At 45.5% G+C, this 142,344-nt stretch overlaps 3 protein-coding genes and 2 long non-coding RNA genes across 13 annotated transcripts; 4 read left to right on the plus strand and 1 right to left on the minus strand.

Moving 5' to 3' along the window:
- The first annotated feature begins 7,684 nt into the window (after positions 1-7,684).
- Positions 7,685-33,196, plus strand: RAPGEF3 (Rap guanine nucleotide exchange factor 3). The gene is made up of 28 exons (XM_081589124.1): positions 7,685-11,334; positions 11,797-12,009; positions 17,584-17,637; positions 17,725-17,831; positions 18,031-18,152; positions 18,296-18,464; positions 19,021-19,105; positions 19,432-19,492; positions 19,575-19,651; positions 19,831-19,977; positions 20,507-20,619; positions 20,885-20,973; positions 21,276-21,354; positions 21,545-21,695; positions 21,775-21,857; positions 22,624-22,663; positions 25,430-25,511; positions 25,791-25,937; positions 28,239-28,336; positions 28,717-28,842; positions 28,965-29,146; positions 29,420-29,510; positions 29,648-29,698; positions 30,619-30,706; positions 31,047-31,111; positions 31,556-31,610; positions 31,705-31,776; positions 32,773-33,196. Exons 1-28 carry the CDS (start codon positions 11,329-11,331, stop codon positions 32,889-32,891), a joined length of 2,772 nt encoding a protein of 923 aa, XP_081445250.1. The 5' UTR covers positions 7,685-11,328; the 3' UTR covers positions 32,892-33,196.
- Positions 33,197-38,100: 4,904 nt separating this feature from the next.
- Positions 38,101-44,659, plus strand: LOC145546395 (uncharacterized). Its single transcript, XR_014082883.1, has 2 exons — positions 38,101-44,235; positions 44,316-44,659. It is a non-coding gene; the product is annotated as an uncharacterized LOC145546395 (long non-coding RNA).
- A 5,344-nt stretch (positions 44,660-50,003) lies between these two features.
- On the plus strand, positions 50,004-67,235 carry ENDOU (endonuclease, poly(U) specific). 4 transcript variants are annotated; one of them, XM_081589128.1, is made up of 10 exons: positions 50,004-50,058; positions 54,792-54,914; positions 57,670-57,735; positions 58,288-58,422; positions 59,083-59,254; positions 59,851-60,050; positions 63,586-63,699; positions 64,296-64,402; positions 65,136-65,278; positions 66,131-67,235. In XM_081589128.1, the coding sequence occupies exons 1-10, from the start codon at positions 50,004-50,006 to the stop codon at positions 66,249-66,251; spliced, it is 1,236 nt and encodes a 411-aa protein (XP_081445254.1). In that variant the 3' UTR covers positions 66,252-67,235. The 4 variants fall into 4 exon arrangements, with proteins under 4 accessions (XP_081445254.1, XP_081445255.1, XP_081445256.1 ...); XM_081589129.1 differs by lacking the exon at positions 54,792-54,914; XM_081589130.1 differs by lacking the exons at positions 54,792-54,914; positions 57,670-57,735.
- Positions 67,236-75,515: 8,280 nt separating this feature from the next.
- Positions 75,516-109,379, plus strand: RPAP3 (RNA polymerase II associated protein 3). 6 transcript variants are annotated; one of them, XM_081589134.1, is made up of 18 exons: positions 75,516-75,730; positions 75,860-76,024; positions 78,028-78,211; positions 78,978-79,118; positions 82,469-82,591; positions 83,354-83,481; positions 86,728-86,849; positions 88,179-88,249; positions 89,239-89,364; positions 90,890-91,017; positions 96,609-96,730; positions 98,070-98,140; positions 98,260-98,361; positions 103,074-103,312; positions 104,550-104,736; positions 105,665-105,762; positions 106,226-106,326; positions 109,069-109,379. In XM_081589134.1, the coding sequence occupies exons 2-18, from the start codon at positions 75,945-75,947 to the stop codon at positions 109,152-109,154; spliced, it is 2,109 nt and encodes a 702-aa protein (XP_081445260.1). In that variant the 5' UTR covers positions 75,516-75,730; positions 75,860-75,944; the 3' UTR covers positions 109,155-109,379. The 6 variants fall into 6 exon arrangements, with proteins under 6 accessions (XP_081445260.1, XP_081445264.1, XP_081445263.1 ...); XM_081589138.1 differs by having other exon boundaries at positions 75,860-75,942; XM_081589137.1 differs by having other exon boundaries at positions 75,516-75,671; positions 75,860-75,942.
- Positions 109,380-119,128: 9,749 nt separating this feature from the next.
- On the minus strand, positions 119,129-125,317 carry LOC145545206 (uncharacterized). The gene is made up of 3 exons (XR_014081943.1): positions 125,248-125,317; positions 124,710-124,799; positions 119,129-122,816 (listed from the first exon to the last, which is right to left on the minus strand). It is a non-coding gene; the product is annotated as an uncharacterized LOC145545206 (long non-coding RNA).
- Between the last annotated feature and the right edge of the window lie 17,027 nt (positions 125,318-142,344).

The raw sequence follows: 142,344 nt of genomic DNA on the forward strand, positions 1-142,344 counted from the left end.
ATTAGACAGTATAGGAACCTCTCAGAATCTCTGCTGCTCTATCTGCAGGGTGGCAATGATGTGTAATCAGCTTGTTAAGGCAACTGAGAAATATTGAGATGCCTAAGTTAAAGCACTCAATGCGGTAATCTGACAAATTATTATTGACATTTTTGAAATTGTTGTTATTGTTATTACTGAACAGGGATAGCACTACAAAAACTATGTCTTAGGAAAGATTATTTAGACTTTAGTATCCAAGTTAGATTTGATGAGAAAAGAAAATTGTAGAGGGGAAAGCATCCACAATGCTATTTTAATGATGTGATGTGGGATAAAGATCTTATCTGGGGACTTTCCTAGTGGTCATTTAGACTCTGAGCTCCCAATGTAGGGGGCCTGGATTCAATCCCTGATCAGGGAACTAGATCCTGTATGCCACAATTAAAAGATCCTACATGCTGCAACAAAAATTGAAGATCCTATATACCACAACTAAGACCTAGAGCAGCCAAATTAAGAAAAAAAAAAAAGATCTTACCTGGAGAAAGGCCAGGACAAGGGGAAAGCATGGGAGGATTATGAAGCTGCAAAGCACACAGGTGTGCATCACACATGCTCTTCTCCCCACATCAGCTTCCTTTCCAAGTGGCTTTTAGAGAGTGAGCTCTCATTGCAATCCTAACCCAAGAAAACACCACTCCCCTCACCCAACATCCCTAAGAGAGGCAGCCACTCTCCTCCCTGCCTGCAGCAGAGACCAGCAGTGCTCACCATGAGCATCTCTTTTTCTGGCCCATGACCTACTGAATTGGAACTTTGAACACTTCCCAGCTTCCTTGCAGTTAAGTTGATGCTATCAGAGAAAGTTCTGAGCATTGGAATCAAAGCAGAAGCAATGTGCCCCATTTCCAGGCTGGACCCATACAGTCTCCTGTGCACCATGCATTCCCTCTTCCCGTTCTGTGAAGATTTTAGAAACCACATGTTGAAGACAGCTGTGCCACATGATAGAAAGAGCCTGGGACCCTTAAATGAATGAATGAACAGAACTACCCACTCCATTCCCCAGACCCTCCCTGGACTGTAATATGAATGAAAAACACTTTTTGTGTGTGTGTAGTAAGTCACTGAGATTTCGAGCTTGTTACAATTAACCTCATTACCCTAATTTACCATCCCTCATTCCATTTCAGGTCATGTAAACATCTCTTACATGGATAACCTCTGATGTCACTTTTAAATTGGACCACATCAATATTAAGACAGACTCCTAACTACCACCCATGGGCATCTTGTCTCCTAAGACATTTCTTTCTCACTCCTCCTAAGCAGGCACATTCCAGACATAGATCTCCTCCCACAGTGCCGACTCATTGGAAAAGACCCTGATGCTGGGAAAGATTGAGGGCAGGAAGAGAAGAGGGTGACAGAGAATGAGATGGTTGGATGGCATCATCGACTTAATGGACATGAATTTGAGCAAACTCTGGGAGACAGTAAAGGATAAGGGAGCCTGGCATGCTGCAGTCTATGGGGTAGCAAAGAGCTGGACACAACTGAATGATTGATCAACAACAGTGCGACGCTACCAAGCTATACACCAGTTGATTGAGTTTATTGGATGTGTCAGGGTTTCCTCCGCGCTGCTTCTTAATCTCCACATGGAGGGAACTCTGATGTCCTTTGGGATATATCCTTATTCACTGTGGCTTCACCCCTACGTCCAATTCATTAGCAAGCACATTTGAGTCTGCCCTCTCTTTTCTCTCCGTCCCCATGCTTAGTTGAAGCACCTTCGTCACTACCTGCCCTTTTGCAGCAGCTCCCTAACCCATCTTCCTCTGCTCCTTCTTGCCCCTCCAGTCCACTCTGCAGCCAGCAGCTGGAATGGTCTTTTAAAGATAACAACCGGAATACAGCTCTCCCCTGCTTAAATCCCTCAATATTTTCCATAGCAATTTGGGTAAGCAAATCAGAGCCTTGCCAACTCCATCCAACCAGTCTTACCTCTGCCAATTTCAGTTCAGGTACACTGGCCTTCTTTCTGTTTCTTGAATGTGCCAAGGTTGTTCCTGCTCTGGGTTGTTAGTAACTTTATGTCTAGAAAGCTCTTCTCTCTCCCTTTTTTTTTTGGCCATGCCTTGTGGCAAGCAGGATGAAGTGAAAAGTAGTGAAAGTGTTAGTCACTCAGTTGTGTCTGACTCTTGTGACCCCATGGATTATAGCCCACCAGGTTCCACCATGGGATTTTCCAGGCAAGAATACTGGGGTGAGTTGCCATTCCTTTCTCTGGGTGATCTTCCTGACCCAGGGATCGAACCTGGGTCTCCTGCATTGCAGGCAGATTCTGTACCGTCTGAGCCACCAGGAAAGCCCAGCAAGCAGGATGTGGGATCCTAGTCCTTGACCAGGGATCTAACCCACTCCCCCAGCAGTGGTAGTGTAGAGTCCTAACCACTGGACTGCCAGGGAAGTCCTGGAAAACTCTTCTCTGAGTGCTCATAAGATTGATCGTTCATCATTCAAGCCTCAGGTCACATGTTACTTCATCAGAGTGGCAATCCTGTCCTTATTCTCTAAAGTACAGCCCCTACTCAGAGAAGGCAATGGCAACCCACTCCAGTACTCTTGCCTGGACAATCCCATGGACAGAGAAGCCTGGTAGGCTGCCGTCTATGGGGTCGCATAGAGTTGGACACGACTGAGCGACTTCACTTTCACTTTTCACTTTCATGCATTGGAGAGGGAAATGGTAATCCATTCCAGTATTCTTGCCTGGAGAATCCCAGGGACAGGGGAGCCTGGTGGGCTGCCATCTATGGGGTTGCACAGAGTCGGACATGACTGAAGCAACTTAGCAGCAGCAGCACAGCCTCCCTACTCTGTCTTACACCTTGTGATAAGTGACATCTTATCACTACATAAAATTGTCTTATGTATTTGTTTAACCTTTTCATCCTCACCCTTGCCATCCCATTGAATATAAACCTCCGTGAGGACAGGGGCTTTATCTGTTAGGGACCAGCTCCTCTAGGTTTGTCTGGGATCATGCTGATTTTACTATCACAGGTCCAGCATTTCAAGAAATCCCCGAGTCTATGGAAAACTCTCATGGTTAGTGGTCCTACTGCCTGTCTTGATCACTTCTGAATTCCCAGTTCCTAGTCTAATGCCAGGAACTTAGGTAGGAACTCAATAAATATTTGTTCTATAAATAAAGAATGGACAGCTGTTTGTGAAGAATTCTTTAATCTTGGCTCTAGGGGGCAGCATTCTCCAATCTTGTGCCTTGAGACTCAGCTGTGCCAAGGTTGGGCTGAGAATCTCCTGTGCATGTATTTAGGTGGCAAATTCCACAAGATTCTCCCTAGACCTTATATGGTCCCCTTGCCCTCCCCCAACCCTTGTGGGGTTCAAGGCTGAGGACACTGGTGAAGGTAGCCCAAGGCTGTGCCTGACACCTCAACTTGCCCTACTGCCGCTTCATCTTCCTCTTGAGGTCAGCTTGTAGACCACAGAGCAGAAAGGACTGTTGTAGAGACGAATAGCAGGTGGCTCACTGCAGGGAGGAGCGAGGCCCATCGTGGAGTATCCCAGCTGCCCAGGCTGAAGGAAGCAATCCCAAGTTGAGGACTCAGAGCCAGGGGGTCACCTTGGCCTCCCCCTCCTCCAGTGCTGCTCCCTAGGACTGTGGCTGCTTTCTGCCCCTAGAAGGGGACATCTTCATCTTTTACAGCCAGAGTGAAACCGCTCACAGTCTGGCTTCTCACTGAAACCCCACTTCCTCTGCCTGTGCACTGACAACCTGGAGGTCCACACAGAGGATAGGATGCTGAGTGAGAAGATGCTGAGCGGAAGCAACAGGTCTCTGAGCCTCAGAGCTAGATGAGCACCAGAGACAGACAAGTGTGGAGTGGGAGGATGTGGGTGCGTGTGAGCGATCACAGCATTTGGAAGGGCAACAAGGAGGGGCCCGGGGCCCAGGCCTACTCGCCTCTCCTAGTCCTCTGGTGACCTCCATCTCCTGACCTGAACCCTCAGTCACAGGTATGTCCTCCAATGCTCTTTTCCTTCCTGTTTCACTGTGAGGTTGTTTTTGGGTGAGGGGACAGAGAGAGATAAAGCTGGGAGTTAACCCCTGCAAGGCAAGAGCCTGGAGCCATGGGGAGTGAGAGACTACAAAGTCTGGAGGGGAGGGCACCAACTCTCCCTAAAGGACAGAGGCCAGGACAAGGATTAGTACACATTTGTCCTTTAGATTTGTGTTTAGGGATCGGATTTATGGACTGAGAAGGTCACCAGGGAGGCTCAATCAGTACACAGGAATCTCCTCTGGTCTAGCTGTAAAAGGCACTGGGTAAAGTTAAGGGACCAGAAAGAAGACTGTTCTGTGCTTAGTCCAGTGCATGGGACCCAGGGATAGCACCTTAGAGAGGTTTGAGGTACGAATCTGAGGGCGCTTCCAGGAGGTGGCAGAGGATGGGTGAGAAATAGACTGAGGCAGGGTGAGGAATAGCGGTGGGTCAAAACTGGGTAGAAAGGTAGCGGAAGGAAAGACAGAGCTGCGGGAGACAGGAGGAAGGCGAAGGGAGGCGCAGGAGCAGGGTGATGAGTTTACCATTCAACCCAGGAAACCTCTCCTGAGGGCCTCTGTGTCTTGGCTCTGGCTGTGCTAAACCAGGCAGCCTGGAGCAACGCGCGGCCAGCTCCTGCCCGCCAAAGTCACTGCGAAGAAGCAACTTCTGTGAAATTTCTAATCGGCAGTTGTGCTGAGTGCCAGGCGTGCGGCAAGGAGATGGGGCCTCGCAGGAGGAACTGACACAGGCCGGTTCTGTGTGGGAGAAGAGCCCTGCTGGGGCACAGCAGGTGAAAAACCCAAACCCTAGGGGCTCCGTTGGCTGACGCCCCAGGAGCTGGGGCCTGGAGGGGCCTGCATGTGAAATCAGAATCCAGTCCTCTGTGCAATGAGAGAGGGAGGGATGAGGTGGGCGCCATGCCCCCCTACTGTGGGTTTAAAAGGGGAGTCTGCTGCCTCTCCATTTCTCTGGAGGTGAAGCCCCGGTGGCAGCCCCTCCATCCTGAAGCCAGGACTGATTCCAGGAGGGGAGGGAGTGGCCTGCATCCCCTTCTTTCAGTCAGAGCTTCAGACGAAGGATGTCACCTCTCTTTTCTGTTTCCCTCTCTGGAGCCCCTCTTTGCAGCCTCCCTGGCCTTTCACTGTGTCCTGTCTGGACAGAGGAAATGGGCAGTGGGTCTGGTGCCAAGTCTTTGGACTGTTCAGCTTCCTCTGGCCCCAGCTCTTCCCGAGTGGGGTCTGGGGGCAGGATTGGGGTCTGCTCTGATGCTCGGAAGGGACTTCTCTGCCTGGCCTGCTTGCCTGGTTACACACAGCCTTGCTCTCTCCTTCTGTCCAGGGCCCTAGATCCAGACAGAAACTTTCCTCGGGCTCCTGCAGCACCCCTGCCACGTCTCTAAAACATGAGGGCCTAGTGGGTGCAGAGTTTGCGTCCTGAGCAAGGGTCCAGGGTCCAGGGTCCAGGGTGGATGGAAGATGGGAGTCCCTGAGATGAGGGTTTGGGGAGGGTGGGGGATGTTGGGAGGAGGCCAGGGGAGGAGGTAGTGAGGGTAGTGAGCCCCAGGGAGAGGCAGGGAGTGGGGTGGGTTCAGGTAAAGGCAAGTGCAGACTAGAAGCTCTAATAGGGGTGCAGGAGCAAGGACCAAGGAGAGGGCTCTGAGAGGAAGTGGTCATGACTAGGCTGGAGCCGCCGTTTCAAAGCACTGATCACTCAAGGGCAGATGCAGTGTCTTCTGGGTGTGTAACACACACACACACACACACACACACACACACACACACACACCCCCTTGAGAAGCAGAAGCTGGAGGGGGAAGGCACCTCCTGCACATTCAAACATCACCAAACTTGCCTGCTAGGCAGGCCTGTTCCCTCCTGTAGCACAGCTCCAGACCTGCCCCTGCTTTCTTTTTCGTTCTCTCGGCCTCTCCTTGCCCTCTGGCCACTGCTGTCAGCAAACAGGCCTGTTCAGTGACCGTTGCCTTGCCCCCATCATGCACAGGTAGCTTGACCACCAGCCAGAAGAATGTACCTCCAGTTAAGTGTGGGGTCCCGGCTCTGGCCTCGGTCAGCTCCCCACTGGTCCCCAGCTCTGTCCACCCTCATAGACCTCCCTCCAGCTTGCTCCCTCTCCAGAAGTGGGAGCCAGTCTCTCCTCTGCCCCTCACTCTACCACGGTCCTTAGCAATTCAAGAGTGACTGGCTGTGACCTGCTGGTCCTAGGAAGGTTTGGCTTGGAGCCCATCAGTGTTCCAGCCCCCTGCCTTGGTCCCCCACCCCAGGAATGGGGAGGGGAGGAGATGGGGGAACTGGACTGGAACCACCCTTGGGGTCAGGAGTCTGGCCAAGCGAACTTTCAGCCTTCCAGAGTTGGGCGGTGGAGTGCAGGTGAGGGGAGCTGGGCACTCTCCATTGTCACAGTCTCTCTCCATTGTCAATAAGCTGTGGCCAAGAGAAAATGGCGGGGATGCTGAGGGAGGCTGCAGCAGGCCGAGGAACAGCTCGTACACCCTCTGGTCTCCAAGCTGGCCCTTTTCCATAGTCCCACAGGAAGCCTGTTAGCTAAGATGCCCTCCAACCTCCAACCTGCACCCTCCATCCCACCAACAACTTCAAAGGATGTAGCTGAGCCTCATGAGCAAGGTCTCTAGCATAGGAGAAGGAGGAAAGAACAGCAGACAAGGAATCAGCCAGGACGGAGGGAGATGAAATAAAATGTCCTCAAAATGAATTGGAAAAGCAGCTGCTCTCCCTTCCGCCCTGCCCTTGGTACACGCCCACAGCTGGCCCCGGCTGACTCCCCCACAGACTTCATCTCATTTCCCCCCGGAATCATTAAGCACCCACTATATGCCAGACACTGCGCTGGGTAGACACCTGACCAGATTAGTGTGTTAGGGAGTTACCAGAAAATTCCACTAGGCTCCATGGCCCTGGAGCCCAGTATCTGCCTGGTTTTAGATCCTCAGTTTATGGCAGAGTTCGCTTACAATAAATGCTGCTGAAGAAATTAAAGATTCTTGTGGCACTGCATAGGAACGGCTGAAGAAGGCAAAGCTGAGAGTAGTGATCAGGGTTGTTCAGCTGCTCAGTCGTGTCTGACTCTGCGACCCTGTGGACTGCAGCATACCAGGCTTCCCCTGTCCTTCACTATCTCTCAGAGTTTACTCAAACTCATGTCCGTTGAGTTGGTGATGCTATCCAACCATTTTATCCTCTGTCACCCCTTCTCCTCCTGCCCTCAATCTTTCCCAGCATCAGGGTCTTTTCTGATGAGTCAGCTCTTCACATCAGGTGACCAAAGTGTTGGAGCTTCAGCTTCAGCATCAGTGATCAGGGAGGCAGTATCAAACTGTGACTGAGTGTGGGCTCTGCGGTCAGACTGCCTGAGTCTGGCATTACTACTTACTAGCTATGTGACCTTGGCTACATTACTTCACTTCTCTATTCCTCAGGGTCTTCACTTGTAAATAGTGATTGTTCTGAGGATTAAAAGATGATGTCTCTAAAGTAGTAAGCAGATTACCCTGCATAGACTAAGTGCTGGAAGAGACCATCATTGGGCTAGAGCAGTTTCAGAGGGGATGGGGCATCACCAACTCTATGGACATGAGTTTGAGTAAGCTCCAGGAGTTGGTGATGGACAGGGAAGCCTGGCATGCTGCAGTCCATGGGGTTGCAAAGAGTCAGATATGACTGAGCGACTGAACTGAACTGAACTGGGGCATAATGGATGGATGCAAGAGGTTATCCACTGGTTGAATCAGCCCAAATTGGAGGCTGATTGGATGTGGGTGAAGGAAGGACCAAGGTATGAGGTGCCTTGCTTAGGCAGTGGTGGGGGTCCTGGAGCAGGGAGCTGAGAGAGGCAGGGCGGGAAGAGGGACAGCTAGGGTGGGAAGGCAGTTTTCCACTCATGTAGTGTGAAGATCCAGGAGGCCATGGGCTCCATCAGTGTAGAGCTCAGCAGAGAGGCCTGGATGAGGACTACAGCCCAAAGCCACAGCAGGCCGAGAAGCCCTCCTTACCCATCAACCCTCCTGGACTACTCCCTGGGAGCCTCTGCCTTCCTCTGCTGCCAGTCTGAAAACAGGGAGGCAGGGTTCCAGGAGGCTCATGTCCTGGCAGAGAGCTCAGCGTGGAGGTGGATGGTATCAAGGGGCCCAGCTGCTCAGCCTCCATCATCTGTCTGTCCCACTCCCCACCTCTGGAGCCTGTGCACCCAGGTGTGGGGGAAAGGACTCTGGATGTGGGCTTTGCCTTTGCGGGAGTTAAGTATATTAGAGAGGGAGGACTGCAGAGTAGTAAATAAAGCACACAAGTTTGTAAGTGCTTGGGGAGAATCACTCAGTGTTCCCCAACTTAGCTGTGGGACTTTGGGCACGTCAGTTACCTTTCCGTGTCTCCATCTCCTCATCTGCAAAATGGGATAACAATAGTAGCTATCTGATAGGATTGTTGTGATGATTAAATCTGTGAATGTATAACAAGTGTCAAGAACAGAGCCTGGTGCATGCTAACTATTGTTATTATTTATCTGTCCCAACACATCTTTCTGGCATCTAAAGTTAGTTAGGGGAGGGTGGAGGTTGTACCGGGGCGTGGCTCAATTGTCCCCATGATGACTCACCATCTAGCTTCAGGTGTCTTCCTCAGACACACTCCTTTAGACCCCTGCCCACTCCAGGCCTCAGCCTCCATCAAAAGTCTACTGAGCATTCATTCCACTGACCAGTCCCAACCAGGAATCCTGAGAAAGCAACAGCTGCTCAGTCATTTGCCTTGGTGGGAGGTGGGGGGCCCTGCTCTTCAGAGATAAAGAAACAAGTTGGAAGGTCCCATTTGATGACCCACCATACTCAATTTCTCTTTCTGTAGCCCCCTCTCTTAGGCATGTAGTCCGGATCAGAAAATGAATATGATGTACACACAGTGGAGCATAGCCTAGGGGTTAAGTGCAGCCAGGCAACCCAGGTTCAAGCCCCAGTTCTATCACTGAATAGCTGTGTGACCTTGGCAAGTTACTTAATACCTCTGGGCCTCATCTTCACCATCTTAGGTGGGAATGACAGTAATACTAATTCATAGGCTGGTGGCAGAGAGAAAATAGCTACAAACACCTGGAACAGTGCCAGGCACTTATAGGCTATTGTGGTCTGCTGTGAGGGATGCAAGTGTCCTGCCTCACTCATTGGCTCCTTTTCCACCTGCCTAAAGTAGTGGCAGTATGAATAGGAAATCAGAGACCCCTTTCTGACCCCAGTCTCTGGAAACTCCCCTGCAGCAACTTCTAGACAGATCAATGGCGGCACCAGCAAAATGAAATTTCAACTCACTCCCCAGCCCCACTCCCTCTCAACTCTCTTCCCCGTGTGACCTCTGCCTGTTAATCCCTTCAAACTGTTCTTTCTTCTTTAAAATTCCCTGAACCTGGGTGGGAGGGTTTGGGCTTGGGGCTAGAATCATCTTTAGGCTCCCCTCCCAGGTGGCTCAGTGGTAAAGAATCTGCCTGCCAATGCAGGAGACTCATCTTTCATCCTGGGCTGGGAAGGTCCCCTAGAGGAGTAAATGGCAACCCTCTCCAGCGTTCTTGTCTGGAAAATCCCATGGACGGAGGAGCCTGGTGGGCTAAAGTCCATGGGGTCACAGTCAGACGCGACTGAGCAACTGAGGGTGCATACCTAACCTCATCCTCCCTGAGGGAGCATTTAAAACTCCATCACCATTTCTCAAAGTGTGAACCCAGCAGACAACCTTAGGGTATTTGTTCAAAACACAGATTTTCCATTTCACGCCAGTAGGACTGAATCTGAATTTAAGGGGCTGGAACTTACGTTTGATAAGCTCCTGGGAAGACTTTTAAAGACACATTGAAATTGAGGTTTTAATCACAATGAAAATCCACACCCACACCCCCAAGAGAATAATCATCGATGGAAGAGCAGGGGGCATGGTATGTTAGAGATGTGTATTCCTCTGTCCAGGCAGGCTTAGCTGCAGAGGGAAAGGGATACTGATGGGGCAAAAAGAGGGTGCGTTCTAGAAAGCCGGAGGTGGGGCGCGCGACTTCTTCCAAAACCCTCGGTGAAGAATGGCACCAGTTACGCCGCTGGTGTCGGGGGAATAGCTGACCCGGAGTCACCGTCTCTCCGCCGCCTCACAAGCAGAAGGGCGAAAAGGGGACGCTGGGCCACCAGCGCGGCGGTAGGAACTGAGGCCCAGGGAGGCGATAGCCCTCCACACACAGCCGGCCTGGGACTCCGGAACCTCGGGGCGGGGGAGCGAGGCCTTCTAACCCTCCCTCCTCCAGGAGCTCGGCCCCGACTCCGACTCCAGCCCCCACCGTCCACGAGCGCCGTCCTTCCATTCCAGCCTCAACTTCCCCACCCGTGTCGGGGGTGTGCGTGCGTGTGTAGGGCGGGAAGAAGACGGCGGGTGGGGTGCGTGCATAGGAGCGCTCCGGTGGGAGGCTGGGCAGCGGGATTCCCTCCGGGAAAATGGCCCAGTCCCTCCCCCAGCCTGTTCGAGACCCTGAACCGAAACAGGAGGCAGGGCGCCCCCGGCCGGGAAGCGGCCCCAGCCCGGATTTCCCTCCCGGGTGGGGCCGCAGTGACTCACCCCCTTCCCCTTCCCCCTTCCCCCGGTTTCCTTGTTTGCGTTTCTCTTCTCGGCCGCTTGGCGGCCATACCCCGCAGCCCCTACCCCGACAGCCCCGCCACCGCCGCCGGGCACACACTCCCGGGGCGCTCCGGCCCCAGGGGTTTCTCGAGGCCACGGTTCCCGCCAGCTCCGGGTACCCTGGGCTCCGACTCCGCCCCCTGCCGGAGCCCGCCCCCTTCCCTGCCCGAGCACCGGGCGCGTCCTCCCTGCCCCCTCCGGTCCGCCCAGGAGGGGAAGGGGGCGGGCCGCGCAGGGGGTGTGACAGCTCCTGCCCGGATCAGTGCCAGCTGCAGCCTCGCTTCAGCGCCCGGTGCCAGCTGGCTCTTTCGTTTGGGACGGAGGGGAGGCTTGGGGTTCCTTGTCGCTGGGGGCGGGAGTGACGTTGTCCCCCTACCAAGCCCCCAGTTCTCCCCCAAACCGAGAGGAGCCTCTCCACCCAGCCTGGCTGGGGCTGCCTTGGAAGCGGCTCCAGCTACGAATTGGTCTGCTCACTTCGCCTGGGACTTACAGGCCGGGGGCACACAGTGGCTCGTTGTGGAGCGGGCGGGTGCTCCCGGCACCCCCTGCCTTCTGCTAGAGCCTGCACGGCTGTGCGAGCTTGAAGGAGGAAAATGAAGGTGGGTATGGTGGGGTGGGGGCGGGGGAGGAGGAGCAGGGGAGGAAGCTGACACGGTGGGGGAGTTGGGGTGGGAGACAGAGGCTTGGTCAAGGGTGAGGAAGGAGGAGAAAAGAAGAGTTTGAGCTGAAGCTGCGTTTCTCGGGGATCCAGTGAGTCCACAGCTCCATACTGGGAGTTGGTGGAGATCCCTGCAGGGCCATGGTCGGTGGGGTGGGACAGAATTCCAAAGAAGGGCATGATCTCTGGTACGCCGCCGGCTGGAGACCCTTAAGTGCGCCAGACCGGCAGGCCCCAGTGAAGGTCTTCCTGTCCCTCCCCCGGCTCCTGGCTGGGACGCAGCACCTCCGCCTGACCAGTCCAGAGGATTCGAAGGAAGTGCTTCTGCCTGGGGTGGCCGTGCTTTGGTCCAGCTGCCCCGGACCCAGCCTCATGGCTGTCTACCTTCCTCTTCCCATCACAGGTGGGCTGGCCAGGTGAGAGCCGCTGGCAGGTGGGCCTGGCTGTGGAGGGCAACTCGATTCTGGGAGTACCGCCGTTGGGAGGCCTCCCGGACGTGGTGCCGGAGGGGACGCTGCTCAACATGGTGCTCAGGAGGATGTACCGGTCCCGAAGCTGCTCCTACCAGCTGCTGCTCGAACACCAGCGTCCCAGCTGCATCCAGGGGCTGCGCTGGGTGAGTCCCATCCCCTTCTCTGGCCAGGGCCAGGCCCCCCTGGGCTGGAGCTGGCCCCAGCTGGGAGGGTGAGCATGCTGCTGGCGGTCCAGCTTGCTCTGCAGGCTTGGGGGATACACCTGGGGTGGACAGTGGGTCAGGCAGCCTGGCTGCAGTGTGTGGGTGGCTCACACAACTGCGTTGTGTATGCGTGTGGTGCCCAAGTCCCCCTATTCAGGCGTGTGGTGAAGGGGAAAAGAACTTGTCACTTCCGTGTGGCTTGAGTTAGGTGCTTGTGTGTTCTTCAGGTGGGGGTGGGAGACATGCATGAAATACAGGGGTCAGGTCAAGTGCTGGGGAGGTAAGCTTGGTACTATTCTTTAAACATCACCGTGGCAGCATTCCCCTTTAGTGAGGACTGAACTGCGTGGAGTCTACGTTTTGATCTGGGGTGCAGTGGTTATGTGAACATTGCTTGGCATCTGGCTTGGAGGGGCTCAGGGGAGAATTCTGAGAAGTTTGGAGACTCTGAGATGAACGGAGCTCCCTTTGCCAGTGAAGAACATCTCTGGAGCTGCAAGAATGAAGGAAAGAGACGTGGGGGGAGGGAGCGGAGATGGTGGATGGTGGGCAGGATATGGTTGCGGGATCCAAAACAGCAGAGAAGCTCTTCCCAACCACCCGGACTCAATAGAGTTTCTTTACCTCAGCTCTGGTGTGTGTCTGTGACGTGTGCCCATCGGGATGCAGATGGGTGTGGGGAGGGCTCTGGGGCAAAGGGAAGCAGGAGCAGATGATAGACTTGGGAAAACCCCTCTCTTAGGAGCAAATTCTTTTGAGTAGAATGACCACCACCTTCTGCCTCCTCCTTCCTACCTCACCCATTTATATATTTACTAAATATAGCCATTTATATTTACCAAATGTACCAAAATATGGAGCTGAGTTGAGAAAACCAAGGCCCACCAAGATAATGGGGTCCCCCTTGCAATGGGAAGTGAGAGAAGAATCTAGGTGGCAGTCCCCCGCTCTCCTCCACCCCCTCCCTCCCTGGGTCTTCCTGAGAAGGGGCCTCATGGGCCTGGGTCCTGCTCCAGATGGCACTCGGGAGGGGGCAGGGGAGCCAGGGTCTTTCTGGGCTTAGCTGTCTGTCCCTTCCACCCCCACCCCCACCCCCACCCCAGGTCTCTGGCAGTAGCTACTGCTTGGAGCCAGTGGGCTGGAACCCTCCCTCCCTCCTTCCCTTTCAGGCTATAATTACTTGCGCATTTCCTGTCCCTTTCCTAGCTTGTTGAGGCTAGGTGGGGAGTGGGGGGAAGGTCAGGGGCCAGGACAATGAGGTCACTGGAGGATCCCCTGGGACCCAAAGTAAGGGAGAGAGTGGAGGAGGCTGCCAGGCTGTCTCCTGACTCCCTCAGTCCCAGAGTTGAAGGGCTGGAATGCGTGGGGAGGCCAGAAAGGTGGGGATGAGGATCAGTGGAGTAAGAGATCAGGTCCCAGGCACAGAAACAAGGCCCCTCCCCCACCAGGTGTGTGTGTGCACGAATTGATCGTTAGAGGGAACTTAGATTTTTAGGGCTCTAGGCAAGGGCCACATCCTCTCCTGAGGACGTCTCTGGGGAGTAGGGGTGAGGTGGTTTCAGCCCATTGTGTCTGTGTTTAAGAGACTCTGGGTCCCTGTGAAGCTGTTAATTCTAACCTCTGGGATGATGCCTTTGGCTAAGGGGGCTCTTGTGAGGGAACAATTGTCCCGCAGGTAGTGTGTACACGCAGGGGCAGGGCGATGGGTGGATGTTGCAAGGAGGTGGAGCCCAGAGTCCCAGGAGGACAGTGCTGGGAGTTACCCAGGCCATGGCCACCTTTAGAAAACTGAGGGGGAAATCCATCAACCTCCTGAGGTCTGAAGAGAGCACTTTCTGTTCCCATTAGACCAGAACAAGAGAAAATTAAAGCAGGTTACAGCAGGAGACTTGAGGTTTGATACAGAAATGACTTAACAACCATGGCAAAGCTGATGCTGGAATAGGATGGAAGAACATCTCCTTTGATAAACATTAGGGGGTACATGAGATCTTATCTGATATCTGGGAGCCAACACAGAAACCAATCTGTCTAGAGGCAGGGGCAAGGTCAGGATGACCTCTGCTGAGTCCCCTGAGCTCAGAGAACCCTGAGATGCTACTCTTTGAGTGAGTGACTATTTTGGGAGAGGTGGCTCTGTTCTCTAACTCGGAAAACATGCTTTCATTCAACCTGTCCAAATGATGGGAGTAGCTAGTGTTTGTGTAGTATTTATTTCCAAAGTGCTATTATGAGCTTTAATCACATCAAATAATCTCACAGCAGCCCTGAGAGATAGCTACTAATGCCATCATTTCATTTTATAGATGCAAAAGCAGAAGCACAGAGAGGCTAAGTGACAGACAAGGGTTACACAGCTGCTACGGGGCAAACTGGGTTTGGGTCTGAGACAATCTGGCTGCAGAGTTCAAGTTTGTGGTGTATTTTCTGTTGCTATAGAAGGTACCACTGCCACTCCAGAACCTCACCCTGCCTCATACATCCTTTCCCAGTCCCATCGCACACAGCCCTGGCCTGAGACCCTGGCCGTGGCCTAAGGGAACTGGTCCGACGGGTCCCCATGTGGCTGTCTGGCTCTGTGCCTGCCCCTCCAGTGTGACTCTGACACTCAATGACAGGGAGGGGGGTGGGGCAAGCCATGACACTGTGCAGGGAAACTAACTAGGACCTCTTCTTCCACCCTGAGTCCTTCCTGTCCAAACCTGACAGGAGGTGGTGGGTGAGGGCCTCCACCCCTACCCTTACCAGCCACTGCTTTCTAGCTGAGAAGCCCCTAAGCTGACACTCAGGGTCATCAGATCAGGTACAGCATCAGTCAAAGTACAGCATTTCTTGCACCGTGTCCAGGTAATAGCTGCCCATCATGAAAGAAGAGTTATATTAAGTTACCATTGAGTAAGTAGTTACTGCAAAGCAGGCATGGCTCTGAATGCTCCATATTATTAATTAACTCATTTGATCCTCAAAATTACCCTATGGGATAGGTACTATTGCCACCAACCCCATGTTATAGATGAGGAAGCTGAAGCACAGAGAGCTGTATAAGCAGCCCAGGGTCACACAACAAGCTGGTAGTGGGGAACGAAGATTTGAACCCAGGCACCTGACTCCAGAGCCCACACACCTGACCACAGCCCCTGAATAGCACCCCCACCCTGATCCCAGGAGGTCCCCATGCACAGGAACATGGCAGGGGTTCAGAGGGACTGTGATGACACACACATAGAACTTCGTCTAACCCAGGATTTTTCAAACTTCCCTGCCTGTGGAACGTTCCTGAGGACAGAATTTACCACCTCCGAGTCCATGGCACACAGTGGGGGAGGCCCAGCACCATGGAGGCGCCATGGGAGATGGTAGGGCTTAGTGGCTAAGATCATGGGCTTTGGAATCAGATGGGCACAGGGTGAATTCTGGTGCCCCTATTTATCAGCTTGAAAAGGGCAGGTTACATAACCTCTATGCCTCCTTTTCTCTAGCCAGGAAATAGGAGACAAACACCTACTTCTGGATCAGCGTTGATAACAATTATTCAGGAGGATCTTACATTTCTAAGCAGTTATGTGACTCTGGGCAAGTTACTTCATCTCTCTGGGCTCCTGCTGCTTTCCTTGGGAAAATAAGAGGGATGCCTTCAGGTCTCTTTCTCAGCTCTGATGGGCCAGCGTTCCAGCTCTGAGCCTCCTGCGCGTCCCCTGGGGCAGGACAGGAAATGGTTGAAGCTAGGCGGCCTTCGGATCTGGGATCTGAGTCTTGACCAGCCTGGCCATGTGACCGGGCACCTCCCCTCCTGATGTGCCCTCCAGGGTCAGAATAATACCAGGAAGGGAGTGTGTCCTGGAGCCTGGGTCCTGGGCACCGAGGGGCGTTGGGGAGACAGGGGCCACCTGAGTACTCTGACATGAACAACAACAAGTCATTAGCACTTGGCACTGTTCCGACACAGGAGGCTGGCACAGGAGGCTGCCCGGGGAGCATTCCTGCCCTTCCTCCCTCCTTGGCTCCTCTTGGCTCCTCCTTCTCTTTTCCTGTCCTATTGCTGAGTCTCCAGGGCCATGTCTGGCACTAGGATGGACCCCATGACTGGGGTAAGGATACCTTTGGGACACCTAGCAACTTCCGCCCAGCGTTGGGCCAGGCGCCTGCACATGTTGGACCTCAGGCCTCTGCCCAGCACACAGTGGGAAGATCCTGGGATGGGGGGTGGGTGGGGCTCTGGCCCCAGGCCAGGTCTTCTTCAGGCCCTGAGTGCTGGTAGGGAGGCAGCGGAGAGAAGGAAGGGGAGGGAGAGGAAACAGGCAGGTGTACTGGGTGGAGTGAGACAAAGGATGTGAGCGCTTCTGGTAGGAGCCTGAGTTTATCCCTGGCTGTCTGGCTATGTGTCTGAGTTACCAGGGCACATCACCTCTAGAGTTTTATTTCCTGATAAGTCAAGGAGAACTGACCTTGCCTGCTCTGCCTATTTCCTGTCTGATCCTATTCTCTATGAAGTCAGATGAAATCACGAGAAAGACATACTGTGTAAACTGTCTGGTGCCTGCCTTTGGGAGGGCTCCTAGAAGGTAGGGCATCCTGCTCAGGGGTGTTCACAAATTCCTGTTCTCAGGTGGTAGGAGGAGAGGAGCATGAGAGGCTTTTGTGGCCAACATCCCAGGGCAAACAGGCCTGTGAGTCCTAGATGGCCCGATGGATGCTAAGGGCGGGGAAACTTTGTTCACCAATGATTCTACATAAACCCCATTTCTGGAGCCATCCCATGTGCTGCCAAGCCTGACTCACATTTGCAGGGTTAGGGACTATCAGCAGCATCTCGGAGAATAAAGGGCCTTCCAGCAGGCAGCCCGCCCTGTGCTTCATAGATGAGTAATAATAACTAACATGTACACACAACTATATGTATATGCCAGTCAGTGCTTTAAACATTTGATCTCTATTAACTCACATAATCCTTTCCAAAGCTTGAGTTGTTATGATGAATGTTTTATAGATTTATAGGCAGGGAGAGATTAAATCATATATATTCAGGTTTACATAGGAGCAGGGATTGGAATCCAGGAGTTGGCTCCAGGGTTTGTGTGCATAGTCCTGTGACTGGGGACCGACCTTGGCTCGGCATCAGGCCGTGGGTCTCCGGACCTCTTGAGCTGCTTACTTCCTGGCCTTCTTAATCTCATGTCCCCATGTTCCCCCAGCTCCACTGTGCCCCTCCCCTACAGGCTGAATTACCTGGATGCCCGGGCACACTGGGGCCTGAGGAAGCAGAGCCTGGACCTTATCCCTGGGGATGCGCTGATGGAGTCATGAAGGAAGACACGGGTCTAGTAATAGGGCTGCAGGGTGGCGATGAGGCAGATGCCTGGCATATGGGGGGGTACCAGTGAGTATTTGTTGAACCATTAGCTAAATGAATGCCTGGAGTCAAGAACTGAGCCGGGGCTGGGAGTCGTGGTGGAGGGGCCCGAGAGCTGGGTTTCAAGGCCTGGCACTAACACTCAGACTCCCCACTGCCCTCAGACACCACTCACCAGCAGCGAGGAATCCCTGGATTTCAGCGTGAGCCTGGAGCAGGTAAAAGTCCAGAGGGGCAGGGCTGGGAGGGGGCCCGTACACCTGGACTCAGGGCTTGAGCCAGCTAGCGGTGCCTCCCTCCTCCAGGCCTCCACGGAGCGAGTGCTCAGGGCAGGAAAACAGCTGCATCGTCACCTCCTGGCCAACTGCCCCAACCTCATCCGAGACAGAAAGTACCACCTCAGGCTCCACCGGTGAGCGGCGGCCCTGGCTGCCTCCTTGCCCGCCTCCCCGCCACCCCCAGCAGTTTTCTCTCTTTTTCACTCTGTCCAGGCTCTGGACCCAGCCTTGCTGCTAGCTCTAGGAGGTGCCATTCGGATGGAGTTCCTCCCTCCCCTCTCTCCCTCCTGCCATCTGATCTCCTTTCCCTTCCCTGTCCCCTTCTCCTCCCAGGCAGTGCTGCTCCGGTCGGGAGCTGGTGGATGGGATCCTGGCCCTGGGGCTGGGTGTCCATTCCCGGAGCCAAGCCGTGGGTATCTGCCAGGTGCTCCTGGATGAAGGCGCCCTCTGCCATGGTGAGCCTGAGCCCCGGGTGGGTGGGTGCTCAGTGCCAGGCAGTCCTGGGGAGCAGGCCTGTGCTGGGCATCTCAGTGGAAGCCTCATATCTACGTGGCCTCAATTTCCTCTCCTCCCCCTCGCCTGGGCCTCTGCCCTGCAGTGAAACACGACTGGGCCTTCCAGGACCGAGACACCCAGTTCTACCGTTTCCCTGGGCCGGAGCCAGAGCCCGTGGGTGTCCATGAGCTGGAGGAGGAGCTGGTGGAGGCTCTGGCCTTGTTGTCCCAGCGGGGGCCTGATGCCTTGCTCACGGTGGCGCTTCGAAAGCCGTAAGTGGGCGAAATCCTGCTCTCAGACTCCGTAGTTTCCCCTCTGAGGAGGAGTGAGCCCCTACTTCTCCGGGCTGGACCCGAGGCTTGAGCTCTGGTCTGCCCCTGCCATGGACATGCTGTGTGATCTTGAGCCCTCCTGCCCCCTCTGAACCTGGTCCTTCCTCTGTAATGGAGGCTGTGGGGCCTGTGGCCTCCAGTGACCCTGCCCCCTCTGAGAAGCATCCGTGGCCAAGACAATCGTGGCAGGGTCTGGGTTCAAATTCCAGTTCCACTGGCGACTAGCTCTGTGTCCTTTGGTCTCTCCTGGCCAGCTCCCTCCTCTGTCAAAGGATAACGATAGCCCACATCATGGGGTTGTTGTGAGGGCGGAATGAAGTCATATGTAAAGTGCTTGGCTCAGTGTCTGGCACATGGTGTGCTCCCGTCAAAGGCTGGCCCGTTATTGATAAACAGCCACCGCTGGGGCCCCGGCTGGACCAGGCTGAGTGGGCGCTGTGGCTCCCTGCACCTGGCTCATAGTTCATCATTTCTTCCTGGTCCCCTGTGCCTGCAGCCCTGGTCAGCGCACAGATGAGGAGCTGGACCTCATCTTTGAGGAGCTGCTGCACATCAAGGCCGTGGCCCATCTCTCCAACTCGGTCAGCCCCGGGCCCCACCCCACCTGGCCCTCCCCCAAACCTCCTGTCCTGTGACCCCTGCCAGGCCAGAAGACACGTCCCTCCCCTTCCACCTGTGGCTTGGATACTTCAGTCTAATGTCTTGTCCCTGGCATGGCATCCTTGTCTGAAGGTCCTTCTGGCTCTCTTTGCCCATTTATTCCCCTGCTTTGTCTCCTGCTGAATCCCAGGTCACCTGACCTCATCACAGCTCCATCCCCCGAGCATGTGTGGCTTTGGACCTAACCTCCTCACCTGGCCCCTCGTCCCCGGACTCGCCTCCCTGACTCTCGTCCCCCTGCCCACAGGTGAAGCGGGAACTGGCTGCAGTCCTGCTCTTTGAACCGCACAGCAAGGCAGGAACTGTGTGTAAGTCCTGCCTGGATGTGGGCAGAGGCCATAGGGAGTGATGGGTGCTTGGGGGATGTCTGATCTGTGCTGCTTCTCTCAGTGTTCAGCCAAGGGGACAAGGGCACCTCGTGGTACATTATCTGGAAGGGATCGGTCAACGTGGTGACCCATGGCAAGGTGAGTCTTCCCCCCGTGCCCAGCCCCTGGGGTGGAGCTGGTCTCTGGTCCTTGTCCTTGTGGGCGGTGCCTTTAATGGACCCAAGGCTGCCCCGTCTCTCAGGTCTCCTGCTTTGGTGGCTCTGGGTCTGTCCTGGTGAGGGCTGAGGGGCTGGGCTGTGACTCGGGCTTGGCTGCAGGGCCTGGTGACCACCTTGCACGAGGGAGACGACTTTGGACAGCTGGCTCTGGTGAATGATGCACCCCGGGCAGCCACCATCATCCTGGGAGAAGACAACTGTCATTTTCTTCGCGTGGACAAGCAAGACTTCAACCGTATCATCAAGGTGCCGCTGCTGGGGGTGGGGAAGGCAGGGACACGGCAGGGACATGTGTCTGGAGAAGTGGTGTGGAGCAAGGAGCAGGGACCAGACAGAGTAGGGAGAGGTCGGAGGTGGAAACCTTGGGGATGATGGCTGGAGGAGGGAGCCCAACTCTGGGTGTGTGAGGAGGTGCGTGGCATGCTGAGGAGGTTCAGTGAGCCCTGGGAACCCTGGGCTCTGGTGGGAGACCAGGGGTGAGGTTACAGAGGGGTGGGGGTCTAGGGTGCAGGGGGAGGCAGTGTAATGGAGAGTGAGATCCGTAGAAGGAGCACTGGGAGGGATTGGGTGGAGGAGGAGCTCAGGCTGGGCGATAGGCAGTGGTGAGGGACAAATCTAAGGTCGTGGGCATTGACTAGGGTGGGAGAAGGGCTGTGGGTCCTTGTACGAGCCTTGTGGGGCTTGGAGTTTGGAATGGGGGAGGCAGAGGGAGAGGCCCTAGAATGGGGAAAGGAGTTGTGGTGTGTATTGAGCACGGGTGTGGCTCGTTCTCCAGGATGTGGAAGCAAAGACCATGAGGCTGGAAGAACATGGCAAAGTGGTGTTAGTGCTGGAGAGAACCTCTCAGGGCACTGGCCCTTCTCGTCCCCCAACCCCAGGCAGGAACCGGTAACACACCCGCCATGCTCCCTCTCCACACCATCTCTCTTGCCCACCTTCTCTCCTTCTATTTCCTGGGCTTTACTCCCTTCTCTGTGTCATACACCTGCCTGCTGGGGGTGCTGCATACCCCGAATTAGTCCCCACTCCACCACACATGGTGGGGAGAGGGCTGGCAAATAGGGATGAGTGATATGATTGATTATTGATGTCTGCCCCAGCTGTGGGAGGGGGAGTTGGGGCTCAAGTGCTATGGACCCGCTGTTTCTGCCAGGTATATAGTGATGTCTGGCACCCCAGAGAAGATCCTAGAACTTCTGTTGGAGGCCATGCGGCCTGACTCCAATGCTCATGACCCAACAGGTAGGGGCGGGAGACACCCTGCCTGCTTTCTGACTCAGAGGGTGGTCAGCACCGCCTGGGAGAGGGCCAGGCACTGTGCATCTGACCTCATCGGGTGCTCGGTTGGTCTCTTTGGTCAGTTGGCCAGAAGTTTTCATTCCTGTGTTCTTGGCTTATGTAGGAAGTGCTATGACAGGACTGGGTGTCGCTGCTCCCTGGCCCATGGCGGGGTTGGTAAAAGGGATGCCCTGGTTGTGCATATGCTTGAGCTCAGGAAATGCAACTGCTGAGTCCCTCACCTGTCCCCTGTCCCTGCCCTACAGAGACATTCCTCAGTGACTTCCTTCTGACCCACAGTGTCTTCATGCCCACTGCCCAGCTCTGTGCTGCCCTCCTGCACCAATATCCTTCCAGCCCTGGGGGTGGGGATGGTGTGTGGAGCGGGGAAGAGGGATCCCCCACAGCATGGCTGTACTGAACCCTCCAGGCCCAGCCCGTTCACGGGCTCCGGGTGTCCTGCCCTTCCTGTGCCTGTTCCTGACGGTGGTGGGTGGTCCTCTTGGACACTGTGGTTTCCTTGACTGGGACCCACCTTCCACGCGGCGCCCGCGGGGGGCAGTGAGCTGGAGCGCAGCTCCTACGTCTGCAACAAGAAGCAGCAGATCCTGCGGCTGGTCAGTCAGTGGGTGACCCTGTATGGCCCTACGCTCCGCACTGACCCTGTGGCCACCAGCTTCCTCAAGGTACCTGGGAGCCAGGAGGGGCTGGGCCGGGTTGCCCAGGGTGGACACGGAGGTCTCAGTGAACCTTGGCTTCTCCCAGAAACTGTCGGACCTGGTGAGCAGGGATGCCCGGCTTAGCAACCTGCTGCGGGAGCAGTGGCCAGAGAGGCGGCGACACCACAGGTGATGCTTTGGCTCAAGTGAGCTTGTCACGGGAGGGCGGGACAGGCAGTGCGGCAGGAGCTGGGAGCACCGCCTCGGGGGGGGGGGGGCAAACACGTGGCTTCAATCCAGGCTACACCCCTGCAGCTGTGCTGCCCTGAGCCCGTTACCCCACCCCCACCCCCAGGGCTTCCGCTCCTGTCTGTAAAACGCTGTGCTGTGTGCTCACTTGTCCAGTCCTGCTCATCTCAGTGAGTGTTCTCACCAGTCCCTTGCCGTGCACCCTCCCGTCACCCGTCCGTCCATGCTCAGGCAGCCCACAATCATTCATGTGCCATCCTTCCCCCGCCCCGCACACCTGCTCTGCCCACTGGCTCCTATTTATTGCTGCGTGCCCTTGGTGCCAGCTCCCGCCTGCTCCACCCAGTCAATTTCCCAGCCTTTACCTCGCACTCCCAGACCTTCCTGCCCTCCCAGGCCTCCCGTGGGGGCAGCTGGGGTTCGGGGAGAGCTCACATGTGGCCTCCCTGACCTGACACCACACCGGCTCCCTTTCTGCCTTGAGCTCCTTCCCTCCCCTGCTGGCCTGGGAAAATCGTAGGATCCAGGGGCTGGTGTTCAAGTAGTGCCTGTTCTGGGTCATTCTCTCCAAGTCTGCCAACCTCTGAGCCTCTGGTGACGGTGGTGGGAATCCAGAGCCTGGCACCCCTCCGCTCTTGAGCCTGCATCATCCTGCCTGCTGGGGGACCCTGCCCCCAGCCTCACCTCCCTCTCACTTGCTCCACAGGTTGGAGAACGGCTGTGGGAACGCGTCTCCTCAGATGAAGGTGTCCGTCCCGAGTGGGCTCCTCACGCCTCTGCTGGGGCCCTGCTTTCCCCCTCCTCCAAAGACCGCCGGGCCCCTCTGCATGGGAAGGTCCCCCTCAAACACAGGCACACCGTTGGTCTGGGATAGATGATCATGGAGCTCGGGCTGCATGTGACACTAGGGCTGGGCCTTGCAGGAGAGAGAGGTCTAAAGTCACTCCCCCCCACCCCCCAAGGGATTTTATCCCATCTGGTCATGCTCACTTGCGAGCTAAGTTGCTTCATCTGTGTCCAACTTTTTGTGACTCCGTGGACTGTAGTCCATCAGGCTTCTCTGTCCATGGGGATTCTCCAGGCAAGAATACTGGAGTGGGTTACCACGCCCTCCTCCAGGGCATCTTCCTGGAGATCTCTGACCCAGGGATCGAACCCACATCTCTTCTGTCTCCTGCATTGGCAGGCAGGTTCTTTTCTACTAGTGCCACGGGAAGCCCACTCATGCTCACAGCTAGAGCCAGTTAGCCGTTCCTGCCTGGCAGGTGAGGGGTGGTGCCTGGAGGCATCTCTGAAACCCCGGGGGTCCTGGGGGCCAGTGCCATCCCCAGCAGTGGGCTGGAAGAGGAAAGTGGGAGGAGGAGTCCTGACTGGAGTGAAATTTGAAGAATGGGGTGGGGAGAACTGGGAAGGTAGGTTGGGGCCACCTGTGGAGACTCGCAGTGAGAATCAAACCCAAATGCCTCACCTGGGCCCAGCTGCCTCTCCCACCTCATCCTGCCCCCTTCCGCCTCTGACTCCTTTTCTGCTGAGGGTGCAGCTCCCTCCCTCCTCGTCTCTTGCCCCTACCTGCATCTCTTGCCCCTACCTGCATCTCTTGCCCCTACCTGCTGGTACCTCCCATCTCGCTGTGAGAGCCCCTCCCCAACGGGCTCCCCTCCAAAATGTCCTCAATGGTTTTCCTCAATGGTTTTCCTCAAAGCCTTGTCCCAGTGGAATTGTTTTCTTTGTTGAGTTGTCTCCTTGCTAATTGTCTGCTGGTGTCTCTCACGGCCCACTAGAATGCTGGCTCCATCCCTGAGGGGCCTTGACCTCTGAGGGTGCTGCCGCTCAGTGAGGAGCAGGCGGCAGGCCTTAGGTGCCAAGGATGCAGTAGGGGGTTGGGAGAGCCACCCTGGCCTCGAGGAGCTCACGGGGAAGTGGGGGACAGAGCTGCAGAGCAACCTCATGCTGAATAAGGACAAAGATGGGGTCTCTGGAGTCAGGAAGGAAAGGGCTGAAAAGGAAAGGGTTCGGTTCAGGGAGAAGTGACCGCTGGAACTGAGAGATGCAGGGAGTGAGGGTGGAGGGAGAAGAGGCTGCAGGCAGGTGTGGGGAAGGGAGCCCACCTCCTGATGGAGCCCTGGAGGGGCCAGAGCAGGCGAGGCCCTGTGGGCCATGGAAAGGGGCCTGGCCTTTGTCCTTTGAGCATTGCGAGCCATTGGAGGCATTTGAGCCCAGGATTGACAAGATGGGATTTGTATATTGAATTGGTCAGCTGGGGAGCCTGCGCTTTATCCAGCAGACAATGGTGGCCTGGAAGCTGTGATAGGAGGCTTAATCTGGCTCTGGTCAGGCAGATGGGAGTGGGAGGGAGGGAAGCACCCGAGAGGCAAGGCTGGCAGAGAATAGTTGCGCTATTGTAGTAGATAAGGCGTGAGGCGATACGGGCTGGTGGATCTGGGGATGGCCTGGGCTGCGGAAGGGGGAACACAGAGACCCCAGAACTAGATGATACTCTGTGGGGAAGTGGGGGAGGGGAGCAGGGGGTCACAGGAGCCTTGAACCCAGGGGAATGGCCAGAAGAGTAGCCTGGGAGGCGGGATGAGGGGATCCGAGGAGTGTGTCGAGTTTGGGGTGATGGAGCACAGATATGGAAGATCCTGGAGGCATTTGAGGCCAAGGTCTGCAAGAGAATTCGGTGCCCAGTGGTATGGTTTTAAGAGTCTTCCATATGCTGGGGGCGGGGAGAAGGAGGGCATTGATACGTGATGCTGGGAGGAGCTCTGAGGGGAGTGCAGAGATTTGGAAATCCAGGGAAGAACCATGGACCAAGGTCTAAACCTCATCTGCTGCCTTCAGAGTTGGGAGGAGGAAAATAGTACAAAATCTGGAAAGAGTAGTCGGTGGGCAGAGGAGCTGTGTGAGGGAGGCCTTTGGGCAGTGGGGGCCCCCCAAGAGCCCATTGTGGTGGGGCCTTGGAGGAAGGGTTATGGGGCAGCTGACACAGTTGAGTGTTGGTGGACAAGAGCATGGGGGAGGGGGAGCGGGGGGCAGGTTTAGGATTTTGGCTGGGCCACTTAGCAGCTGTGCTGCTTTGGGTATCTTACTTAACCTCTCTGAGCCCTCACTGATTTTATCTATAAAATGGGGGTAATATTATTTTGTCAAAGGGCTTTTGTGCATATTTAGATACTTAAAATAAGCATGTAGAAAAAAGCAAATGGTAGCTGAAGGAGGAAAAGACCAGGATCAACAGCTGCCTTGTGTACATATTAGAGAGGCTCTGGACCCATTTGGCAGAGGGGGTGACACACGTATAGAGGGGCACAGACTCATTCTGAGCTCTGCCCTGTCTTCCCTGGGAGCCTCGGTCCCCAGATTCCCAGTGCCTTACCTGTCCCAGGTTTGCGGGACAAGCAGATCCCTTAGGTGGTGTGTGTGCTGTGTGGGACCCTTGCTCTGGGTGACAGTCCCCTCCCCGTCCCTGCATGCTCTCCTGTCCTCTGGTCCTTACTTCCTCTCCTTCTCAGGCCCGGAATGTACCTGTTTGGTTCCCCAGCCAGGACGAGCCTCTCCCCAGCAGCAACTGTGCCATCAGAGTTGGGGACAAAGGTTGGTGGTCCGAGTCAGCCGGGGCAGAGCTCGAACCCTGCTCTCACCACCCTTGACTTCAGGGTGCCTGGTCCAGGATGGCATGTGCTCCTTGGGATCTCTGTTTCAGGTTCCCCCCTTGCTCACCTCAGGGTCTCCCACCTGCCTGCCCAGGCTTCTCCTTAGTACTGTTGCCCCCCTCCTTGGGACCCTCCCTTGCTGCAGTCACTGCCTTCTCCCTGCTAGGGCAAGGAGACCAGGCGGCTCCCTCCCACAATTCAGTCCCATCTTCCTCTCCAGTCCCCTATGACATCTGCCGGCCAGACCACTCCGTGCTAACCCTGCAGCTGCCTGTGACGGCCTCAGTGAGAGAGGTGATGGCAGCATTGGCCCAGGAGGACGGCTGGACTAAGGGGCAGGTGCTGGTGAAGGTCAACTCGGCAGGTGGTGAGTTGTGTCTCTGAGTAGGGTGGCCCCAAGGGAGGGGGCCCCCTCAGAGCTGTGCCCACCCCCTGAATTAAGATCATCACCATCTTTGTCAATGTTAATGGTAGTTAGCATTTATGGGAGGCTTATTACATCTCTTCAATGTGCTTTGCATGTCGTGCTGAAGAGCATGAACTCGGAAGCCTGCTGCCAGCTTCCAGCCCTCTGGCTCCCTTCTCTCTGTCCCCCAGCAGGATGCTTAATCTCTCTGTGCTCCATTTCATCATCTATAAAATGAGGATGAAAACGTGCCTGCTTGTGAGGGTTAAATGAGCTAATCTGTAAAAGTGTTTAGAATGATGTTTGACAGCTCTACATAGATATTAGCTACTATTTGATTAGTATCATTTGTTGTTTAGTTGCTAAGTCTTGCAACCCCATGGACTGTAGCCCGCCAGGCTCCTCTGACAATGGGATTTCCCAGGCAAGAATACTGGAATGGGTTGCTATTTCCTGCTCCAGGCGAAGGGCACAGACCCAGGGATCAAACCTGTGTCTCCTGCTTGGCAGGTGGATTCCTTACCACTGAGCCCCCAGGGATTCCTGACATTATTATCATGCTTACATATTTATTTAATCCTAATAATAGTCTTATGAGATAGGTACTTTTATCCTATTTTCAGACAAGGAAACTGAAGCTCAGATGAATTCAGTGATTTTTCCCAGGCTCACCCCTTGAGTGCATAGACAGACTTTGAATTTAGGTAGTTGCTCATTTAGTCCATCAACATCTTTGAGAGTCATCTATGGGCCAGGAGCATGTTAGGAGGCAGAGGTACCATGGCAGATAAGATAAGCAGCTTGATGGTTAAGAGCCTAGACTGTGGACTCCCAGACCCGAATTGCAATCCCAGACCCACTGCTTACTGACTATATGATCCTGCCCAAGTTGTTTGACCGCTGTGAGCTTCCATTTCCTTGTCTGTTGAATGAGCACTGTAACTACCTATCACCTAGGACTGCTGTGGCTATTAAATGAGCTACTGTGTTTGAAGCTCTTAGCATGGGATCTAGCATAAAGTTGGTGCTCAGAGTATGGCAGCATGAAGATTATTAAGACCTGCCTTTAGAGAACTTGGGACATTAAAAACCACTGTTATCCATTATCCATGAAAGACACGGCATGGGTATGACAGCTGGAGCCCAGGGTAAGCAGCTGGTCATCCAGAGAATAATGGCAAGGAGTGGCAGGGAGACCAGCAAAGCCTCCTTCCTTCAGGAAGGAGAGATGATGAGGGCATGGGTGCCTGTGTGCTCCTCTGGGAAGCACTGCCCTCTGGTGGCCATTTGGCAAGTTGGCAGTTGTCCAAAGCCAGTGTTAATTGAGACCCCACATGCCATGCTCTGTTGAGAGCACTGATTGTTTTGATGCACACCTCTGTCAGGGCTTCCCTGGTGGTTCAGATGGTAAAGCGTCTGCCTGTAATGCAGGAGACCTGGGTTCGATCCCTGGGTTGGGAAGATCCCCTGGAGAAGGAAATGGCAACCCACTCCAGTACTCTTGCCTGGAAAATTCCATGGATGGAGGAGCCTGGTAGGCTACAGTCCATGGGATCACAAAGAGTCGGACACGACTGAGCAACTTCACTCACTGTGTCAGTAATCAGTATTTTATTACAAACTCCCTTATTTGTGTATATTTCCTTGCAAGTCACATACATACGTTCCTACACTATTGCTACGTGATCATAGAGAAACACACAAAGCAAGTGCAAAACAGGTAATAAAAATCAATATAAGTGCTAATATTTTTTTCCTGGATGCATGGAATGGTCTTGTGTACCTTACTTTGGAGGCTACTGGTCTAGGGACTGAGGACTCAAACATGACTGAAAACACAGTCCCAGTTCACAAGAGCTGATGAAAATCCACATGAAGATTTCTGTAAGGTATTTCCCAGTTTTCAAAGGTCTTGTATATGTATCATATCCTTATAGACACTATTTATATCGGTGACTTCATTTGACTTGTGAGTAGTCACGGGAAATCTTGGTGTCTGCTTTTGACAAAGGAGGAAGCTGGGGCTCAGGGAGGCTCCAGCGTTGCCCAGTGTCAGCCTGTCTCACCAAGACTCCTCTTTCATTGTCCTCAGGCCGTGCTGCCCCCGTGCATGTGTGGGCATGCACACCTGTGCATTTAGAACACCTGCCTAGGACTCCAGTGCCACTATTGGGAGATCTCTTCCAGCCTCCACCCCGCCTCCGGTTGCTCCCTGGCCTTCCTCTCTGTCCCCACCCAGCACAGCCTCTGCTCTCTTTGCAGATGCCATTGGCCTGCAGCCAGATGCCCGTGGTGTGGCCACATCCCTGGGGCTTAACGAGCGGCTCTTTGTTGTCAACCCACAGGAAGTGCACAAGCTGGTAGGGGCAGGCAGGGCGCCAGGGCCCTGGGAAGGGCTGTTTTGGGAGTGGTACGGGTGGGTGCTAGGAGAGGGCCACATGGAAAGGAGAGCAGGGCCTGGCTCTGGCTGCTCCTAAGGCAGAAGAGAGAGGAGTGGACCTCAGCTGATGGAGGAAGTCCCAAAGGGAGAACTGTTGGGAGCTCTCAAGTGGGAGAGGGGCCTCAGCACTGGGGAGCTGTCAGGACATGCCTCCTTGGGGAGCCCCTCCACTCCCTGCAGCACCCCTGCCCTCCTGATGTTCCTCCGGCCCTGGGCACAGACTTTTGGCCCCAGACTCTCTCCCCCCACCATGCCCCCCGGACTCCCCAGGCACCCCTCTGAGCACTCTTCCACCTGCAGACCCCACACCCCGAGCAGCTGGGGCCCACTGTGGGCTCTGCTGAGGGGCTGGACCTGGTGAGCACCAAGGACCTGGCGGGCCAGCTCACGGACCATGACTGGAGCCTCTTCAACAGCATCCACCAGGTGCTGGGGCGGAGCGGAGGGGAGGAGAGCCGGCGATGGGGACGCCCCGCCCCACGCGCTGACCTCGTGTGCTGGACACCCTGCCCTGTGTGCTAACCTCACAGTGCTGCCCCCCTGCCCAGGTGGAGCTGATACACTATGTGCTGGGCCCCCAGCACCTGCGGGACGTCACCACCGCCAACCTGGAGCGTTTCATGCGCCGCTTCAACGAGCTGCAATACTGGGTGGCCACGGAGCTGTGTCTCTGCTCTGTGCCTGGCCTACGGGCCCAGCTGCTCAGGAAGTTCATCAAACTGGCAGCCCAGTGAGTGTCTGTGGGCTGGGCGGGCTGGGTGGCAGAGTCCCACAGTGCCTTTATTTAACCCCCCGATCTGTGGTCGGGGTATGGCCTAGTCTCCCACCCTCATGCCTGCCTGGGTCCCCTGGAGCCCCTCCCTCCCCACACCATACAGCCCCAGTCTCTTCAAGGGCAGCATTGGCTTGGCTGGGTCTTGTGCTGTGGCCTGGGGGGTGGTGTGGATGTGGGGTTCTGTGTGTGGCTGCTTCCCCTGAGGGTCTCTGGGTCTTCTGTTCACAGCCTCAAGGAGCAAAAGAATCTTAATTCCTTCTTTGCCGTCATGTTTGGTCTCAGCAACTCGGCCATCAGCCGCCTGGCCCATACCTGGGAGGTGAGTACATCTGCTGGGTAGGTCAGGGCCTCCTCACCTCAGTCCTGAGTCAGGCCCCTGCCTGACCTGGGGGTCCTGGCTGGGGATGGGGCCCGCACCCCAGAGCAGTGACAGCCGCACCTGCCTCTCCTTCACAGCGGCTGCCCCACAAAGTCCGGAAGCTCTACTCGGCCCTTGAGAGGCTGCTGGTGAGTGCTCCCTGCCCCCCCAACCCCGGCCCAACCCCCCGCTTCTCCCCCATGGCACCCCTGCCTGTCCTTGGTCACTTTCCAGGCTTCCAACCCTGGGTCAGGGCCTGGTTCCCTTTGGCCTGTGAGTCTGGGGGGCTGGCTGAGAAATGGCGGTGTTTAGCACTATGGGGGGTCTGTGTAGTGTATTATATGCCTCAGCAGGTGTACAGGGGCCCGTGTGACATTTGCTGCGGCTGTGAGGTCCTGTGTGAGGGCAGTATCTGGCCCTGGGGTCTGAGGTGCCAGGGGACCACCAGGGGGGCGCTGACCTGCCTCAGGACTCAGGAAGCAGGTCTTGACCCAACTCCCACAGTGTTCTGGGGTCTGTCAGAGGCCCCTCAGGAGACTCAAGAGCCTAGGCCAAAAAATGAGGCAAGAGTTGAGGAGCTGAGCCCTCCACTCCCAGGAATTGTAGCAGGGGTAGCGAAAGGTGTACAGTGTTCAGGAGAGAGCTCGTGTAGGCTGCTTTCATCAGCAAGGCTTCAAAAGCTCCTGAGGAAAAAATTCTCCTCCTGGGGCTGAAGAAATTCAAAGGGGTGTACCCACTAGAGAGAGAGGGACAGAGGGACAGAGGGAGAAACAGGGACAGAAAAGAGTTTTCCATGAATCCTCCGAGCCCCTGTGACAAAGTCCATGAGTGTTCTGGGGGCTAATTGGAGGCCAGGAAACCACGTCATGCAGCCCAGCATCACAGCTCCAGGCCCCCCTGCCTGCCGCACAGCCTGCCTTGGGGAGATCTGGGGCTGAGAGGAGGCTGAGCTCCAAGGAGTGGGTGCACGACCTCTCCTTGGCAGGTGGACATTTGGTTATGCTGTGGCATGTGGTAGGTCATATTGTGCGGGACCCTCCCTCTCTCACTGTGGCTTCTTCCCTCTCAGGACCCCTCGTGGAACCACCGAGTGTACCGTCTGGCCCTCACCAAGCTCTCCCCTCCCCTCATCCCCTTCATGCCCCTTCTTCTCAAAGGTAAGGGCACTAGCCCCTGCCGCCCTGCTCCCATCCCGTCCGTCCCTGCCCCAAAGTGTCCACCTGACCCCCTGGGTGATTCCAGTGTGCAACACCCTGGGTCCACAAAGGTGAACTAGGAGCTCACCAGATAGAAGCAGAGTTAAGACATGCAGACATTAGATGGCTGATGACATGAGGCCTAAGAGGTATAAAGAAATTGCTCCAGGAGGTTAGCAGGGAGGAAGAGGGCTGCTTGGTGGGGGGCCCTGGCCTCCCTGTTGTTGGCCCCTCACCTTTCCTTGGCTGCTGGGAGGGGAAGGAGTTTGGGGACCTATGAGCAAAGCCCATCTCTTTGCAGACATGACCTTCATCCATGAGGGAAATCACACATTGGTGGAGAATCTCATCAACTTTGAGAAGATGGTGAGTCCAAGGAGAGCGGGTGTCTGAGGCTGGAACAGGTTGGAGGCTGTGACGATGGCTTTGGAAGGGGCGGGGGTGGGAGACAGTCCAAAGTTGTTCTCAATAATATAAATATGAAGACTTCCTTTAAAATAGCCCCTGCCTTACTCCACTGCATGCCCTCAGAAGGTCTGGTCTCCACCAGGGAGTGCTGGGGTGGTGGCCTCAGCTATCTCGCCCTTCAACCAGAATCCCCTCCCCACCAGGCCTCCTCCTCTCTAAGCCCTTCCTGACTTCTGTCTTCCCAGTGCCTGGTCCCCGATGGGTCTTTGGGTGAGCTGGGGCACAGCAGGCACGGCCCTGTCTCCTACAGCCCCTGGTGCCTAGGAGCACTTCAGCTGTCCCCCAGGCCAGGCCAGGGCCCCGTCCCTCATATCAAGTCTCATGTCCTTGCTTGGTCCCCAGAGAATGATGGCCAGAGCCGCACGGATGCTACACCACTGCCGAAGCCACAGCAACGGTGAGAGGGCAGGTCCCCGGTGGGCGCCCCGAGTGATGTCCCCTTCAAGGCATCAGCTTGGTCTCCTCTCACTGACTCCCCCCTCACCCCCCAGTGCCTCTGTCACCGCTCAGAAGCCGAGTCTCACACCTGCACGAGGACAGCCAGGCGGTCAGGGTTTCCACATGTAAGTGAGGGCAGAGGTGGGTGCTGACAAGCTGGCCATGGCTGGCTGGCATTTACAGGCACATCCATACATGAAAGGGCTTCCCCGGTGGCTCAGATGGAAGAGAATCTGGCTGCAATGAGGGAGACCTGGGTTCAATCCCTGGGTTGGGAAGATCCAGTATTCTTGCCTGGAGAATCACATGGGCAGAGGAGCCTGGCAGGCTACAGTCCATGGGGTTGCAAAGCATGATGCTGATAATGGTTCACAACAGCTTTATGAAATAAGTAGAGTGTTATCCCCACTTAAAGGAATTCAATGGGCTGGAGCCTTGAAAAAACAGGTGGAAGCCGCAGTGAGATAGAGCTGGTTAGATAAGCAGTGAGACAGAGCTGGGACCCACATAGTCCTACCCTAGACCTGTGTTCTTTTAATTGGCCTTCAGTTTGTGTGAAATGGGATTAGTCGTAATCCACAGTTCACACCACACCGTCATCATTATCTTACACTATGTATGTATCTATACTGATAATAAGATGAGCCTTTCTGGACCCAAGCCAAGCTTTCGCACACTGACAGTAACTTCCATCTCCCTAGTGGTGGTCCCCTCTCCTGTCCCCTTGCCCCTCCCCACCCAGGGAAACCACTATGCTGAATTTTGAGTTACCCATTTCCTTGTTTTTAAAAAATAGCTTTATCGTGTGTACATATAATAAAATATACATATATCTTTAAAATATCTCATATATATATTACGACAACAAAATATTCTTTAGTTTTCATTGTCTTTGAACTTAGTAAAAGGGGTATTAAGCTGCATATAATTTGAGGGCCTGTTTTCTTCAGTCTGTGCTATGGACCATTGTGCTAATATGTCCCAGATTGGGGGTAGGGTGTCTTCTAGATTGGCTGTGGAAAGTAGCAGGCTGGGTGGCACAGGGCAGGAGGGTCGATTTGCTTCTTGGAAGGGGAAAAGGTGGGCTCTAAAAAGTGCTGACTGCCCTCCCTGCCCCCCAGGCTCGGAGCAGTCCCTGAGCACCCGGAGTCCCGCCAGCACCTGGGCTTATGTCCAGCAGCTGAAGGTCATCGACAACCAGCGGGAACTGTCCCGCCTCTCCCGGGAGCTGGAGCCATGAGGAGGCGCTGGGCTGGAGCAGACACTGGCCGCCAGGAGAGCCCGGGGCGCGCCGGGCCAGGAGGCCCACGGGCTGGCCGAGCCGGGCAGGGCTCTCCAAGGACTGGACCTGAGGCCCGGGAGCGGGCAGCGTGGAGGCACCCATCCCCCGCGATGACTGGTGGCCAAGGAGGACCTGGGAATGGAACGAGCCGGGGCCCAAGGCCAAGGAGTGGGGGACAGAGAGGCCCTGGAGTGAGAGGGAGAGCAGAGCGTTTTCTCTCTTTGTGTTCAATAGAGAGCTCTCCACACCAGGATTTTCCCAGATTCTGCGCCTCATGGCTCTGTTGTCCAGCGGTCTGGGGCCCCTGGGGTGTGTTTCCATGGTGGGCTGAGTGTCTGTGCGCATGTGGCAGGAGCAGGCCCACTGCCTGGGGAGGCAAGCAGGTGGAGGTGGGGCGGGGGCGGCAAGGGCGCTTTTCTTTCCACAGCCTGTGCAATAAACAGCTGGGTGTGGTCAGGGCTGTTTGTCCAGGAGCGGTGGGCCCTGAGGAGCTGTATTGTTACCCTAAGTGCACTGAGAGGCCTTGTTCTCTGGCCAGCCCCTGGGGGTGGGGCAAGGAGGGCCAAGGCCCACCCCCTGCCCGGGATGGTCTCTGGGACCCTGCGGGCCTCCAAGGCTGACTGACTGCACCAAGGCCTCGGCCCCCTGGTCACAGGGGCTGTGGGAGCCTGGAGCCCTGCGGGGGGCTGGCCCAAGCGGCCCTCAGAGTGGCCCTCAGTAGTCCATGGTGGTCTGAGAGGCTGCTCCTTCCTCCCCTCCCCACTCCACTTTCTGCCTTCTGCCTCCAGCCGCTGGGTGGTGCTCTGAGCGGAGGCAGTGATGCAGAGGCCGAGGCATCCAGGAGTCATGTCTCGTCGGTGATGAGTGGTCCCGTCAGCTCTGTTGGCTTTGAGTCCTCCACATCTCCCCTGGGAACCAACCACACCGTGAGGACCCTCCTGCCCAGGGACCCTCACATGAGGAAATGCCGGGTGGGACGGCCCTCTGCTCCCTGTGGCCTCGAGCTTGGCAGGGTGAGGTGCACTATCTGACCCCAAGAGGGATTTTCGGCCTTGGAGATGACCTGGTACAGGTTCTGAGTACCAGGGCCCTGGGGCGTATGGAAGAAGCGGGTCCCATACCCGGAGAGGGGAGGCAGTTGGCACATGCTCAGGGGCTCAGGCTGAACACCCCTTTCTTCCCTCACCCCTCCACTGCCAGATCTCTCATCCCTGAAGTCATGGACTCCACTGCCTCCAGAAAGGGTCAGGGCTCTTAGCAGGAGGCAGTCAAACTGGGGGATCATACCTCAGGTTTCTAAGTGAATCTGAGCAAGTCAGTGAACAGTTCTCCACCTCATTTGTCCATCTGTCAGATGGGTGTGAGGATCCCAGGTCAGCTCTTAGTGACAAACAGGTAAACGGCCGCTCTGCCTTTGCAGCTGAGGTGACAGCTGAGGGCTGCCCCGTGTCTGCTGCCTGTCGGGGGCAGCATCTCCTCAGAGGAATTAGGGGAGCCCACTCCCCAGGAGAAGCCTGGGATGGAGCAGACGGCAGGGTAACCAAGCCAGTGCCCTTGCACATGGGTGGAGATAGAAGACGCAGGGGCATGGAAGCTTCCGGAGCTGAGTAATCATGACATGAGGTGTGGACCCGGTGAGTCAGGACTCCACGGCCTTTCGTCTCTCCTAAACGTGTTTTCTGTCGAAGTTTCGTCCAAGTCCAGACCAGGCAACTGGACCGTTCTTATGCATCCTTTCAGACCCAAGGGAGACCAGCCCTGTGACAAGGAGTGGAAACCAAGCGTGGTGGGCATCTTCCATCAGCATTTTTCTTTTCCTTCCCTGTGGTCACACCCATGTCCCCAAGGAGCTTTGGCAGTGGAGTAATCTCCTTTCCACCTCGACTGCCCGGCTACCTCCAGCTGCCTCAGTCTCTGGGGCAGGACACATTTTGAGCTGGTCCAGGAAGGCCTTGCCAGGATAACTGCACCCAGCGCAGGCAAGAGGACACAGACTGGGAGCCAGAGACCCCAGTGATGGGATGAGCCACCACGGAGGGAAAGGCTCCAGGCCACGGTGGCCTCTTGCCCTGAGGGCCGAGTCACCTGTCTCCCTGGCTGCTCAGCTATGGGGTGGATGGGTGGCATCCGTCATGGGCTCTAGCAGGCCAGGCCGTGTGCTGGCGGGCTCCCAGGGTGTGTCCCAGCTTCAGAAGAGCTGCAATGGGAGGAGGAGTTCACCGGATGCTGAAAGAAGAAAGTGTGAGGTCAGGCCTTTAAAAGATATTTTACCTCAAAGAGGGGAAAGCAGAGAGGGAAAGTGTGTGTATTTTATGAGGAGGAACAGAATGGGTGATTCCTCCTCTCTAAAACATTTACACACACACACTCCTCCCTTATCATCTAATCCTTAGTTTTCCTGCCAACCCCCAGGGTAGGCTGGAGACCAGGCCAGGACTGTAATTATGGGGTGCACACCAGGGAGGGTCCCCCTCCAGCAGGCTGAGCATGACCTGGTGAAGGGGTAGCCCTACCCCTCGGGAGCCCCGACCCTCTGGCTGTTACTGCTTCTCTCTTCTCTCTTCCCAACCTCGCTCCAAGCAGCACAGACCTGGAGCTGAGGCAGCAGCCACCCCCTCCATTGCATCCAGCGGAGTTAGAGCTGGTGGTGGTGGTGCAGGCACACCTGCTTTCACGATGCTCCTCACAGCTTCGTGTTCCTGGCAGCCCTGGGCCTCTGGCTGCACTGATTTCCAAGCAGCAGAGATGAATCTTCTTAATGTTGCTATTGTTTGCAGTATTTATCATGCTAATAGATTTAATTTTGAATAGTATTTTCATTATTTCATCTATTATCTTATTTTTCACCCTGATGATAAGGCAAGTATTTTTACCCCTGTTTTATAGTCAGGCTGAGGCACACAAAGATTTGCCTAAGGTCACATGACTGGTTAATAACAGGGTGGGCAGGCGAAAGACCTGGATGTGTATCAACCATGCCCATGCCATGGGCCTTGCTATCCAAATCCTTTCCTTGTATCCCTTGAGGAAATGCAGAGATAATCTTCCTGAACCCCAACATTGTCTTCTTTTCTGGGGCTAGACCCTGCCTATAAATGTCTCCTTCCAGATGGTGCAGCGATAAAGAATCTGCCTGTCGATGCAGGAGACACAAGAGATGCAGGTTCAATCCATGGGTTGGGAAGATCCCCTGAAGGAGGAAATGGCAACCTGCTCTAGTATTCTTGCTTGGAAAATTCCATGGACAGAGGAGCCTGGTGGGCTACAGTCCATAGGGCCTCAAAGAGTCAGACAGCACTGAGAACGGCACAGCAGTCCCTCCTTTTATTTTGAAATACTTACTGTGGGCTTGGTAGGGCAGTCCTACCTATGAGAAAGGTGGTTATGGCCCCCTGGAGCAGACCACCCAGCTAGGGAGACTGATGAAGAACAAGGCCAGCAGAGGGGAGGAGATGCCACAGAGGGCAAGTCCAGAGAGCAGTGGATGCTTGGGGCTGTGGGATCTCACTACTCACCCCTAAGCACTCAGGCCCACAGCTGCTCTCCTGGGCTGCAGCCCTCTGACCCCAGTGAGCCCTGGACGCCTGCCTGCACAGCTCTGCCTCCCAGACTTGGGGTGCTCTGAGCTCACCATTGGCACCAGCCATCCAAGTATCAGTATGGTGGCTGGTGGCTGTGACGGTCTCTAATTGGACCATTGTTCTCCATCTCTCTTCCCTTCCATGGACTATAGGCCAGAACATAAATGCATTCCAGAATGTGTCCTCAGACCTTGCCCCTGCCCCTAAAGTCCTGGGCTTCTCACATGAGGGCCAACGCCATGGGCTGGAAGTAAGTGTACTCTCAGGCCCATCCGGCTGCCCCAGCCAATCTGGGCATCCCTCTCCAAGACTCTGGGCTCTTCCTAAGACCCAAGCATAGCCCAGCCTGACAGCGCTCTGAAATGGGGCTACCATTCCTCCCAGCCAGCCGCTTCTGACTGCCCTGTGCTCAAAAGAGCTCATCCCTCCCACACCTGCATGTCATAGGGGAACTGGTCTTGCTGGGGCCAAAGGGCCACTGCTGCTGCAGGAGCTTGGGCCTTGGGACCCCCAGAAGAAGGAGGAAGGCTGGGCTTGGAGCCCAGACTCACTTCATGTGGGAAAGAGTGAGATTCTGGTTTTTTGTGTGTGTTTAGATTCTGACCAGTATAGCCCATGGGCCAGGGAGCCCAGGGCCTTGCCTGACACTGCCTGCCATGCTGTTGGCCTTTGAGGAGGGCCTGGGCCTCAGTTTTCTCACTGGTGTGTGAGTTGTGGGCAGCTGGAACTGTTTCCCGGTTGCTGAGTGGAGGAGACTGCAAGGCTTTCCTGGCACCAGAACAGGGGTGGTGAGAGGGCAACCTTTTGCTGCGTCCTTGGCAACAGGACATTTAAAACTTACTCCACCTCCCAGGAAAAGCGCTCTGTAAACCAGAGCTTGAGGCAGCACAGGCCAGTGTCAGGGCGGTCCTCCCATTGGTGGGCAGTGACCTTGGGCAAGTCCCTTCCTCTCCTGGGACCTCAGCTTCCTTATTAATAAACAGGGATTTGGATTAGAAGGGCTTGCGATATTTTCCTACAACTGCTGTCTTTGACTTAGCTCAAGGCGTCACATGTGATGTGACCCTCTTGGGTTATGAGTGTGGATGTTCCCCCACTTCTGAGCATCTTCCTAGTGGTGGCCCCCAGCCAGACTGCCTGTGGGAGGGACAGTCAGTCACAAAATTATTTATTTATTTGGTTGTGCTGGGTCTTAATTGCAGCATGCAGGATTGTTGATCTTTACAGCATGCAGGATCTTCAGTTGCAGCATTCAAACTCTTAGTTGCAACATTTGGGATCTAGTTCCCTGATCAAGGATCAAACCCGGGCCCCCTGGATTGGGAGCTCGGAGTCTTAGCCCCTGGACCACTAGGAAAGTCCCAAGCACAATTTTGTTAGAAGCATTCTCAGAGAGTTCTTTGGCCCTAAATATTGCCTTCTGCAGCCTACTTGCAGAGAAGGCAATGGCACCCCACTCCAGTACTCTTCTTGCCTGGAAAATCCCATGGACGGAGGAGCCTGGTAGGCTACAGTCCATGGGGTCGCTAAGAGTCGGACACGACTGAGCGACTTCACTTTCACTTTTCCCTTTCATGCACTGGAGAAGGAAATGGCAACCCACTCCAGTATTCTTGCCTGGAGAATCCCAGGGACGGCGGAGCCTGGTGGGCTGCCGTCTATGGGGTTGCACAGAGTCGGACACGACTGAAGCGACTTAGCAGCAGCAGCAGCAGCAGCCTACTTGAGTTCCAGTTGTCTGTAGCAGGTCCCTGTTACGTAGGTATGTAACTTGGGAGGAAAGAAAAGAAGCAAAAGGCAAAGGAGAAAGGGTAAGATAAACCCAACTGAATGCAGAGTTTCAGAGGATAGCAACGAGAGATAAGAAAGCCTTCTTAAGTGAACAATGCAAAGAAACACAGGAAACCAATGGGAAAGACTAGCAATCTCTTCAAGAAAATTGGAGATATCAAGGAACTATTTCATGTAAGCATGGGCATGATAAAGCACAGAAACAGTAAGGACCTAACAGAAGCAGAAGAGATTAAGAAGAGATGGCCAGAATACACAGAAGAACTATACGAAAATAAGTCTTAATAACTGAATAACCACAATGGTGTAGTCACTAACCTAGAGCCAGACGTCTTGGTGTGTGAAGTCAAGTGGGCCTTAGGAAGCATTACTACGAACGAAGCTAGTGGAGGTGATGGAATTCCAGCTGATGCTGTTCTAGTGCTGCACTCAATATGCCAGCAAATTTGGAAAACTCGGCAGTGACTGCAGGACTGGAAAAGGTCAGTTTTCATTCCAATCCCAAAGAAGGACAATGTCAAAGAATGTTCATACTACTGAACAACTGTGCTCATTTCACATGCTAGTAAGGTTATGCTCAAAATCCTTCAAGCTAGGCTTCAGTAGTATATGAACTGAGAACTTCCAGATGTACAAGCTGGGTTTAGAAAAGGCAGAGGAACCAGAGATCAAATTGCCAACATTCATTGCATCATAGAGAAAGCAAGGGAATTCCAGAAAAACATCTTTTCTGCTTCATTGACTAGCTAAAGACTTTGACTGTGTGGATAACAACAAACTGGAAAATTCTTAAAGAGCTAAGAATGCCAGGCCAGCTTACTTGTCTCCTGAGAAACCTGTATGCAAGTCAAGAAGCAACAGTTAGAACCGGACATGGAAATTAAAAGACGCTTGCTCCTTGGAAGGAAAGCTTTGACAAACCTAGACAGCATATTAAAAAGCAGAGACATCACTTTGCCAACAAAGGTCCACATAGTCAAAACTATGGTTTTTCCAGTAGTCATGTGAGAGCTGGACCATAAAGAAGACTGAGTGCTGAAGAATTGATGCTTTTGAGTTGTGGTGTTGAAGAAGACTCTTGAGAGTCCCTTGGACTGCAAGGAGATCAAACTAGTCAATCCTAAAGGAAATCAATCCTGAATAATCATTGGAAGGACTGATGCTGAAGCTGAAGCTCCAATACTTTGGCCACCTGATGTAAAGAGCCAACTCATTGGAAAATACCTTGATGCTGGGAAAGATGGAAGGCAAAAGGAGAAGGGGATGGCAGAGAATGAGATGGTTAGATGGCACCACCTACTCAATGGACATGAGTTTGAGCAAACTCTGGGAGATAGCGAAGGATAGAGGATCCTGGAGTGCTGCAGCCCATGGGGTCGCAAAGAGTTGGAAAGACTGAATGACAAACTTGGGAGGATTCTGATGGTCAAGATTGTAGTGAATACTTCTAATGGTCACTTTAAGGGGGAGAACAGGAAAGGAAGAGCCTAAAGCAATGGCATAAGGGGAATGTTCATGACAGAGGGCTAAGGGCAAGGTCCAGAGTATGACTTAGGGAATATGGCAGAATCCTCCAGAGTGATAGTTGGAAGGAGAAGTGGGTGGCAAGCTCCACCTGCTCAGCTTCACTAGGACCAGGCCCTGGAGGGCAACCTGTGTGCTGGAAGTAGAACCTGCTGGACTCTGGAGGCCCACTGAAGAGGCCAGCCTTCTTTGTCCCTCCTCTTGGTTTTTGTCTTCTGGGCCAGGCAACTGTTGGCAATCTCATCAACAGCCAAAGCCCAGGAGGCCAGAGCTGTGCATTGTTCCCACCGAAGCACTCAGACTCCCACAGCACAAAGCTCAGTTCCCCAGGCTGCAGCCAGACCCCCAGAAAATAGGTGGTCACCTTTGGCAAACAAACCAGGTGTGACTCATTAAAGTGTCGTCCCTAAGACTTGAAAGTACTCAAATGTACAATTTGAGAATGTAAATTTATTTTCGGAATTCGTTTTTAAAATCACCTTATAGAGAATTCTCTGGTGGTCCAGTAGTTAGGACTCCTGGCTTCTGCAGGGGCACAGATTCAATCCCTGATCAGGGCTGCCCAGGTGGTGCAAGTGGTAAAGAACCTGCCTCTCAGTGCAGGAGACATAAGAGACGCAGGTTCCATCCCTGAGTTGGGAAGATCCCCTGGAGGAGGGCATAGCAACCCACTCCAGTATTCTTCCCTGGAGAATCCTATGGACAGAGGAGCCTGGATGGCTAGTCCATAGGGTGGCAAAGATTTAGACACGACTGAAGCAAGTGAGAATGCACGCAGGTAATTAAGTTCCCACAAGCTATGCGGCAGGGCCAAAAAAAAAAAAAAAATCACCTAATGGAGAGCTTAGATTAGAAAAATTACCCCAAACAAAAAGAAAAATTGCCACTTTAAAGGTCATTTTTTCAGGGAGACCTTCCCTAAGCATCCGTGTAAATTAGATTCTATGTGAACCTATTTTTTTTAAGGGAAAAATAATGTTCACTTTATTAAAAACTTGATCCAGCAAAGGAAGCAGAGGCAATCACGGTCACTAGTCCACTCTGGTCACACAAGGGAGGTGACAGGGCTCATATCAGGACCCTTACCTCCTCTGCCATCTCTACAATAATCTTTTTGGTCAGAAATCCAAAGTTGGAGTTCCAACTGTTCATCGTTGGGAAAACAGGGCCATCATGTAGGTTGGCTTCCTGTTCCCTTTGCTCAAGTAAGCGCTGTGTATCCTGTTTCCCAATTGTCTTGTTTCCACACTCACAGCCCCTTTTCATGGCCCATTCCCATGCTTAACTACACACATTTCAGAGAGAACGTTCAGGCTCTGTTACAAATAGAGCTGTCTGCTTGGACCCCCTCTCCAGTCTTTTTTCTCTACCCTCTTTCTCTCAGTACATCTCTGCAGGTCAGGTCAGTAGGCTGTTAGGGAAGAGGAATCTGTAGGGAGTGAAAAGGAGCAACAGTTTCTCCAAAGTCCTCTGAAACAAACTTCGAGTCCTCCTGGTTCCCCTTGAGAATCTTCTGGTGGAAGAGCTGTGAGATCTAGCTCTTATGTTCAAGGTCCTCTATGTCTGGGGGGCTTTTGTCTTCTTTTTTGATTTGGGCTGTGGGCTTCCCAGGTGGTAAAGAACTTGCCTACGAAAGCAGGAGATGTAAGAGACGTGGGTTCCATTACTAGGTCGGGAAGATCCCCTGGAGGAGGGCATGGCAACCCACTCCAGTATTCTTGCCTGGAGAATCCCATGAACAGAGGAACCTGGCGGGCTGCAGTCCACGGGGTCGCAAAGAGTGAGGCAACCTAGTACGCACACACTAGTCCTGGCTGGCTTGGGAAGGGCTTCCTCTTTCAGGACCACTGTCACTTTCTGGGCAAGCTGGCTCTGCTGGGGGAGTCTTCTGCGCCTCTTCCCACACAGTAAATGTTGGCACATGCCCTGGATACCTGCTTCTTGAGGTGATTCCATATGATCAGCCCTTCGTCTATCACAGCCCCAACCAACGTGGTGCCTCAGTCTCTGCTCCAGGTAAAACACCAACCCCAGCTTGAACAGCTTCTTCTTCATTTCCATTCACAGTCTGCTGATCTTTCCTCCAGAGGAGCACCCGTGGCCGTGCTTCGAGGCCAGATCTTTTTTTTTTTTAAAGCACACACTTTCCTGGTCTTGCTTTGTGCCTGATACAGGTTTTTTTTTTTTCTTTTTCTGATACAGTTTTAAGACTTGGCAAATATTGACTCATTCAGTCCCGCAACCTATCCTGTAAGGTATTCTTACTAGGAGAAACCAAGGCACAGAGAGGTCAGGGAACTTGCCCAGGGTTGTATAGCAGGTGACTGGCAGAGCTGGGATTCAAATCCAGACAGCCTGGCTTAGAATCATTGGCCTCAGCATGGTGTCCTGCTGGCTGCAACCCAAGCTTTCGGTGCACTCTGTCCGTCATCCTGTATGACGCTGAGAACTCACCCATGGTCCGCTTGGCTTGGCACATGCTCAGATGAACCAGGAAGGGGCAAACTGCCCATCATCCAACTACCTTGGCACAGTAATTATGAAAATTTTGCCAGATTGCAGATCTCCATGCCATGGGTTGGGAACTGCTCCTGCCAGTCCCTGTCATCGTCTTTGCGAGGACAGAGCAGCTGGCGGTGCCCACGCACCTGGGGCTAGAGGTGGGCAGGTTGCCTTATGCCTGCAGCTGGTTCCTGCTCGGCCTCCGCCCAGCAATCTGCCTTGATCTTGCCCTTGCTCACTCCCTCGCTGTCTCTCCAAGCCTCCTTACCCCTGTATGCTGTCTCATCCACCTCTCTTTGTTCCCATCTGTGCCTCCAGACCTCTCTGAAGCCACTGGGATTTGAGGACGTGAAAAAGTTTTATTTTACAGTCACTAGCAGGCAGTATAAAACAAACGTTAGCACAGTTGGCAAAAAGTGCAGGCAGCTGATTATTTGGGATTCTAAAAAGCAGGATAAAGTTGAATGATCTACATGGTGGATTCAGAATTTGCTGGAATCCTGAGTTCTAGCCAGTCCCTGCCCTGGCTGCCCCTTTGCAGTGGTGATGCCAAGGAGTGGTTTGGGGCTTTGGGTCCCCCCAGGTTTCCATTAGTCCCAAATGAAAATAGTGTTTACTATGACAACACAACTACAAAGTGAATCCCTACACCCACTTCCATCCAGTGCCCATGAGCCCTCCCACGCCCTCCCCCAGGACTGATTCTGGACCCTTCAGAGCTACTGGAGGAAGCCATTTTTTCAGTTTTGCCATCATCTTCCCTTGGGCCTTTATCACAGTGAGGCTGAAAGGCTCAGTCTGCTCATTCATTCACTCCTCATTCACTGATTCACTGATGGTCCCAGGCACAAGTTGACCGTAATCTAATACTCACTGGGTGGGCAATACAAAGCAGTAGAGGGGACCCACGAGGCAGAGTTCCTAGATCAAGGAATTTCAGAGGCCAGCTGAAGAAACAACCCGTACGGATGAAGAGTTAAATGGCAGGGCAGCGGTTAACCCCCACTCCATTGGCAGCACTGTCTATCAGATGTGATGTGTTTCAAAGGCACATGTGACAAATAGCAAGAACTGAGTCCATAGGCGGGAGTGGAGGAGGAAGTCAGGCTTTGTGGAAGGGTGGATTTGCTCTGGGGCTGTTGGATGAGTAGGAGATGGACAGCAGATGAGTAGGGGGGGAGGGCATTCCAGGCAGAGTACCAGGATGTGGCATAGCCAGTAGAACCAGAAGTTCAGCTTGGGTACATCACGGTACAAATGGGCAAGGTGGCATGTCTGATGAATATGCCTAGGGCTGGTGGTGAATGTGATGCTGAATGTCAAGCATGCCTGTGAACTTAAAAAAAAATTCCTGGAAACCCAACTGTGGTACACAGCATGCAAACCAGTGTGGGAGAAAACCACACGTGGAGCCATTCTAAGACACGCTCAGTAAGGAAACTACAGATTGATGTGGCCCACAAGTAATGAGATGGGAGCTGCCATCCTGGGGGCACTCCCAGGTCACAGTTGGGGGGAGGCTGGAGAGCCAGCATCTTCTGGTGCCAGGGTCCCTCAGTAAGTGACTCCAGGCTCACCTGTGCTGAGCCAGCCGCAGGGTCCATCCAGACTCGGGTCCTCGGCTGCAGTGACTTGGCCTTGGTTTCAGAGAGGACAAGGGAGGTGGAACAGGCTTGTCTGGACATATATCTCCTTTAATAGCCCCCCTGAGCCAGTCTGTCCCATAGCCTGTTGGTCCTGACAGATCGTTTGGAAGCCCAGAGATGAGTGTGGTCTACTTCAAACAGTGGCCTGATGCTGGGATTTCCCTGTCTTCCATCCCAGCAGAAACCAGTGGGTTCCCAGAAGTTTCTAGACCAGTCTGCACCCTGCCAGTCCAGGATCAGCACAGCAGCAGCCATAAAGTGAGCACCGGTAAATATCTGCTGCAGGAATTCCCACTCCCCACACGGCTGACAGATGACAGTCTCCTGGATTCTTGCAGGTGGCTTCACCCTCTTCCTGGCCCTCTAAACCCCATCAGAGCCCAGAGCTGCACCCTCTCCTGGCTTTCTGATGTGGAGGTGCCTCTGCTGGGATCTCATCATGGGTAGACTAGCCACAAGCATCTGTTGCCCCCTTCTTCCCACTCGGGTCTCTGGGACCCAGCCTCCTGGGACTCGCACTTGCTGGCTGGTCCCCATGGGGCCCTTGGGAAGAAGAGCTTTCCAGCAAGGGTGGGAAGCCCACATGAGGACCTACCTGGGGGAGAACTTGGAAGAAGCAGCAGCAATGTTGTCTGTCCAGGAAAAGAAAGCTGTCTGAAATACAACCTAATGTGTCTTTCTCTACATGTGTATATAAGTGCATCTATGAGGCATCCTTGTGTGAATGTATGGATGTATGTTCATATATTGGCTGAATGGATTTTTCCTACTGGCCTATTGACTTTTGTCCACGTCAGCATGTCTTGGGATTTGGGATTTGGGAATCAGATCGGGGAAGTTGGGAAAGGGTGGGATCCCTTGGCACCAGAGACTCTCCTGTGGAGGCAGAGTGATGGTTTAGGGTTGTTTAGGGCATTGGAACATCATACGGGAAGTGGAACCAGATGACCATGGAGGTCTATTTAATCCCAATGAATGTGATCTCAGACCACTTTGCATAGCAACTCAGACATAATTAAGTGATTGCTGATTTTTTTTCTTTCTGTCTGGCAAGGCATACAGGATCCTAATGTCCAGACCAGGGGTCAAACCCATGCTCCCTACAGTGGAACCACGGAGTCTTAACCACTGGACTGTCAGGAAGTCCCTATTGATGTCTTTTAAAGGTTGATGTTTCAGGCACATCTCTCAACCTTTCTGTGCCTCAGTTTTCTCACCTGTAAAATGAGGGTAACAATGGTACCTGGGGATTCCTGGTGGCTCAGACAGTAAAGAATCTGCTTGCAGTGTAGAAGATGTGGGTTTGATCCCTGGGTTGGGAAGATCCCCTGGAGGAGGGCATGGCAACCCACTCCAGTATTCTTGCCTGGAGAATTCTAAAGACTGAGGAATCTGGTGGGCTACATACAATGATAGTACCTCTAAAGGATTGCAGTGAGCAAGGAGGGAACAGCATGTAGGCAGCTCTTCATGGGTGACATCTGATATATGCTCTGTCAGTGTTGGCGGTGTTGTTAAGTTCGACCCCATCAGCACACTGGCCCTGTGGGGTCAGTTTCAATGGTCTCCTCAGCTCCCAGCCTTGCCTCTGACCTGAAACTCCCCTGATGGAGGGAAGTACTCCCACACTTGAAGCTCCATCCCATAGTCTGTTCAGCTGGACATCAGGGCAACCCCGGCCAGAGCCCACTCCCACCCTGAGAACTTTGGCCTTATCCAGGGTCCACCCAGCTGGGCCCCTGGAAGGGACAGACCATCCAGTCCCAAACTCTGAGGCTCCATTGCTTCCTCCCGGCCAGGGACTCTCTCCTTTAATCCCTAAACTAACTGGTGTCTATGTCCCTGTGTTGGCAGTTCAGGGAGGGCGAGTACTCTGGCTGGCGAAAGCGAAGGCTTAGCTCCTGCTTTCTGGTTGTGCAAACGACACTTAGACACTTATGCAAACAAAGGACTCCTACTCCCTTTAACCGTGCTTCCTGGAGAGAAGGGCGAGGCTTACTCCTTATAGTGTTCCTGGTGCAAGTCCCTTACAAAGTGGCTTGCCCCAGGCTGTCCGCTCCATCCCCAAGGGTCCACGGTTTGGTCTCATCTCCACACAGGGAGGTTTGGGGGATTCTCCTTAACTCACTGCAGCTGCCCACCCCAGGGGATGGGCAGGAAGCTTGAAAATTAGAATCTGAGAACTCAGAAGGGATCATTAGCTATAACCCCGTCGTTGTTTCAAAGATAGGAAAATTGAAGTTGAGAGGAAGTTTCCACAGTTAAAAAGCACTTGTTGAGGAGGATGTGCTTGCCTTGACTCTACCCCAAGAAAAATCACTACAGTGTGGTCTCAGCTGTTCATCAGTTTTGGCTTTTCCTATGAGACTTTTTTGAGAGGGCTGAAAATCTCCATGCAGTGCTCTTTTTGGAAAGGGCATTTTACTTAGAAGATTTTACCTTTATTAGGAGGGGAGAACTTGGAAGCCCTTTGTTGCTGCATCTCTACCCTTGGGCCTGGGATGGTGGGAGCCCTGAGAGCCTTGTGTCTTTGTGGGGAGGAGGGGGGACAGTCCACGGAGGAGGGGAATGTAAGAGGGATGAGGGATGAAGGGAGGAGAGGAAGGATGGTCCTTTGGCAGACTTTAAGAGGCCTCTTGCCCTCCCTAGCATCATAAACCTGGAGCTTGGGAGAACCTGAAACAGGTAAAACCTGAGATGCTGACTCAGTAAGAGTAGAGGCCCATTTGCATGATATTTCAAGGATGAGGTAGCTGTGTGCAGCTTGATGTAGTAAGAGCAGCCCTTGTTTCTGACCATGCCTCCTAGATCACTCCTTTCAGTGCCCAAAACCTTGCTTGGTGGTGGTGGTGTGATGGCTAAGTCATGTCTGACTCTTGCGACCCCATGGACTGTACCCTGCCAGGCTCCTCTGTCCATGGGATTCTCCAGGCAAGAGTACTGTGAAGAAGGAATTCATGGGGCCTGGACCCCATCTCAGGCCTGTGCGTGCTAATCATGCTCGGCCACCTCTCTAATGGACTCTGAACTCTGTGCCTAGTGCCTGTGGAAACGACAATAGAAGGATAAGACCCCCTCCGGACAGGGGAACCTTTCCCCTTGAAGATCGTATCCAGGTTACTCATCGCCTAAGAGAAAACATACACTAATCACCCCTGTCTCTGGACAGGCCGTAAATTTTTCTGTACCTATCGGAGTGTAACCTCGGGCTTATTGATTATTGGCCAATTGTTTAACTGTTTGAACACATAACACCTAAATGATGAGATTACTGTGATTATATTTACCCTTCCTTTGTTTATGTAAGTCTCAAGGAATTTGGGGTGGTGAGTTCTGACATGTACATATGGGGTATAAAAGATTTTCACAAATGCTGGTCGGGGTCCTTGGCTAAGAGGAGACTCTGCCTTGGGCCCGCCAGTGTAATAAACTGCACTCCATTACCTGCATTGTCCTTCTGAGCGAGTTTGTTTCCCAAAACACATGGCTATAACATTTGGTGCATTGGCCGGGAAACTCCTCACTTTGAGGAGACAAGTCCCATCTGGGACTACTCCGAGGCTTTGCGGCTTGAATCTTCTAGAGGGGGGAAGGCGCCTCGCCCTTCTAGAAGGATTCTGCTTCTCAACGCCCGGACCTTTCACGTTAGCAGGTAGTGGACGGCAGCAGGGGAACTGAGTGCTCAGGTGAGGAGGAACTCACCTGGCAGGGTGGAAGAGGGGGCCTGATCACCCCCCTGGGAGGGATTAGAAGGAGCAAGGACCCACAGGAGCCTGAAATAGGCGGCAATTGCTTGGTACACAGGTTGACGAGCGTGTTAGGGCTTAAGAAGGGAATTTGTGATGGTCATTTAGGAGGTGTGTCCATGCCGTCTCAGGGGAAATTATTACCAAGCGATCGCCGGGGGACTTTTAGGATAAAAAACTGGTCGTTGTATGCTCATATTTTGCCCTCCCCCAGGAGGTATCCCGTCTGCTGTGAAATTCTTGACCCCCTTGGAATTGTCAGGCTAGAAGGAGGGGGATACATAAGTAAATATGAATTGGCTTTTCCAGAGACGGCCTGGGACATGGGATATTTAACCCATCTGTGTTTTCATCTACACCTGATCAAGCCCACCAAGGCTACTGTCCATACGAAATTGTGTATGGGAGGCCCCCTCCCATAATAAAACAAGTGTCAACAAATTTGCCGCAGGTAAGGGGAGATGGGATTTCACAGCAGATGGAACTAGGTAAGGTAATAAATCAAGTAACTAAATTTGTACAAAAAAGGGTGCCGTTCCCCCTTGGGGAACAAATTCATAAGTTTATGCTTGGTGACCAAGTATGGGTCAAAGATTGGAAACATGATTTACTAGCCCCTTGGTAGAAGGGCCCTTATATTATTCTAACTACCCCTACTGCAGTTAAAGTTACAGGTATTGCCCCTTGGATCCATCACACCAGAGCGAAAAAGGCATACCATGCTGACCCGGAAGATGCCAAGTGGACCACCCAAAAGGACCCCACCGACCCACGGGAAACCAAGATCATTCTGAAGAGGAAGAAGAAAATGAGGTCCCAGACGAGCCCTCTCTAGGATGGAGCTGGGTAAACGACTCCTGCTACTTGGCCTCACCAATGCAGTTCTGAACCTGACCACTGTTCCTGCACAGGACAATGTCTTCATCTCATGGGCACATTCCTACGCAGACTTCCACAACTCCTCCAACTGTTGGGTACGTGGGGCTATGCCCCTGTCAGTTATGGACGGACTCCCCTGGTGGGTGTCGCCACTTCGTTATGGAGACTTTATACCACTGTGCTCCTTCTTGGAACAACAGAAGGGAACTTTCCTTTCTCTCACCTATCATAACCTTTCTTTGCTCTCCTGGTGTAAGAAAAAGCCATCAATGGGCCAGGGACATGGGGTTACATTTAATATGAACACTAGTCTTACGGAGGTAACAAGAGCTTATACCTCATATATAAAAAATAAAAAAGAGAAGGGCTCCCTTACAAAAGGGGGACAGGCCTCCCGGTACCTTGAGCAATACTACCAGGTCTGGGATGAATATTTCTGGATGACTCCTGAGAAAGGACAGTTGATTGCTCCCGCTATATTTGCTGGGAACAAAAAGAACACAAAGTTGTATTTGGAGACCACCACCTAGACCCAAAAGAATTAAAATATATGGGTTATTTGTCTCCTGAACAATGTAAACAAATCACGGACATGTACACATGGGGTATAAAAGATTTTCACAAATGCTGGTCGGGGTCCTAGGCTAAGAGGAGACTCTGCCTTGGGCCCGCCGGTGTAATAAACTGCACTCCATTACCTGCATTGTCCTTCTGAGTGAGTTTGTTTCCCAAAACACATGGCTATAACAACTGGAGTGGGTTGCCATTTCCTTCTCCAGGGGATCTTTCCAACCCAGGAATCAAACCCGGATCTCCTGCATTGCAGGCGGATTCTTTATTCACTGAGCTACGAGGGAAGCCCAAAGCTTGCTTAAGCACTTACTATTTGTCTAACACATAATGATCTTTTCACTATATTCCTCAAGCTGAGCACCTGGTGTTCAAAGATGGAGCCAGTTGTAGCCTCTTGGAAGGTCAGGCCCTTGGCTTTCAGGTAGGTGGATGTTTAGAGGACATCACCAGAGACAAGCCCATGAGTTCTCCTCACCTGGACAGAGAACCCCCCAAACTAGGCCCGAGTTGCTGTGCCTGCTTGCATGGCCTGTTTTCTAAGCTACGAACAGCTAGCATTACCTGTTCTAAACATCTGGTGTTACCCGCCTCCTTAGTCACCTTGCCTCTGGCTTCAAACATCTGTCAGGCCCCACCCCCTCCCCGACTCCTTCCATCTGGGGTGCCTCCCTCCCCTTTTTTTCTTCCTGAAAGGATCTGGAGGCACCAGATCCACAAGGTCTGATGTCTTTAAAAGGATCAGCCTGGGCCAGAAGGCTCATTTGGGAGCTGTGACATTCACATTGACGCTAGTCAAAGCCATCTCCTTTTGGCCTCCGACTGGACACCATGAGGGCCTGTGTCCCCCTGATAGTGGCCATGCTCTGTGGCCTGGCCTGGGCCGGTAAGTCACTACTGGTGGGGATGACAGGAATCCTGCAGAGAGTTGGTGGACCTGGGAGGGAGAGCTTGAGGGTAGTGAGATGAGGGAGGGCCAGCTCTGTCCAAAAGCCTTGGACCCCCTAGACCAGGCCTGGTCTGAGGCAGGAGTTGCCTCTGGAGTAGACTGGGCTGTGTGAAGGGAGCTGCAGCACTGATGGGCCGGGGGCACCTTGGAAGATGAGCCCCAAACAACCCTTAGTCCAGCTTGACTTGATTTCATCAAGGTTTTGTTTTCCAAGGCCACCATATGGTGTGAAGCTGAACTGTGACTGACTGGGTTTGCGTGGCCTGGCCGCCCTTGGTCACTTCCTCTGCTACCTAGGTGAGGGGTGGGTTGTCTGGGTGGGACTTCTCCCTACAAAGCCTTAGTCAGTCGGTGGGCAGGCTCCAGGGATAGAGGCCCTGACCAGGAGGCAGGCCACTTAGTCAGAGGGCTCCGTCTCGTCCCTGGTAGAGGAGCTAAAGTGGAGAAGGGTCCAGGCCCCCAGGTACTAGTGGTGCAGGGATGGGACCTGTGCTGAGGATGGGAACACATTCCTGTTCAGCAGGGGGCAGAGCTGAGGGGTGTGGGGGGAATCCTCCTCTGCCCAGAGGAGAAAGAATCCGAGCTTGATACCCATTGCACCCCATCTCTCCCTCCCTCCCTCATCTCACTACCCTCATGCTCTCCCTCCCAGGTCCCCCAACTCTCTGGGGTGTTCTTACACAGGACTGTCATAAGGATTAAATAAGATAATATATCAGAAGCACCTTATATGGAATGATATCTCAAAGATTTGGGTCTTTGATTATAATTGTGATTATAAATTGTCATGTAGTCACTCAGTTGTGTCTGACTCTTTGTGACCCCGTGGACTGTAGGCCACCAGGCTCCTCTCTCCATGGGATTTCCCAGGCAAGAATACCGGAGCGGGTTGCTACTTCCTTCTCCAGGGGATCTTCCTGACCCAGGGATTGAACCTGAGTCTCCTGCATTGGCAGGCTAATTCTTTACCCCTGAGCCACCAGGGAAGCTCACAATGTAAATACATATAAAATAATTTATATTTTACCTGTTATTATAATGTAATGCATTAATCATATATTAATATAGTAAATATTTATTTACATACAGAATTTAGTCTTGGAATCATTTCCCATGAGGTTTTGGGTAAGGAGACCGCTAAAGAAACTAAATGAAAAGACTTTGGAGGGGAAAGTCATTCCCAGGCCTCCCCACTGGCTGGGATTACTGTACCTCCACTCCCACGCACATAGCAGAGCCGCTGGCCCGGGGGGTGCAGAGCTCGTGGTAGAGAGTGAGAGAGGGTATAGAGCTTCAGGGTTAGTGTGAAGCGGTGGCCGTGGGCTTGGGGCATCCCATTCTCAGGAGATGAGAGCAACTGGAGACATTTGGTCCCTGGGGGATATCCCTGAGGGCAGACACAACAGTGGCTTCAGAAATGCAGGTGGAGCCCTTGCCCCTGTGGCTGGTGGTCTGACCCTGCTGCTGGACTGATGGAGAAGTCAGAGTCCAGTGGGTGATGCCTCCTTCTTTCCCGAAGTGGGAGAAAGGGGCTCGGTTCTTGTTTGTCTTCTGCCAACATCTCAGAACTCAGATTTGAGTATGAATAGCGTGGGAGCCAGTCTTATGTCCTCAGCTATTTCAAGTGAATTGAGGCGGAAGTGAATCATCTTGGTGGGCTAGATCTCCACGGAAACAGCATCTGGGACCCCCAGAGAAGCACGGATGTAGGATTCCCTAAACATCAGAGGGGCGGAGCGCTGTCATATAGGGAACACCCAGGCTCGGGACCAAGTTTGTTGATGGGCAGTATGGATAGGGGGTGGGCATTCTGGCGCATTTGAGTTTTGGAGTGTTTAGAGAAATTTAGCATTTCATGTAGGGATTGTTTGGCCAGGGCTGGGGGGTGGGTGTTGTTGATAAGCTCTGTGAGGGTAAAGAAAGGCCAAAATAGAGTACGAAAAAAAAAAGAGAGAGAGATGGGCAAGAGGGTTACTGGAGCAGTGATTCAGGTGCCTGGCTGATGAGCGAGGTGTACACAGAGGATTTATGTGGATGGGAGCTGCTGGCTGGGAGCGCTGGAGTAAATAGTCATGGTGACTAGTCCCCAGAGGGTCCCCAGAACAGATATAGCAGAGAGGCCTATGAGGAAAAGTCTCTCCCACCCCCTCCCCATCCCCTCACACCCCAAGGTCCTCTTAAAGCAGATGGTCAGGTTTACAGGGAAGTGTAAAGGATCTCTGGCCTGGGGTTTCCAGTGATGACAAAGCTCTTGAATAGAGATGAAAGAGTTCACTCAGCCAGAGCCAGTGGGAGGTGTCCTCCTGAGCTCTTCAGAGCTGACCATTCATTTGCAGCCCTTCTCAACTGGTGCCAGCTGCTGGACTGTAGTGAATTCCTTCCTTGGACACTGCTGATCTGGCCCATTTAAGAAGGTTGTCCTGATTTGTCCGAGTTCTCTCCCTTTGGATTCTGGGTGTACTGCCAGGCTAACTGAACAGGCAGCTGACACAGTCTTCCTCCTGGGCTGAAAACTTCTCCTTAAGTTCTTTGCATGTGGGCTCCAAGGAAGCATCACTTAAGATTCAGGGGGCGTTCCCCTCGGCTTGGAGGGACTAGTGGCCTTGACCCAGTCTTCTCTAGGGACGATTCACTGGCTCTGCCTTTATGGCCACATTGGAGGCCCTTTATGTGAAGTTGCCTCAGAACCTGGGTTAACCTTAACGTGACACTTCTTTGATGTAAAGAACACAGACCCATAGTGATGATGTCAGCTAGAAACTGTCAGCCCAAGGGATGGCCTGGCTGAAACCCAGGGAGGCAGTCAGCTAGATCAGGCATGTAGACAGGGAAGACTGCTCCAGCCAGTCTGGACATTTACCACCTTGAAGATGGGCATGGAATGCTGACCGCTTATTTATCTAACACTTACATGGTGCTACTAATGTGTCCTGCAGTGTCCTAAGTGCTTTACAAAAATTAACTCATTGAATTCTTATGAATACTCTATGACATGGGCTCCATTATTTTCACACATTTACAGAGAAGGAACCTGGGGCATAGCAGGTAAAATAACTTGCCCAAGATCACATAGCTAGAAAGCAGCAGAACTAGAATTCCAGCCTCAAGCAGTTTGGCGCCAGAGTCCAGGTTCTTGGCCTCTCTGCTGTGTCACCCTCATTAGAACAGTGTAAGCCCTAATCCCAAACCGGTAACCCAGCCCATAGCCCTCATCTCCACCTCCACCCCAAGCCAGGCTCAATTGCGATGCTATACCTGTGTGAAACAGGACCAAACCCCAAATCTTATCTAAGGCAAAATTGGGATTATTTCTCCTCTCCTGGTCTTGACACATTTCTCAACCCTGAATGAGGTTTTAGACCTACTCCTCCTTCCTTATCCAAACAGCAATGCAAAATTGTTATTGTACCAGTAATTAACTCAAGCCCAAATCCTAACTGTAGCTCTTCATCTAAACCTAACAAGCCCCATCGCTGGCCCAACTTAGGTTTAAGTTTCTTCAAATTCATACAAATTCCAGTGTTAACTGTGACTCTGACTCTGATCTTGACATTCTCTGTAACCCACAGCCTGACCCTAAACCCAGAACCCACTAAATCCAAACCTCAGGAACCTCAAGTGGAAACAAAGGCTGTATTATCACCCTTAAAGCCTAGAGTGGAAGGAAAGAGAGCTCAGCCAGCTTGACCTGGCTCACCCGCCTTCCACTGTCTTTGCTGTGGTGGGCTTGTTTTTTTTAGCAGTGGTCGTGGGTTTGTACCATTTCTTTCAAAATTTCTTGTCTTATGCCCCTTGTGACCAAAAGCTTGCTTCTGCAAGTCATTTGGCTGGAGCAAGGGATGTAGTCTGTGGTTGCATAACAGATCTTGTTCCAAAGCCCAATTCTCTCCCACACCCACCTCAGTCCCCACCCTGAACGAAACTAATCCAAACACATTCCCAAGACTAGAAGAGACAGAAAGCTGTAACAAGTGGGGAAGGGGGTGCAGAGAGACCAGGCTAAGGGGAGGGAAGAACAAAGAAGCAGAAGATGTAAAAGGGACAGGATGAGAGGCAGGGGATGGTCATGGGGAGAGGACAGGTGGGGTCATTAGAACAACTGTGATCCACCATCCTCAACGTGACAGGGGAATGATGGTCTCTGGGCCAAGCCCAGCCCACAGACCTCTTTCTTTGGTCTCTCCAAATTTTTTAAAACTGGAAAATTTACATAAGAATGAAGGCTTCTCTTGAAAGAAAAAACGGGAGGCTCTGGCAACACTCAGCCTGCATCCCAAATGGCAACAATTGGCTGGAGCTGCTCATGGCTGCCAGCTTCAGGCAGGGCATTGTTTCCAAGTCTGTCACAGTCCTCACCTCCTCCTACTGCCTCCCTGCTCTTGACTCGTTTGTGTTACAGGTCTAGCTCCAGTAGGCATCTGAGTTTGTGGTCCTGGTCTAGATTATGAGCCCTGCAATAGTCAGTGGGTGGTGGGTGATGGCTGGTGGGCAGTGGCGGCAAGGCTGTTGTTCATGGGAGGCTGTGTGTGTACTTCTCCCTGGCAGCTAGCGGTGACCTTTCCTGCCAGGTAAGTCCCTGGTCCCTGTCTGTGAATCCTCCTGCAGAGGGTACCTTGATGAGGAGAGTAGGATCCCTGAGGAGCTGAGTCTGTGACCTTTGCTGACCGTAGGCAAAAGGGAATCATGTGCATCTCGCTGTAATGAGAGATTTGACCGGGATGCTGTCTGCCAGTGTGACCGCCGGTGTCCTCGGCACGGGGACTGCTGTGAAGACTATGAACAGCTGTGTACAGGTGAGGCTGCTTGTGGGGTGAAGGGCCTGGGAGGCACAGCAGGCCAGGCCATGACCACATCTAGCCTGCTAGAGGGACTGCCAGCCAGGATGTCCAACGATCCAGAGCAGAGTTCCAGACTGGTCACAGTGCTCAAAGACCCCAACTTAAAATAGAATCATTTACCTGGAACATCTGTCTGAACTATCAGGATTAATATCTGAAAAGTTTAAATTAAAAAAAAAAGTGAAAAGATGAAAATATCATTTTAGCATGTATGACATTACCAATTATTATTTGCCAAAGTAAACAAATGGTCATGAACTTTCCCAACTTGCATGCCACCAGGAAGACCACATGGTGTCAATGACCGTCACAATTCACACCACTTTTCCTATCACAGGGCTTCTTTGGTGGCTCAGACGCTAAAGAATCTGCTTGCAATGTGGGAGCCTCAGGTTTGATCCCTGGGTTGGGAAGATCCCCTGGAGAAGGGAATGGCTACCCACACCAGTATTCTTGCCTGGAGAATCCCATGGACAGAGGAGCCTGGTAGAATACAGTCCATGGGGTTGCAAAGAGTTGGACACGACTGAACGGCTAACACTTTGACTTTCCCTATCACGAGTGGACTGAGTGGCTGCACATCATTCCTAGGATTAACCTGGACAAGCACCACCCTCAAAACCTAGTTGTTCTGCTATTCCAACTACACAGTTTTAAATTTGAAAAACTCATTTTGAATAATTCCCTTATTTTGATGCTTCCAATGTTTTAGACACCTAGGTAAATAGTCTTCTGCTAAGTTTACTGTCAAATCATATGCCCCGACTCCCAGTTTGGAAAACATGGTCACTAAAGCCATGGTACCTAACGGCCAGCTGCATACAGTTGTGTGTATTGTGTACTGCACAAGAGCCTCTGATTGAGAAGGCAAGCTGAACCAAAGTTGAATCTGTATCCTTCTCGCTAAGCCATGTGTCTTGGTGAAGAGCTGTGTTTGCTGAGAGAAAGAAGTACTTTTTCCTAATTTGCCCAAGTGTGGTCTCTGCTGACCCAGCCACGTGCCCTCAGAGGTGCTTCCACCCTAAGTAACACTGACTTGATTTACACAAAAACGCCAGTGGACTAGCAGTTCTGCTGTCAGGCCCAGGCAGGGAAACCCAGGCCCAGAGCTCAGTGCCAGAATCAGAGCAGACCCTTCTCTGCTGCCCTGTGCCCCATTCAGCAGACACATGGTGGCTTGTTCACCGTGGACTATCGGCCTGCCATTTCAACACACTCAGCTTAGCAACCATTTCATCCCTGTCCCTGATGTACAACTCAGAGCCCTTTTCCGATAGAAAAAATATTATAAATGATGGTTGAAACCCTACATTAGCTCACAGAAATCTATTCAGCATAAAATGTGCCTGAGTTAAGACCCCTGTGGATTGTCAGCATTAACACAGGCTGGCAGAAAGCAAGTGATTGGAGATGTTTGTTGACAGTGAATAACCTGCCCCATGGTTCTGATGGGCTTCCCAGGTGGTGCTAGCGCTGAAGAACCCGCTTGCCAATGTAGGAGACTTAAGAGACTCGGGTTCGATCCCTAAATGGGGAAGATCCCCTGGAGGAGGGCATGGCAGCCCACTCCAGTATTCTTGCCTGAAGAATCCCACAGACAGAGGAACCTGGCAGGCTACAGTCCATGGGGTCGCAGAGTTGGACATGACTGAAGCGACTTAGCACACAGACATGGGTCTGACCGTAATAACCCATACTATGTGGTGAACACACTAACAGATTCTGAAGCACTTTGTAATAGTGTTTGCTTTGAGTGGTGGGCAGGGGATGGAATTTATTCCACTCTGTGATGATATAGGAGCTCCGAGTCCCCAGGTCATTCTTTCTTCTTCCTCCCCACCCTGACTCCATCCTTCTCTGCCCACAGCCCAGGCTGCAGTCAATCTGCTTGCAGGCAAGGGAGTGGGGCACAGTAGGAATGTGCTTTTCTGAATGCCCTTCCCCCAAACGCAGCCTTTGTGGCCATTGCCAAGTGTAACTGTGAAGAAAGAAGGGAAGTTGGTAACTCAGGAAACAGTTCTTATTCCCTGAGGCCTGGGAGAAGTTCACCCTTGACCCTGGGAGTTATTATAGGTAAGGGATGTTCCTAAGTGAGGGCCTTATCATTTGGGGGTTTCAAGCCTATCCATCTATCGATTTATATTAAAGAAAAGTCATACCAACCTCAGAGTTTTCATCCCAGAAGGGACCACTTTTTGTCCCCATTCCCGTTTTTAAGGATGAGCACACTGAATACCAGGCTTCCCTGGTGGCTCCGTGGTAAAGAATCTGCCTACCAATACAGGAGATGAGGGTTTGATCCCTGGGTTGGGAAGATCCCCTGGAGAAGAAATGGTAACCCACTCCAGTATTCTTGCCTGGAGAATTCTATGGACAGAGGAGCCTGGTGGACCACAGTCCATGGGGTTGCAAAAGAGTCGGACACGACTTATTGACTGAACAACAACACTTGAGTACCAGAAGGGTAAATGGTGAGGAAGGTCATGCCTGGGGATGTTCTTTCATATTCTAGAATGGTTTTCATGCCCCTCTGTCTTACATTTTCCATTTTTCTCCTCCTTCACCTGGTACTTGTTTATTGTACCCGAGCCCCTGTTTTGTATTTTTTTCCACTGCACCTGCTTGGTTGGGAGGACTGAGAACCAGGGATAAAGAGGAGGGGCCCCTTGGGGATAACTGGTGACTTTACTTCTCTGACCTACAGCTGAAGAGAATCCCAAAGAACCAGAGCCATTCCTGGAGCTGGAGGAGGAGACAGAGGGTGCCCCGGCTAGCAGTGAGTCTGCCTCTGCAAAGGGGGGGCCTTTGGGGAAGGACAAGGGACATGGGGTGGGGCAAGGAGATGTCAGCCATGTCAGCAGAAATAGGCCCGAGCCTAAGCCAGCCAGGACCCCAAATCTAGCACCTGGAGGTGGTGAGGGGCTCACTGGACTCTTGATGCCTGGGCAGGAGGAAGCCCTGGGGGCCTCAGTGAGCTGGGAGGGGGCAGATAGGCAGGAAAGAGTCTGAAGCCTGCAAGAGGGAGAGGAGGGTTAACAGATTTTATTTTTAGAGAGGGAAGATTATAAAAACAACAGGCCAGAAAGGAGAGTTCAGCATCAGAAAGGACTTCCTGACTGTGAAGGGTGTGCACCAATTAAGCTTGTTTGTTTTCCTTCCCAGGAGTTCTTTAATAGGAAGCAGGAGAGCGAGGCTGGTAGGGGGTGGGGATTGGGGGGCTGGCAGTGGGGGTGGGGTGGGGTGGGGGAGGGGGCCTGGCCTGGCCGCTGACGCTACAGAGCGACCCCTAGAGGTCTGCTCAGGACACACCTCCTCTCTGTCCTCTCAGGCTTGTACTTGGCACCCAACTCCTGCCAGGGCCGCTGCCTGGAGGCCTTTGACAAGCACCATCCATGCCACTGCAATGCCCGCTGCCGAGAGTTTGGAAACTGCTGCGAGGATTTCGAGAGCCTGTGTGGCCATGGTCAGACTCCTGCTCCCTTTAGCATAGCCCTGGAGGCAGAGGGACTCTCTAGAGCAATGGTTCTCCAAGCGTGGACCCTGGACCAGCAGCATGAGCATAATCTGGGAATTTATTAGAAGTGGAAGCTCTAGGGCTCAGCCTGGATCCACAGAATCAGAAACTCTGGGGTGGGGCCCACCGATATGTTTTCACAAACCCTCCAGATGATCCTAATGTTTGCCAAAGTGCAAAAACCTTCCTAGTGGCAGGGGACCGTGTGGGTATTTTGTGCTAAGTGTAAGGATCCTTTAGGCTCTCAGGGCTTCCCTGGGTGGCTCAGACAGTTAAGAATCTGCCTGCAATGCAGGAGACCTGGGTTTGATCCCTGGGTTGGGAAGGTCCCCTGGAGAAGATATGGCTACCCACTCCAGTACTCTTGCCTGGAGAATTCCACGGACAGAGGAGCCTGGTGGGCTTCAGTCCATGGGGTTGCAAAGAGTTGGACACGACTGAGGGACTAACTGGCTCTAGGCCACTGCCCTGCAGTCACTAGGGTGCCTGACTGCAGCCCTCCCCTGATGCTGGCTTCTGGAAGGTACCCAAGAACGGATGTTCACAGATAGCTACCTGCCCCCTGGCCTCCATTGAGCTCTGAGATACCCCTCCCCCAATCCCTCCCAGAGGGCTTCTCCCACAGCAGCGATGCCATAACCAAGGAAGAACTGCAGAGTGTCTCTGAGAAGATCTACAGGGCAGATACCAACAAAGCCCGGAAGGAAGACATCGTTCTCAACAGCCAAAACTGCATCTCACCCTCGGAGACCAGAGACCAAGTGGACCGCTGCCCAGAGCCGTGAGTTCCCTGAACGCCTCTTCCAGCGAAGTCTCTCTCTGAATTGTGCCTCCTTTGGTGCCTCAGCTCTTTTCTCCTAAGGCAGGCAGGATCAAAGGGAGAGGGGAAAACAGTTCTCTGGAGACAGATAAAGCCATCCCGAGGGCCTGGGGCAATCCACGTGGGAGGGTTTCTGGGGTTTCCCAGGTGGCACTAGTGGTAAAGAACCCGTCTGCCAGAGCAGGAGACTTAAGAGATGTGGGTTCTATCCCTGGGTTGGGAAGATCCCCCGGAGAAGGAAGTGGCAACCCACTCCAGTATTCTTGCTTGGAGAATCCCATGGACAGAGGAGCCTGGCAGGCTACAGTCCATGGGGTTGCAAAGAGTCAGACATGATGGAAGCAACTTAGGATGGACGGACTGGCTGAGAATAGAACTGACCTTCCAAGAGATGAAGTGGAGAAATGAGTGACCTCATGCGTTGTCCCCAAGAGTATCTGAGGGCCCCACTCTGCCTCTACACTCAACCCTCACGTGCCTGCCCTGCATCTGGGCATTATGGAGTGTTTCTGCTCCATGTCCAGGCCTCTCACTGGGCCTCCCTCTACCTCCTCCAGGCTCTTCACATATGTCAACGAGAAGCTCTTCTCTAAGCCGACCTACGCCGCCTTCATCAACCTCCTCAACAACTACCAGCGGGCCACGGGCCGCGGGGAGCACTTCACAGCCCAGGAGCTGGCTGAGCAGGACACCTTCCTCAGAGAGATCATGAAGACGGCCGTCATGAAGGAACTCTATGGCTTCCTCCACCAGCAGAGTGAGTGAGGCAGTGAGGCCTCCCCCAAGTGAGGGAGGTCATGCTGAGGACTCAGGGGTGTGCCTGCTGGGGAAGGAGCTCCATGATAGGCAGGTTAAGAGAGCATGTGAGGATTTAGGTGGAGGCCAGGGCCTCTCTCTCTGCCCTGGGAGAAGGCAGGGAAGGGGCCAGAGAGAGGAGCCCATGGACTCCAGCAGGAACTGAAGAATCCTCTGCCTGGTTTGGGAGTCATCCTGTCTTTTAACCTAATCTCAGCACCAGGGGGCTTCCTTGGTGGCTCAGACGGTAAAGAATCTGCCCGCAACGCAGATCCATCCCTAGATCGGGAAGAACCCTTGGAGAAGGGAATGGCAACCCACTCCAGTATTCTTGCCTGGAGAATCCCATGGACAGAGGAACCTGGTGGGCTATAGTCCATGGGGTCGCAAAGAGTGGACACGACTGAGCGGCTAGCACTTTCACTTTCTTTCAGCCACCTTGTTTATCCCCCATGTGTATTTCAGTCTCAGGGTTCACTGCAGGCTGTGAGTCCCACTCCCCCTCCCCCAGGGGACTCCTCTGCCCCCTCAGGTGACTCCAGACTCAGCACCACTTTCCAGGAACGAAGGGTCCCTGTCCCTGCTCCCTTCTGAGGCACTAAGTCCAGGAAGGAGGCTGGCCCATTTCACTTCTTTTTTTTTGCTGGGGAAGCAGCAACAGAAAATCAACAAAGGTTCAGAGTAGGAAGTTTAACCGGGAAGGGTTCTGGCTGGAATGACGCCAACAGAGATACATTTGAATCAGACCAAAAATGGTTTGGGCTTCAGGGCTTCTTGGCATGGGGTGTGTTTGTTAGTGTCCTCTGAATTCCTTCCCCGAACTCCAGGCAGCTGGGCCTGGCCTGGGGGCGGCTCCAGCCAGGTCGTCCCTTGCTGGCTGGGGGGGGGCGGGGCGGGGAGAGAGAATGGCCTCTGCTCAGACACTGCATTCCATCCTCGGGTGGCCCAGTTAGGTTAGTAACACTGTTTTTAGGTAAAGCCAGTGAAGGCGATGGCACCCCACTCCAGTACTCTTGCCTGGACAATCCCATGGACGGAGGAGCCTGGTAGGCTGCAGTCCATGGGGTCGCTAAGAGTCGGACACGACTGAGCAACTTCACTTTCACTTTTCCCGTTCATGCACTGAAGAAGGAAATGGCAACCCACTCCAGTATTCTTGCCTGGAGAATCCCAGGAATGGCGGAGCCTGGTGGGCTGCCGTCTATGGGGTCGCACAGAGTCGGACACGACTGAAGCGACTTAGCAGCAGCAGCAGTGACACACAAGCAAACCCTACGAAGAGGGTGTGATCCTGTACTGCCCCCTGGTGTTCGCTTTGTGGTAAACACGCGAGAGGATTTTGGAGGTGGAGACAGCCCTACTGCGGGCTCTTCACTACTCACCCGGTCCTCCCTTCTTTCCCTATCCAAATCCCACTTCTCCTTAAAGTTCTAGCTCACATTCTACCTCGTTATGAAGCTGCACTTGCCGTAGCTTGCTTGCGGCAAGGGTTTGGACTCTGTCTTAAAATACCCCTGGAGCAGAGAGACTTGGTTTCACTTGTTAATGAAGCATGTGACCCCGGGCCCTTTGACCCTTGGACCCTGTCTGAGCCTTGTCTGTGCAGTGGGACCTTGGGAAACTGATGCATGGAAAGTACTCAGTGAAAGGCAGTCATCATTCAGATTGTGCAGCTGTTCTCTGTTACAACGTGTATTTTTATTTTTTTAAATTAATTTTTATTGGAGTATAGTTGCTTTATAATGTAGTGTTAGTTTCTACTGTACAGCAAAGTGAATCAGCTATATGGTATGTCATGTACTTTTAGTCTTGTTTTCCAACTATGTTTTAAGTCCTTGAAAGGAGGGAATATGTCTGGTACATCTTCTATGTCCCCTCTCACAATTCTAGGCAGTAAACCATTGGTATTTGATGGCTCCCTAATTCAGATCCCCAGCCCTGACCTTTCCTTTGGGTCTCACTGGCCTTTCTGACATCTCCACCTGCCTAACTGGCATCTACTCAGAGCTTAGTGTAAAGAGAACTCACAGCTCCTGCCTCTTCCTCCAGACAGACCTGCTCCTTTCTCAGTCTTCCCCATCTCATTAGTAGTTCCATAATTCATCCAGTTGCTTGTGCTCATAGCCCAGGAGTTATATTTGATTCTTCTCTTTATGTCACCACTCTCCACCCCCATTTCCTTCACCAGGAATTGTTGTTGTTGTTCAGTTGCTAAATCATGTCCGACTCTATGTGATCCTATGAACTGCAGTACACCAGGCTTCCCTGTCCTTCACCATCTCCTGGAGTTTGCTCAGCTCATGCCCACTGAGCCAGTGATGCCATCCAACCATCTCATCCTCTGCTGCCTCCCTCTCCTCCTGCCCTCAACCTTTCCCAGCATCAGGGTCTTTTCCAGTGAGTCAGCTCTTCATATCAAGTGGCCAAATTATTGGAGCTTCAGCATCAGTCCTTCCAATGGATATTCAGGGTTGACTTCCTTTAGGATTGACTGGTTTGACCTCCTTGCAGTCCAAGGGACTCTCAAAAATCTTCTCCAGCACCACAATTTAAAGGCATCAATTCTTTGGTGCTCAGCCTTCTTTATGGTCCAACTCTCACATCCGTACATGACTACTGGAAAAGCCATAGCTTTGACTATATGGACCTTTGTTGGCAAAGTGATGTCTCTGCTTTTTAATATGTTGTCTAGGTTTGTCATAACTTTTCTTTCAAGGAGTAAGCGTCTTTTAATTTCATGGCTGCAGTCACTGTCGGCAGTGATTTTGGAGTCCAAGCCTGATACCACTCTGACATAAGAATCATTGTGAGAACTGAAAGCAGTTAAAACAGTGCCAGGCACATAGAACATAGTAAATCTAAAATACTTTTGTTATTATTACTGTTTGACCGAGCTCCAACCCTTTTATGGTGACTTCTAACTGCCTCTCAGACCCTTTCTCCCACCATTCTCCCCTCTTGCTCACTGTGCTCCCCCACATAGACGCTCAGCTCTTTGAACACCAAGTTCAAGGTGTCCTGGAACCTTTGCACCTGCTGTTTCTTCTACGTGTAAGAATCTTTCTCCCAGGTCTTTGTACAGCTGACTCCTTATCCTTTGGGTCTCTAATTAGTGCCTTCTCAGAGAGGCCTTCCTGGCTTTCTAGAAGAGCACCCCATCCCCACCTCCAGTCATCACAGGATAATCTGCTTTATTTTCTTCATAGCACTTATCTGAAATCATCCTGTTTATTTGTTTATCATTTGTTTCCTCCAGTGGAATGTGAACTCTGAAGTCAGGGATCTTGTCCTTGTGATTCCCTGCTGAATCCTCAGCCTTCAGGTCTGGGCCTGGCACAAGACAGGTGCCCCAAAGATAATTGCTGAACAAACAACTGACTACATGTGTTGGCTGAACCACCTGCCTCTTGTCGAGTTCGGACAGTTGGCCCTTCCTTGCTTCCCAAGTCCTGGCCCCGCCTTCCCCTCTCCTAAGTCCTCTGTGCTCCTCTCCCCAGACCGCTACAGCTCGGAACAGGAGTTCGTCAGCGACCTAAAAAACATGTGGTTTGGGCTGTATTCAAGAAGCAAAGAAGAGAGGGACTCAAGTGGCTTTGAGCACGTCTTCTCAGGTGGGATTACTCTGCTTGGGAAGAAAGAGGTGGAGGGATGAAGAGGGACGCTTCCCTCAGGCAGGTGGCAGCAGCCACACCAGCTTGCAGGGCCAAGAGGAAGGGGACTGAGGAGCCGATCTTGAGGACCGGTCTCTTCTGGAGTATCTGAGGGAGAAAGAAGCCCAGATACTGGGGCTCCCAACACGCACACATAGGAAGGGAGATGCCTTTGAGGCCATGGTTGTCTGCCTCTCAATGGTCTTCTGCTTCCAGCGCTTGGCCAGCTGCTTCCCAAGACCATGTTCTTTTCCTGCACTGCCACACCCCATCAAGCTCCCACCAGAACTGGCTTATTCCTAGGGACATGGCTAGAGGATCTTAGATTGGTCCAGTGTCAGCCAGGGGAAGAAACTCTCCCGAGGGCTTGAGCTGAAATGGTGGCTGGGGTAGGGGGGAGCTTCCTGAGCTGAGCGTTAGGGATGTGAGGGACTCCAGGAAGTTGGGGTGGACATTCTGGGAGTCAGAGACTAGAGAAGGGGGACAGCCTTGGCATGGGAGTGGGGAAAGAGGTTGGAGGGGAGGCCCAGATCACCCCCTTGATCTCTTTATCATAGGTGAAGTCAAAAAAGGCAAGGTCACCGGCTTCCATAACTGGATCCGTTTCTACATGCAGGAGAAGGAGGGCCTGGTGGACTATTACAGTCACATCTATGACGGGCCTGTGAGTACTGATGCTGACCTCATGGGCTGGAAAAGCCTTGTTAGCACCCAGACTTCTTGTCCTCATTCTGCATTCTGAACAAGCAGGCTTGTCTCTCACCCTGACCCTAGTGGCAGCCTATCCGGGATTGTGAATGTGACTTTCCTATTTGCTGGAAAGGAGGTTTATCCAGCCAGCATGCTTCCAAACAGTGAGGGCTCCTGAGGTGCAGGGGACAGGAGGAGACAGAGGACATCCTCTGTGGATGGGAGAGTGTAGGAGGGGAGGATTCTCAGAGAGGAAAATCAAAGATATGCAATTACCAGCTGTCTGAATTTCCGTAGAATGTGGAGGCAGCTGAAATTTCAGTCTGGCTAGTCTGAGTTAAACTTCTTATATTTTCATAAACCTTTGCTGCCCTGAGTCTGGAAACAATTTGGGGACACTAAACTGTCTTCCTCTTCCACGTTTGAAGGCTACTGGGAACAGTTATGTCCCTGCTCCCCTGGCATTGGGTACATGGATTCTGACTCTGGTGTTCCTGGGAGAAGTGAGGTGGCAGTTCCAGACAGAGGGTCTGAGCAGAACTCAGACACCTTAGCAGGCAGACCGCTTCCTCTGTTGATTTAGAGAATCCTCTCTCTCCAGAAAGCTCACATGGGCCCCCACGGGCCCCTGACACATCCTAGCCACCCCTCTCTCTGACTGCGTTGGGGCACTCCCCAGACCCTCTTTGCCATCCTTCTCTCTGCAGTGGGATTCTTACCCCGACGTGCTGGCCATGCAGTTCAACTGGGATGGGTACTACAAGGAAGTGGGCTCAGCTTTCATTGGCAGCAGCCCTGAGTTTGAGTTTGCGCTCTACTCCCTGTGCTTCATCGCCAGGCCAGGCAAAGTGTAAGTCCTGGTGGCCCAGGAGGGTGTGGGCAAATCACTGCTCTGGGGCTCAGTTTTCTCTCTTGGATTGTGAAGCTGTTGATGAGATCAGTCACATGGCTGCCAACATTCATCCCAGCAACAGATCTATGTCCCCTCCCTTCCCCAAGTGCAATCTTATGCAGGAGCTTAATGTATCAAACAGTTAGACAAGGAACTGCCCTGGGGCTGCAAGCCTCTCTAGACTTCACAGGTAGTACTAGTGGTAAAGAACCCACCTGCCAATGCAGGAGATGTGGGTTCGATTACTGGGTCGGGAAGATTCCCTGGAGGAGGGCATGACAGCCCATCCTAGTATTCTTGCCTGGAGAATCCCATGGACAGAGGAGCCTGGTTGGCTACAGTCCATAGGACTGCGAGGAGTCGGACATGACTGAAGTGACTGAACACGCATGCAAGCCTCCCTATTTGGCCCCTGAGGCTGCTTGGGGGAACCCTGGAGCCCCAGAGAGCACAGCTGGAAACCAGGGGTCTCATCTTCTCTAATATTTGAGGACTCTGGGTCCAACCATTTCTGAAACCCTAAGCAAACATTTCATTTCTGGGGGTTTCAGCTCTAGAATTGGATTTGAGAATATTCCTCTAGGAAAGATGAGAAGCAGTATTTTTTAAGAAGATAGAAAATAAGACAGATTTTGAAAGGGCGCTCTGCATGTGGGAAGCTGGAGGCAGTGGCTGAAGCAAGCTGTGGCAGCTGCCTTAAAGGATAAGACAGGGTGGAGCCCTTCTGCATGGGCTAAACTCAATCCTTACAGCCTGGAGATGGAGGTGGAGTGAAGCAAGTCCCTATTATTTGGTGATCTCTCCCCACAGGTGCCAGTTAAGCCTGGGTGGACATCCCTTGGCCATCCAGACCTATACCTGGAACAAGTCAACCTATGGAAATGGCAAGAAGTACATCGCAACAGCCTATGTGGTGTCCTCCACCCATTAGAGCTTCAAGCTAGAAAGGCTTATGAGGGCAGTGAGAGGTCTTGTAGGACTGAGATACTATTTTCTCTGCGCTGGAGGGTATGGGATTAGAGGAGACTGAAAGGAATTCCCCAATCCAATCTTTCCCTTTGGGAAAGAAGGAAACTATACAAGTTAGAAAAACAGTCAAATCTTTGTCCTCCAGCACTTTGGAAATAGAAGGTGAGGACCCTCCCTAGCTCTTTGCCCTGAAGGGAGATGGAATTGTGAAGAAGTCCTTGACCTCTCCAGGCCTCATGTTTCCTTTCAATGCAAAGGGGAGGGGTTTGCTCCACTTCCTCTTCTGGGGGTTGGTAAGAAGGCAAACCTGATGCTAATTTTACTGTGAAGATGTTTTCAATTGTTCTTAGGAAGAATGGCTGATAGAAATCCCAGATTACCATAATGGCTGTGTACACAGCGCTGCAAACTGTAATCACCCCTGTACTGGGGCTTCAAAGAAATCAGGCCATGGAGATCAAGAGCAGGTGTCTGGTCTTACCGAGGGTTACATCCTTAGAGGATGCAGAACAGGGTCTGTGAGAGGGTAAGGGCTGATGCAGTGAGTAGGCTGGAGAGGGAGTAGACTCCTCCAGGCCTGATTTTTTTTTTTGCAGCTAGGTAACTGCATCAAGAAACTTCCTACTTGTAGATATTAAGTGCAGTTACAGAACTGAATTTTGATCCCAAAGAGTGTGTAGAAGGGTTTCCCTCATAGGAGGAAGATTCTACATCCGAAGAAGAAAGGAACCTATAGTTTGGTATCAGTAACATAATTGTCTTAAGTCTCACGAAGCAGCCAAAATTTGCATAAGCTCCAAAATGGAAGACGGGGAGACTGGGTCTCCCTATTTCAACCTCAATCATGCATTTCTCCCCTAACCGCACTGGGGACCAGATGCTGTCCCACAGAGCGAGGCTTTAGAGTCTTGCATCTCCAATTAAAGTCATTTAAGAAAACTTGAAATCTGTCTTGTCTTTGTATATGGCCCCCTTGAACTGTTTGGGGAAAGAGTGTCAAAGAAGAAATAAGTGAAGATAAAACTTTTATTTTATGATTCTTAAATGATCTAACAGATAACAGTTTATTCAAGATAATAACAGCAACAATGTATTCGATTATATAAACTTATCTGTAACAGGTAAACAGGACAGAGGAAGGAATTATTTTGTTATTATAAAGTACTCACACTATCCATGTGGCAGCACAGTGTTATTTGAAAGTGGGCATGGATTAGTTGTAAATGTATATTGCAAACGATGGCAATCACTACAGAAGTTAAAAATATGTATAACTGACATGCTAAGAAAGAAGAGAAAATAAAATCATATAAAATCCTCAAAAGCATAAAAGGCAGGAAAAGAGTAGAAGACATATTTAGGAACAAACAGCAAGGGCAACAAACAGAAGACTGTAATGAATATGGTAGATATTAACCTAGCTATGTCAGTAATCACTTTGAATGTCAATGTTCTACATGTACTAATTAAAAAACAGAGATTGTCAGGGTGAATCAAAAACTGAGACCTGACTATGTCATCTACAGGAAATCCACTTTAAAATGGATAGAGAAAAATATAGCATGATAATACTAATCAAAAGAAAGATCAAACCTATACACCCTCAATTGGAAGTGCAGCGTCTTAACCACTGGATTGCCAGGGAAGTCGCTGTAATGCCTGTTTAGATATAACAGCGAAAGCACAATCCATGAAAGGAAAAATTGATAACCAATACTTCATTAACAATAAAAACTTAAAACCTGCATGATTAGGACTTCTCTAGTGGTCACTCCCAGTGCAGGGGGCCTGGGTTTAATCCTTGGCCTGGCAACTAGATCCCACATGCTGCAACTAAGAGTTTGGATACCACAACTAAAGATCCCATGTGCTGCAACTAAGATCCTGCAAAGTCAAATAAATAAATTAAAAAACAAAACATTAGGATCATCTCTGTAGATGCAGAAAAATCTTTTGATAAAATTCAACATCCATTTATGACAAAAACTCTCCAGAAAGTGGGCATAGAGTGAACATAACTCAGCATAAAAAAGGCCATCTATTACAAACCCATAGCTAATATCATATTCAGTGGTAAACAGCTGAAAACATTCCCTCCAAGATTAGGAATAAGACAAGGATGTCCATTCTTGCCACTTTAATTTAACACAGTTTTGGAAGCCCTAGTTATAGCAATCAGAGAAGAAAAGGAAATAAAAGGAATCCAAATTGGAAGGAAGAAGTAAAACTTCACCATTTGCAGATGAGATGATATGACAACATAGAAAATCCTAAAGATGCCACTAGAAAACTATTAGAGCTCATCAATGAACTTGGTAAAGCTTCAGGTTAGAAAATTAATACACAGAAATCTGTTGCATTTCTATAAACTAACAACAAACAATTAGAAAGAGAAATCAAGGAAACAATCCCATTTACTATCACATCAAAAAGAATAAAATACCTAGTAATAAACCAACCTAAGGAGACAAAAGACCTGTACTCTGAAAACTGTAAGATGAAAGAAATTTAAGACAACATGAATGGAAAGATATACCATGTTCTTAGATTGGAAGAATCAGTATTGTTAAAATGACCATACTACTCAAGACAATGCACAAATTCAGTGGAATCCCTATCAAATTACCAATGGTATTTTTTCACAGAACTGGAATAAATGTTTTAAAATTTGTATGGAAATACAAAAGACCCCAAATAGCCAAAAATATCTTGAGAAAAAAGAATTGAACTGGAGGAAACATGCTTCTTGACTTCAGACAATATTCTAAGGCTATAGTAGTCAGAACAGTATGGTACTGGCACAGAAATAGATCACAAAAACATAGATCAATGGGCAGGATAGAAAGCCCAGAAACAACCCATGCACTTATGTTCAATTAATCTATGATAAAGGAGGCAAGAATATAAAATGGAGAAAAGACAGTCTCTTCAATAAGTGTTGCTGGGGAAAAACTGGATAGCTACACATAAAAGAATTAAATTAAACATTCTTTAATGCCATATAAAAAATAAACTCAACATGGATTAAATGGAAGGCTTGCTACTGCTGCTGCTGCTGCTGTTAAGTCGCTTCAGTCGTGTCTGACTCTGTGCGATCCCACAGATGGCAGCTCACCAGGCTCCGCCGTCCCTAGGATTCTCCAGGCAAGAATACTGGAGTGGGTTGCCATTTCCTTCTCCAGTGCATGAAAGGGAAAAGTGAAAGTGAAGTCGCTCAGTCGTGTCCGACTTTTAGCGACCCCATGGACTGTAGCCTACCAGGCTCCTCCGTCCATGGGATTTTCCAGGCAAGAGTACTGGAGTGGGGTGCCATTGCCTTCTCTGAGGCTTGCTACTATAAAATGCCTAAAGGAAAACATAGGAAGAACACTCTTTGACATAAACTGCAGAAATATTTTTTCAGATCCATTTCCTAGAGTAATGGAAACAAAAGCAACAATAAACAAATGGGACCTAATTAAGCTTAAATGCTTTTGCACAGCAAAGTAAACCATAAACAAAACAAAAAGACAACCCACAGAATGGGAGAAAAAAATTTGCAAATGATACTACTGACAAGGGATTAATTTCCAGAAAATATAAGTAGCTCAATATAAAAACCAAAAACCAAAACCAGCTTAACATAAAAAAAAAACCCCCAAAACCCCAATCCAATCCAAAAAATGAGTAGAAGACCTAAATAAACATTTCTTCAAAGAAGACATAGTAGATGGCCAGGAGGCACATGAAAAGATGCTCAACATCACTAATTATTAGACAAATGCAAATTAAAATGACAATGAGGTATCACTTCACATCAGGCCATTGTCAAAAAGTCAATAAATAATAAATGCTGGAAAGGGTGTGGAGAAAAGGAAACCCTCTACACTGATGGTAGAAATGTAAACTGATGCAGCCACTATGGAGAAAAGTATGGAGATTTGTTAAGAAACTAAAAATAGAGCTACCATATGATCCAGCAATCCTACTTCTGGGCATACACCTGGAAAAGACAAATATTCTAATTTGAAAAGATGCACCTCAATGTTAGCACTATGTACAATAGCCAAGACATGGAATCAACCTAAATATCCATCAACAGATGAATGGATAAAGAAGGTGTGACTGACACACACACACACACACACACACACTGGAATATTACTCACTCATAAAATAGAATGAAATAATGACATTTGCAGCAACATAGATGGACTAAAAACTATCAATCTAAGTAAAGTAAGTCAGACAATGACAAAAATCATATTATCACTTACATCTGGAATCTAAAAAAAGATGCAAATGAACTAACTTACAAAACAGACTCACAGTCTTTTTGTCTGTTTCCAGTCTGACATAGAAAACAAACATGGTTACCAAGGGGGGAAGTGAGGGAGGAGGGATAAATTGAGAATTTAGAATCTATTGTGTAGCACAGAGAACTGTATTCAATATCTTGTAATAAGCTATAAAGGAAAAGAATCTGAAAAAGAACACATATATGTGTGTGTTCGCATATACTCCTTGCGAGTTTGCATATACACATAAGGGAACACACACACACACACACACACACGTAGAAACTGAATCACTTTGCCGTACACTTGAAACATTGTAAATCAACTATACTTCAATTAAAAATAAAAACTTCTGCTTTGGGAAAGACAATATCAAGGGAATCAGCAGACAAGTCACAGATGGGGAGAAAATATCCGCAAAAGACACATTTGATAAAGACTGTTATCCAAAACATGAAAAGAACTCTTGAGACTCCACAAAAAGTCAACAACCAATTAAAGAATGGGACATTAACAGACATCAACCATCAACAGGCCAAAGAAGATATATAGATGGCAAATAAGCATATAAAAAGATACTCCACCTCAAATGTCATTAGTTCAGTTCAGTTCAGTCGCTCAGTTGTGTCCGACTCTTTGAGACCCCATGAATTGCTGCACGCCAGGCCTCCCTGTCCATCACCAACTCCCGGAGTTTACCCAAACCCATGTCTATCGAGTCGGTGATGCCATCCAACCATCTCATCCTCTGTCGTCCCCTTCTCCTCCTGCCCCCAATCCTTCCCAGCATTAGGGTCTTTTCCAATGAGTCAACTCTTCACAGGAGGTGGCCAAAGTGTTGGAGTTTCAGCTTCAACATCAGTCCTTCCAATGAACACCCAGGACTGACCTCCTTTAGGATGGACTGGTTGGATCTCCTTGCAGTCCAAGGGACTCTCAAGAGTCTTCTCCAACACCACAGTTCAAAAGCATCAATTCTTCGGCGCTCAGCTTTCTTCACCATCCAACTCTCACACCCATACATGACCACTGGAAAAACCATAGCCTTGACTAGACGGACATTTGTTGGAAAAGTAATGTCTCTGCTTTTAAATATGCTATCTAGGTTGGTCATAACCTTCCTTCCAAGTAAGGAATTAGGGATGTCATTAGGGAAGTGCAAATTGAAACACACCATTTTTCATTACACATCTGTTACAATGGTCAAAATCCGGAACACTGACAACACCAAATGCTGGTGAGGATGTGGAGGAACAGGAACTCTCAGACATTGTTGGCGGGAATGCAAAATGGTATAGCCATTTTAGAAGACAGCTTGATAATTCTGTAACAAAACTAAGCATATTCTTACTATATGACCCAGCAATTGCACTCCTTGGTAATTATACTCTGAAAGGAACTGAAAACTTTTACCCACACAAAACCCTGCGCATGGAGGTTTTTAACAGTTCCATTCATCATGGCCCAAACTTGGAAGCAAACAAGATGTCCTTCAGCAGGTGAAAAAATTGTGGTACATCCAACAATAGAATATAACTCAGAGCTAGAAAGAAATGAGCTATCAAGCCCTGTAAAGAATCTGAAATTCATATGACTGAGTGAAAGAAGCCAAACTGAGAAGACTCCATATTCTATGATTTCAATTATTTGACATTCTGGAAAGGGAAGAACTGTGGAGACAGTAAAAATGATGAATAGTTGTTGCGGGCGGCGGTTGAGGGGGAGAGATGAATATGTGGAGTGCAGAGGATTTTTAGCACCGTGAAAACACTCTGTATGGTATTATAACCAAAGATATATAGTCATTAGTCATTTGTCCAAACCCACTGTATAACAAACACCAAGAGTGAACCCTTGGCTAAATTATGAATTCTAGGTGACTATGATGTGTCATACTTGGTATGACACATACTGGTCATATCTGGTTCATAGCGGTAAAAAAAATTTTTTTTTTCCATTCTGGTGAGTGATGTTGATAAAAGGGGAGGGCTATGTATATTTGGGGAGCAAGGAGTATATGCGAATCTCTGTACATTTATTTATTTTTTTTGGCAAGAAGTAGATTTATTAATATAGTATTCTTGTAGGAGATGCAAGCATGCAGGCAAGAGAGCTCTGCTCCAAGGACTAAGTAGACTACAAATTTATAGCCAAGGAAAGGGGGAGGGGCAAAGACCACCTTCTTCGAGTAGACATGAGACTTTCTGTACATTTATCTTAATTTTATTGTAAGCCCAAAACTGCTCTCAAAAAATAAAGTCTTAAAAAAAAAGTGGAAGGAGCATCGTACATCGACTATGAGGGGGTAAATGGAGACTGGTGGTTCCTGGCCCTGATAATCACCAGCCCCTTGACCATGTATACAGGGAACATAAGGGTGCCTCTGGATGCAGCTTTTGTGGTTGCAGAGGCTGACCATGCTGAGGGAGGAGGAAGTGCCAGAGAGACACAAGGAGACTTCTCACCTGTGAACATGTTATTCAGGCCACAGATGCTAGGAACATGCCAGGTACTGAGGAGTGCCCCAGGTAAGTTGCAGAGTACAGGTTGATAACACAGCCTCCTCTTACCTTCCTCAGGGGCACTCCCAGTCAAATGAGCAAGACTGGGGACAGCAGAACAGGGGCTCACCAGCCTCCATCATGTGCTGATTATATGGGAAAATTCCTTAATTATTCAGGTCAGTGTCCTTATCAGAATGGGGATAATATGACCATTGTTGTGAGACAAGCAAAATAAAATAAAATAAAATAACATGCTTATTCCTTCTAATAATTCTTACTTGTCTCCCTTATTATTGTTGTTGTTCAGTTGCTCAGTCGTGTCTGACTCTTTGTGATCCCAAAAACTGCAGCACTCCAGGCCTCCCTGTCCTTCACCATCTCCTGGAGCTTGCCCAAACTCATGTTCATTGAGTTGGTGATACCATCAAACCATCTCGTCCTCTGTCATCCCCTTCTCCTGCTACCTTCAATCTTTCCCAGCATCAGGGTCTTTTCTAATGAGTTGGCTCTTTGCATTAGGTGGCCAAAGTACTGAAGCTTCAGCTTCAGCATCAGTCCTTCCAGTGAATAATCCCTTATTATACAGATATCATTTTGCTCTTGGATAAGCAGTTCACCTTCCTTGCTATCAACCTTAACCTTTATCTCCCGATACCTAGAACTGGTGCTCCTTAGAGACCTCTTCAGAGGTCTTCCAGGTAGTCAACTGGGAGACAGGGAGAGATGCAGGGGAGAGTTATTCAATCCCAGGGTCTGGATTTTACCTTTGCAGGAGGGAGGGACAGGAAACATTTGTTAAGCTCTTACCATGTCCCAAATTGTGCTAAGTAGGCTGATTACATATGCTTTCTCACTCTAGTAGTATTTTTATCTTCATTTTAATTTAGATTAAGCCTCAATGTACAGATACATTCAGATCACATTTTCAGTAAGTGGCAGAATCAGTATTTCAGAATTCAACCCTTTTCCTCAGGTTACAGTGAGCCTGGATTTCTCACAGTATGGACTAATTTATTCATTCATTATTCTTTCGATGAATACTCAATAAGGCCTTTAATAAAGGGTACTGGTTGCTCTCAGTATTGCTTTCTTCTTCCTTATTTATTGAATTCTTAGTTTTGAGATGAGCACATGACTGCTAAGAAAAACCCTCAACCTCCCTTGCAGAGGGAAGGCTGCCATTCAGGCATAGCTTTTTGCAGGACAGTGGAAGCCTCAGGGTTAAGTGATGGTGGCGGCCATCAAGACTATTTGACTAAGTCTTCTCGCTTTGATTCTATACTTGCCCAGCAACTGATTATCATGTTACTTGAGAGAGAAAGAGAGATATGTGAGAGAATCTATGATGCTTTACTAGAGCAGCCAGCTGTCCCCCTTCTCTCTCATTTCAGTTGACTCTGCCAGAATTAATTTTTAAAAACATAGTTGCTTTGGGACTTCCTTGGTGGTCTAGTGGTTAGGACTACAAGCTTCCACTGAAGGGGGCATGGGTTTCCTCCCTCGTTGAGGGCTATTTCAAATGGAAAGCTATGCTTCTTTCAATAAAAAGGTTGTTTCGCTTCTTTTAAAATTATTTTTGTTTTATAATTTGAGTTGTTATGAAAAGTGAAAATTCACTCATTCAGGAAATAGGAGCATGAAATATTAAAAGTTTCATATTCGTTTTTTCTTTGTGGCCAGGGCAAATCTAATGACTGACCTTAATACTGACACATATCCAAGAAAGACCCAGACTCGTTTAGAAAGAGTTTACTTGTAAAGGTGCAAGGCAGTCAGACTGAAAAACTCGTTTGCCAAATATAAGAACTTAAAAAAAAATTGCTAGAGTTACCAGTTTACACAGCCTATTCATGGTAGATAAGAGGTAACTTTCTCATATGATTATCATACTCATAAAGGTTGTAAAATACCATTACATACAGCAAGGCAAATATTAGAGACAAAATTGAGGAAAATCCAAGGAAATATTTCAAGGCGTTATTACTTGGGGAATCAAAGCAAGTCAGGATGATCTTGCATTTTTTGTATTACCTACTGTGAAACACGGTCACACTGCTGCTGCTGCTAAGTCGCTTTAGTCGTGTCCGACTGTGTGCGACCCCATAGACGGCAGCCCACCAGGCTCCCCCGCCCCTGGGATTCTCCAGGCAAGAATACTGGAGTGGGTTGCCATTTCCTTCTCCAATGCATGAAAGTGAAAAGTGAAAGTGAAGTCGCTCAGTCGTGTCCGACTCTTAGGGACCCCATGGACTGTAGCCTACCAGGCTCCTCTGGTCACACTGGAAGCAGGCAAAGCCGCAGACCCTGCCTTAACACAGCTGTCGATCCTCGAGTTGTGCCCTGAGAAGCAGGGCACAGCGTATTTGACTTTCTGCGCATGCTCCACCCCGGCTCCAGGGGGCGGGGCGAGAGCACGCGAGGACTTGTGGGAAAGTCCAGGAAGGCGGGGTCGGGCGTGAGTTGCTGCGGGCCGGACGCAGTGGGAGTGGGGCTGGTAACGGCCTGGTGAGGTGAGCCGGCTCTGCGGTTATCGCGGGCTGCGGTAGCGAGGAGTCTTTTGGGGTCGCCCGGCGGGAGGAGGGGGTGCTGCCGTGGTCCCAGGTGAGGCGGAGAGGGCGAGGGCGGACGGCGGGGGCGCGGCCCGGCGCGGCGGTGTCCAGGTAGCGGCGCACCGGAGAGCGCGTTTCGGGAGGGGCTGGCCCGGAGCAGTCTGGGCCTGGACGGTCCACCTTACTGTCGGTCCCTCGGCCCCTGTTGCTCTGGGGGTTCGGCGATTTGCGGTGGTCAAGGATCGCGGTGCATTCTCCCGAGAAGACCTCCGTGGGGCCCGCCGCACTTAGTCGTGGGTGTGCAGTGCTCGGCCGGATATTGGGTATGAAAGTGATGCCCTCAGGCGCTGGAAGTTTCTGGTTGCCAGCCTGGACGCAGGTTCCGTGGGAGCGGAAAGATGATGGGTAAAATGGAACAGGTTTCTACCTCCCACGTATCTCAGTGGCTTGCTGCGCTTTTATTTACGTTTTTGAGCCCCTCGGCAAAGCATTGTACTAGTTTTGTTTTTTAATGAGTTATACATGTGTGATCAAACGTGTGCACTGCCTGAAAAAAGCTTAAATTTAGTTCCTGAGGCAAGGCTAAGGGGTCAGAAGACCTATCTGCGGTTTGCAAACATCTTTTAGGAGAATCCCTTTTCTAATGTCTTGTATCTCTCCCATCCTAACCTCCCCCACCTCCCCATATTTGGGGACCTTGCCCCATCATTCATCTACTTTCCTATATCTTCTTTAACTTTGTTTTTCAGTTCCTCTCCCCTCCATACTCGTGAACAATTTTAGGTTATCAAAGATGAAACACTAATCCCCATATACTCTCATTTATTCAGCTTATTTTACTTCTGTCCTTAAAAAAATGGCCTATTTGAACTCTAAATAATCTTTATATGACTAAATACAATGTACTTTATTTCCCACATATGACCTCTGTAGCCTTCTTGAACTCATGAAAATTCTCTTCTGGCAGTAACTACAGGTTTTCCCTTCCAGCTCTCTAGATACCACTGCCTGATTTTTAGTGTTGGCATTTCTTCCTCAGTTTGTTCCCTAGATATTAATGTTCTGCAGACCCCTTCTCTTCCCTCCCGCCCACTGTCACAGTAATTAAACATGTCCAAATCTCATGATTGTAGCTTCTGCCATCATGCTAGTGACACCCGAATTTACATTTCTAGGCCTCTGTAACTACTTACTGTGTCCTGACATCTCATAAGAACTCAAAATCAATTTATGCCAAACTGAAAAAATCTATCTTTACACTTGTTCTGCCATCCTGAAACCTCTTTTCCTTTTGAAATTATGATTACTGACTCAAAATGGTACTACTAAGCTTACCAGGCTCCCAAACCAGAAATCTAAGACTTTGAGTCCTTCTCTGCACCCCAACTTCTCAGTCTAATGAATTATCATGTCCCTTTTATTTTACCACCTTAATGTTTCCCGTGGCTTTCAGATTATTGGTCACATCTCATGGCCTGGCGTTTCACGACCTGTCCCATCCTCCTTAGCCTTCTCTTCCATCCTTCTTCCTCCTACTCCCTCATTCTGCCTGCCTACTCCTCCACATTAATCACTTGACTGGCCCCTTTTGAAACATGGCTAAATTGCAGCAGCTCTAGTGACTCTTTCCTTAAACCTACCACCCTACCATCTGATTTATACCTGTCCTTTGTGGTCAGTTTTGTAGCATCTGTACATAACCTCTAGCACAGCGGTTCTCAACCAGGAGTTATTATGCTTCCCAGAGGACATTTGACAATGTCTGAAGACATTTTTGGTTGTCATAGTCCAGAGGGAAAGGAGTAATACTGGCATCTAGCTAATAGAGGCTGGGGATGCTGCCAACCATCCTACAATTGCACAGGACAGCTGACCTACAACAAAGAATTATGTGGCCCAAAACATCAGTGGTCCCAAGGTTGAGAAGTCCTGCCTAGCATAATATTTTGTTACTCAGTATTTTGATTATTTTTTTCTCCATTAGTGAAGGGACCTTGTTTTGTTTTTGCACCCCTAAATCTTAATATAGGGCTTATCACATAGCCAAAGTGCAATAAATGTTGAAAGGAAAAGGAGTAAAGGAGGTAATTGGCTAAATTTATAAACGCTAGAGATGTGCAGCCAATCTGCTACCATAGGCTGTTTGCTAATTTCAGTAATTTCCTCCTTATTGCCTTTCATTCCCATTGCACAGATGCCCAAAGTTTTCTGTTTATTTTACATTTGATTATTCAGCAAACGTTGATTGACTCATTTAAAACATAATATACTGAAATTTTCTTCTGCATCATTTTAAGTTCCTTTCTTTACATATATCTTGGCCATTTATGAAGAGGTAAAAATCATTAATTAGCTAGGTTTCAAAAAAAGAGAAAATAAACCAAATAATTCTATTTAATTCTTATCAGAGATTGGTTGGTCAAAACTCTACATGCCATAATGGCTTCAACAAGTAAAGCAATTGAATTACAACTGCAAGTGAAACAAAATGCAGAAGAGTTACAAGACTTTATGAGGGATTTAGAAAACTGGGAGAAAGATATTAAACAAAAGGATATGGAACTTAGAAGACAGAATGGTGTTCCTGAAGAGGTAAATTTCTTAATTAAATTCCTACTTTAGTATCCAGGGAAACTCTTCATTTATTTATTTTAAAGTAAAGCACAGCTTTTAAAATGTTTTGTGGAAATGCTGATTAAAGAGATTTACTTTCTGCCAACATTTTGAAAAATTTTACCTTTAAAAGTCTTTGTATTAACTATCAGTGTATTAGGACATTTTAAAGGCTTAGTCCATAGTTGCTGAGAGGAAGACCATGTGATAATTAAGATAAATGAATAGCATCATAAAATAGGCAGGCTTGTATATATATCATATATAATTATATACTTAATGATATATTAACATACAGTATTGCCCTAAACACAGAGAGTACCTAGACTCAACTGAACAGTTTTCTTAAGACAGTACATTCAGATATGGGCAGCTTTTTCATACTGTTTGTAATGTGGAGGCAGTTTGGTTTGCCATTGTACTGTTGCTAAATCATTGTATTAAGGCTGAAGGCCAAGCAGTTTTTGAATTTTGAATTTAGGATTGCAAATTAAGTGTATAATTAAAATTTCTGGGTAATATTTTTCTTATGACTGAACAATGTTCAGTATTTGTCAAGGGATGAATTAAATTTTTCAGGCATAAGTTTATCATTAGAAATGAATGAATTGGTATTTCTAACCACTTGAAAACTAAACTAAAATTACTTTTACTTGAAAATATCCTTCAGTGAGAGTTTTAAACATCACTAGTTACACAGAAAAGTAACAGAGTTGTCTCAAAACGTGTTGTTTTCTCTTCCTAGAATTTACCTCCTATTCGAAATGGGAATTTTAGGAAAAAGAAGAGAGGCAAAGTTAAAGAGTCATCTAAAAAAACCAAAGATGAAAACACAAAAAACAGGATAAAGTCTTATGATTATGAGGCATGGGCAAAACTTGATGTGGTAAGTTAATCTGGTTGTGTGCTTCTTAGTCTTTGAGTAAAATTTTCTTGGAGTTAGTTGAGAGTCATGGATTAAATGAAAAACAATGTAAAGTTGTTAGGACCTGTATCTTTCTCTTATAGACTATTTTGTGTGAAATAAAAACTTAAATACATAGCTCTTCAATTAACTTTTCTCCTATGGCCCTCTTTCAGTGAATAATGGCTAAAACAGCTGGATTCTTTTCTTCCTACTTTTTCTTTTTTTTTTTGCATGGATAGTATGTAGAAGGGGCTTCCCTGGTGGCTCAGTGGTAAAGAGTCCGCCTATGCCTACAGTTCAGGGGATGCGAGTTTAATCCCTGGGCCAGGAATATACCCTGGAGAAGGAAATGCAGCCCACTACAGTATTCTTGCCTGGGAAATCCCATGGACAGAGGAGCCTGGCAGACTACTGTTCATGGGGTTGCAAAGGAGTGGGACACAATTTAGCAACTAAAAAACAACAATAGTACATAGAGGTCTAGTGAACTCTTCACCCAGTTTCTTCTAATGGTTACATCTTATTTAACTATGTATTTTCGTCCCTCAGTTTTGTCCAGCTCTTTGTGACTCCATGGATTATAGCCCACTGAGCTCCTCTGTCCGTGGAATTCTCCAGGCAAGAATACTGGAATGGGTTGCCATTTCCTTCTCTAGGGGATCTTCCCGACCTAGGGATCGAACCTGGGTCTCCTACATTGCTGGCAGATTCTTTACTGTCTGAGTCACCAGGAAAGCTCTATTTACCTATAGTCCAGTATCAAAACCAGGAAATTGGCATTGCTACAATGTGTGTATAGTTCTGTGGCATTTTATGACCTATGGTGGTTTGGTGGTTTAGTCGCTAAGTCGTGTCCGACTCTTGCGACTCCATGGACTGTAGCTTACCAGGCTCCCCTGTCCATGGGATTTCCCAGGCAAGAGTACTAGAGTGGTTGCCATTTCCTTCTGCAGGGAATCTTCCTGATCCAGGAATCGAACCCTGGTCTCCTGCACTGTAGGCAGATTGTTTACCTACTAAGCTACAAGGGAAGTGGGTAACCACCATTACATCACCAGAAAGATCTCTTTTGTGCTATCCATTCATAGTTGAACCCACCTTGTTCCTCCTCACTATCTCTAACCCCTAAACAGCTAGAATTCTGAGACAGTAATATAAGAAAAGAAAGACTCTACCAATATCTTTTTTTTTTTTAATAGGCTGAAGGACCTGTTGAATAATGGTTAAGAGAATGCCTTTGTGTCTCGTCTTAGATTAGGGCTGTGTGACAATAAAAGTAGGGCCATCTTAATCTCAGGAAGGTAGGCTTCACCTTTCTAAATTGGTGTTTTGCCTGCCTCTGGTCTCCTGCACATGAGACACAGTGTAGTTGGAGAATTAATTACCATCAGTACAATGCCTCTGTCGTAGTTTATATATGCATTAGCATTAGAAGATGCTGCCAAATGGTTTTCCAAATATGGAACCATTCATTTTTTGTAACTTTACCCCTTGTTATGTAGGCTTATCCTTTTCATAAATTGATATGTGCTTATGATGCCCTTTCCCGAAAGGCACAGTGTCAGATGATTTCTTAGAGAGGTGGTTTTCTACAGTCATTTACTCATTCAACAGATATTGATTGAACTCCTGCTTTGTGTGGCCAGGGCACTCATGATTGAACTGCGCTGTTTGACATTGTCATTTTATTGTGTCCGTGAAAGATATAGCTGTTTACTTACCACTCCATGCTAGTTCAGATGTGAGCAGTGGCCTTGACGTTCTGTTGCCGTTAGTTTTCTACACTTGTCAGTGTAGGAAGGTTGGACAGTCTTGGCTTTCATATTGGTAGGCTGGTGGTATTTCTATTTATTTTTTCTGTTTTTTGGTGGTATTTCTAGAATCTTTATGCTAAAACCCATAGCTGCATTTCAGTCCATCTTTTTGTTTTGTTTTCGTTATTTTGTTGTTGTTTTTTTAAATTTTTTTGGCTGCGCTCTGCGACAGGCAGAGTCTCAGTTCCCTGACCCCAGCAGTGGAAGTGTGGAGTCACTGAACTGCCAGGAAAGTCACTCAGTCCCATCTTTTAATATTTATTTATTTAATGAAACTAAGCATAGATCTTATTTCATTTAAATATTCATCAACAGTTTTTTTCTTACACAAATTATTTAGAATAGTAATAACTTGTAAAAGACAGAAAGGATTTTATTTATATAATAAAGTTTTTGTTTATATGAGCTTTAATCAACTCTAATTCTCACTGGTTTAAAATTTCTTACTCAGGCATTCCCTGGTGGCCTGGGATTCTGAGCTTCTACTTCTGTGGCCCAGGTTCAATTCCTGGCTGAGGAACGGAGTTTCTGCAAGCCACATGCATGGCCAAAAAAAAAATTCTTACTAAAAATCATTCTTTTATTATATATGGTGACGCTAGTGGTAAAGAACCTGCCTGCTAGTGCAGGAAACATGAGATATGGGTTCTCTCTCTGGGTCGGGAAGATCCCCTGGAGGAGAGCATGGCAACCCACTCAAGTATTCTTGCCTGGAGAATCCCCATCAACAGAGAGGCCAGGTGGGCTACAGTCTATGAGGTTGCAAAGAGTTGGACATGACTGAAGCAACTGAGCATGCATGCATGCATGCTAAAAAAAATAGCTAAAAAAAATACTTTTGCAGTCCATGAAATGATTTATTATCATGAAAGGAGTGTCTGAGTCAAAAGAGATTGGAAATTACTGGATGAGCATGTTGTGTATTTTCTTTGGTAGTCAGCTATATTTCAGAATACATTGATAAACAGTATAACAGTTATTGAGAGCTCCTTGGAGGAGGCAGACTGGTTGGATTCAGATCCTCATTTGGCCACTTCCTAGCTGAGTGACCCTGAGTGAGTTTGTTAACTTTTATTTCTCAATTTCTTCAAGTGAAAAACATGGATATAGGTTGCTGTGAGAGTCAGGAGTTAATTGTACTCTGCAAGCAGTTTTTGTTGTTTTAAAAATCAGAAAGAAAAAAGGTTTTTAGATAAAACTTCTCTTATGTAAAACAATAATAGTTCACTGCTAACAGTTTGTGATTTAGGGGTGGTTTGTAGACTTAGCTTACTTTATATGAGTTCAAAATCAAATTGTGTAAGTGGTTTGGATCGTGGTGTTCTAAATAAGAATATCCTTTTTTCTGAATTAACTCTTAATAATGAGAGGTTATTTGGATTATTTTTATAGGCCTTTAAGTCCTTAGGTTGTAAAAACTTAAGTTCTATTGAATGTTCTTTTTTGGGGGGGCAGTATATCTTTTTTTTTAATGGTCATGTAATTATGATACTGTTCCCCAACTTTTGATTTCAGGATAGTATCCTTGATGAACTTGACAAAGAAGAGAGTACCCATGATTCTTTGTCTCAAGAATCCGAGTCAGAAGAAGATGGGATTCATGTAGATTCGCAAAAGGCTCTTGCTCTAAAAGAAAAGGTACTCTTTAGGTTAGCTGTTGGTTCCTTCAGGTAGGCAGGATTTGTAGAAAATCATGTGGACCCCAAGATTTCTACAGTGTAATTTAGTGGGTGTTCAAGTTGTTTTTGGCTATATCCCTATCAGGAGGCAGTATAGCATAGTGGTTAGGAGTGTGTGCTCTGAAACCAGATTATCTAGGTTCAAGTCCTGTGACAAGGTCTTTTAAATTGCCTGTATGTATTCAGTCTTCTTAGCTGTAAAGTAAGATTAATATTATTACTAAACCTCAATAGGTTGTTGTGTTACTAAATGAATTATTATATGTAAAGTACTTGGAGTGTGCAGAGAGTTGTTCCAGGGCTCTAAGTAGTAGACTGAAGTACTAATCAGATCAGCATCTGATTCTTGACTTGGATATTGTATCCTACTACTCTATATCACAGACCATCTTTGGTTGCATTTTGGAACATATGATATCTCCCTGAGAAGTGTCTCTTTATTGTTAAACTGGCTATATTGCTTTTTAAAGAGGTGGCACTCTTTTCAGATTGAAATTTATTTTGATGCCTTTCTTTTGTTGCATTTCTGTGGGTTATTGTGAATAAAAAGTATTTAATGCTAGGTATTTTACTCATTTGTCTGCCAGGGCTCTTGGATTGGGCCCAAACTATGACCATTAGCCTTGATTACATGGCTAATGAGATAGGAAGAGATGAATAATGAAAGAAAGTAGCTCTGGAATTCTGCATCAGTGTACATCTGACTTGTATGCTTTTACAGGGCAATAAATACTTCAAACAAGGAAAATATGATGAAGCAATTGAGTGCTACACCAAAGGCATGGATGCTGATCCTTATAATCCGGTATTGCCAACAAACAGAGCATCAGCTTACTTCAGACTGAAAAAGTAAGGAGTTTCTATAATGTATGTGAATATTTTATGTGCATATGGAGACTGTTTTCTTTTTTTTTTAATCTTTCTTAATGAAATGTGTGGGAATGCTTGAGAAAATTTTCCATTTCTTTTCAACTATAAATTCTTATTCACTCCCTCTTACTAAATTCTTTAACTTAAGCCATTTTAAACATTCAGATGCTCAAACCATGCTCCTTGTAGCTCACTTTATTGAGGTGTTCCTCCTACAAAAGTTGAGTAAGATGCCCTTTTCCTAATTTACAGAAGAAAAAAAGTTAGCTGGGTAAAAATTCTTTATAAATTAATTTTCCTTCATTATTTTGAAAAATTATGTATTTACTATTTAATACAAAGAACTTTTATTATGGTAAGCTTAAAATATGTTCCAACATTTAAGTCATACTGACCCTTAAAATACATACTTAATGTTGAAGAACACAAGTGTATATGGTCTTAATCCTAAGCAGAGAAATGACCTAGCATAAAAATTTTTCAAAAACCAAATACTGTCAAAGAGGATGTTCTTACTGTTTTAATTACTATTTGGAAATATGAATTATATTGGTGTCTTGAGTTTTTACTATTTTTAATAGCATATTTTAAAATGTTTGAAACTTATGTTGTTACTATCCTGACAAATTAGGGGATATTTACCTTTTATAATATTTGATATCTACAGTATGTGTAAATGATGAAGAATAATTTTAAATAAATCTGCATGAACATGCTACCCAGCTTAAGAATCAGAACATTATTTTTCAAAGCTACCTTTGATATTCTCTTCCATATCCTGACCCTTGTCCCTCCCAGTTAACCACTATCTTGAGTTGTGTATCATTCTTTGGATTAAAAAAAATTCATTATATATGTGTATATCTCTAATACATTGTATAACATTGCTTATTTTTGACCTTTAAAAGTATATCGTTGGATATAGTTTTCTGTGGCTTATCTATTTCTTTGAATACTATATTTCATATTTCAATTCACCTCATAAGATTTGTTCATGTTTTGCATATATCAATAGCTGTAGATCTCTCATTTTCACTGTTAAATGCATGCTGCTGCTACTGCTAAGTCGCTTCAGTCGTGTCCGACTCGGTGCGACCCCATAGACGGCAGCCCACCAGGCTCCCCCATCCCTGGGATTCTCCAGGCAAGAATACTGGAGTGGGTTGCCATTTCCTTCTCCAGTGCATGAAAGGGAAAAGTGAAAGTGAAGTCGCTCAGTCGTGTCCTACTCTTAGCGACCCCATGGACTGTAGCCTACCAGGCTCCTCCATCCATGGGATTTTCCAGGCAAGAGTACTGGAGTGGGGTGCCATTGCCTTCTCCATTAAATGCATAGGCAGTTAAATGCATAGGCAGTTCCTTTTTAGGAATAGACCATTATGTATCCATTCTCTAATTGCTGGATTGCTGGTTGGTTCCTTTATTCCTCACCTTCCTTGTCTTCTCCTTTCTTTTCCTGTCTTCCACCCTCCTTCCCTTTCTTATTTAACAACAGTCATACTGTGAGCACTTCTGTACATGTTTCTTAGTGCTAGGTCTTAGGATGTGCACATGTTCAACTTTTAATGATGGTGACCAGTTGTTACAATGATAGTTGTACATGCTTACATTCCCATTAGCAGTGTATAAGAATACATGTTACATATCCTTACCAACGCTGGTATAATGAGGCTTCTGAATTATTTTCAGTCTAGGGGGTGTAAAGTAGTAATTCATTGTGGCCTTAATTTGCATTTCCCCAATTTCTCATGTGGTTGAACATCTTATATGTCTATTCACCACTTATCTTTTTTATTTTCCTGTGATATGTTTGTTTTATCTTTGGTACTTTTTTCTGTTAGGCTGTTTTTCTGTTGATTTTTAAGCATTCTTTTTTTGGGGATACTAATTCTTTAGTGTTTATAATAATTATCTTCTCTCAGTTTGTAGCTGATCTTCCTTTTTAAAATGGTGTCGTAGTGAACAGAAATTCTTATTTTAATGTGTTTCATTTATTAATTTTTATAAAATGTTGGCACTTTGAAAAGTATGGTTTGTGAAAATAGTCCTCTTCTTTGAGCTCATAACAATCTCCTCTATTTTCTCCTAAAAGTTATGTTTTACTTTTCACGCTTAAGTCTCCTTGTGTATGCTGAAGGTGTAATTCCAGTTTCATATCCCAATTGTTTCAGCCCTATTTATTGAATATCCATGGTTTCCCCATGGATCTACAATTCTATCATTGTCATATGTCAAATTTGCATGGATCTGTTTCTCATTTCTTTATTCTCTTCATTGATCTGTTGCCCATTACTATAGCCATTCCATACTATCTTTAATTTTTATAGCATTATAATAAATCTTAGTATTTGGTATAGGGCCTTATTATTCTTTAGGAATGTTGGGTATTCTTGGACTTTTACTAATCAGTATAAATTTTAGAATCATCCTGTCCAATTCCTTGAAAAATTTTTGGAGTTACAGATCAGTTTGGAGAGAATTATATTGTTGTATTTTTGGGTCTTATAGATGAATGTGAAATTGTTGTACTTATCTTTCATGTCTTTGAAAACAACCTTGTAATTTTCTGCATCTGGATCTTGTACCTCTTTTGTTAGATTTATTAGTTTTTTGTTGTTGATATCTAGTAGAGTAGCCACCTTGCTTAACTTTCATTATTTCTAACAGTCTGTCTAGATTGTTTTTAATTTTCTTGTTAGACCATTATATCATCTGAGAATGTCAGTTTTATTCCTTCCTTTCCAGTCTTTTTAGTTCTGTTTCTTTCTTATGGAACTCCATTGGTCAGGATCTCTAGTAGAGTACTGAGAAAAAGCAGTGATAGTGGGCATTCTTTTCTTTGCTTTAAAGAAACCGCTTACATCAGAAATTACTGATTTTAGTGGGCTTAACTAAAAGGAGATGGTAGCACAGGGAACTCTGCATAGTACTCTGTAATGGGCTCTGTGGGAAAAGAATCTAAAAAAGAGTGGGGATAAATACGTATACACACACACACACGTATACATATATGTATAACTGATTCACTTTGTTGTATGACTAAAACTAACACAATACTATAAATCTACTATAATAAAAATTAAAAAGAAAATAGAAAAAAAAAAAGAGAAACATGCCTTCAAATAGGAAGTAAATCCTCTTTTCAGAGATTTCAGAAACAAATTTTTTGAAGTTTTTAACAGGTGATTTTTATTAACTTCACTTTATTTTTTTTGTAAATTGCAGATTTGCTGTTGCCGAGTCTGATTGCAATTTAGCAATTGCCTTGAATAGAAGTTATACAAAGGCTTATGTAAGACGAGGTGCCGCTCGATTTGCTTTGCAAAAATTAGAGGATGCCAAAAAAGGTATTAATGTTTTCCAGGTCATCATTATCTAAAAAGTTATTTAATAGTTTAACTGATTCTATACAAAGAATACTGAGCGACTTCACTTTCACTTTTCACTTTCATGCATCGGAGAAGGAAATCGCAACCCACTCCAGTGTTCTTGCCTGGAGAACCCCAGGGACGGGGGAGCCTGGTGGGCTGCCATCTGTGGGGTCACACCGAGTTGGACACGACTGAAGTGACTTAGCAGCAGCAGCAGCAGCATACAAAGAATACTAGATAATCACAGTTACTATCTTCAGAGATCTTTCTATATTGAATAAAACTGGTTATTGCAATTTAAAATGTATTTTGCTATTTTGGGAAAAGACCATGTTATTTGCCACTAATTAAACTTTGGTTCATATTCTCATTCAACCATGTGTTCACTGTGTTACCAGGGGAAAGTTATGTATCTTCTCTGATTTTCAGTTTCTTATGTGAGACAGATTAAAACATCTTGTTGGCTTTTGTGAGGCTAGAGGTAATGCATGAACTTAACACATTTTTATTTATTTTAAAATTTTAATCCTTTTATTATTTCATAAAATAGGCTTGTGTAGTATAAATCAGAAAATCGGAATGACATTTATGTCTGAAAATTCGTGCTCCTTCTTGGTTTTATGAGATATAACTTATGATAGCAAGTGTTCTTCCTGAGGCTCGACGAAGGAGGTGATTTGACACAAGGATTCAGGGTTTTATCTGTCCTGGGAGAATGGAGGAAATCCCCTGGAATAATGTCAGTATTTCTGAGTTCCTCTTAATTTTGCTATAGGGTAGTTTTGTCCCCTGTAAGCAGATGACTGCTATTTTATACAGGTTTTTGAATACCATATATCATTTTTTGATTATTTGCTGTTGGTTACACTGAGTCTCTGTTGCTGTGCACAGGCTTTCTGTAGTTGGGACTAGTGGGCGCGCTTCTCACTGGAACTTTTCTTGTCGTGGAGCCCAGGCTCCAGGGTTTGTGGGTTTCAGTAGTTGTGGTTCTCGGGCTCAGTCCTTGTGACTTCTGGGCTCTAGAGCACAGGTGCAATAGCTGTGGTGCACAGGCTTAGTTGCTCTGAGACATGTGGAATCTTCCTGGACCAGGGATTGAACGCGTGTCCCCTGCATTGGCAGGCAGATTCTTATCCACTGTACCACCAGGAAAGTCCCATATATCTTTTTTTTAAAAATTAATATATTTTTAAATTGAAGGATAATTGCTTTACAGAATTTTGTTGTTTTCTGTCAAACCTCAATGTGAATCAGCCATAGGTACCATATATCTTTTAAATATTCTACATCTTCTGTTTTACTCAGATTATGAAAAAGTATTAGAACTGGAACCAAATAACTTTGAAGCTACAAATGAACTCAGGAAAATTAATCAGGTAAACTGTAGTTATTTAAATTAAGTGTGTTACTTATTACCTTTATTTGACAAAGTAAATGTTTTTGTATAGACTTGTACTATGTAATATAGACATTTTTCTGATTTTAATTCTTTGTACTAGAGTTTTTTTTTTTAACTAAACACATTGTAAGCTAGAGGTGGTATAATGGTATTTAAAGATTCTTAATTATTACCTTAAAAAGCTATCTGAGATATTTAGAACTACTGCTCCTTTATTTTATCCAGATGACAGAATTATTTTTCTTTATCCCACTAATTTTTCTAACTTGGCTTGTGCTTTGTTTTTATACTAAACTTTCACATATTTCTTTGATTTTTGTAGTCTTAAAGTTGCTCTATCTTTATGGTTTATATAGGGAAAATAATAAATTTTTGAAAGTAAGGAATAGATATTACTTAACTGTAAAATTTGTTGTCAAATTATACTTAACAGTTATGTATTCCTTTCACTTTACTTTTGCATCATCTATAATTATTTTGCCATCTGTTGAAAGTAGCAGTGATTGAGGAAAGTCGGCCTTTAAATATTGCCATTACATATTGCATATAAAATCTGTTGGTAAATACATCAACTTGACTCTAATTGTGAACTGTATTGTATATTTTTGTGTTTTATCCTAGGTCAGATAATGACTATGAATAGGAAATTTGAGAAATTTGGTGATGTGGTCTCAATTACCTTCTTTATTTTAAAAAATTATTCCTAGAACAGTGTAAACAAAAAAAATCTTTGTGGAATAAATAAATGAACAGCTCTTTAGTGAATATTACTTTAATTGGAATAAGATGCACATTAAATTTATTTGCTTTTTATTTTTGTTCATGAAAAGATTTTGAATTGGAGTAAATATTTTAATTATTTGAAATGTGGCAGGAATTCTGATATGAACAGTTTGTTATTTTCAAGTCAAACATGTACGCATCTTCCATTACTTGTTTTATTTAGCTGACTGCTATGTCTCCTAGGCTTTAACTTCCAAAAAAAACTCATATCCAGAGGCAACTGATACAATGGTTAAGTCAGATGAAGGAGAGAAAAAACAAATTGAAGAGCAACAGAAGAAACAACAGGCTATTTCAGAGAAAGATCGGGTAATCCAGGATTCTAACATGTATATGTTTTCCTGAGTTTACTCTTAAGTTTTTTGTGTATCAGTTAAGTTTCTGTCTTTCCTAATATTATATTAAAATTCTTCTTCAGTAGAAACTGAAAATTAAATATACTAAAACTTCTGGAGCCTACTAATTAAAACTGAGTTATTGATGACTTAATACATAATTGTAAAAAAGTATTATATATAAGTTTAGGAAGCAAATTATTTTTGAGCATTTTGACATATATTTACATATAGATGGTTGTAAAGTTAACATAGAAATAAATCACAGTGCTTCCCTGGTGGCTCAGTGGTAAAGAATCCACCTGCCAGTACAGGAGACACGCATTCGATCCCTAGTCTGAGAAGATCCCACATGCCATGTGGCAACTAAGCCCAGTACCGCAATGACTGAGCCTGTGCTCTAGAGCCCAGGAACCTCAACTACTGAAGTCTGTGTGTTCTAGAGCCCATGCTTCTCAAGAGAAGCCACCGCAGTGAGAAGCCCAACCGTTGCAATGAAGAGTAGCCCACCACTCGTTGCAACCAGAGAAAGACCAAGAGCAGCAATGAAGACCCAGCACAGCTAGAAATAAATAAATACAATTATTAAAAAAAGAAGTAAAACTGATTCTTACTTATTTTTCATTAAATCACACTGAACTGTTTTTTTTTTTTTCCTTTTTGGCCTTACCACGGGGCACATGAAATTTTGATTCCCTGACCAGGAATTGAACCCACTCCCCCAGCAGTGAAAGTATGGCATCTTAACCACTGGACTGCCAGGGATGTCACACAATGAACTATTTCTGGTCAAAATTTATTTAGATTTAATTTAACATATTATAGGCTTTCATGGACTCATAGAGGATTCCTAATAAATATTTATGGAATGATTATTGATTGTGATATATCTGACTCTGATTATAAATAAATGTTAAAATGAAATCTAGTACACCTTCCAATACAATTTGATTTATCCTCTGTTTAGACATATTAATGTTACTGAAGGGTGGCTGTACAGTCTGGTACTTGGTTCTTTCACAAAAATTATTTGTATTCTGAAATTCTTTTGTACAGATTCTATTTTTTTTTGATTGTGCCTCGCAGCTTGGGGGATCTTAATTTCCCAACCAGGAATCAAACTAGTGCCCTCAGCAGTCCTAACAACTGGACCACAGGGAATTCCCTGCACAGATGCTAATATAATTAAAGGGTACTGTATTTATTAAAATGTGTTGTTCATTTAAATTTCATCTAGTCTTTAATTGGTAAAATAAAGGTTAGTGCTGCAAGGTAATATAGTAGCGTACTTTTTTTTTTAGTGCTAAAAAGAGAAGAACACCATTATAAAAAACAACCTAAACTAACAAATTCTAAAACATCTCATGGATTTTTAGCAATTAAAAAATAGTTTAATTACTGATATAATAATGATTGGTATATTAGAAGTGCTGCTAAAGATTGAATTCTACTAATTTTTTTTTTAAAATTCTTCCCCATACTTCTTTCCAAAATGATAGGGAAATGCATTTTTCAAAGAGGGGAAATATGAAAGAGCAATTGAATGCTATACTCGAGGGATTGCAGCAGATGGCGCTAATGCCCTTCTTCCAGCTAACAGAGCAATGGCCTATCTGAAGATTCAGAAGTAAGTATTGGTTACTTTTAATTCTTTGCAGGGTGAAAATGAAATTTACCATAAAATGGTATATTATCTAAATAATAAATTTAAATTTAACTCTTAAGCATTAAATGACAGAGGGTGTGTGTGTCATAGTACATATTCAGTAAATGTTGCTGTTGTTTAGTTGCTTAGTCGTGTCTGACTATTGCAACCCCATGGACTGTAGCCTGCCAGGCTCCTCTGTTCACAGGATTTTCCAGGCAAGAATCCTGGAGTGGGTTGCCATTTCTTCTCCAGGGAACTTTCTGACCCAGGGATCAAACCTGCATCTCTTGTATTTAGCAGATGGATTCTTTACCACTATGCCACTAGCACTAAAGTACTTACTCAGTTTTAATGGTCTGGCATTACACAGTTTAACACTTCTTTGATTTCTTTATACCATTCTGAATTAGTGATTTAAAAGTTATTTTTAATCTCAGAACCCTTTGGGCAAAATCTTATCTGGAAGCGTATGCATATATAACAAAAGAGAATTGCTGTTGTTGAAACTGCTGATTGATTATATACAGAACTAAAACTTGGTCCTGTGATACTAACCACATATTTCTGGATGCACTCAAGGGCTCCCTGTTGGACAATCAGCAGAATAATATATCTGATGGTAGAAACTGTGTCTTTGTTGTAATACTGCACACTAGTTATAGAATTAAAGATTCCTGTAAATGTTATAAGTAGAGATTCTAAACTTTTTGGTGCCACAGACCGCTTTGGCTGCATGGTGCACCTTTCTCAAGATAATATTTAAGTGTGTAGTTATACATTTAGGATTGCAAAGGAAACCAACTATATTGAAATAAGAGTTTTAAAAATATTAAAATTTGTGATGTTGGTTCAGTTCACTCACTCAGTTGTGTCCGACTCTGCAACCCCATGGACTGCAGCACGCCAGGCTTCCCTGTCCATCACCAACTCCTGGAGCTAGCTCAAACTCATGTCCATCGAGCTGGTGATCCCATTCAACCATCTTATCCTCTGTTGTCCCCTTCTCCTGTCTTCAGTCTTCCTAGCATCAAGGTCTTTTCCAGTGAGTCAGTTCTTTGCATCAGGTGGCCAAAGTATTAGAGCTTCAGCTTCAGCATCAGTTCTTCCAGTGAATATTCAGGACAATTTCCTTTAAGAGCTTCCCTGATAGCTCAGTCGGTAAAGAATCTACCTGTCATTGCAGAAGAGCAGGGTTCGATTCCTGGGTCAATAAGATTCCCTGGAAAAGGAAATGGCAACCCACTCCAGCATTCTTGCCTGGAGAATCCCATTTATAGAGGAGCCTGGCAGGCTACAGTCAATGGGGTCGCAAGAGTCGGACACGACTTAGTGACTAAACCACCACCAATTTCCTTGAAGATTGACTGGTTTGATCTCCTTGCAGTCCAAGGGACTCTCAAGAGTCTTCCCCAACACCACAGTTCAAAAGCATCAGTTCTTCAGGGCTCAGCCCTGTCTATGGTCCAACTCGCACATCCGTACATGATTCCTGGAAAAACCATAGCTTTGACTAGATGGACCTTTGTTGGCAAAGTAAAGTCTCAGCTTTTTATTATGCTGTCTAGGTTGGTCATAGCTTTTCTTCCAGGGAGCAAGTGTCTTTTAATTTCATGGCTGCAGTCATCATCTGCAGTGATTTTGGAGCCCAAGAAAATAAAAGTCTGTCACTGTTTCCATTGTTTCCCCATCTATTTGCCATGAAGTGATGGGACCAGATGCCATGATCTTTCATTTTTTGAATGTTGAGTTTTAAGCCAGCCTTTTCCCTCTCCTCTTTCACTTTCATCAAGAGGCGTTTTGGTTCCTCATCACTTTCTGCCAAAAAAGTGGTGTCATCTGCATATCTGAGGTTATTGATATTTCTCCCTGCAATCTTGATTCCAGCTTGTGCTTCATCAAAATTTGTGATATAATGGTATGTATACTTTTAAAGATTAGCACGCTGCAGAGGCTTCCCTGGTGGCTCAGTGGTGAAGAATCCGCCTGCCAATGCAGGAGACATAGGTTCACTCCTTGATCCGAAAAGATACCACATGCTGCTTGCAACTAAGCCTGTGTGCCACAACTATTGAGACTGTGCTCTAGAGCCTGGGAGCCACAACTACTGAAGCCCATTTGCTCCCTAGAACCTGTGCTCCATAAAAAGAGAAGCCACCGCAATGAGAAACCAGCTCACTGCAACTCAAGAGTAACTCCCGTTCACCGCAACTAGAGAAAAGCCACGCAGCAGTGGAGACTCAGCACAGATATAAATAAATAAATAAAATTATTAAAAAGAAATAAACACACTACAAAATGAGAAACTGCACTTAAAATACAGGCAAGTTATAGAGAGTGTCATACTGAGTGAAGTAAGTCAGACAGAGAAGAAGAAATATGATAATGACATCCCTTATACGTGGAATCTAAAAAGAAATGATACAAATGAACTTCCTTACAAAACAGAAAGAGACAGATTTAGAAAACGAATCTATTGTTGCCAGGGGGAGGGGATAGTTAGGGAGTTTGGGAAGGTCATGTTCACACTACCATATTTAAAATAGATAACCAATGAAGACCTATTGTATAGCACATGGAACTCTCCTTAGTGTTATGTGCCAGCCTGGATGGGAGGGGGTTTTGGGGCAGAAGGGATACATGTATATGTATGACTGAGTCCCTTTGCTGTTCACGTGAAACTACTGTAGCATTGTTAATTGGTTATATCCAAGTACAAAATAAAAACATAAAAAGAACAAAAAATTTCCAAACCTAAAATAAAGTTGAGAAATTTTTAAAGACGTATTATTGTGAAAGTTTGAATAAAGCCACTAGAATTTGAGGATGTTCATTGACACGTCTTCTACATATTGATCAACCAGTAAGTGTGTCTAGGGAATGCCCAGAAAGCAGCACAGATGATTACATTACCAGTGTGATAATGGTGGCTCAGTGGTAATGAATCTGCCTGCCAGTGTGAGGAGACGCAGGAGACGTGGTTTTGATCTCTAGGTCAGGAAGATCCCCTGGAGGAAGAAATGGCAACACACTCCATAACATAACGGCTTCACTCTTTGGTGTCTAAGTGACTGCTAGGGACAGAGTTGCCTGGTAGTTGGCCAGCTGTGTCATAGGATCATTTACAAATAGGTACTATGATCACATGCAAACAAACATCAGGTTAAATTACCCTGTTATTTCTGAAGTAGTTGTGCTACCTCAAAGATATCTGTGACAAATGTGGTGTGATATGAAAATATCTGTGATTTTTATTGGCAACAAAGTCATAGGTACTGTTTTTACTAATGTGGTTTATTATCTGCAGTTGTAATTGAAAGCTACATGTCTTTTAAAAGTTAATAGTAGTAAGGAGGTAGTATTTTTCCCATCCAGATTTTCAGATCTCTTGAAGGATCACAGGCTATCATAGAAGAAAATTTTAATTTGTATTTAACTTCATTGAAACTAACAGAGTCACTAGAGATGTATTGCTTTGATTAGACCGAGTAAAAGTCATTGCATTTCTTACTAACTTAGGAAAATTTTGAATTTTGCTATTCAGGAATTGCACATGATTTAAAAATTGTAAGGCCTACATTTTTAGGTTTGATTAATGCCAAGAATAGTACCTTCTAATAGATGAGAGATTATATCTACATTTATGAAGGCTCTAATTTATTGTGTTTTGTTGCTTTAGTTGATAACCACACAAGTATATCATAGCAAGTTGTTTTTTTTTTAAGTCTCACTTGCATCTCTTTCTAGTATGTCTTTATTTTTTTTTGGCCACACTGCCCAGCTTGCAGAGTCTTAGTTCCCTGACCAGGGTTCAAACCTGTACCCTCAGCAATGAAAATGCTGAGTCCTAACCATTGGACCTCCAGGAAATTCTCTTTAGTGTGTCCTCTAGGTTTATAGTTAATATCTGAAATTTTCTCTACTAAATAGTGAGTGCTGTCAGGTAGTATAGACTAGATGAAGAACAGGGAAAAGAGCAACTTCTCAAACAAGAGTTTGAACCGAACCAAGATGTAAAGGGATGGTATGATTAATAAGGTGAAGAAACAGGTCTAGTGTCCCAGTGCAGGTTCAGAGACACAGGAAGCAAAAATTCCATGGTAACTTCTGGAAAGGGCAGGAGGTTCATATGATGACTGATACACAGGGGTACTGGCAGAGATAAGGCTGAAGAGTCAAGCAAGCCCCCAACTTTGTGCTCTGAAGGGGAGCTCGACTTCATCCTAAGGAGTGTGGAGACCATGCAGTATCTTGAATGGGAAAATGATGTAATAGTAATGTAGAGAATAAACTGGTTGGGGCATGGACATGAACACACATAAACATAATCTTTCTCTTGCTCAGAAGTGAATTAAAGAATTCAGAAAAAAAGAAAAAGAATTCAGGGGTGTTTAATCTTGTTCATATTAAGTCTTATTTTGAAGGTAGGATGGCATTCATTTAGGTCTTGGGAAGAATGTGATCACAGAAGATTCTTTTTTTTAAAAAAATTTTATTATGAAACTTTTCATAGTAAACTCTGTGTACCAAATTATCTAGTTTTCACAAGCCATACCTTTTATGTCCTATTTGGTTCTACTTTTTTCCCCACCTGAGTTATTATAAAGCAAATCATGGACATTAGGATATTTCATCCCTTAAGGATGCTTCATACATAATCACAATACCATTATTATGCCAAGTAAATTCATAAAAATTCATTAATATCATTTTAATATATGAGGATATCAAGATTTTTATTTTTTTTAGCTTTTCTTAACTTTTTTGTTATGAAGCAGTACCCAGTCAGACTGCATTGATTGCTAATTGCATGGCGGAGTAGAATTTATAAAAAGTATTGGATGATATTCTTTCACATACATAATGAATTTGAAGTATTGAGTGTGTTGTTTTCCTTAGGTAATGTGTAGTATGGGTAAATCTTAATGAAGTTTGGAGAATTGATACCAGTTATTGTTAATGTAGTTACTGTACATGTTGAGAGTTGGAGGGGAGGTATGCTGTGGTATTCTTTTGTCTGCTTTATTCATATTTTACCATCATTAATTCCATCCTTCCACCAGACTAATTTCTGACTTCATTTAATCTGTTACCCTCTCCCTCCTCAGCCAGAGGATTCCAAAATCTGGTGAGAATAAAAAAATTAGGAATTAGTCTTTTCCCTTAAACAGAGATTTGGGAATTGGTAATTGAAATTATATATATTTTTTATATTAGAAACTCAGTTTACATGATGGCGAAGGGAATGGCACCCCACTCCAGTACTCTTGCCTGGAAAATCCCATGGACAGAGGAGCCTGGTAGGCTACGGTCCATGGGGTCGCTAAGAGTCGGACACGACTGAGCGACTTCACTTTCACTTTTCCCTTTCATGCACTGGAGAAGGAAATGGCAACCCACTCCAGTATTCTGGCCTGGAGAATCCTGGGGACGGGGGAGCCTGGTGGGCTGCCGTCTATGGGGTCACACAGAGTCGAACACGACTGAAGCGACTTAGCAGCAGCAGCAGCAGTTTACATGAAGTTTTCTATAAGCTACATTTTTCTACTTAGTATTTATATCATGTTTAATAGGTATGAAGAGGCTGAAAAAGACTGCACACAAGCTATCTTGTTAGATGGCTCATATTCTAAAGCTTTTGCCAGAAGAGGAACTGCAAGAACATTTTTGGGAAAGCTAAGTGAGGCCAAACAAGGTAAGACTATTTTTATAACAACTGGCACTCACTCTCCCTGTTGACACTCCCAAGTTATAGTAGCAGACATTTTTCATAGCCTTTCCATGGTTTGAGGATACGGAACTTAGAGAAGTACATTTTGTTTCACAGTTTAGGTTTCCAAGTTTAGAGAAATTCAGCTTCCATAGTGGGCCTGGTTATTTTCTATTAGCAGTACAGTCTGGCCAGTTGTCAATTAAAATTAATGAAAAATTTGAATTATAGGTGAGAAGGAATAAAGCAGAAAAAACGCAAGAATGAAAAGGAGGGGAATCAACAACCAGGAGATAGAGGATAATATGAGATCTGTAATGATGTCTTCTTTTTTTCCTTGATTGCTGATTATTCTTATTTTTTTCACAATCTGTCTTTTTAGTATTTATTCTTAGTTATTTTGAAGAACCAGCTTATTTCTCTTGTGTATATTTTCCATTTTACTTATTTCTGCTCTTTATTTCCTTCAGCTATCTTTTGGCTTAATTTATCAGTTTTCTAACTTCTTGATGCATCGGTAGTTACATAGTTGATTTTCAGCCTTTGTTTTGTGACATGTTCATTTAAATCTGGCAGTTTAAAGTCTGCCTTCAGCTGTAGCCCATGCATTTTTTTTTATCATGGTAAAATATACATAACATAGAATTTACTGTTTAAACCATTTTTAAGTGTGCAATTCAATGCATTGAGTACATTCACCTTTTGTGCAACCATCACCATTGTATATCTCCAGAACTTTTTCATCATTCCATTTTGAATACTCTGTTGTTTGACAGTAATTCTCTATTCCCCCTTCTCTCCAGCTCCTGGTAACCAGCATTCTATTTTCTGTCTCTGAATTTGACTGTTCTAGGTACCTCATATGAGTAAAAAGAATCATACAATAGTTATCCTTTTATTTCTGGCTAACTTCACTTAGTGTGTCTCCAAGACTCATCCATATTGTAGCATATATCAAAATTGGATTCCTTTTTAAGGCTGAATAATATTCCATGGCCTGGAATTCTCTTAGATTCTCTCTTACATTTGGTGGGTTACCCTGTCATTTGTTATCAGTGTGAGCTCTGATAAGTAGATGACCTCTAGCCCTCAGGCCTCAGTTGGGTCACTGTGGAGTTGTAGTGAAGATTACCTGAGAATTGATATAAAGCAAAGAGAAAAGCACTCAATAAGTATTAGTTGTTATTATTGCTCACCAGTTTCCTAGCATCTGAGTAAAGCTTCTTGAGATAGGGGTATGGGGTTATCTAACTAAATATATGATTTCTTGAACTCCATAAGGTATTTGCACTAATTTATTATGTTTCTTAAAAATTTGTTTTAGATTTTGAAACTGTTTTACTTTTGGAGCCTGGAAATAAACAGGCAGTAACTGAACTTTCCAAAATTAAAAAGGTAAGTGTTCTTCTTTCCACCAAAATATGGTCCTATCTTCTAAAGCATAAATACCTTTATTTGTTGTGTGATTAACTTGAGAATATTTTGATAGTCATAATTACAAATTTATTTTCAAGGAACTAATTGAGAAAGGACACTGGGATGATGTCTTTCTCGATTCTACTCAAAGGCAAAATGTGATAAAACCCATTGATAATCTGCCTCATCTTGAATCAACTGTAAGTAAAGCTCTTTCCTGAATTTTTCTCCTTGCTAATTAAATATCACTAGTGTAATAAATTGAGTTGAAACAAGCTGTTGAATTAGTAGATCTCTCAAAAGATATGTTGAGATCTCTTCCTAGAACCAGTTTTAGAATCTTAAAAAAATACTTCTTAGGAGTATTGGCATAAGAAAATTGGAGAAAATGGAACTGTTTTAAGTTCTGGCGTAACTTTTTAAAGTGTCTTTTAATTTAACACTAAATATTTCTTCATATTTTCTGATTAAAAAGGGATCTGAAGCAGTTGTGCACTTTGTAATTAAATATTGTTTATTTCTTTTACTGTTGTTATTTGAGATTGGGATTTTATTACAGTATAGTCTTGCAACTTCTGTAGGGTTAGATCTAAAATGAACACTTTGGCAAAAATCTAGTACAGGCATACCTCATTTTATTGCACTTTGCAGATACTGCATTTTTTACAGATTGAAGATTTGTGGCAACCCTCTGCTGTGCAAGTCTGTTGGCACCATTTTCCCAATAGTATTTTCTTTACTTTCTTTGTGTCACATTTTGGTAATTCTCTCAATATTTCAAACTTTTTTTGTTAATATCATATTTATTATGGTGCTCTGTGATCAGTGATCTTTGTTGCTATTACCTAAAGATTACGAGGATGAAGGCTCAGATGATGGTTAGCATTTTTTTTGCAATAAAAAAATTTTAAGTTATATATGTTGTTTTTTTAAAGACGTGCTGCTATTTCACACTTAAAAGAGTATGGTATAGTGTAAACATAACTTTTGTTATGCATTGAGAAACCGAAAGCTTTAGGTGACTTGCTTTATTGCAATATTCACTTTATGTGGTAGTTTGTAACTGAACCTGCAGTATCTCTAAGGTATACCTGTATAGGCAAAATTATTCTTAAGAATATATGCTGCATATTGTTTTTAGTATACTATACTGTTTTTTGTTAAGTCTAACAAAGCCAGTTTTTCCTGCAGTATTGGAACAGAAAGAGTAGATGATAAAACTCGGCAATTTGTCTTGTGTTGGACTTTTTGAATTGAATTATTTAAGGCATGTATTATTATATATATATGTATTAGTCTCTCAATCGTGTCTGACTCTTTGTGACCCTATGGACTGTAGCCCGCCAGGCTTCTCTGTCCATGGGATTTTCCAGGAAAGAATACTGGAGTGGTTTGCCATTTCCTTCTCCAGGGGATCTTCCTGACCCAGGGATTGAACATGCATCTCTTATGTCTCCTGTGTTGGCAGGCAGGTTCTTTGCCACTAGCGCCACCTGGGAATTCATATATATGTGTATATGAATTTATATATATACATATAAATTTGACTCTATGGTAATTTCTGCTGTTTAGTTAGTATCATATATGGAAATTATGAAAGGTAAAATACATATAAAAAAGTACCCAGGACAAATTAAAATTTAAAAGATAAAGTGAACACCTGTGAAACCACCAACTGGGTCAAAAAATTGAAACGTATCAGCCTCCAAAAACCTCCCTCTGTGCTCTTCACTGATCATGATGCCCTCCCTGCCCCTTGGAAGTAACGGTTAATGCATGGATGATGCTTTGAGAGAAATGCCAATTTTCCAGTGAAGTCAAAGGATATTTTTATCCTCCTTTTACAAAGGAAAAAGGCGAGGCAAAGTGTTTTGCCAAGTTCTTATTTCAAGTAAGGAACAGAGGAATTCTTTAATACATTTCCTGGGTTCTTATTTTGACTTTATTCTTGAATTTTTTGAGATAATATTTCATGTGCCAGGCATAAATCTAGTTGCTTTTATACATTACATTCATTGTCTCACATCATATTTATTACCTATTATTATTTTTTTTACAGTAAAGATGATTAAATGTTTAATTCAATGTGATTTATACTTTTACATCTCTGTAAAATTTTGTCACAAAAATTAATTCCAAAGTTTTAAAAAAATAAGCCTTTATCAGATTTTGCTTGTCCATAATTATAAAAACACTGCCATTTGGTAAATCAAATATCTGTATGGAAGAATGTTCTGTGGCCAGTGTATCCTAAACAGCTTTTATAAATCTCTTGAGTTCTGTTCTCCCTCAGGTTAAAAATCAATTATGTTAGTAATTGTGAAAATGCAACATGAATTTGAATCTTTTGTGGCTGGATCACAAAACAGAACACCTCCATGAATTGAAAGATCTGGGGTTAACTATTTTGTAACTGATCCAACACAAGCAAAATCATTATCTTAGTAAGAAGGGGAAAATGTGCTCTTTATTTTTGTAATAGGTCTCCGTTTTAAAATCTGGGCATTATTTTAAAATAGTATGGCAGTTTGGTATAATGCTTTTGGTTTGATTCGAGTCCCACCTGATAAAGACTTCCCAGGTGGCACTAGTGGTAAAAAAAAAAAAAAAAACCCTCTTGCCAGTTCAGGAGACACAGGTTTGATTCCTGGATCAGGAAGATCCCCTGGAGAAGGAAATGGCAACCCACTCCAGTATTCTTGCCTGGAGAATCCCATGGACAGAGGAGCCTGGCAGGCTATGGTTCATAGGGTTGCAAAGAGTTGGATACGACTGAAGCAACTTAGCAGGCAGGCAGGCCACTTCATAAGCTTTAAAATCTTAGGCAAGTATGATCCCTATGTGACCTTTTCTGCTTAAGCTGAAAATAATTCACAGGTTAGTTGAGATCAAAGAAAATGATGTCCAGGAATGCTAAGGCAGTTTCAGGTGAAACAGATGTTAATTTCCTTTTCAGTCCTTTGTGTGAGGCCACCTGAACACTGAGGAAAGTGGTCAGGAAAGGGGTTACTTTATTCAAGCGAGAGGCTCAACCGTGGACTTCTGTGGCTTAAGGGTTGACAGGTTTGACTACTTTTGGCATATCTTCTCTAGAGAGACTGCAGGCGAGCAGTAATGTAGACCTGCTGGGCCTGGAGTTCCTAGATAGGAAATGAGTTAGAGCTAAAGAAAATGTTATGTTTCTAAATCTTAATTTAAAAAGAGATGAATTCGGGAATTCCCTGGTGGTCCAGTGGTCAGGACTCTATTTCACTGTCAACCACTGGGGTTCAGTCCCTGGTTGGGGCACTGAGATCCCACAAGACGTGAGATGTGGCCAAAAAAAAAAAAAAGATGAATTTATGCTTTTATGTTTTCTTATATCTTTCAGCTATAGTGGTATCTTTTATGTTTTTCTCCTTTTACCAGTATACTATCATCCCCTCATCCCTCCCAGCCATCAATAACATTGAGCAGCTCTCAGGAGCCACTGGTCTACCCTTAAACAGATCATCTGTTAGGAAATGCATTAACTTGGATCAGTTTACACATCTCTTGTCATTGACAGGATTTGGGTTTTGTTTTTTGGTTTTTGCCTCATGGTGTGACATGTGGGATGTTCGCTCCCTGGCCAGGAATTGAACCTGTGTCCCTGCAGTGGAAGTGCACAGTCTTAACCACTGGACTGCCAGGGGAGTCCCCAGGATTTGGTTTTAAATGGGACTGCGTCAATATAATTCAGTAGTTGTAGTCTATTTTTTATAGTCTGTTCTTTAACACTATTTTTTTTAACATTAACACATGTCCATTCTTGGTCAATATTTTGATAAAAAGCTTACTGGTTTTGATAGTTCTCAGCAAAGCAGAGGCCTTAGATTAACATGACTATCCTTTACGATAGAACTGCTAACAATTCTGTTAACAAATTTATAATAGCTTCTTTATTTATGTGTATTCATCTAGTAACACTCAGTTGTTACCATTAGGTCTTTTCTTAGTTATGCTAATGTAATGTCTGGTTTTAACACTGAGTTTAGTATAAAATGTTTTTATATTTCAACTTTTTAATTTAAAATTCAGTTGTATAGTTGGAATGAAAACAATATACTGAAGAAAGTCTTTTAAAAAATTAAAGTATTACATGTAAGCTGAGGAAGAAATTGAAAATGTTTAACATCTGTTATGATTAAAATAAATAGTGAATGCTATTTATTTTAATGAGTTAGAAACCATTATTATGGTCAAGTACTTACCAACTTTGTGAATATTATTTGACAAATCTTTGATCCTGGGCTGGTTTTATCCAGCTGCTACATATGTAGAAGATGCAGTTATGTTTAAATATTAGTCTCTTTCATACAGAATGCTATTTATTGCCTGACCTTGTTCTGCTTGCCTTCAGCTAGCCCACAGTACTGATATCATTTGGCCATATTTTTTCTTGGTTTTGTTGCCTCTGGGATAAACTCAAGACTCCCTGAGATGGTACACAAATCCCTTTGTAAGCTGTCTCTAAGCAGCCTTTCTGGCTTTGTCTCACCTCTCCTCCCCTTGCTCTAGTCGTGGTGGACATCTCACCTTTCCGCTGGCCATGCTGTATCCTATCACACTGCTATTCCTGTGTGCTTTTTCTGTGAAGCTCCCTGATGTCAATTTTTATCTTCCTTCCTCTGTTCTTTGGGCACCCTGTGCCTTCACCTTTTATAGTGCCTTCTAATTATTTCTACATGCACCTTCTTTCCCCTATTTAGACATGCATACGGTAGGTGCCGTGACTCTTTTTGTTCTTTGCATTCTCAGAAGGTATGACTCCAGATTGAATTTACTTACAGCTGAAATATTGGCTGAAAGAACATTGCAACCTTTTAATTTGTGACCTTAAAATAAGAAACCTTCATATATTTATGTAAAGAATTGATTTTAATTGTTTTAGAAGCCACTCAAGAAGGTTATTATTGAAGAAACTGGTAATTTGATACAGACTGTTGATGTGCCAGATAGCACTGCTACTGTGGCTACTCCAGAGTGTAATCCTGTTAACCTGGCAAGTGTAACAGCAACCACAGGCATGACAAATAAGAACTCAAGCCAAGATGACCTTTTGCCCACAAGTGGTGTCCCAAAAGCCAAAGTATTGAAGATAGAAGAAATCAGTGATACTTCAGCTCTTCAGTAAGTAGAAATACTCTTATTTGATAATCATCTGAATGGTAATAATTCCACTGGAAAATTGATAGTACTGATAAGACTTCTGGTTGTATTCTTCCCCATAATCGTTTGAACTATCCAACTTTAGATTCTGTTCTTTTTTTCTTTTTACTTAAAATGTAAGAGAGGTTTTGCTGAAGGAATTATCGTTATTCCTTTACCATAGTGAGGAATTTAGAAATGATAAAAGTACCTTGAACAAATGGATTTCATCTATTTTCTTTTCTAGAACTTAAGTAAATATGTTTCACTTTGTAATTCAGCAAAAATTTTTAATTTTTTGAAGGGAAGCTTCATAAACAATGTAGAATTTAGGCATTGTCATTATTCTAGCCATTGATATTTATGATTATTTGTAGGCTCTTTAAATTTTGTTCAGAATTTTTAAAAAAGTCATGCATTTTCTTAATCATGAGAATATAAAAGACATAGATTAATAGTTTACTTTGGGGTATTGAAATTTTACTATATATTCTTGCATTGCTACTCAACATTCCTATTAAAAACGTTTTTTTTTTTTAAACTTTGAATTCCAGTAGTTCTATTTAGAGTGATAGTATAGATTGTGGGAAAACTTTTAAGTAGGCAGACTTTTTTTTTTAAAGGAGGAAGCATTTCTTTTTGAAATCTTTCTTAAAACTATGATAATTCAGATAATTCAGAGTGAAAGGTTGAATTTTGAGTGTATGTGATATAATAATGCAGTGTGGGTTTCCCTGGTGGCTCAGTTGGAAAAGAATCTGCCTGCAATGTGGAGACCCAGTTTTGATCCCTGGGTTGGGAAGATCCCCTGGAGAAGGGAATGGCAACCCACTCCAGTGTTCTTGTCTGGAGAATTCCAAGGTCAGAGGAGCCTGGCGGAATATAGTCTGTGGGTTTGTCAAGAGTCAGACACGACTGAGCACTAACACTGCTACTACTAATGCAGTGTATGGAAATAGTTTGTCAAAAGGTGGCAAGGCTGTTAGCCCAGCTAATGAGAATAGGCAATACATAGTCAGCACACGAAAATTTGTAGAAATATAATGTCTTGTCAAAATTATACATATATTATCAGCTGAAAGAATTTACTACTGGCAGAATATAGATAACACTATTTAATAAAGTCAGAAATTTTAGAATCTCTGTTGATGTTTCTGTATATAAACTTTGACTATTTGTGTTTCTTTTCTGATTATTTGATGCCTCTGAAATATTTCAGCTCTCATGTCAGTGTGAAAAAGGATGTATGTCAGTCTTTCAGTGAGAAGATTCCTATAGAGGTAGACCAAACACCTGCTCAGTTTATCAGAACTGTTCTTCCTCCAATTCCTGCAAACTCATTTCAGCTTGAATCTGATTTCAGACAACTGAAAAGTTCTCCAGATATGTTGTATCAGTACTTGAAGGTAAGAGGTAGGAAGCTAGTAGTTCTCTTGTAAGTTAAAGGTCAAAGAACTTCTTTTGTCACTATATAATAATAGGATTGTATTTGCTTTGTGAACGGTATGATTCTGGGCTTCCCTGATAGCTCAGTTGGTCAAGAATCTGCCTGCAATGCAGGAGACCCCAGTTTGATTCCTGGGTCGGGAAGATCCGCTGGAGAAGGGATAGGCTACCCACTCCAGTATTGTTGGGCTTCCCTGGAGGCTCAGCTGGTAAAGAATCTGCCTGCAATGCGGGAGACCTGGATTCGATCCCTGGGTTGGGAAGATCCCCTGGAGAAGGGAAAGGCTACACACTCCAGTATTCTGAGTGACTTTTCCCTTTCATGTTTTTTTCACAGTGTGATTGTAGAAAATGCTCTTATTCCTTGCCTAATACATATATCATCCTGATCAGGCCATTTTAAGTGTTTGCAACCAGGGAACCTTTGGAAATAGGTTCTGTGTTAAATTCTGTTTCTTTGCTCAAGGAAAAGAGTCAAATCATATGAAATTCACCAAATAATGGATTTTTTAGCACTTTTTTCAAGTGTAATTACTGTAATAATTTCTTGAAATTGTGCAGTATATAATATTTCAAAATATATTATCTCATGTAGTTCTATTTTTTAAACTCTTTTTATTGCTCCTTGAGCTCTCGTTTCCTGTTTATCTTGGGTGATATACGTCTCTCCATGAGATTTTTCTGTGAATTGAGCAGAGCGATTGATTATCTTACAGTCCCTGTAATTTTCTGTCATAGTTAAATTTCAGTGTGATTCCCCATTATTATTCATTAAATACTTATGCATAGTAGTTATTCTTTACTGTGTTGATCTTAGCAATTATTATATAAGTAATTTGTGATTGGGAATATTGCCATGATTTTCTAATTCCGTATGTTTTTCCCAAGCAAATTGAACCATCCTTGTATCCCAAGTTGTTTCAGAAAAATCTAGATCCAGATGTATTCAACCAAATCATTAAAATTCTGCATGACTTTTACATTGAGTAAGTAAATTTAGTTATACTTTCCTATTGTAATGCTCAGCTACTTTTAGTGATTTGGGAAATTCATCTTTTTTGGTATCATACTGCTACCTTTTATATTGCAAAATTAGCTATATTGTAAATTTTGCTGTTGCAGTAGTGTAAAGAAATGACAAGTACAAACAATGAAAAGGGAAATGATTAGGAGAAAAAAGGACTTACAGATTTCTTTAGAGAAAGGTGGAGTATAGAAGTGACAAGTATTATAGCAGATTAATAATGTCTATTCTGTGCCTCACATTTAAGAATATTAGTTTCTTCAGTTGACTTGATAAGTTCTTCATTTGGGTATTTAAAATATAAACTGTGCAGGAACAAAAGATAAATGAAGACTTTATTTATATATAATTAGAAATATTATTTTAGTAAGCAGAACTAAATGAGCTGCTTTTAATTGATCATTTGCTTTTTATTTGGACTTCAGGAAAGAAAAGCCATCACTCATCTTTGAAATCTTACAAAGACTTTCTGAACTAAGAAGGTTTGATATGGCAGTGATGTTTATGTCAGAATCTGAGAAGAAAAGTGAGTTCTGTAAAAAAAGCTTTTCCTTTACTCTTTATTCTTGTGTGTTCCTTTATTCAACAAATGATAGAAAATATTTATTGAATGTCAGTTATGTACAAGATGCATGCAGTTTAATTAAATTGAGTTACAGTTAAATTAAGTAAAATTTTTCAGTCTGAAAACAACATTGTGAGGTGTAGGTATGATTATCATTTTGCTCTTACAAAGGGGGAAACTGAGGCATATATGGTAAGGAACTTGATTGAGGTTCCACAGTTGAGAAGCCAGACCCAGGATTTAAACCAAGGTGGTCTGAACTCTTCTACTTGAAAATATAGTATCAGTGTAATGGTTGAGCTCCTGGCATGGTGGAACATGTACAGGGTCCCTGCCACAGGAGCATGCAGCGGGGTGTGGGTGCATAGGTGGTCGCATCCATTTTTTTCGGCTAATATCTTTGAATTTGTTTGATTTAAGCTGAATTCTCAAAAAACTACAGGAGTCAGATGAAGGGAGTGAAGATGTGTAGAGGTTTTGAGGCAGGAGAGGGCAAATTGAACTCAGAAAATTAAAAGGAGTGCAGTGTGGCTGATTTGTAAAGTTAGAGGGTAAAGAGAGGCAGGTGATGAGCTTGAAGAATTATATCCCTTATTTATTTCTACATCTCAGTCTTTGGCATAAAGTGTCAGTTTTGGGGAACCCTAATTTAAGCTTCCCTGGTGGCGCAGAGATTAAAGCGTCTGCCTACAATGCGGGAGACCTGGGTTCGATCCCTGGTTTGGGAAGATCCCCTGGAGAAGGAAATGGCAACCCACTCCAGTACTCTTGCCTGAAAAACCCCATGGATGGAGAAGCCTGGTAGGCTACAGTCCATGGGGTCGCCAAGAGTCGGACACGACTGGGCGACTTCAAGAGAGAGAATTTAAGTAAAATCCAACTATGGAGACACTTCAATTACAGTTGTCCCTTGAACAGTGTGGGAGTTAGGGGAATGAGCCCTCCACACGGTTGAAAATCCACATACAATTTTACAGTCAGTCCACAGCATCCAAGGTTCTTCATCCAAATTCGGTCAACTCTGGATCATGTAGTACTATAGTATTTACTACTGAAAAATACCCATCTGTAAGTGGATCTGTGCAGTTCAAACTCATGTTGTTCAAGGGTCAATGGTACTTAGAGTTTTAAGCTATAGTCTAGTTTTAGAAAGAGAAAAATCATTAGAATGCACCTCCTGGACTAAAGACACTTCGGGCTCCTTTTCTGTTTCTTCTTTATGTTTGTAGCAGTGACGTTGAGTCTGAATCAGTAAAGAAAATACTCTTTATGTTGTATTTAAGGAAGTGGACCTAGTTTAGAGAGATTCTTAATAAACTTAAACCAGAAGAATTCTCTGCTTAATCTTTAGTTAATCAGAAACAGTCCCTGAAATTCCCTGGAGATATTAGTTTGTTATTACTATTCTGACTTTGTTTTCTATCACTGTTTAAAGTCATTCTGCCTACCACACTGACTGTGTTTTTTAATGTACCAAATTGCCAGACTTCTTGTGGCCTCAGGGTCTTTGTGCTTGACCGTTTCCCTCAGCCAAGACTGTCCTTCCCTGCCTCTTCTTCATTTCATTCAGTTTCCACCTCATAGTCACTACTTCAGAGTCACCTTTCCTCACAGGCCTACTCAAAATAACTGCCCGCCTCCTCTTCCTCATCACCGTCTGTCATCTTACCTGGCTTTATGTTCTTCATAAGACAGAACTACAACAGCAGACAGTATTTTAAGTGTTCATTATTTCTCTGTCCCTAATAGAATGAAAGCTCTATGACAGCAGGGACTTTATCTACCTTGTTCTCTAGGTTTCAGGGTATTAGAATAGTGCTTAGTACATAAAAACCTTAGTATAAGTGCTTGACTGAATGGATTTCTTGTCACTATGATGTGATTACTTGAAGTGTACTCAAAGAATGTGAGTTGGTCCTCCAAACTGGCCTACCAACAGTACTGTTTTGGTTGGATCACCACTCTCTGCTAGGTTAAACATGGAAGCATTTAAAGTAGTTCTTAGCATGTAACTAAATATTGAATAAGTAGTAGTTATTGTTGTCTTTAATTATCAGTGTTATCAGTAACAACTGTTAGCTAGTTTTAATGTTGAGGGATATAGTATGGACTATATAGCAGTGTTTTCCAAAATGTTAACTGTGGACAGTTCACTGGTATGAAAAATAAAGATTTTATATGACTCATAAGGAAATCTTATTTTTAACTTTAAATTGTTATGTATGTTATTATATATTTTAAAAATATATAGCTTGCCCATCAAACATGATTTTTGTGGATATTACTGCTAATTTTCTATTTATAGTAGTGATACAAAATTTTATTTAAAAATAAAATGCTTTCAGGTTTGAAAAACAGTTAATTGGAATATTAAGTAAATAAAAGTATACTTATTACATGGGGCAAAAATCTTTAAGGTAGTACAGAATGAATTATGTTTAATCTGCAAAGTTCATGTCATTAAGGATGTAGGGAAAATTGTTTACTGCTAAAGCAAAATATTCTGGCAAGAAGCATCATTGGGTTGCTGTATTAATTTTCTGTTCCTCAGGTTGGCTCTTTAAATATCTGAATTAGAATTTACAAATAACCCTAATGATTGCTTTAAAATGTAAAAAGTACTTAACAGACTTGATTATTCCATTTAATTTTTGCTTTACTTTTTAAAAATGGAGATTAAAATGAAATTTTTTTCTTTTTCAGTTGCACATGTATTATTCAATCACATAGACAAATCAGGATTGAATGATAACTCTGTTGAAGAACTCAAGAAAAGATATGGTGGTTGATTTCCATTTTTGCTGAAATTATTGCCTCTTTAAATTTCATATGTAAATTTTTTTCTACTGAAATTAAATGTTTTGCTTTTTAAGAAAATGAAATCATACAGAAAAAGGACTGTTTTTGGACATAGGCTATTAACTGTAAAGTGAATTGTGATTAACTAGTGAGAAATATACTTAAGTGAACTATTTATAAGTTTTTTTCTGAAAATAAAAATATAAATAATGAGGTATACTTGTAAAGATCAGTATTTTATTTTGTAAGTCACTTTAAATGTTTAGATGTATTCTTCAGTGCCTCATGTTACATTATTTTTATATTTTCATGAGTTTTTATAACCACATGATAAGGTTGCTTCATAAGCATATAATAAAGTTATATTTATGTAGAGAGAATTAGGTAGATAATCAAGTTGTTTCATTATAAAATGGTTTCATTGTGCCAGTTCACTAACATAAAATTGCTTAGTTGCAGGATGTGTGTTTTTAGTGTTTATTTTGAAGGAAGAATTTTATTTATACTTTTTAAAAGATTACTTGGAGAGTCACAGCATCCTTAAATTTTAATGCTACAGCTTTTTTTCCACACGATATCCATGTTATATGTCAAATAAAGACAGTCTAAAGCAAGGTGTAAACATTTAAACACTTGGAATTTTCAGGTAGTACTTAGCGTATAGCTTGTGTGTATATGGTTCATGTGAGTGTGGTGACTGTGAACTTTTGAAATCTGGGCTAATGTTCTGCTTATCCTTGTTCTGCATGGTACCTGGCCCAGTCCTTTGCATAAAGCTAGGTGTTCACTTGATATTTATAAAATTTAATGGAACTGATGGCAAGAATCAATTTTAGTAAATACTAGCAACCTAGAAAATTTTGGGCATCCTGTAAATATTGCTAAAATCAAATTAATTTTAGAGACCTCTGGTCACCATCCTATAGCTGTTATTAGCATCAACAAGACAGTCAAATTTAAGACTTTATTTTTGTTGCAGCGTACATATTATTATGCATGTAATTACTTGAGGAATAGTCAATCTATTTAAAAAAGATAATTTCCCCAGTTCATGGTATAACTTATTAAGATGATCATAATTTGTATAGCTCAATGTTTTACAACATACTTGGAGTTTATATGTTATATGTTGCTACATGTATAGTCTTACTATGTTATATAAATAGGCAATGAAGTTTAGCCATAAAGTATAGCTTATACATAAGTTTATACATAAGCTATGTAATAAATTTTAAATGACTTGAATTTTTCTTAAGTCATTCATAAGAAGGTGATTTTGCTGAGATTTACATTTAGGAGGGTGCTTGTGAGGCTTGGCTGTGGGGAGATGGTTGAGGGAGTGGGAGTCAGATTATGAAGGGCCTTTCGTGAAGTGACAAAATAAGCCAGTTTTCTGAAAGTGATGGGGAACTAGTGAAGAGTTTTAAGCAAGGGAGCAACATGTGGTTTGATTTTTAAGATCATTCTGGTAGCAGTGATGACGGGTGGATTGCGGTGATGGTGTGACTGGAAACAGACCGATTAGAGGAATATAGGAGATGAATAACATTTGAATTAATAATAGTGGATAACATGAAGTACTTATTTGCCTGACATTAGGGGCTTTATGTCATTTTTGTTGTTGTTGTTCATTTAAATCCTCAGCAACCTTAGGAGATAGGTTCTGTTATCTCTAATTTACAGATTGAGTAAATTGAGGCATATATACATTGTGTGACTTGCCCATGGTCACCTGGTAATAGGTGGTCTTTACGCAGAGGCTTCTTGCTCAGCTGTCATTCTATACTGACTGGTGTACAGGCATGGAAGACAGGATGAGTTTAAGGTTTATTAAGGAAAGGAAATCCACAGGGATTGGTGGTATTCATTCACTTCCATTCAAACATTCCTTGAGAGTCCATTGTGCTGGAAGGTGACTAAGTGCTGGGTGAAACACAAGCACAGTTTCTGCCCTCCGGTAACTCAGTGTAGCTGGGGAGTTAGATAAGCTAGTGTTTATGGTATAGTGTCATGAATGCTGTGGTACAGTTTGGAGAGGGCACTGGGGGAGCATGGAGGGTGCAGCTCTGAATCAGACTGGGTGAAATAGGATAGGAGGAGGCAGCGTTTTATATGAGACTTGAGCTATGGGAACGAGGGTCTAGGTGCATGATGGGAGGGACAGGGTCCTGGCAGAGGGATCAACAGAGGTGAAGGTCATGTAACATATTAGAGCCCCTTGACTTGCCCTGGGGATCATAAGCAATTCCATATACCATCAGGGCTGATGTATGGGATAGAACTAGAATTTGATTGGCTACATTCTCCTTTCATTTGTTTCTTATTTGTTAATTTTTCATGTATGTACGTACTGACTCCATACTAGATTTTGAAGCTGCTTTGAAGGTCATGACACTGTCTTGTATGTCCTTAGTGCTAACATTGGCTTTGTCCACGGCCGAGGCTCAGTTAACATTTATGGATGGATCCAGTCTAGATTATTACCACCTTTCTTCCCAGATTAGGTTTGAGTTAGTGCATTTCTTCTCTCACTGTGGTTATTTAATGTAAGACTGTCATTAATCCTGGCTCTTCGAAGCTACAGATATATCACATTTGCTAAACAATTGGTTTCTCCTTAGTAAGATTCAATGATGTTGACACAACTCCACAAAGAAGCTGTCGATTTAGTTTACTACGTACCATCTCCTGTTTTTTTTTGGGGGGGATTGCTACTGATTGATTATGATAGCAGACAATTTGCTACAGCTAATCTTCACAGATGTTTTTAAAGAAATCATGTTTTCATGCTTTTACAAATCTGAAAAGGTGGGAGGTAGACTTTCAGGAGCTTTTGCTTTTGAAAGAGATGAGAGATTCAGTTGTTTTTCTGAAGTGAGTTATAAAGCAGGTGGCATTAAAAAAGAAAGAAAAACTTCTAATTCACTGGAGAAGCACACTATTCACAACTATTTCACAGAAATCACTTGGAAAGTAGAAGAAAAATGAAGCTCTGCATGATACAGGTTAACCCCAAATCAGATGGATTAAAATCAGTAATAATTTGGACCAACAGAAGCACTTGATTAAAAAATCCTTTTTAACTTAATTGTTTTATTGAGCTTACATAGGTTTAACAATTCAATTATTTTCCCTTGAAGTGTGAGGATGGATAGCTTCACTTTAACTCAGCCCCAGCATCAGCCCATCTTGCCGTAAGACATAAGTGACATCTTTTATTTTCCATAGCAGTTTCTGTGGCCTTCTAATCCCAACCTGGCAGTGGTGAGGAGGCAGAATTCCTTAATCTCTCTTCTGAAAATGGCTGTTCCTGCTTGAGCACTTCAGTACTCTGGAAACCTTCAGTAACTGATGCTTATTGTGGAGTTGAAGCAAAAAAGGCCTCTGGGTAATTGTATTTCCTAAATATTAATAATCTATGTATGCCCCACTAGATGTGACTCTTGTGGGGTGTGTGGTTAACAGTGCAGAGGGCCTGCGGAGGGTTTGGCCTCCTTGTTCGCCCTGGCTCTTCCTCTCCCTGGATCCAGAGTTGGAGGCACCTTATCTAAGAAGACGAGGCCCCTTCAGTTTGGGTTGACTTCTCTGGGAGATAAGCAGTTCCCTTGTGGCTCATGGGATCAACTGCTTTGGCAGTTAGTGACTGGCACCGTGCTGACAGCTGCAAAACCAGTAGGACCGAGGGTGATGAAAGGCCCAATAGAGGAATATGATGGATGGTTCTGGAGCTGGAGATGTGGGCAACAGGGAAGATTGCAGGGAGGAGGTGGGGTCTGAGTGGATCTTGAGGAACTGGTGGGCTCTGGCTAGGTGAGGGAGGGCTGACAACACCCTAACTGCCTTGAGGTGATGATGGATAGTGAAATGACAAAACAGAAATTGCTGTGACAGCAGTTTTCTAATGGTACAGCAAACCCAGACCTGTTCTCACAGGAGAGGTTGCAGGGAGAACACTCTAGTAGACTTGTCATTTCATGTGTCTTCTGGAGGATCTTATATTTTATGTAATGATCTTGCAGCATTTAAACTTCATGTTTTGAAATAATCAACTTGAGGGGTCAGAGGAAAAAAATCAAAGGGAACAGATGGTCATGCAGTCTACATGGATAAAACTAAATTTAGGCCTCATTATAATCCGTCTTTTGTTTATTATCTCTTTTGGGAATAGTGTAAATGAGGAAGATAAAAGTCTGAGTTCTTGCTCTCTAGTTTAATCCACTTACTGCTTGCTTTACTGATGACATTTAAAAGCATCAAAATGAACATAATTGATGATGACCTTGAAGCTGATAATGGGGGAAAATGTTTCATGAAACCAAGGACATCCCTTGGGTAGTGTGGGGCAGATGAAATCAGGATAAAATGAGCAGCTTAATAAAGGTTGAATATAGAAATAAAGACTGAAAAGTATGTAAAAATGTCATCGGTAATAAAAGATTCTCAGCTGGTAATACACTACTGAAATACATCAACACTCCTCCAACCTGTCTGGGTGTCTTGTCTTTCACTAACGAGTCTCCTGAGTTGCTTCCTGTCTCCACGTGAAGGCCTATTTGCATAGAGCAGAGCACTGTGCAGGATGAATGGCTCACTGACTGGAAGGCCAGTGGAGCTGGAGAGAGTCGCTGTGTATTGTTCACAAACACCAGGCAAAAGTGATTCTGAATTAATTTGATTTACAAAAGGAGAGTTTAAAAAAGAAACAGCCATTCTATAGCTAGAATGGTGAAAACACACAGGGGTAATGACTCAATCTTTTCATGAATCATGTAGCAGAATGGAATTTGCAGCACTGTTTAGAATACATCTGAAATTTTGTCTTAAAAAAACAGGGCAAGAGAGAAGATAATAAAGAGTTTATCACAACAATGTGATGTGTAGTTTTCTTGACACTTGGGTGGTCCTATATGACCCTTGAAACTGTCCACTGAGATATTTAGGGCAGCACTTACGTTAAATTATTTGCTTAAAGTCATGTGAATAGTGATAGAACTCAGAACTCAATGCTGGTTCCAGAAACCTCTAGTAGGTAGGTCTCTTCACCTGGAATCCAGTAATGATAGGGACTTCACTGAGTAAACTTTTACATCACAAACCTTTGACCGTGGACTCAATGGGAACTAGAAAGTATCCATACCAATGGGGTATATACATGCAATGTATTTTCAAGAGATGGTTTGCACAGCACATTACTTGTCTCATTTATTTCAGTTCAGTTCAGTTGCTCAGCTGTGTCCGACTCTTTGCAACCCCATGAACCGCAGCACGCCAGGCCTCCCCATCCATCACCAACTCCCGAAGCCCACCCAAACCCATGTCCATCAAGTCGATGATGCCATCCAACCATCTCATCCTCGGTTGTCCGCTTCTCCTCCTGCCCTCAATCTTTCCCAGCATCAGGGTCTTTTCAAATGAGTCATTTTCAAATGAGTTCAAATGTCTCAAACAGGAAGTTAATAAATATTTGTCAAATAAGTGAATGAATGAATTCAAACACTGTAGAATGAGCTGAAGAATCCATGTGAAGAGCCTTTTAAGTTTGGCTCAAAGCATTTGTTGAACATTAAAGACCTTTTCATCATCGATGGGGATTATTTCAATTCTCTCTTATAGAATTGTGTTTAAAAAGCTTCCTGCAAACATTTTTTGAATACTTAACAAATGTGGAAAGGGAATAGGAATTTTGTCTCATGTGGGACTCTCTTATTGGTCCTAACAGTTCAAACAGGCTTAGTGATAATATTAAGCTACCATTTGTATGCACTCTATTGTGTGCTGTGTACTGTACCAGGGCTTTGCATGTATCATCTCAATCCTAAAAGCATGCTCAGAGAGATAGGCTGTCCTGTGAAGCTGGGAGTCCAGCAGAAGTTAGACTGACTTAGGCACTCATGCTCTTCCTTCTACACTGCAGTCACGGCTGAACAATCTTCATGATAACACGAAAGCAGGACCAGGGAGGGGACAGGCTGGCAGGTGGATTTCTTAGGTATTGCTGTCACCCACTGGATCTTCAGAAAATAGCACGTATGTGGCAGAAAGCATTCTGATGGAATCAAAATGAAAGTTTATTTTTTATTGAGGTAACTTTGGTTTATATGTAACATTATATAAGTTTCATGTGTATAACATTATATTTCTACTTCTATATACACTATAGTGTGTGCTCACCATCAAAATTTTAGTTTCCATCTGTCACCATTCAGTTGACCCCCTTTACCTATTTTTCACACACCATAGTCAGTGTCGTATACTGACCACATCGGAAAGCCAACCTTCTTACACCAAGCAGAGTCCTGTTTTCCAGTTTAATAAAATTGGTAGGTGTGTGGAAAGGTATCCTTCTTTCAGTACTTTAGTGCATGGGACCTGGATCTAAAATAAATATCAGACTGGACTTTGAAGAGGAAGAGATGTCATGAAAATGCAGTCAGAAAGAAGTGTACAGAAATGTCTCTTTCCTTGGGACAGAGGTGGGTGGTGCATGTACCTATGTGTGTTTACACGCACGTGTGATTGGTGGGAAATGGCTGTGTCTGTATGTGATACTCAAGTCTGTTTTAAGTCGCAGCATACAGGGATACCTGTTTCTCTTTTTTTCCCTACCTCCCTGTTTCCATCACCAATAAATCCTGTTGGTATTTACAGGGTCCATTGAAGTAATAAGATGTAGTGATTTTGCTGTTTAGTCTCACTGGAATCCTTGAATATATATGTTCTGTAACAGAGCAAAAACTGTAATAATAATGAATTCAAGGCAGATCCTGAATTACGGTAAAGGAGTGCATTTGCAGTGGCAAAAGGCCGAACTGAGACCAAGTTGTCATCTTTTTGTGGTCGTTGGTCTGATACCCCAAAGATTATATCATGTTTCATCCTCTTTTCTACTCTTTGTACCAAGCCTTCTGTGAGTGCTAAACATCCTGGAATTCTTTGTGATCAGTTACTGCTCGTGGGGCAGGTGGTAGGTTATTAGGATGGCAGGAAAACCAAAGGAAAGTACTCAGATCCATTTATTAGCCAGCAATAAATAGAGACCACTGATGTGCCAATCTGTTTCTCCAGCTACTGGTCTGATTTTAGCGCCAGGAACCTACAATTCAAGACCAAACACTGACATCTAGAGAGTCTGGCAGGAGTGGAAGCTCTGCTTGGTTATAAACTTGATCATGTCCTTGGCTCTGGCCCTGTATTAGTGACAGAGGGCCCCTTGCTGGTTACATCTCTCAACTGGCTCCCTGTAATGCCTGGATAGTCTATTCTAGACCTCTTGGAGACAGTTTTACTTGGCCCAGGCATGATAATAATTTGAATTTGAACTAATTGTTCCATTAGCAGGGATAATTTTATGTGATAAAACCCATGCCATCCTCATGCCTTGGAGAAAAGGATTCTGAAAAAAAATCCAAAGGCAGGCCTTGGGAGACCAAAGCCAATGTGGAGTTGAGGGTCATCTGGAAGTGAAAAAGGTGATCTAACTGGGGAAATGGAGGAGAAGAAGAAGATAAGGAGCCTGCCACCTCCCACAGGCTCAGAGCTTTGTCTGAGTGGGGCCTGCAGAAGCTGAGGTTCCGGGATCACAACTTGACAAGAGTATCCACGGGTCTCCAGGGTGAGCAATCTCCTGCGTTGGTTCAGTGCGAGGCACTCCTGACATAGCTCTGGTTATTGTTATCTCAGTAATAACTAGGCTGAGGTTAGTGGAGGGTGAGGATGCTATAAGGTAGCCCCATCTGCTTTTAGCCCTTCTGCAGATCAAACAGCAGGGCCATCTGAAGCCCCCCAAGATGCAGAATCCAGAGAGGGTACCATGCTCAAATTGACTTAGGTATTATCACCAGGGATCCAGCTCTAGGGGGTCATTCATCACTCTGATGCTCCCAAACATAGCCTGAGCTGCCTCCCTATGTCACTGGAAGCCTTTTATTGGGTTCCAGCGACACCCAACCCAGGGAGTGCTTACATGTGCACAAGTGCCCCCTGTCTGCTGGTCACCTCATTTCTGTATGACTGCAGCAGGTTTCTCTGCCATGGCCATCTCCCAGTCTCCCTCCAGCTTCCGCTTCTCCCCAGGCCAGCTTACCCAATGTGTGGGTACGGGCTTCTCTGTTAGTTTCCCAAACTCAGGTGATACTGGAAGGCAGAATTGAACGAAATGTTGCTGGACACTTGATGCCATCGGGGCATCAGGGGACAGAAAAGGGAACAGATATCCCTGCATGTGGAGTCCACTGCTTCTTTGCATGGGGGCCCCTTCTTCACTACCAACTGCTTGAGTCAGGTGGAACAGATTTGTAAACCCCACAGTTTGTGAGCAAACCTCACAGTCTCTGTAGAGGTTCACAGTTTTCTGTGAAGATGGGCTTCACATTTAAAGGCTCAGCATCTCAGCCGACAGCCTCTGCACTTGCGCTTGTATCATTCCTACTTTCTGGACTTCCCCGAAAGAGTGGGTAAGCACTTACCTTACATCTGCTTGGCCAAAACCCCAGTTGTGTTTCCCAGAAAAATGGGAGAATCTTCCCGAAGGGAAAAGAAAATCCAGGAAACACACAAGAATACAGAAATGCTTGCTTGTCTCCAAATTTTGGCTTTATTTTTACTTTGATTTTGTCTGTTAACACTGAGTACCTGGGATTGGACTTTGCCCTTTGACTCCCCCTATCACTTTTCTCATCCAAGGAAGCCTGATTTGGGTAATCAGAGTCTGTCAGTCAAAATGTGGATGTATAGTGTCTGGAAAAAACTCCAGCCTGCAGTCTGAAATGCTACAGTCAGGTTGCGCTGTATGTTTGCCACCTCATCTTTCATTACATTTAATCTGCCATTGCTTCTGATAGAGAAAAGAACAGTTTTCTCTAACTGACCACATGACAACACTGACCACCAAAGAATTTTGAATCGAGGACATTTTTGAAAAGAGAAAATCATACAAGGGAATGAGGCTCCTTAGATAAACTTGGAAGGCAGTTTTAACAGGCACCTTAACTAGCTGTAAACTACCTGAATTCAGGACTAAGATTTTCATTATTATAGTGATCAATATTGATTTTAATTATATTATCCTTAACATTTGTTACAAGGAAAGCAAAGAGTCTCATTTTCATGTGTAGTTACTTCCCATAGATCTGCTTTTTACTCCGAGCTGTTTTTCCAAGGGCTGCCTTATTAGCTTTGATCCAGGAGATGGCAGTGTGCTTTTCATTTTGGGACTTGGGATGTGACCTCTTAGACCTTCTCCCATAAGTTGTCATGTGTAATAGGGTGGTGCATTGTGAAGTCCATGATGTAATATGTTCATTGATCCACCATACTGAAACATTAATAAAAAATCAAATCTGAATTATAGAAACAGGGTTATATTATAAATTCATAAAACTACTTATTTTTATTAATCAAATAGTGAACACTTACTACTGTACTGGATGTTCTATGGGTAAATAGAAATGTTAAAAGCCATTATTGCTTTAAAAAGCTTAAAACCTAGATATGGACCCACAAAGCTAGTAAAAATGAAACAGAAGGCAGTTATATGTTAAATTAATTAGGAGTTAAGAGATTACTGTGGTCAGCAAGAGAACTTCTCAGAGGGAGGTGGTAATTAAAAGGATGAGTAGGAACTTTTAGATAAAAAGTGTGGATTAAACACCATAATTTTCCCCTCTCTCTTCAGATTCTACTAAAATGATAGTATAGGATTACAAATAGATAAATCAGAACAGCAAAAAAAAAAAAGGCAACATTAGGAAATAAGATATCAACAAATTTTTGAAAAACGAAGATGGAGAGAATTATAAAAAGGATTTCCATGAAGGAGCATGGAAAGACCTTACTAAGTAAGGTCTTTATCAAGTTAAAGAAAATGCATTTTATTTCTATTTTTCTGTGTTTTTTTTTTAATCAAGGATAGTTAAATTTTTTCAAGTACTTTTTTTTTTGGCACTATCGATAAGATCATGTGATATTTTTTTTCTTTCTGTTAACTTTTTAATATGGTGGATCATGTTGGTTGACTTTCAAATGCTAAACTAGCCTTGCATCCCTGGGATAAATCCTGCTGGATCATAGTATAAAATTCTTTTTATATAATGCTGCATTCTATTTGCTAATATTTTGTTAAGAATTTTTTTACACCTATATTCATGAAGAATATTGACTTGTAGTTTCCTTTTCTCCCTCTCTCTCTCCTTTCTTTCCTTCTTTCCTTTTCCTTCTGTCTTTCTTTTTCATTCTCCATCTTTGGTTTTGTACCAGGGTAATACTAACTTCAGAAAATGAATTGGAGAATGTTCTTTCCTCTTCTGTTTTCTGGAAGAGATTGTGTACAAGTGGTACTAATTCTTCTTCAAATTTTGGATCAAATTCTCCAGTGAAACAGTCTATGCCTGGAGATGTATTTTTGGGGAGTTTAAACTTCCTTAATATTATAGAGCTATTCAGATGATCTATTTAATATTGAGTGATCTACTTAGTGATGATAATATTGAGGGATGGTAATTAGTGTTTTTAGAGGTATTGATCAGTTTCTAAGTTGTCAAATTTATGTGTATAGAGTTGTTTGTAGTATCCTTTTATTATCCTTATTATTTTAAATGTGTTGAGGTTTGTTTTATGACCCAGAAAATGGTAAGTGATTTGTGGAAACTTGAGAAAAAACTATGGATTCTGCTGTTGTTGGGTGGTGGTGGATTTTATAAATGTCAGTCTGTTGTTTGATGGCATTGAGTTTTTCTATGTCTTTGCTGCTTTTTTGCCTAGATGTTTTCTCAATTTTTGAGAGCAATGTTGAAGTCTCTAACTATAATTGTGGATGTGTGAATTTCTCATTTCAGTTATATCAGCTTTTGCTTCATATACTTTGTAGCTCTGCTCTTGGTATGTACACATTTAGGATTGGTATGTCTTCTTAGTGGATTGATTCCTTTGTCATTATGTAATGTCCCTTCTTGTTTCTAGTAATTTTCTTTGTTCTGAGATTTACTTTGCTTGATAATAATATAGCCACTCCTACATTTCTTTGATTCATGTTTGCATGACATGCATTTTTTCACCTTTTTACTTTCAACCTTCTTATATCGTTGTACTTGAAGTGAGTTTCTTGTAGACAGCATATAGCTAAGTCATGCATGGTTTATAATCCAACCTGCTAACCTCTGTTTTTAATTTGTATATGTAGGCCATTTATATTTAATGTAATTATCAATATGTTAGGACATAAATCTGGCATTTTATTTTATTTTTGTTTGTTTTCTTTTTGTTCTATTGTTTCTCATTTCTTTTTTCCCCTCACCTTCCTGTGTGCTTCTGAAACATATTTTAAAATTCTGTTTTATCTTTTAAAAATATATCTTTAAATATAGCTTTTTACTGTTTGCTCTAAGTATTATATTATATATACACCTAACTTATTGCAGTCTACTGGTGTTGTCATTTTACCAGTTCAAGTGAAGTATAGAAAACTTACCTCTCTTTTTGTCCCTATATCTTTCCTTATTCATATTTCCTCTACATATAGTATTTCCTCTGTATACGTTGTCCTCAGCAATGTTATAAATTCTGCTTCAACCTTCAAACATTATTTAGAAAACTCAAGTGGAGGAAAGCCTGTTATATTTACTTAGTTCCCTAATATTCCAAGATTCTTCCTTGTATTGTTTTCTTTCTGTTTAGAGAAAATTTCTTTAGCTATTCTTTTTGTGTCGGTTCCCTGGTGAGACTTTAGCTTTCCTTCATTTCAGAAACTTTAGATATCTGTCATTGATGAAGAATATTTTAACTGGACACTTGATTCTTGGTTGACAATTCTTTTCTTTTGTCACTGAAAAATGTAACGCCACTTCCTTTAGCCTCCATAATTTATGATAAGAAATCTGCTGTCATTGTTATTTTCCTGTAGGTGAGATGTCATTTTTTTCTGGCTGTTTTCAAGAGTTTCTCTGTTTTTTAGTTTTCGGAAGTTTAATTATGGTGTGTCTTGGTATGGATTTCTTCAGGTTTATACTGTTTGGACTTTGTTCTTAAACCTGTAGGTCTTTTTCTCCTGGAAAGTTTAGGAAGTTTTTATCCATGATTTCTCTTGAGTACATTTTCACCCCTGCCATTTTCCTACTTGCCTTGTGAGACTCAAATTACATAAATGTTAGACATTAAAAAAGATATATGCTACAGAATTTTGAGACTATTTTTTGCCTCTCTTTTCTGTTTTTCAAATTGGGTAATTTCTAATGTTCTGTCTTTCATTTCACTCTTTCTGTCCTATGTTTTCTCTTTTTGTTGTTAAGCGCATCCACTGAGATTTTTATAACAGTTACTGTATTTTTCAGCTCCAAACTTTCCATTTGGTTCTTCTTTGTATCCTTTATTTCCTATTTTTATTTGTTTGAAGTATATTTGTAACTGCTTGTTGAAACATTTTTATTGTAGCTGCTTTAAAATCTTTGTCAGGTCATATTAATATTTCTGTCATCTTGGGTTTAGCATCTATTTTTTTTTTTCATTCAATTTGAGTGCTTCCAATTTTTTTTTATAATGAATTATTTTATTGAAACCTGGATGTTTCCATATGAAGTATGAGATTCTAGACCTTATTTAATCCTTACTTTAAAAACTGATTTAATCTGACACTTCTCTGGCAGTAGGAGTGGGTTGGGGTGGGGTGGGGAGTGGGGAGGGACATTCCTACCCAGTTGCTGTCAGATGAAGGTAGAAATCTATGTTCTCCACTCAGCCTCCTAAGTGGTGGGGTGAGGGTGAGGCTTTCTCCTTAGTGATGGGTGGGGATGGCAGTGTTGTTTCTCCTTATGGTCTCCACTGACACTGTGGTGAGGGCAGAATTTTTATTGCTGAGTGTTGATGAAAGTTCTGATATTCTATCAGGCCTCCTCCTCCTCCTCTGATGCCATCTTAGTGGGGAGGGGGTGGGGTCCCTCTTATTGTTGGGTAATTGTAGATTTCTGTTTGTTCCATGGGATCTCTGTTAATACCGTGAGGGTTGGGGTGTTTGTTACTGGCCAGTGGGGGTAAAATTCCTGGCTTCCTACTTGGACTTTTCTTATGCCAGCTCCATGGGTTTTGGAGCTCCTCATGAGAGCCTTAAGAGGATGGGAACCTAGACTTCCTACTTGGTTTTTGCTGGTGTGGATAAGAGTGGAGCCACAGATTTTTCTGCAGTGTTTGCCTGGAGTATCTAAACGTTTCTGTCTTGCTTGGCTGTTCCTTTCCTAGTCATTTGGTTAGAGAGAGCAGACTTTTGGGGGAATTTTTTTCAGTCTGCAGCCCATGTATTGCTATCCTCAAGGCCGGGGTATTCACCATTGTGGTTTTTTGAGTCCTAAAGTCTCAAGTTGATTTGCCTTCTCTCTACTTTTTAGAGTCTTCTTACATTTGATTTATAAGTAATGCCCAGGATTTTTAATTGTACTTCACAGGAGAACTAGAGGAAAGTACATTTACTGCTAATTGTTTTAAAATATTTTCTGCATTTTCAAACTTAACCTCAGAAGCAAGTCAAAATCTCCACATCAGGCTTGGTTCCTTACCTTCCCTAATTTTCCTCAGTCATCCTCAGCTGTATCTGAAACAGATTCAAATCCTTTCCTCTCCATCTTCACTTCCATCAGCCAAGGTCAAGCCAGCATCTCTTTCCTAGACTACTACAATCAGGAGCAAGCATTTGTTAGAGTGAACTTTTCAAAACATTAATCACTGCACATCACTACTCTGGTTAAAGAAATGAGACAGATGAACTTACTTATCAAACAGAAAGAGACGCACAGACTTAGAAAAGAACTTATGGTTGTCAGAGGGGGAAGGGACAGTTAGGGAGTTTGGGATGGTCATATACACATTGCTATATTCAGAATGGATAACCAACAAGGACCTATTGTATAGCACATGAAACTCTACTCAATGTTATGTGCCAGCCTGGATAGGAAGGGGGTTTGGGGGGTGAATGGATACGTGTATATGTATGGCTGAGTCCCTTCACTGTTCACCTGAAACTACCACAACATTGTTAATCATCTATACCCCAGCACAAAATAAAAAGTTTAAAATTTGAAAAAAAGAAACTCTAAAACATTTTTCATTACACTTTGGATAAAATATGAATTCCTTTTCCTAGTCAGTTAAGTCCTCAAATAATCTACCCTGTACCTGTCTCCCCAGCTTCACTCCTCAACCTCATGCCTCCGCTCGTCTTGTAAGTGAAAATTCTCTCATCATACTTAGCTCATTTTCCTCCTTCTGTACTTCTATCTCATACCTGTTTCAGGGTATGAACTTGCCATTGGAGAGCCCAGAGTGCTCTTATTCCAGTTTTTTTTTTTTTGTCACGTGGATTCCAGCTTAAACATCACCTCCTCTGAGAAGCCTTTTCCACCACCTCCCTTGGCCAAGTCACTTTCTGTATTAACACTCTGTTTAATTTTCTTCAAAGTCTTTTATCACTAGTATTTTCTGGTATATTTATTTTTGTACTGATCATCAGCTGTCTTCTTCCTCTGAGATATAAACTCCATGAGATCAGGGTCATTGCTTCTTGTGTTTACTGAGATTCACTGGGGACACATTATCTAAATAATTTTTATTGAATGGATGAATTTAGTCAACTCTTAGTGAGCTAATTATGTACAAGGGTTCGTGTTCGGTGCAAGACAATATTTCACGTCAGACATAGCACTGAATCTGAATACCGACATTTTGCTGTAGACATCTTTGTCATCTCTTATAAAGGAGGAAACGGAACCTTGAGGAGATCCAGTCCTTCCTTGAAGTTAATAAATTTGATTCCACCAAAATTTACTGAGGGCACATTTACATACCAGGTGCAGTGTCTGATATCAGGAATACAAACATGAATAAGGCAGGGCTCTTGCCATCTAATTGCTCACAGCCTGGTGGGGAGACAGAGCACAAACCACTAACTCTACTACAACATGATGTGTGAATAAACTGGAGCAAGCCTTATGCCAAAGCTAGGAACAAAACATTAGGAGATAAAGAATTGTGTGACTAATTTTGCTGAATGGTTGGATGAAGATTTTTTTTGAAAAGCTTTACAGAGTAGATGGCATTTGAGCAAGGCCTGCAAAGATGAATAGGCTTTTGCCAGGTGCAGAAAGGATGATAAGAGCTTTCCAGAGAGAGAAGAGGAGATGTGAAAGGAGAGGGGCTTGAAAGAGAGCACAATCCTGGCTAGTTAGCTGTGTGAGAGCAGGCTGGACTTTCACAGCACTTATGAAAGTCAACATTGAAGTGCACCTGGCCGTAGAACTGAACAGACAGGCTTTCATTCTTTTCTGAGTTAGTAAATTTTTGGTCTCTCTCCAAGAGTTAGTAAAGTTTGCTTTGTCTAAAATTTGACTTCCAAAGATTTATGTGGTTTTCCTCCATCAGCCCCTTCTGTTTGAATGAACTACAGCAGCACCATGAAGAAGAGGGCATGGGGAGGCGGCATGGTAAACTCACAAACTACAGCCCTGGTTAGCTTGTCCTGCAGGGTTGGTATAGGGTGATGTGCTATAGTTAGGAGAAGGCTCGCTTACCCTCTGCCAATATGACCACATAGCATGAAAGCTCTGACCTAGAAATTCTTTGCTTTGGATTCAGATTTGCTGGTTGGAACACAGATATCCCTGGGAAAAGAAGCACATAAGATTGTTATTGGGGACTTCCCCGGTGGTCCAGTGGCTAAGACTCTGTACTCTAGTGCAGTAGGAGGCTAGGTTTGGTCCCTGGTCAGGGAACTAGATCCCACATGCCCCGCAACTAAAGATCAAAGGTCCTGAGTGCTGCAACTAAGACCCAGTGCAGCCAAACTAAATATTAAAAAAAATGAAAAAAACTTATTGGATATCAGCATCTTCATGAGAATGAACTTGTGAGCATCTTCCATCTGTGCTAGCCAGTGTCCTTAGGGAGCCAAGGGGATGGGTGTTTGGTTTTAGGGAAAGGTTTAGTACTGAATATATGTCAGATACAGAGCTAGGGGTTCTGGGCCTTTTTGCATTTTAATTTTTTTCAATACTGTTCTCTTAATTTTAGAGACTGGCTCACTGAGGTACACAGAGGCTAGGTACTTGCCTGAGGTCACTCTGTTAGTGGTGGTAAGGCTGGAGTTCGAAACCAGTACTGCTTCTACAGCTACGCTGCCTTTCCACACAGCATGACATCACAAAGGGGTGGGGCGGTGGTGAGAAAGGTAGGAAACAATGACAAAGATGTAGAGCGTGGACGTCAAAATTCACTTAGGTCACAGTCACACTTTGAGTTGACCCTGAGAATACTGTCTCTCTCGGTCAGGTGTCTCTTTGACCGTATCTATGTGTGATCTGTCCATAGCACTTGGAAGACTAGAAGCATTGTCTGGATAGGCCGATAAAGTTCTCAGCAAAGTAAGAATGTGCCAGATGACTATTTCAAGTGGCCTGCATGTTTGCTTCCCACGGTGAATCTGTGACTTGGAGATAATCAGAAAACCTTTTTCATCAGATGGCATATCACAGATGAGAAAAGCAGTGTGAAGGAAGCAAGTCAGGAAAACAGTGTCAGGTGTGGATTGGCTGAAGCCCATGGTCCCCATCCTTGGGAAGGCTGATGCGATGCTTCACCAACTTCCCTTCCTGCACATAATTGGGGTTCCTGGAAGCAGCAAGCATGGCTCTGCAGAATCGGCCACCCAGAAATGAGACCTTCCCTCCACAGGGAAGTGGCATCCTCCCATATGTTCCATGCTTTTTATTTCCCAGAGATCAAAGAGGATCGGGAATGTAGCCGACAAAGGAAGCTGTCGTGCTGGCTGTGGATAGGGGCACCGCACACACACACCCAGCAATGACACACCCATCTCCTACTCCTTGTATTACAGGTGAACAACAAAATGCAAAAGACCTTTGATTTGTGGTTCTCCCTTCCGCTGTTTCTGGGATTTCTAGCCATGGACAGGCAGCGGAGGTGGGAGGAAGAACACTGCACTGCATCCTGGGTGGATACAGGATCCACCATCCTATACCTCCTTCCTCAGAGCCCGAGGCTGGGTATTATTTTCTCCTTCAGTGACTGTTACATGTACCTTGAACACATCACTAAGTGCTGCAGAACCAGTGGTAATGGAGAAGTTGGCTCTTTATTACACTGGCAATAAAACCTCACTTCCCACATAAGGTGTAATCTCCTTGTTCGTTTCACTTTAGCCACATGAGCCTCCTTTCTGTTGTTTAAGCCTTTGCCTGGTGCTCTCTTCACCCCTCATCTTGCAGGTCTCAGCCCAAACGTTAGCTCTTCAGAGAGGTCTTCCCCACTGAGACTGAAGTTACTCTCTCCTTCCTGGCCACACACCTGCTTTAGTCAATCTGTAGCCAGCATATAGGGCTTCCTCGGTGGCTTGAGGTAAATAACCCACCTGCCATGCAGGAGATACAGGAGACAGGGGTTCAGTCTCTGGGTTGGGAAGGTCCCCTGGAGGGGAAATGGCAACCCACTCTAGTATTCTTGCAGAGAAATCCATAGGGCCACATAGAGTCGGACATGACTCAGCACAGCTAGCATATTCACTTTGTTTATTGGAGTCTTAGCTTTTATCACTTTTTGGTTTATCTTTCCCATTTGTTAGTTATTTGTTTCTTGTCTGTTTTCTAACCTCTTGAATGTTAGCTTCTTGCAAATGGGACTTTGCCAGTTTTACTCCTAGCACATAACTTAGAATACTCTGTGGCAATTGTTCAATAAATATTTATGAATGAATGAATAAATGACATGGTCGCTGCCTTCATGCTTATAGTCTGGAGAGATGGTGTAGGATCAGAACTTAGGCTCAAGAGTCAGACAGCCAGGAGTTTGAATCCCAGCTCTGGCGCTAATGACCTGAAGTCTCAGAACTTTAGGTTTTTCATCTTTAAAAGGGAGATAATATTAGCCCGACTTTGTGGAGTTGAAGTGAGGATTAAATGAGATAATTCATCTAAAGTGCTTGGCATTGAGTTTGCAATATAGTGATAATAAATGTTGTGTTCTATTGTTGTTGTTGTTCAGTTGCTAAGTCATGTCTGACTCTTTGCGACTCCATGGACTGCAGCACACTAGGCTTTCCTGTCCTTCACCATCTCCTAGAATTTGCTCAAACTCATGTCTGTTGATTTGGTGATGCTATCCAACCATCTCATTCTCTGTTGCCCTCTTCTTCTCCTGCCCTCAGTCTTTCTCAGTATCAGCATTTTTTCCAATGTGTCGGCTTTTCACATCAGGTGGCCAGTCAGGTTCTATTATTATGGGGAACAAATCTATAAATGTAAAGAATGCAATACAGTTAATAAGTGAGATAAAAGAGGGGGTAGAGGGCAGGCTGCCTCAATGACATCTAAGGTGAGACCTGTTCAGACAGATAACATTGATGAGCCTCGACCATCTAGTTATGCCCATGACTGAAATCAACAAACCATTCTGAGGGAGAGACCTCAGAGATGAGGATCCTCGTTGGCATCACAGTACCAGACAGATCATACCCGAGCTCCCGTCCACTTACCTATAGCCCAAGAGTCAGGCTCTTCATTACAGTGATGCGGCAGCCCCAAAGCAGTGAGTGCACTTTGGCTAGGAATGTGGTGAGTGACTTTAATAATGTGATGTTGCTGAGATCACTTTCTCTCATTTGGACTCTGGGTCACATAGTGGAGGAAGCATACTAGTACTTTATCTGCTGTCAGTTCAGATTCCATGCTTCCTTTTGCACTCTATCTAAATTAAATCTCACTCCACTGGGGAGCCCTCTGGCTTTTTAGCTCCTATTTTTGGAACAGTAGTGGAGACTTGGATCTCCCGAAAAGGGGCCCCCCAGCTCCTGCTGCGGCCTGGACTTCCCCAGGCTCTGCCTGCTCTGCGTGCTCAGCCAGACCACAGTAGCTCTGAGAGTTTGTTTTTCTTTTTCTGCCACCAGGAACTTGTTCAGTGAGTGCCACCAGTGGTGTCTCAAAGTCAAGCCTTCATCCACCAGCAGTTCTAGGACCTCCCTGCTCGCCAGGCTCTGAAGCCAGGGGTGCAAGGACAGCATTAAGGTTTTGCCTTTCGTGCTTGTCTGGATCTTTTTTGGATGGGTAAATAGACTCCCACAAAGAATGACAAGACATAGCAAGCTAGAGATCTGCAGGGGCAGTAATGGATATGGAAGCCCAGATTAATATGCTGGATTGAGAATATTGCCAAAGGTCAGCTATGAACAGTCCTGGACCCCGTTGCTATTTCCAGTAACATGTGGGTAAAGCTGGGGTGGAGATAGGGGTAACTGATGGTGCTTTATGACTGACTATTGTTGTTGTTCAGTTGCTAAATCATGTCCGACTCTTTGTGACTCCATGGATTGCAGCACTCCAGGCTCCTCTGTACTCCACTATCTCCTAGAGTTTGCTTAAATTCATGTCCACTGAATTGGTGATGCTGGTTTGATCTCCTTGCTCTCCAAGGGACTCTCAAGAGTCTTCTCTAGCACCGCAGTTAGAAAGTACCAGTTCTTCAATGCTCACCCTCCTTTATGGTCCAACTCTCACATCCATACATGACTACTGGACCTTTGTTGGCAAAGTGAAAATTCTGCTGTTTAATATGCTGTCTAGGTTTTTCACAGCTTTCCTTCCAAGGAGCAAGCATCTTTTAATTTCATGGCTGCAGTCACTGTCCACAGTGATTTTGTAGCCCAAGAATAGAAAATCTGTCACAGCTTCCATGTTTTCTCCTTCTATTTGCCATGAAGTGATGCCACTGGATGCCATAATCTTAGTTTTTTGAATGTTGAGTTTCAAGCCAGCTTTTTCAATGTCCACTTTCACCCTCATCAAGAGGCTCTGACTACAGTTACTAGCTAATGGAAAATTTCAATGTGTTTTACTATTTCTAGATTCATTGGGTTGCCAACATTGTACCTCTAGTTTGACTTTTCTTTTTGTAGTTGCCTATCATAGCATTTTCCACCCTCATCTAATTTATTCTAGAGTCCTTGGTGGCAGGAAAAGCTTTTTTTCTCCAATAGATCCTCACACCAAGAATAGTGCCTGGAGATTTTGGGTTTCTATAAATGTTGGCTGTATGAATGAATAGGCAAGATATTAATAGTTAACCCATGACCTGATAAAGGTTTGTTTTTCTGGTTTAGATCATTGCGGTAACCCGCTTCCACAATGGCCCCCAGTTGAATTTTCTTCTTGTTGAAGAACACCCTCTAATAGTTTATACAGAGACGAAAGTGGGTGGTAAAAACAAAAAGCAAAAAATGATTAGGTTTTGTATATTTAAAATCTGTTTATTTTGCCCTTATCTTTAATGATCATTTAGCAGAATTCAGTCGGTAGAGCACGGGACTCTTTTTTTTTTTTTAAGAAGTGTTGTAAAGTTACTATTTCTCCCCCCATTTTTTTTTTTTTTTGGTCCTGTTCAAGTTTTTTTTTTTTTAATTTATTTATTTTAGTTGGGGGCTAATTACTTTACAATATTGTAGTGATTTTTGCCATACATTGACATGAATCAGGCATGGGTTCACATGTGTTCCCATCCTGAACCCCCCTCCCACCTCCCTCCCCATCCCATCCCTCTGGGTCATCCCATTGCCCCAGTCCTGAGCATTTGTCTCATGCATCGAACATGGAATGGTGTTCTGTTTCACATATGATAATATACATGTTTCAATGCTATTCTCTCAGAATGTCCCACACTCACCTTCTCCCTCAGAGCCCATAAGACTATTCTATGCATCTGTGTCTCTTATTCTGTCTCGGAGCATGGGACTCTTAATCCCAGGGTTGTGGGTTTGAGCCCCACGTTGGGTGGTTGCTCTTCAATGTTTACAGGCTTCCCTCGTATCTCAGTTGGTAAAGATTCTGCCTGCAGTTCAGGAGACCTGGGTTTGATCCCTGGGTCGAGAAGACCCCTTGGAGAAGGAAATGGCAACCCACTCCAGTACACTTGCCTGGAAAATTCCATGGACAGAGGAGCCTGGTGGGCTGCAGTCCATGGGGTCACAAAGAGTTGGGCACAACTGAGTGGCTAACACTTCACTTCACTTCATAGTTTTTGTTACATTTCCTTTTAGTACTTTGGAGATACTACTCTATTGTCTTCTAGCATCCATTGTTGCTGCTGAAAAGATTGAACATGGATTATATTCTGGAGACAAAGGGGAGCCTTTAGAGGGATTTGAGTTCAGAAGTAATCTGATGAATCTGCCTTTAGGAAATTGGTCTGGCTGCAGTATATAAGATGATTATATTAATTCTAGTTGCAGAGTTGTAGATACCAGTGTGCTGAATGAAAAATCATGACATATAAACATTTTATTACAAAACCATAACTCTTACATTATGTTGTGAGAGAAGAATATTTTAAGATAACAACAGATTTTTTTTCTCCCTGAATTTCCTTCTGTCTTTTTTTTGCATTTAAACAATTAGTTGGTCCTGTGCTTCTTCCACAAGGATGAGAATGGAATAGAGATATACAAGTGTGGAATCTTCTTGACTTGTGTTTTCTAAAGTCTAAACTGCAAGGAACAGCGAAGTGATTCTGAAGAATAGATGAAAGTTCCTGACCAGACACTGAAGACAGGTGTGATTTCTCAGATTAGAAAAAGTAAATTTCTGCCTTGTCCCAGGGTGGGCAGAGAGGGTGAGAGGTGGTGAGAGCATAGAGAAGCTGCACCCTGCTTCCCAGTCAGAGCACACAGTCAGAGCCTGCAGAGGCACAGGCTTCCAGGCTCGGCAAAAGGCAGATGTGGCCTCCGGCAGCTCCCCCAAAGCCTGGGACTTTGTGTCACTGCAGCACCAGCGCCTGGGACCTCAGCAACACCCAATGAGAACAGATGACAGGGTCACCAGAGGGAGCTCTGCCCATACAGCAACTTCATACTGGGTCAGATTCTGGGAGGGGGCTAACTAGGGAGCTGACACTTGCCCTTGTGTCTACTTTACTCTCACACTATGACCTCCCTCACAAACTGCTGACACCAGAGGTGGGTGTGTTGTTCCCCACACCTCTGATACCAGCAGGGTGTCCTACAAGTTAACTGAATTCAGTTCCTGCAAGGGTTTGGTCCCATGGACAGAGGAGCCTGGGGGGCTACAGTCCATGGGGTGGCAAAGTGTTAGACACGACTGAGCGACTAACTCTTTCACTTCTCCCAGAAGATTGCCCTCCATCCACTTCAGATGCCAATCCAAGTGGGTGGTCCCCAGGTTACCCATAACTTCTGACTTGCTACAAATCAGGGGTTCCCACGACCTCTTCCTTCTTGGATATGAATATTTGCTGGAGTGGCTCACAGAACTCAGGGAAACACTTACTTACTTACTTTGTTGTTCAATCGATAATTCGTGTCCAACTCTTTGAGACCCCATGGACTGCAGCATGCCAGGCTTCTCTGTCCTCCACTCGCTCCAGGAGTTTACTCAAATTCGTGTCCTTTAAGTCAGTGGTGCTAAGTAACCATCTCCTTCTCTGCTGCCTCTGTCTCCTTTTGCCTTCAGTCTTTTCCAGCATCAAAGTGTGGAAGTGTTAGTTGCTCAGTTGTATCTGACTCTTTGAGTCCATGGACTACAGCCTGCCAGGTTCCTCAGTCCATGGAATTCTCCAGACAAGAATACTGGAGTGGGTTGCCATTTCCTTTTCCAGGGGATCTTCCCAACCTGGGGATCAAACTTGGGTCTCCTGCATTGCAGGCAGATTCTTTACCATCTAAGCCACCAGGGAAGCCCCTCCCAGTATCAAGGGCTTTCCCAATGAGTTGACTCTTCCCATCAGGTGGCCAAAGTATTGGAGCTTCAGTTTCAACAGCAGTCCTTCCCATGAATATTCAGTGCTGATTTCCTTTACTTACTTGCTGGGCTTCCCTGGTGGCTCAGGCAGTAAAGAATCTGCCTGCAATGCAGGAGACCCAGGTTTGATCCCTGGGTTGGGAAGATCCACTGGAGAAGGGAATGGCTACCTATTGCAGTATCCTTGCCTGGAGAATTCCCATGAACAGAGTAGCCTGGCGGGCTACACCATGGGGTCCAAAGAGTGGACACGATTGAGTGACTAACACTTAGGATAAGATAAAGTATATAGATGAACAGCCAGATAAAAGGATCCATAGAATGAGGTCTTGGATGGTAAAAGCACAGAAGTTTCCTTCTCTATGGAGCTGGAGTGGGGGGGTAATATGAGACAGGAAGGGGACAGGGCACAACCTTTAAAAGAATGACATCCATCTAGTCAAGGCTATGGTTTTTCCAGTGGTCATGTATGGATGTGAGAGTTGGACTATAAAGAAAGCTGAGTGCAGAAGAGTTGATGCTTTTGAACTGTGGTGTTGGAGAAGACTCTTGAGAGTCCCTTGGACTGCAAGGAGATCCAACCGGTCCATCCTAAAGGAGGTCAGTCCTGGGTGTTCATTGGAAGGACTGATGTTGAAGCTGAAACTCCAACACTTTGGCCACCTGATGCAAAGAGTTGACTCATTTGAAAAGACCCTGATGCTGGGAAAGATTGAGGGCAGGAGAAGAAGGGGATGACAGAGGATGAGATGGTTGGATGGCATCACTGACTCAATGGACATGGGTTTGGGTAGAGTCCTGCAGTTGGTGATGAATAGGGAGGCCTGGCGTGCTGTGATTCAGGGGGTCGCAAAGAGTTGGACACGACTGAGCGACTGAACTGAACTGAACTGAGGATATGAGGTGAATTGGGTAGAACCAACTAGGTCCAAGATGGCAGATGACTGACTTCCCCTAGACCTTGAGCATTATTATAAGCTCATTGTAACACATCAGCAAGCTAAATGACACACCCACAGGCACCATGACAGTTCTGAGGCTGACCACAAGAGACCATAAGAGGCCCACCTGGAAATCTCCACCCCTTCCCTGAGGGAATAATCCTCCCATTCATTAGCCTATTAAATTACCCAGCCCATAAAAACTAAACACCCCATATTTTGGGGCCTCTCACCTTCTGAGATGGCCCACACTCTGTCTATGGAGTGTGTATCTCCCTGAATAAACCTTCTTTCACTTTACAATGGCTTGCTCTTGAATTCTTTCCCGTGTGAAGCTAAGAACTCACACTTGGCGGCTGTCCAGGGACTCGCCTGAGATTTGGGTGCAACCTTTCTTTCACGCCCCACTTTCTTTCCTACAACACTTCCAGTATGTGATGTGAGTGTGTTCACAGTCTGGAAGTGCTTCAAGCTCCATGCTTTGGGAAACAGGCATGATCAATTCTTAACTCCATTTTTGGTCCCTCGCTCCTCTCTGGAGAATGAAGAAGTGGGACTGAAAATCCCAAGCTTCTAATCATGGCTTGGTCTTTCTGCTGACCAGTCCCCTTCCAGAAGCCTACCCAGAATTGCCTCATTAGAACAGAAGATAGTACCATCACTTTGGAAGTTCCAAGTGTTGTGCATAGGGGCAGGTCCAGGGATCAGCGGCTTAGGTGGTTTACCCACCTAAGTGGCTTTGGTGGTATTGAGTGCAGGAGGGCATGTGCAGTCCTCTGCTTTTGCTCCCAACACCCTGTTTTTTCTCCCGATTCTTTAAAAGTTGCAGTTGGGTTTGTTTTGGTCTTTTTGTATCTTGCTGTCCATACTTGGCTTCAACTGTGCATGCAGGCAGTTATTTTTAGTCCCTTAGAATTCCTCTGACTTTTGTTGCTCAAGGAGACATTTGTCCAGCTGCCAGCATTGCAGCAAAGGGTCCCAGGGCCCAGTCTGTCTTAGGTATGAAAACTGGAAAATACAGTTCAGCTATATAAAATTATACAAATTTATTTAATATAAATTTCTCCTGGCACAGGAGGCTTTATAAGGAAGTGAAGAATGCTACATTTTAGTGCTGGGTTTGATGAATAATGGATAGCCATGGAGAAATAGGATAGGTTAAAGAGCATGAGGTAGGTATAGTAAGCAGGGGAAACTTGGTAAGACCTACTTCTTAGGATTCTTCTTGGGATTCCTTTGTCTTCACAGATAAGAATGCTCCTTTCCTTCAGATAAAGGGAGGGCTCTTCTCACAGGGGGGTTTTATGACCTGTTTCAGGGGGAAAATATGGGGAGAAGGCCAAAGTGGCCTTCTTGCTTCGTTGGATTTTACATATTTCTCCAGCTTAAAACACTCAATATACAAGGGTGCCATATTTTGGGGTAGTGTGTCCTGAACCCCATCATTACAAAAGGTTGAGATGATTTAAAATCTGTATTCCCAAGCACTGCTAGATAGTTCTATAATAGTTAAGGCTGTGTGGAGTAAGATGAACTCAAGTTTTAATTTTTCTACTTAATAAACATGTATTCTTAGATATCCATAAAATGGGATATTAATGGTACCTATTGAAATTGTGTACATGCCCCCGTGTCCTTGTCTTTTGAAGTAAAATGTTGACTCAAGAGTTAATGATTGGAACATGTGAAGATACAGAAATATTCCAAAGAATAGCTGTTGGACTAAGGAACTGGCAACAATTTAGACTATAATTCTGTCACATAACGAAATCACCAAACCCCCAGTTCCCTGAAATATATAAAGGCTCAACACACATTCCTAAGTTTTTATAAGAAGCAGACCCCCCTCCAAGTGAAAACTGCTGACCACAAGAGCATAGACTCTAGACTGGTTGAAACCAGAAAGTTGATGATGCTTGAAACTTCATCTTGATGCCACCCAATCCCAGAACTGTCCATGAGTTGATCATGCCCTTCTCCTTGGACACTATAAAACTACTCACTACCCACTCCTGGGTGGGTCACATGGTCTTCAGGGCATTAGCCCACTGAGGCCTTTACCTGGCAAAGCAATAAAAGCTACTCTTTTCTACTTCAGCCAAAACTCTCTCTGTGTTTCTATTTGGCACCAGTGAAGAGAGGCTAAGTTTTGGCAACATTACCTCATAGTGTACTTATGAGGCTTCATTGAGCTAATGGATGGAAGATGCTTAGCCCTGAGCCTGCTACATGGTAAGTGCACAGTAATGATACTTAGTTCCCACTGCAGTTGTGCAAATATGATGTAAGATCATCAAAGGGAATCAAGGAGACTTGGAAGTGAGTCATTGAACCAAGGATGACTTGGTGCTTTCTCTGCTCTCAGGGCTGAGGGGCAGTTTTTTTTCCTTGCTGTCAGTTATTGGAAGGGGGACAGAAATTGCCAAGTTTAGAAGGAGAAGAAATTTACAACACTTTCTGAGTGTGTTAAGAGACAGAGATAATACCTCTGTGATCATTTTTGATGAGTAAAAAGTGTTCCTGAATCTCAGCCCATTTTATAAGCTCAAAGAAATCAACAGCTGATGCCTACATTTTACCCCAGGCAAAAACATCCCTCCTACACAAACTGTGGATTCACTGTAGCCTTAGATGTATCGCTAGCCCGAGGTTAAAACTCTTCCTGCTCAAAAGAAACAGACCCAATTTGGGTCACAGCATCAGTGAACGGTGAGCTGGCCCTGCCCGATTTCTTCAGATTTCTGAGCACAGAGGGAGACAAAAAAATAATTAATCAAACAGAACTTGTCAGGGGAGTTTCAGGAGGGGCTCTGGTCCCTTTTAATATAGGAAAACATTAAGATGTAACCACACAGAAAGGTAGAAATAAAAGCTAGATGTTAATGACAACAGCATCCATTTTAAATAATTTTTTGAGCTTGTTTAAGAAATATGAATATTTGTTTCACTGCCTCTCTTGTACTATCTGTGTTGACTTTTCAGGGACCTCAGAGATTTAATGGAAAAGTGAACTAATAAGCACGTGATTAAACCATCAGACCTTGTAGCCATCAGATAAATGGAAAACCCAGCTTTTCCCTCAGCCCCTTCTCTATGGCCCCCATGCCCACCTTGACTTGAGGTGCAGATTTCTTTATGATGCTCTTTGTCTTTTTTCCTCTTTCATTCTTTCTCTCTGGTGTTTTCTTTACCAGGTTTTTCTATCCTAAAGCTTTCACAACCCAATATCTATGTTGCTCCCTTGTAAAGTCATTTTCAGTATTTAGTAGGCTTAATTGCTAAAATAATTATGCTGTTCCCTGAACTGATGTGCGGCAGTGTGGAGTGGAATGAAGAAGTGAATATCTGTTTATGACACTTGAAGGGTGATAAAGAGATTTACATCAATCAAGCTGCATAGTCTGAATGGACACATAAGATGCCCCTGGGGAGTGACTGATTTTTTTGCTTTCTTTTTTCTTTCACTTGAAGTACTTGTCATTTCTTTTCATTTCACAATTCTTCAGAGGCAATCAAGGCATGTTAGTGAATATAAAATGCACAAGTCAAACATTTCTTTAAAAAGCAACAGTATTTGATATAACATAGCCTGTAGAAGTGAGATGCATTTTTCTTACCCTATGAGAAACATTTGCTAATGTAGTAGCCTTATTATGTAAGCCCATCTGCATACGCAGTGGTAAACAGTTCCTTAATACCATCAGTCTGGTTATGAAATAGAATTACAGGTTGAAAAAGAAATTATGCTGCTTCTTAAAAATACGTAATTTTCTCTTTTCTTGCTGATGGTTCCTGTAGTTCAAACTCCAGGGTGGTCTGTGAAGTCTCCTGCATATATTGGTTTGATTTCTCTTGTGACACTCTTTAGATTAACTTGTTGGTCTCATGCCTCTTCCAGTTTGTTCTTGTCTCAGTTTCTCTTTCTTCTCCTGGAAGAATCATTTAGAAAATTTATCATTAGTCAACATGTGTTGACTTCTTCCCATTATAGGCTCTTTGTGGTTTGGAAATTGGAGAGATGTGAATTAAGCAGTGGGAGAGGCAGCCTGTGGAATGAACCAGGCTGACCTGGTCTAGCAAGCTGATGTAACCACATCAATCACTTTTATCACCCCCCCTCTCTGCTTCCTCGCTCTGTCCCCACATCTCCTCCCACTACTCCCAATACTTTAAATCAAGGCAGTAGAGAGAGCATGAACTCTGGCATCAGGTAGTCCATTCCTGTCTTTGAATTCTGCTGCCTCTTAAGCTGTGTGGCTGATCAGGCACTTGATTCTGTCAGTCAGGGTTTTGTTAGCTGGGACGTGAGCTGGATGACCATCTGCCCCACCTTGTCTGGCCAATTTTGGTTTATGCTTTGTGTCTTGTCATCCTTATTAATAATATCTCCTTTCACTGTCTCAAGTGCCCTGAGAGATTATATGGTGACCCTAAAAATGAGGATAACTGTTATCTCCCATTGTTGTATCAAGAATGACATTTCAAGTGTCTACTGTAGTGTCTGGCACATAGGTCCTCGAGATGGTACTTTTCATTATTAGTAGTAATTGTTTGAAAGTATGCTCCACCTGACCTCAGTGGTTTACTTGGTGTGGTGAGTCTGGACAGGAGTTTAGAACCGAAAAGTTCATTTCCATTTTATATTCTTGAATCTTTAGGTTTTATGCTTTATTTTAGAAATGGAATTAACTCCTACCTAGGGATTTTAGGCTCTCAATTAAAGGTCGGGCTCACCAAATAAATTTACCAGTGTCAGAAGCAGTAATGATGAGTTGGAAAAGTTGAAAAAGCAGAGAAATGAGGCACAATATATACAGAAAAAAGTGCTGTTTAAAACAAAAACAAAACAAAAAATGAAGCATTTCAGGGAAGGGTGGAATTAATCATAGGCATAGATTGCTTTTTCAAAAGTAATCCTTCTGAATGAGCTCTATGGGTAGAGGCTGAAGGATGAACAGCCTCTGGTAACAAAATCCAGAGGGCAGAGGTCCTTGGAAAGATGGGTGGGGGTCTTAGTAGGGAGAGGGTGTCCAAGTGATGCTCAAGGTAAAATAGCATTCAAAAAGTTCTCTACAGTGAAAACGGCAGGGGAATTTATGGAAAAATTTGCTAGGGAGAAAACCAAGGGTTGGCCCTATCTGTGTCTTTCCTAGAATCATGAACCAGCTGTCAAGCATGTTAACTGCACACTGTTAAGTGGCAGACCCTGGATGAGGGCCCAGTAAAGTGGGGATGTGACTCCTGACCCCTGCCTCAAGGAGCACAGGCCACAGAGGAGAGACACACGAACAATGGCAGTCCTCTTGGTACGGTGTGCTGGGTGGTTAGGATGAATGCACTGCTGCAGCAAACAGCTTGAAACCCTCTAGTAACTCACCACATACACATCTGTTTCCTTCTTGTTTTAGAGTAGGGAGGTGTTGGGAAAGCCGTCCTCATGGCTCCAGCGATCTCCATGACCTTCGAGTTCTCTTCTGGATCCTCTGCCTCCCTTCATCAGATGGAAGAAAGAGGACACTGAAATGTTGTGCAGGAAGGTTTTTTGAGCCAAGTTTGGAAGTGGTGCCCACAAACTGTTTGTCATAGCTTAGTCACACTGGCTCATGTAACGCTGTGGCCAGGCAGCCACTTTCTGGTGATAATTCTACACTATGGAAGAGGAACATTAGCCTTTGGTGAACAGCCAAGTGTTTCTGGGACTTATACAGTGAGGAGGAGTGTAGTGGGAGCTTAGAAACCAGAGAAATGCAAGTGTGTGTGTGGTGGGGGGTTGGAGGAGGGAAGGGAAATGATAGTAAAAGCCTCTCAGATGATTAATATTTAAACCAAGTTTTGGAAGACCAGTAGGATCTATATCATAAAGAATAGTGGAGAAGGACAGTTTAAATAGAAGAAACAGCATGTGCAAAAGCACTGTGACATTCATTTATCCATCTATCCAACAAATCTCTGTGAAATTGTCTTTAAGGTACCAACAATCATTCCAAATGCTAGAAATGGCACTATACAAAAGACAGACAAGTTTCCCACTCTTATGACCCTATATTTTAATGAAGAGCAACAAACCATAAATAAACAAGCCAGTAAGTACACAACTCAAAACATCAGCGTGTCATGTCGGGGAGCCGCAGGTATTTAAGCAGGGTTGGGGCAAAGTGTGGAGGGTGAAGGTGGGGATGGAGGCTGTCACTGTAGAAAACCCTGCTTCACAAAGATAGGACGTTGGAAAGGGAAGCAGGCTTTTCACTGCTTTTGTGGCAATCTCAGGGTATTCCGTTTTGACTTGAATCCAGAACGTATGGAGGTTTGAAGTTGTCTCAAACATACTTTTAACACCATTGACATTTTCGATCTCAAGCAGTTGATCCTCTTCTAGCATGGATGAAGTCGATTTGCCTGGCTTATTCACAAATGGGTTGTGGATCCATTCCTTCGCAGTTCAGGGGTCTTCTGTGGTTGGGAAGCAATGCTTAAACTCTTTTGAAAGCTAAGATAGGTGATCATGTGCCAGTTGGGGGAAAGAAAGCCCTGGCTCAGTCTCTTTCAAAATCTCTGCTAACATTTGAAACATGTAAAAGTCCCAGTGTTCATGCATCACCTCCATAATTCCAGTTTGGCTTTAAATGCAGCCACTTAATCTGCCAACTTGAACATAGTTGTCCTCACCTAAAGTGACAGATTGAATTCTCTGAGTAGGTTGCATATGTCACACAAGTAGGCAAGTTTTGTGACCCATTCTGTGTCACTGAAATGTGCTGCCATAGGTGACTGTTTTTCTATTTTCTTAAAGAAATCTCTGGAGCAGCTCTCATAACTCAAAAACTCTGGTCAGTTATCTACCTTTAGAAATCATCTCACTTCGGTGTATAAGAGAAGATGTGTGTGCTCTGTGTCCATCTCCTCATAGAGCTGCAGGAATAGATTGAGTTAAGGGTATGCACTTCAATGTAGTTGATAATTTTAATTACATCTCGAAAATTGTTAAGTTCAGGTGACATTTTTTGGCTAGCCAGCTTGTCTCAATGGATTTCACAGTGCATAGACTCGCATTCAAAAGCAATCTCTTTGACCTGAATAGTGAAACCAGAAATCTGTCCAAAGCAATCTCTTTGACCTGAATAGTGAAACCAGAAATCTGTCCAAAGCAGTCTCTTTGACCTGAATAGTGAAACCAGAAATCTGTCCAGCTCTGACACAAAATGATCAATTCAGTTTTCCTGATATGTAAGGTTTGTATAGTTAAAGCTATGGTTTTTCCAGTAGTCATGTACGGATGTGAGAGTTGGACCATAAAGAAGGCAGAGTGCTGAAGAATTGAAACTTCCAAACTGTTGTGCCGGAGAAGACTCTTGAGAGTCCTTTGGACAGCGAGGAGATCAAACCAGTCGATCCTAAAGTAAATAAACCCTGAATATTCATTGGAAGGACAGATGCTGAAGCTGAAGCTCCAGTACTTTGGCCACCTGATTCAAAGAGCTGACTCATTGGAAAAGAGCCTGATGCTGGGAGAGATTGAGGGCAGGAGACGAAGAAGGCAACAGAGGATGAAATGGTTGGATGGCATCACAGACTCAATGGACATGAGTTTGAGCAAACTCTGGGAGATGGTGAAGGACAGGGAAGCCTGACTTGCTGCAGTTCATGGGGTCACAAAGAGTCGGACATGACTGACTGTTGGAACAGCAACAGTAACAGTTATTCATAGATGAATAGTTCTGCAGCTGTGGTGTTGGTTGACATGAAAAGTGCACATAACATATACTCGTGCACATTCTCCTGAAAAATATATTGCATAAAAACAAGTATTATTGCCTTGTTGTCAACATTGGTAGACTTGTCAACCTGGGTTACATACCATGATGACTCGTTAATCCTCTCTAACAATTGTACCTCAGTAGCTTCTGCTAGCTCATCAATTCACCTAATTATGATGTCAGCCAAAAGAGGAACACAGGCCTCTTTTTGAACTGCACCCTTTCCTAAAAGTCCACAACAAATGCCCTTAGCAGCAGGCAGGATCAGCTTTTCACCAATAGTAAAGGGCTTCTTCATTTTGGCAATGTGGTCAGCCACTAAGAATGATGCTCTCAGTGCAGACACGTTTGATGAAGTGGTGGCCTTCAATAATTGCTTCTTTTCCTCATGTTTTTTCTTTCAAAAAACTCCAAAGTCTTGTCTTTTAATGCAGGGTACTTGGTCTCCATGTGGCGAAGTAGTTTTGAATGTTTCATTGGATAGCCAGCCGCCACATATTATACAAAGCATACTTGGAGAGTGTGAATCACCTGTTGCAATGAACCTGTAATTTAAGTAGAACTCTGTTAGCAGTCTTAGAGTCTTCTGCTGTCTCATCATTGGGTCATCCCCCTTTTCAAAGAAGCTCTCCAGTGATGTTTGTTTGTTATCGTTTTGGCTAGGGTTAGCTTGTGGGCTTACCCAAACTGTGACAGAGACAAGTGTGCACTGTAGGAAAGAAACATGGATGGAAGCAGTAGATAAAATAATGGGCGGGCCACTCATGGAGTAGAATAATTGTCAGAATCTGACTTAAAGCCTGCCACCAGATGCTTAAAGCCTGCCACCAGATGCAGCCTAATTGTCACTTGCCACTCACTGATAGGGTTTTGATATGAGTCTGCAAGTAATTGATTTATTATGGTCTCTGTGCAGTCAAACCTCTCTGCTAATGATAATTTGTATTTGCAGCTGCTTCCCAGCGCTAGCATCACTGCCTCAGCTCCACTTCATATCCTCAGGCATTAGCTTCTCATAAGGAATGCGCTCAAAGAATCTGCCTGTGATGCAGGAGACTATGGTTTGATTCCTGAGTCAGGAAGATCCACTGGAGAAGGGATAGGCTACCCACTCCAGTATTCTTGGGCTTCCCTTGTGGCTCAGCTGGTAAAGAATCCGCCTGCAATGTGGGATACCTGGGTTCGATCCCTGGGTTGGGAAGATCCCCTGGAGAAGGGAAAAGCTGCCCACTCCAGTATTCTGGCCTGGAGAATTCCATGGACTAAGTCCATGGGGTTGCAAAGAGTCAGACATGATTGAGCGACTTTCACTTTCACTTTCAAGGAGTCTGCAACCTAGATCCCTCACATGTGTAGTTCACAGTAGGGTTCATGCTCCTATGAGCATTTTGCTACCACTGACCTGATAGGAGACAGAGCTCAGGCAATAATGCGAGTGATGGGGAGTGGGTATAAATACAGATGAAGCTTCACTCACCCACCACTCACCTCCTGCTGTGTGTCTGGGTTCCTAGCAGGTTATGGACTGGTGCTGGTCTGTGGTCCAGGAGCTGGGCACCCTGCACTAGATCACAGAATTTTGTAGTCACATATTGTATTTGTGGGCTCTCAGAGGTTGGTAGAGGTTAGTTGTGCACCATGTAGGCTGGTCCATAGTGATACAGAGGGAGAAGAGAAATCACTGAGAAAAGGCTG

Source organism: Giraffa tippelskirchi, chromosome 4 (assembly GCF_054371585.1).
Source record: "Giraffa tippelskirchi isolate mGirTip1 chromosome 4, T2T-mGirTip1v1.2.pri, whole genome shotgun sequence".
Taxonomy (NCBI): domain Eukaryota; kingdom Metazoa; phylum Chordata; class Mammalia; order Artiodactyla; family Giraffidae; genus Giraffa; species Giraffa tippelskirchi.

Coding starts and splice junctions, on each gene's coding strand:
- RPAP3 (XM_081589134.1), top strand. CDS start 75,945: ATGAAAGTGATGCCCTCAGGCGCTGGAAGTTTCTGGTTGCCAGCCTGG. Junction 79,119..82,468: donor CATGGGCAAAACTTGATGTG/GTAAGTTAATCT, acceptor TTTTGATTTCAG/GATAGTATCCTTGATGAACT. Junction 96,731..98,069: donor GCTAAGTGAGGCCAAACAAG/GTAAGACTATTT, acceptor AATTTGTTTTAG/ATTTTGAAACTGTTTTACTT.
- ENDOU (XM_081589128.1), top strand. CDS start 50,004: ATGAGGGCCTGTGTCCCCCTGATAGTGGCCATGCTCTGTGGCCTGGCC. Junction 50,059..54,791: donor CTGTGGCCTGGCCTGGGCCG/GTAAGTCACTAC, acceptor TGCTGACCGTAG/GCAAAAGGGAATCATGTGCA. Junction 65,279..66,130: donor ATCGCCAGGCCAGGCAAAGT/GTAAGTCCTGGT, acceptor CTCTCCCCACAG/GTGCCAGTTAAGCCTGGGTG.
- RAPGEF3 (XM_081589124.1), top strand. Junction 19,978..20,506: donor ACTTCAACCGTATCATCAAG/GTGCCGCTGCTG, acceptor CTCGTTCTCCAG/GATGTGGAAGCAAAGACCAT. Junction 21,355..21,544: donor TGTGCTGCCCTCCTGCACCA/ATATCCTTCCAG, acceptor ACTGGGACCCAC/CTTCCACGCGGCGCCCGCGG.